This window comes from Mustela lutreola, chromosome 2 (genome assembly GCF_030435805.1).
Source record: "Mustela lutreola isolate mMusLut2 chromosome 2, mMusLut2.pri, whole genome shotgun sequence".
In the NCBI taxonomy this organism is placed as follows: domain Eukaryota; kingdom Metazoa; phylum Chordata; class Mammalia; order Carnivora; family Mustelidae; genus Mustela; species Mustela lutreola.
In genome coordinates, this window is record NC_081291.1 from 40,555,886 (window position 1) to 40,700,064 (window position 144,179).

The window sequence follows — 144,179 nt, forward strand, 5'->3', positions numbered from 1 at the left end:
AGTAAATTGCTCAACATCACACAGCTAGCAAATACCAAAGACTCAAAACTAGGGCCTGCAGTCCCGGGCCGCGACCAATCCGCCTGGAGTACAGCGCAGGCAAGCCGGGGTCCACCACCCGGGGGAAGGCGGGGCGGCGGGCCCTTGCCGGGTCTCCGGCGCTGCCCAGGGGGCACGCCTCCGCCGCGCACGCGCGCTCGGGCTCCGAGTCGGGGCGCGCGGCGGGCGCGAGGACGGCGGCAGGGAGCGTGCGCGCGGTGACGTGCCGGGCGCCATGTTGGAGGGCTGGTGGTAGCGGCTCGGGGAGGTGCTCGCTCTCTCGGTCTCGCTCTCTCGCTCGCTTCCCCCGGCTCCCTTCGGTGCCCCCCCCGGTCGCCTGCGTGCCGGAGTGTGTACGAGGGAGGGGGAGGGCGTCGGGGGGGTGGGGGGAGGCGTTCCGGTCCCCGGGAGACCCGCGGAGGGAGGCGAGGCAGCGAGGGACTCCGGGAAGCCATGGACGTCGAGAGGCTGCAGGAGGCGCTGAAAGGTGGGGGTAGCTGCCCCCCTCTCCCTTCCTCCTCACCCTCCGCGGCCCCCTCTCCTTTCTCTGGGCAGGGGGCTCTGAGGAGCCGGGCCAGGCTGGAGCGGGGGGGGTGCTTCCCCGGCTCCCATCCCCCTCCCACCTCCCCAGGGGCGGGGAGCCCTGTGGGCAGCTCCCTCCCGCCCGGCTCTGGGCTTTGTGTCGGCCGCCGACGTCTGGGCTGGGGGAGGGGAGCCGGGGAAGCTTTGGTAGGGGCCCCAGCCTCTCGCCCACCCCTCCGGGTTGAGGTCGTGGGCCCGCAGCCCCCCTACGGGTAGGCTCCGTTTTCCGTCGGGCCCCCGCACGCCAGGCGTCTGGGTGAGAGAAAAAGTAGAAGGTTTGGGGTGGTGGTGGTGGGGGGAAGAGGGCGGCAGAACAACTTTCAAGTGTCTCAGGAAGTCTTTTACAGAGCTGCTGAAGTCATTCCTTCACGCGCCCTAATTCTGAGGTGGTCGCCTTCCACGCAACAGGCTTGAGAACGGGTGGTTCTCAAACTTAGAATAGCGTGTGATTTCAGCGTTTTCACAATTATGCGTTGACATCGAAAATCATGTGGAAACGGCACCGTGAGGTAGCTGCGGTTTCTTAAGACGCAGATCTATGAACTTTATCTAGATAAACAATTTATGGGGGTTGGGGCCTGGGATTCGTATTTTAATTGGTGTCTCAGATAAATCTGGTGTTGGTGTTCCCCCGGACTACACTTTGAGAAACACTGGATTAAGGATGATTTGTGGAGAAGTTGAGTGCCCCCTTTAGGAGGGTTCTTGTTACAACGTGAAGAGACCGATGTTAGAAGTAGAACTTGTGAGAGTCGGGGGTGAATGAATATGTGGCTGAGCACCTGATAATATATTTTTTTAAAGTGCTTTTTATATTTGAGAAAGAACTGGGAGAAAAGTTTGTTTTTATAGTGCACTCTAAGTGGTTGATGGACTTTGAAAATACTGATAATTTTTCTTTCTTCTCTTATTTAGATTTTGAGAAGAGGGGAAAAAAAGAAGTTTGTCCTGTCCTGGATCAGTTTCTTTGTCATGTAGCCAAGACTGGAGAGACAATGTGAGTTGAAAACATGTATTTGTTGTTCCGGTCGTAGGTATCATTCAGAATTGTTTAGAAGGGGGCGGGGAGTGTATTTCAGAAGAACTGAATCATCTTTTTACAGCTGTACAAGCTCCACTTACTTAAAGTATTTCCTAAGTGCATATGCTTTATTTCCCTTGTGCATACTCTGTGATGAGTTTTAAAAATTTGTTAAAATTTCCTTCGTATCTATGCTTTTGTAGATTTAGAATTTACTAGTCGGCAGTGCTAGTAATGCCTATCCTGTTATGACCCTTTTTGGCCCTAACAAACAGGCTTATTTCTGGAATTTTGTGGCTTTGATTCTGTCTCAAATTTTTTTTGTTGGTGGTATTTTCTCATATTGTCCTTTGTCCAACCTTTTGTTGTCATATTTATATATATGAGTGTTTGAAGTGTCACTTCTATTTATTCTCCTGAGGACTTAGGGTGATTATCTGACAAATTCCAGATGCTACAGTTTTGATTGTCCTGTAAACTTTCTAGGATAGCTAACTTGTTACATATGCTCAGCATTTTATTAGGCTTGTTTCCAAATGTTGTGAATCTGAAACTTATACTATGAAGTTAGGGCTGTTTTCTTAAGTACCATTCCAGTTCATTGTGTGTGTAGTTTGTGTTGCAGGAGTTGTTTTTGCCATCACTGAGTTAATTTGTAGAAAGGAGTGTAGATTTGGTCACTTGCTTGTACTCTTTTTGTAGGGGGTGGGAAGTAGGAAGGAGATAGATTTCTTTGGGTGCAGTGTTATTAAATGAGCTTTCTTTTGGCTCCCCTATGCCTTATCTATTTTTAAAATTCTTTTTGAGGCCTACTGTGAGTGTAAGCTTCAGCAAGTGATGTATACTTTCTTGGGCTTTATTAGCAGATATTCATTTCTCACAAGATGCACTTGTGGTTGAAATATGTGTAGCCTTCTAATAACGAGCCTAAATTTAGAAAGGTAAAAATACCCTCTTATTTAGTAGATAAGCTGAGTCTCCATAGTGCTTTGTTAAAAATTAACAGGACTGTATCTGTGATGTTTTGAATCTTACATTTTTCTTTATTCAACTTAAAAAGTGAAACTCTTTAGGAGAAAAAACAATTACATTTTTCTCTGAATTATAGTCTCTTAGAACATCTTGATTTTAAAAATTGATGCAGCATAACTGATATTTATGTAGATAAGCTTAAAAATGACTAGTTGCTATCTTTCAAAAATAAATTAATCCCTAAATCATAAATTCTTAAATTGTAAATTCTTAGATTTCCTCTATTTCTTTCAAATTGTCAGTTGGTTCAAACTTATCCCTCTACAATATCAAGAGGGGAAGCTTTTACTTTCAGAGTTTTGATAAACAAGATTATGTCAAACTATTTGGAGGTAAATACTTAAAACCTCTTCTTATCAGGTCTGTACAAACTGGCTTCTCTTTTGATAAACTACATTGGCTGTAAATAGTTGAAAACTTCTGAAAGAAAACTTCTTAATATCCTGTCAGACTGGATCACCATGTGGCTAGGGAAATTTAACCTGATTTTTGTGGACAATTATTTTGTTTGTATAGAAGACTTACACAATTCTGCTATCCACTTACTCCCACCCCACATTTATTTGCATTCACTAGTATTATTTTGTATTAAAATGGTGATGTTAGATTCTTTATAGAATTTGGTAAGTATTTTTAAATTTATCATTAAAGCAGCTGGTGTTTACACGTTTAGCTTTAATCTTTTTGTTTTTAATCGATAAGTGCATGCCTTTTGATTCTGAAATTTGCACTTTCTGTCATCCACTTTATGGTTAAACTAAGCTTTGTCTAACTTACAAGATTTTAACAAGAAAATGTAAAGAACAGGAGATCAGATCTCTTCAGGGTTTTAGGATGGATGGGTGACTTGAGATAAGAATTCCATAGTTTTTATTTTCATTGATATCTTATAGCAAGAAATCATTAACAGAAGAGATATGTGGATTTTGTTTATGGACGAACATCAGTGACAGCCTAGGCTATTTATTTTCCATTAAAAAAGCCCAATTTGACACTAGGTATTTTTAGCTTTAGAGAGATTTAAAAATTATAGCATACGTTTTTACTGAGTAGGAAGTTGTAGGAAAATCTAAAAAATACTGGAGCAATTTTCCTTTAGGTTTAGGGTCTTTTAAAAATTACCTGTAAACATCTAACGTAGGAAGTTGGGAAAGATGCCAAGTCATGGCTTACTAAACTGTAATGAAGACTGATTATTTATCTAAAATAATCTCCAAATTTTGCTGGGTTTGGCTACTTCAAGAAACTATTTGTTTATTTTTTTAAAAGATTTTATTTATTTATTTGACAGAGACACAGTGAGAGAGGGAACACAAGCAGGGGGAGTGGGAGAGGGAGAATCAGGCTTCCTGTTGAGCAGGGAGCCTGATCGGGGCTCAGTCCCAGGATCCTGGGATCATGACCTGAGCAGAAGGCAGATGCTTAATGTCTGAGCCATCCAGGCGCCCCTGAAAAAATTATTTTTAATGTTGAAAAGCTTACTTTGTCCTAAAGTGGGACATTTCCTTAAAGGACATTTTACCAAAGGTAACAGTTTATAGCTTAGTGCCAAGTATATAGTATGTGCTGAATAAACAGAAACATATGTGGTAGGTTTCAATAATGAATTTGAATATTTGATGGGTTTCAATTGTGGATTTAAACATTTGATAAGTTTTAATTGCAGTTACTCTTTTTGATGGTCATATTGTGCCCTCTTTGGCCTGTGGGAGCCTCTTTCATTTGATCCCAGAGTCCTTTTGACTTGGCTCTTAGTGGTCTTTGAGTGTTCATAGTCTTTGGTATTAGAATATGGTCGGGGTTTTTTTGTTTTTGTTTTGTTTTTTGTTTTTTGACACAGAAAGAGAGATCACAAGCAGGCCGGGAAGCAGGCTTCCTGCCAAGTGGAGAGCCTGATGTGGGTCTCAGTCTCAGGACCCTGAGACCATGAGCTGAGCCGAAGGCAGAGGCTTCACCCAGTGAGCCACCCACGCGCCCCTAGCATATGGTCTAAGCTCATTCCTACCCAGACCTGAAATCAGACATTTCTCAAGAAGCCGTGTCTTTTAGTGGGAAGTAGTGTTTAAAGACTACAACCTGGAGACTGGAGATGCTTATTATTACTGAGTTGGTCATTGTTTCTAGCCTCTTCAGTGTACAGAACTAATAAAGTACTACATGATTCATTCTGATGCTTCCCGTTCAAAATCAGGACTACAGAGTTTTACTTCTTCCACTCTAACAATTCTGGTTCTCAAGGACACAGGAAAAGTCTAATAATAATACCAACTTCATTGGTGTAGTTAGTAAGAACATCAAAATTGTTCATATACTCTCCCAATTTGTAGCCCCAATTTAAGAAAAGTAGTTGTATCTATATTCTCTGGACATACAGCTATTACATAAGTTTCTCCTAATCATCATTTATTCTTATTTTTTTAGTAGCTCTGTATCAAGTGCTCACCACCAGTCCTTAGGTCTGTATCTCTAGTTAGTTTGGTTGTCTGAAGTTCATTTTCTCCTAGAGTCTTTTGGCAGAGTTCATGGGACATTTCCCGAGTTTTTATATATTGTTAACAGTTAGTGTCCTTTATTCTTGTGGGTCAGTTTGGAAATAAAATTTTTTGGTTCTCATTTTCTGTCCTTGAATAGCTTAAATATGTTAATTCCATTGTTTCCCCAACTCAGAGTACCTGTCAAAAAAATAATCTGATGGGGGCGCCTGGGTGGCTCAGTGGGTTAAAGCCTCTGCCTTCAGCTCAGGTCATGATCCCAGGATCCCAGGGTCCTGGGATCGAGCCCCGCATGGGGCTCTCTGCTCTGCAGGGAGCCTGCTTCCTCCCCTCTCTCTCTGCCTGCCTCTCTGCCTACTTGTGATCTCTGTCTGTCAAATAAATAAATAAAACCTTTAAAAAAAAAATCAGATGATAATTCAATTTTCTTTACCTCGTTAAAAGCCATATACTCCTTTTGCCTAGACTCCCAAGGAATTTTTTTCTGTTAAGCGCAGTAATTTTTTGAGACTTTGTTTTAGTGTTGGGCATTTTGGGTCAGTATACTCAGGTATGTGGTATGCTCTTTCAGTATGCATTTTCAAATTTTTCATATCTTTATTTTTAATTTCAGGAAATAAAAATTATTTTCTTTGATTTTCCTTTTCAGGGACTCCTTGTATTCTTATGTCAGTCATCTTTGCGTGTCTTCAGTATTCTTTATTTTGTCCTGAATTCCTTTCCTTATTTCTGTTTTTTGTTTTTTTTTTTTAAAAAAAAAAAGGACAAAAATCAAGCTTTGGTGAGGTAAGCTTCGTTTATTGAGAATACATAGTTTGCTAAATTTTGACATCTGTCCTCAAAGTTGGACCACACTGAAGATTCTGAACATACCCATTCATTATTCCCAGAAGTTTCTTCTTGCCCTTTTGTAGTCTTCCTTCCCTGGGTGTGCTCCTCTTAGGCAACTAAAGATCCACTTTTCGTCACTTTAGTTTACTTGTTCTAGAATTTTATATAAATTGAATCATACAGTTTGTAGTCTTTGGCTTCTTTTACTCAGCATAATCGAGGTCCATATTTGGTTTTCAGCAGTTCATTCCTTTTTGATTCTGAGTGGTATTCATTATATGGATATCTTACGGGTTTTTTATACATTCACTAGTTGATGGACATACGAATTATTTTCAGTTTTTTTATTATCAGAAAAGCTGTTACAAATATTTGTGTACAGATCTTTGTAGGGATATAGGCATTTTTTTTTTCTTGGATAAAAAAACCTAGGAGTTAATTGGCTGAGTCATACGGTAGGTGAATGTTTAACTTCTTGAGAAACTGCCAGACTGTTTTCTAGAGTGACTGCACCAGTTTGCTTTCCCACCAGTATTAGTGGGAGTTGAGTTAAGGTTTTCCACGTCCTTTTCAACATTTATATGGCCCTTCTTTTTTTTTTTTTTTTTTGTAGTCATTTTGTTAAGGTACATATTGCAGAGTGGTTTTAATTTGTATTTCCCTAATGACTAATCATATTCAGTATCTTTTCATGTGTTTATTTGCTATTCTTGTATCTTCTTGGTAAACTGGTTCTTCAGGTCTTTGCCCATTTAAAAATTGAGTTGTTTTCTTACTGGTTTTTGAGAGTTCTGTATATGTTACAGATAGAAGACCTTTATCTGACATAAGATTCATAAGTACTGGTACAACTTTTGTGGCTTTTCTTTTCATTCTCTTGATAAGTGTCTTTAAGGTGAAATTTTAAATTCTGTTTTGGTTTTTAAAAAAATTTTTTCCTTTAAAGAACTCTTACTGTGATATCTGTTATATTCTTTCATTCTCATGTACTAGCTTAAACGTCTGTTTCCTTAAGTAATTTAAAAAATGTCTAATCATTTGCTGAAAGCTATTATAAAACTCATTTTCTGAGTTTCTCTAATTCTGACTTGTATCATTTTTCTCTGTGTCTTTAGCTTATTTTGAAATTGTATCATACAGTTTTGATCTGTTTTTGGACAAATCTTTCTAGGTTCCTTTCATTTTCTGTAGGGATGTTTGTTCTCCTTACTCTTTTTTTCTTACAATTACTTTGTACTGGGTTTGGGCTTGATACTTTTCTGTTGTACATTTTTACATGAAATTAGTTTTCCTGACCTTTGAGGAGGAAATTTGGTTCAGAATAGCTTTCCTGACTTCACAGAGTTTTCTTATTGCTTTTATAAGTATTTAAGAACATGGAGTTTGCTCTCTGAAATTTCCAGGTTCTGTTTTCCGCTCCTACTCTTATTTGGACCCTGTGTTTCCTTCATCTTTATTGTCCTCTTCTCCACATCTTGGTGTCATCTCTGGTAGGTCACTTTCAGGATCACATTGGAGCAAGACTGCTGTTCCTTCACTGTGGGTCCCTTTTGTTTATCACTAGTGGAGTGGGCATAGCCCATTCAGTTCCAGCTGCCATGCTCAAATTGCCCGATCATGATTTCTAGTGATTGCTTGTTGACAGTTTTGTGGTTCTCCTTTTCCTAGGCCTTTCAGGTGCACCATGACCTCTCTCTACTTTCTTTTGTTCAGAACCTGATAAGGTACGGGTCACGTAACTGTCACTTTTTCTTAACCCTTTATTCTTTGGGGTTTGTGAGGTTCACTACGTTCTTAGCTAGTTTTGTGTTGTGTTGTTTTTTTTCAGGTAGTTTAATTGTAAATGTTATTGTTTGTTGGTTTTTGGCTTTGCTGTCTAGTTATGTCTGATATATGGGGTTTTGGAGGGATAGAAAACTAAAGTACCATTGTCACCCTCTCGTTATTATACTTCTTATGAAAACTTGTTACTTTCCTCATCTATGAAGTAGAAATAATAGTATTTCATAGTGTAAGTACTTAATACATGGAAAACTTAATCATGTCACTTAGTGAAACAGTAAATGCTCAATAAATAGTAGTTACTGTGTTGACAGTGCTTATATTGAGTCTGGATTGTCCCCACCCCCCTACCTCGCCCCCTGCAATTGGAAATTCTTTGTGTTGAGCAATTTTGACATAATAGTAAGAAAATAAAAGGTTATCTAAAAGTAGTTAACAACAGCTGAGACCTCCTTATTATAAGTAAATAAAAATCTCCTTAAGTGATGAGGCTGTTAGATCTTTCTTCTCTGGATTTCTTTAGGGAATTTTGTTTGTCAGCTTAGTATTTACTGAACAGTAGTATATACTGAACATTGTTTCTAAAATGTCAGTCTCCCGGGGCACCTGGGTGGCCCACTGGCACTCATTTGAGCAGTGGATTCTTGATTTCTGCTCAGGGCATGATCTGAGTTAGGGCTGTGCTTGGGATTCTCTCCCTCTCTTCCCCTCCTGCTCATGTGTGCTCACTCTTTCTCTAAATCCCCCCAAAATATTTTTTTAAAAAGTCAGCCTCCTATACTGCCTCCATTATATTTGCCACATCCTTGTAACATCTATGTAAATATTTAATACTATTTTCTAGTTTGGCTTACTTTTTTCCAGATTTTTTCAAAATAGAAAAATATTGTAGAAGTTAAGCCTTCATTTTATCCCTCCACAGAAATGTAGTCACTATGTTAATTTTTTTCCCATTGTGAGAAAGATCTGAAACCACTGGTTTGTTGCATTGGTTACATCTTTCTAAGTCAGTACTTATACTCTAAATCTATAAATACTAAAATAATGTACTTACTATGAATTTTCCTTGTGTCCCCTGTCATGTACCACCATCACAGTGGTACACAGACAAAGCACAGATTTTCATTAAATATTAGTTAAGTGGGTGCGCCAAATTTTGTTTCATGTGTTCCAGTAACTGCAGTGATTAAGGTATAAACATGAAAATTTTAATCATTTGTTTCATCATATCGTGCTATAAACCTGATGTGTCATGCATACTGCAGAAAATCTGTTGATGCTTTGGAACCTTGTTTTCTGTGTAGAGTTAACTTAAAATTTTCAGTCTCTTTGGTGTGCAGGTGAGCTCATATTTTCCATGTTCAGTCCCTGTTTTACTAGTAGTTGGTTAGTCTCATAATTTCATGAGAGTTAGCATGTGGTAATATTCTTGGAAGGAGCATGGCTTGAATTCTGAAATTAGGTTGGCAACTTCTCTCCGTGAATTTGGGCACGTTACTTGTGAGCCTGTTCGCTCACTTGAAAAATGGGGTTTTTACCATATAGTTGCCTCAGCTCTTGTGAGGACTTAAATAAATAGAAGGATGTACCTATAAATACTAAAATTTGGAGTAAAAATTAGAATTGTCTATATGTTGGGCATAAACAGTGAGTTTGGTTTAAGAGACAAGCCTGAGATAATACTGTATCTTAGGGAAAGAGCTCTGGTTTGAGTCAACACAAGACCTGGGTTTGAATTCCTACCTCTACTACTTACTCTGTGATCAAGGCTGAATTCTCTGTGCTTTAATTTTCTCATTGTACATCTGAAGTGCTTAATACAGTGACTGGCACAAATTGACAACCCACTCTCATTCCCACCCCTAAGTGGAAGCTGCTATAACTAACTATTTTATTTCCCATTATTTAAATCACTTAAATTACTGTGGGCCACAGTTGGCTAAGATACTAAATGAAGGGGTTGTAATCGATGATCTCCAAGTTTCCTCCCAGCTTGAAAACCATATAGGAGTCTGTGTTGTGGCAGTTACTTTGGGGGTGGTATTGGCAGCAATAGTGATTAAGAGTGAAGCATGGGGCTTAGTGATTGTGGTTGATGTTAAAAATGTCTGCTGATGGTGAAAGATGTTCACTGTTGGGAGTATATTGCAGGGGTGAATGGTTTGGAGACCAAAAAAGATTTAAAAAAAAAAAGGAGAATCAGTTGTGTATACCTGGATGAGAAAGACCAGTCATGGTTAACCACTTTAATTCATCAGAGCCACAAAGAGGTTCACAGAATGCCATTCTTAGTGTCACCTGTATACACACCTGTGTATATCTAAATCCAGAGGTCCTCTTTGTGCCTGCCAGTTGATGAATGCATCAGTTCATATTACTGGAAGTCTGTCAGAAACTCCATGGTGCTTCAAAACATCTTACTAGTAAGAAGTTAAGGATTTTATGATCCACAATTTACTGTGCTTTCCCTCTGTTTTGTGGACTGTAAGGTCTTTTACTTTAATGATACCGGAGTTTGTGAGTGAAAAGTGTGTGTGTCTGCCTGCATCCTTCTGCCTGTATCTTTCTGTACCAAAGTCAAGTTTCAGTATCAATAGCAAACAAAACAAAACACAAAACCCTTAAATGTATTCAGTGACTAAAGCAGTAGAGACAGTTGAAGAGGAGAATGTTGGCTGTTACTTCATTTAATACATATGTTTGTGAAAACATTTTACTTTAAAAATACCCAGTGAATCTGAGAAATATATTTTAGATCTTCATATCTGCTAGGCTTTTAGATGTGTTTAGTTGCTTTTCTTTGCTTTCTCTGGTTTCACCCACAGCAGTCCTGTTTATATTATCAGGCTGCCTGGGTTTGGCACTGCTTGTGTGGAATCTACCTTGTGTAATAGGTACTTCTGTAACCCAAGCTCAAAGTCCATTCCTACCAGATACACTGAGTATTATTGAGAGATTACACCACTGACTATACAGTGAAAAATAGTTACGTGTCAAATTAGTAATGATGTAAAATTATGGCAATTACTGCCCCCAGTTCTTTTTCAAAATGTGCCATAGATGTGACAGTGTAGTAGGGCTTTTTTGTTACCACTTACCAGTGTGTCTTTGGGGAGGGGGGCGAAGAAAAGCTTTATTGACAGGCTCTGTGGTACAGTGAAGCTGCTCTTGGAGGTGAATTTGTCAGGGTATCTCTCTTGACTCTGTGCTTATAATCTGCTTGACCCTAGCTTAGAAAACAATCTTGGTGAAAATTTTAGTTTCCTTATAATCTATGTGAATGACCATGATGGAATAGGTTAGTTACCTAAGCTGCCTTTTCTTCAGGTCTGCGCTGGAAATGTGAAAACACTTAACTTCACGGATTTTTTTGAAATAGCAGGTATTCAGTAAAATCTTAGATTCCTTATTTTGTTTTTAGATTGATATGAAAATAAAAATTAGCAGTACTAAAAATAAATTTAATACCAATTTTGATACTTAAAAGGTTTGCAGCTTACTGAAATGAAGTCCTAAGAACAAAAACATTGACCAGTTACAGTGATCTCTGTTCAGGCCCAAGACTTCCCTAAATCTCATCAAACTTTTTTATACTTGAGACTGAGCTAGTTACTCATTTTGCTTTCTAAAACTTTGCTTTAGCTATTATATTTTCCTTCTTTGCTATAACTAGATCTGACTTAGACTTCTTCAGACATACAGTACATGGTACTTTCTTTTCCTGTCTCCCTGTGATTTGTCTAGGCTCCTTGCAGTTTCTGGGTATCTTGAGTATTTTTGACCCTTTTAAAATTTTATTCTCCAAATGTTACTTCTTTTTGTGTGTGGTGCTTCTCAATAAACTCCTTTGTGGAGTCTTAGATTGATTTTAAGCTTGTGAACCTGAAATGGAGATTTATCTTTAAGGGACTAGAGTTTTCACATAGGACTTGTGTTTTAGGTTAAAGTGGTTTTTCTTCCTAAAAGGCAAACTTTTAGTAAACATTTTGTGCCAGACACAGACGTTTCATATGTGTATCTTGATTTGATCTTTACAACTGCTTTCTGAAGTAGGTACCTTTGCTTTTTAAAAACACATACTGAGACTTACATATCTTTTTTTAAATTTTTTTTCTTTTTTTAAAGATTTTATTTATTTATTTGACAGACAGAGATTACAGGTAGGCAGAGAGGCAGGCAGAGAGAGAGGGCGAAGCAGGCTCCCTGCTGAGCAGAGAGCCCGATTCGGGGCTCGATCCCAGAACCCTGAGATCATGACCTGAGCTGAAGGCAGAGGCTTTAACCCACTGAGCCACCCAGGTGCCCCGAGACTTACATATCTTAAAAAGTTTTAAGGTAGTGCATCTGGTGAGTGCAAGAATTGGAATTTAAACTCAGGCATTCTGCCTTTAGGTCCTCTCGTAGCCTGTACTTTTATACTCCTTGTCCCATGTTGTCTTCTCAAATCTTTCTTTTTTTTTTTTTTAAATATTTTATTTATTTATTCGTGAGAAACAGAGAAGCAGAGGGAGAAGCAGGCTCCTTGCTGAGCAGGGAGCCCAGTGCAGGACTCCAACCAGGACCCTGGGATCATGACCTGAGCCTAAGGCAGACGCTTAACCATCTGAGCCGCCCAGGCACCCTACATATTTCCTCTCTACTGAAGCACTCTGAGAATTCTTTTAAAACCTTGAGAATTTGAAATTATGCTTTTAACAGGAATCTGTTAATAGTTATTTCTGTGATGTTCTTGCTTCTTATCTAATCCTGACTGATGTACCTGTCCAGCTTTTCTTTCCTTGTGGCATACCATGATAGGACCTTCTAAGCACTGACATGTCTTAGTTTCCTGGGGATTGTGGCAAATATAGGGAGGTTGGGTGTGGTAATTTGTGATTTAAGAAAAAAATGTGTCAGAAGATACTTTACTGGAAGAGTCAGTAAGGTAAGTTACTTGCTATACTTTTAACATTTGTGATTTAGACTATTTTCCAGTAACCTCAAAGGCTGAAAATTTTAATAATTGTAATTTTTCGGACATGTAAAAATAAAGTGTATAGGTGATAAGACTGATGTATATTTTAATTGGAAATACGAGTCTAACTTTCTTTTAAATATATGTATTTTGGATTTGTTACTCTTAATCAACCAAAAATCTTAACCTCTCAATATTGGGAGGTAGGTGGTAAGATTTCTATTTCCAGGTAATGAAACTAGAGAAAAATATGCTATAGAAGAATTTGGTATTTGAGAGGTATAAGCTATTGTGAGTACATTTGTAATTTTTGCATTATTGTATATCTGAGAGGGAGGGTGAGATAGCTTGTTGTTGACTGATGAAATATTTCTGTTCAGAATTGTTTGTACTAAAGTGAATTTGACATTTTTCAAGATTGTTTTATTCTGGTCTTATTTTAGGAATATTGTCCGTGGTGACTGCAGGGTGGTTTTTGAGATTATGGCTATTTTGTCTCAAGGTAGTTATTTATCTGGAGACAGGTCCACCTTTTTTAGGGACTTTGCACAGCAGAGTATTTCTGCAACAAGTAATCTTGAATGTGGGTAGAATGTGGCCTAGTTTTCTTTTTTCCTCAGGAAGTGCTGTTAGTGAATTCAGGGTTTTCCTATTCAGGAGCTATTATTGTAAGGGAAGTAGTCTTTGTCTTCCTCCTCTGTAGATATTGATAGCTCTCTAGGCTTGCCTGTTTATTTTAGAAGGTTCATAGGGATACTTGTCACTTTAGCCAGTTTTCTTGTAAATATTATCTGTGATATTTGATTTTGCTATCTTAGTTGCTGTAGGATATGACCGAAATCAATGCACAGTTAGGATGTGGTCTTTTAATTTAAAAAAAAAAAAAAAAAAAAGATTTTATTTATTTATTTATTTGACAGAGATCACAGGTAGGCAGAGAGGCAGGCAGAGAGAGAGGGAGAAAGGGAGAAAGGAAAGCAGGCTCCCTTCTGAGCAGAGAGCCTGATGCTGGGCTCGATCTCAGGACTCTGAGATCATGACCTGAGCTGAAGGCAGAGGTTTAACCCACTGAACCACCCAGGCGCCGATGTGGTCACTTTAAAAATTATTTTTTGACAAAATTTTAGGTGCGTGGACAGGTGGCAAATTTTAATATTTGTCTTAAAACTTTCAGTCTTAAATATTTTAAGAATCTCGAATATGGAGACTACAGTACATACATTTTCTGTTTACATTGCCATTTTGGTTAAGGAGAAATATGGTGAGTTTAATGGATCACATGGATTAAGTAATTCTTGTGCCCAAACTGTGAAAAAACTCATGTACAAAGATTATGGGAATCAGTACTGCTTAGATAAGCTTGTCTCATTAAAGTTTTTTTTATTATATTAGTACTAACAACAAAAAATCAAACTATACGTTTAATCTTTTTCTTACATAGTAACAAAATCTTTCTGTGTATGTGTAAATGTGTATATGTTAATTCTTTCTAAAAAACACTTAATATCAAACTTGGGCAGTTTCCCTTTTGCTACCTCCTATATTTGGATATCTTACCGAAACAGAAGTTTGCCTCATTGTTTTTATGGGTTGCATAGTATTCCATATTTTGGGACATACTGTAAGTTATTTAACCTGTCCTCCTTTGATGGTTCTTTAGATTGTTTACAGTTATAAAACAATTCAGAAAGTGCCTAAGTGAGCATATTTACATTGACACAGATGCAAGAATGGAATCTATAGGTTGATGTTTATGGGCATTATTATTTTGTCAGGTATTGCCAGCTGGCCTTCCAAAAAGTTTTTCAGTGTACGCTTATACAAGCACTGTAGGGAAGTTATTTTTCTACCACTGTTAGCGCCGAGCATTATTAGGCTTTTTTTTTTTTTTTTTAGATTTTATTTATTTATTTGACAGAGAGAGATCACAAGTAGGCAGAGAGGCAGGCAGAGAGAGAGAGAGAGGAGGAAGCAGGCTCCCTGCTGAGCAGAGAGCACGATGCGGGACTTGATCCCAGGACCCTGAGATCATGACCTGAGCCCAAGGCAGCGGCTTAACCCACTGAGCCACCCAGGTGCCCCTTTTATTAGGCTTTTAAATCTGAAAATCTGATAGATGAAAAATGGTATCTCGTTTTAATTTGCTTTCTTTTATTTTGTGCCTACATCTTTCCATTTGTTTATTTCCAATTATAGTTTCTGTCTTCCTCATTTATGAAGTTATGATTTGTTTTTCAGGGCTTCTGCTAAATTTTTTTTGATAAAAGTAACAAATGAGCCCGATGAAGTTACTTCTGAATAATTACACTTCTTTGTGTTAGGAATAATGGAATAATTTGTGTTTAAGACAGTCTCAAACAGCAAGTTGTTTAAAAAAGATGGTCATGACTATATAGCAAGAATAGTTTTTGTAATGATTGGATTGGATTGTTATTTCTGGCATGTATCTGTCTTTTTAGTCACAATCCATAGATAAGTAGTCATATTTATCAGTAAAAGAGACCCCAGGTAACAAAGTATGAGCTGTGTCTTTAATTTTTATGACGTATTTGAAATTTTGTTCTTGTAAATTTTTTCTTCGCAATCTAGCTCTGGCATTTCTTTGTAAATAGGCCAAAACAAACCAGTTATTTTCAGGGAAAAAACTACATTTTGTTCTTCGGTAGACTGAATACTGAGAGCACTCTGAGGTTGCAGAAATGTCCTAGAGTTCTGATACTCAAGCAGGAAGAATAAAAATACCACCTACAAAAATGGACTTACCTTCAGATTGTTCTTTTTAAAATTAGTTTTGAAAAGAATTAGTTTTGAATCTATATAGTCTTGTATTTAAATGTAAGTAAAATATTTAATCTTACCTATGGTATTTATGTAAACTCGCAGGACTTTGCAGTAATTAACAGTAAAACTAATTGAAGGTTTTTGAGATGTGGGCTTTTTCTGCAAGTTTTCATTTAATTCTGTAATACTTGTCTTCACTTTCCTTTTCGAAAATTTACGGCAGTGGTTCTCAGTCAGGGATAAAAATGACAGACCGTTGCAGTTGGTACTAGTGGGGGGTGCTACTGAAAATGGGTAGTGTCCAGGGATGCTGTGCATTGCACAGGATAGCTCCCACCCACAGAGTATTACCAGACCCAAAATGTCAGTGGTGCCAAGATTGAAAGATTCTACTTAATAGGAAAAAGCATACATCAAGCTTTAAAATGTGTCTCATAGTTTGTTCTTTCACCTGTGAAATAAAAACCGATGGGTATGATCAAAATCTTTAACCATGTCTCTGGTTTTACCTTTTGGAATTCTATTTGAGAAACTTAGTAAAGTTTAATTTTGAGAAATAAATATTACTTGTCAAAGATTCATAGTCTTAATTATAAGTGTTATTTTTGATTTTCAGTGAAGGTGAAAGTCGCAGATGTTTGCCTCTTACCTAGTCAAATATGTCTGGAAAATTCTATCTCTCCTTTACTCTTACTCTCAGAGCACTTCTGACACTACATGTGTGGGCTTTTAGGAAATTCTGTGACACCAGCTGGATGTCCTCCAGTTCAGTTCACTTCTGACACTATCTACCTGGGGTTAATGTCAGATCTCATAAATTAAGGGCTTAATCTTAAAAGACTGTCTCTCTTCTACCCTAATGCTAGTCACACATCTGGGTTGTTAACCTGTGGTTTGGATCAGCAGGCTGAAAAATCAGAGGTTTCCATGACTTTGTCCTTGGGTTCCATTAATTTGCTAGAGTGGCTCCCAGCACTCAAGGAAACTGTTTACTTAACTAGATTACTGGTTTATTACACTGGATATTGAAGGATACAAATGAAGAGCCAGATGAAGAGATAACATAGGATGAAGCCTGGCAGGATCCTGAGCATAGAAGCTTTCGTCCATGTGAAGTTTGGGGTGCACCACCCTCCCAGCATGTGAATGCGTTCTTGTTCTTGATTCTGGAAGCTCTCTGAATCTAGTTTATAGATTTCTGTGGAGGCTTCATCATGTAGGCATGATTAATTATTCGCTCCAATTCTAGCCCCTCTCCTCTCTGGAGAAGAGGGAAGGCAGTGCTGAAAGTTCCAAACTACTAATCCTCACTTGGTCTTTGTGATACTAGCCCCCATGCAGGAGTCCATCAATCGCCTCATTAGAGTTGCTTCATTAGAACAGAAGCTGTTTCTATCACTCAGGAAATTCCAAAGATTTTAAGAGTGCTCTGTCAGGAACTGGGGCCCCAGACTCTATAATAGAGCAGAAGTTTGTCCTAGCACCCCTGTTTTACAAGGCTTTTAAGAGCTCTGTGTTAGGAATAATGATAAAATTATTATTCACAAATGTATTCATTAGCTAGCTTCATGGGATGAGTCTTAATATACATTGGGAAGAGAGAAGCTTTAATTCTTCATTTTAGTGAAAAAGTACTAGCTTTGTGTGTTAATATTAGCTACTTTGCATGTACCTAACTTATAATTTCCCTTACTTCTGCTCATTGATAGCTTGGCAGCTCTGTTTTCAGGGACAAAATCATAGGCCCTAATTTGGCTGATACATTAGTGGGACATTAGTGGTAGAAATGTTGACCACTTCTTCCACATCCAAAGATGCTAATTGCCCTAACCTCTGGAGAAGTCCCCTGCATATTAACCCTTGAAAGGGAAGGATTAGATACAGTAAGTCTGGAAAGGGTGAAAGAAAGATAAATTAGTTATTCCTGTCATCTTTCAGATTTAACTCTACATTAAAGTGAGGACTCTCTTCATTATCCATGCATTTCATAAACAAGCTGACAGGATCATGGCAGAAGTTGGAAGTACAAAGTGGAGAGGCCTACCAAACCTGCATATTTTACTGCAATTACTAGTAACACTTCATTAAATACGGTACAAGTGGTAAACTGGGTGGAACACCAGGTGAACAGATGTAGACCAGGACTGTTCTAACTAGGATGTATGGTCACTCTGCTTTGTTCCCTTTAAAGTCTCCCTTGTTAACATTATTAGTTAATATCATTCCTTCTTATACTACTTTTCTTCCAGTGAGGCAAATATTGTCTTACTCATTAAAGTTCTTTCTTGATTTGGGCTCTTCTTAACTTTCCAATCTTTTGCCACCATTTGTAACTTGACCAAATTATTTGCATTTCACTGAATGTGCAGTGCTGTATTCTGCTAGTATTAAATTCTAATAGCATCTTCCTGTTGATTGCCTCTGTTCTTCTTCTTCATGGCATAACCTTCACTTGTCTTTTAAGATTGTTCAGATAGCTCTATTCAAATACATAGTAATCTGCTGAAAACTTTCTCAGATCCCCCTTTCTTAATAGAAACCACCATATTTCTGATATGCACTGATCACGTTTTTTTTATTGCAGCTGTTTGCTTACTAATCTGTTTCTATTTGTGGTTTCCCAAGTGTTGAGGGGGCTGAAATTGCCTTGCTGAGACTGTGACAAAGTAGGAGCTGGATTAAATATGTAAGTGGAAGAAAAAGCAAAATCACACCTGTCTTCATCTGTTAAAGAAGTATTCTTTCTAACTTTAGAAAATAATAGAAACTACTGTAGCCAAATTCAGAGACTGTGTATGTGAGAGAGAGAGGGAAGGATGGTTTCCATATGTCTAGAATCTATTTAGACAAAGGTAACTGCCTTCCCAGATTTTCAAACAATATAGTAACTTTGCCTTCATAAATTTTCCATTTATTGTTTTCTGCTCTATGTTATGGGTGTTTATTACAACCATTATTTCTCTACTAAACTAGGCTCCTTAGGAGTCATAATTTGGTTTTTGATCTTTATATCCTTTTGTAGTGTATGTCACTGTTTCTTCAATAGTTAACTTGCTGTCTTAGCTTAGGTTGCAGTAACAAAATACCAGAGATTGGATGGCTTCAGCAACAAATGATTTTCTCACAGTTACGGAGGCTGGATGTCTGAAATCAGGGTGCCAGCATATTTGGGCTTTGGTGAGGACTCCTTCCTCCTTTGCAGAAGGCCACCTTCTTGATCTATCCTCACATGACAAGAGGAAAGGGGGCTAGGGGTATGGGAGAGACGAAATAGAGAAAGAGCAAGCAACCTCTGTCTCTGGTGTCTCCTAGTAAGGACATTAATTCCATCATAAGGGCCTTACCCCATGGGCTCATCTATACCTAATTGCCTCCCAAAGATATCATCTCCAAATACCATAAGAATTTTGGGAGGGCACATTTGGTCCATCACATTTGCAACTGATTTGTGCAATTAGTACATCTTTATATCTACTTATTAGATTCAGGTATGGATTCAGGTATGCAGATATATTCTTGAAATTTTTAAATTTCGTTGAGTTTTGTTAATTAAATATTTTAGGTGTACCTGGTTAAAGGAAAATGGGAAAGAAAAAGGCTGGGATGTATTGAGCATACTACATGATAATTCATATGATAATTCTGTATAAGATACGCTGGTGTGAAATTTCCTGAACGTTCAAGTTCCTTTTGTTTTCTTCTCACCACTTAGTTTTTGTGTAATTTTTGATAATGCTATGTTTGTTTATGTTCCTTCATTCCTTCCCATTTCCTGAGATGTTAACTTAAATCAGCAGACATTATTGAGCATATATGCTGTGCCACATACTGTCCTAATTGCTGGGAATGTACTGGCGAGCAAACAAACCATAGTTGCTTATCGTATTTATTATTTTAGCTTTATAGTATTATATTTCATATGATATTTTGCTTACTGCTTTTATCAACATTCATCTGTATCAAATATATTATCTTCATTTTTAAAATTAGGGTGGAGGGAAACTTTTTAAGTTTAGTTCCTTTAGAGAGTAATTTTTTTCAGTTCACCCTTAAATTAGCATATGCTGTGAGCCTAAGACTAGTCAGCTATAGAAGGGGTAAACCAATAATAAGAATTTTTGTCATAGATTTCTGATTTTATATTTTGAGTAGGGAGAGGAGAGCTTTAGTTTCAAGAGATAATAGCCTTTATAATGTATGAAGTGCTATAGAACTTGGTTAGATTATATGAGAATAGAATTGAAGTTGCTTTAAATTTCTCCTTTTATGATTTTTTTCTGCTTTGTGTGTGTGTATATATAAATTCCAAATACTCAAAATTTTGACATAATCACAAATTTCATTAAAATTAAAGTTTGGGGTGCCTGGATGTTCATTTGGTTGCATGTCATCTCAGGTCATGATCTCAGGGGTCCTGAGGTGGAGCCCTGCATCAGGAGCTGTGCTTCCAGTTCAGTAATCAGCACAGAGTCTATTTAGGATTCTCCTCTTCTCAAGTTTTAAGAACTATAACTATATTGCTTTTATATTTAGTTGGTAGTCTTTAAAAGTTCATATCGTTATAAGGATTTATGGATAAAATCATATTGTTTTTAGTGATTCTTAGAGGTTTTACTTTTTAAAAATTTATAGTTGAACGGTACAAAACTTTTAAGTTATAGAATCATGTTAATGGGATGTTTTCTAAATGTGCTAATTTTAAAAATTACTGAATTTCTTATGTTAAGAAATGTAGCTGGGTATTTAAAATGTATTTTTTTTTTTTTTAAGATTTTATTTATTTACCAGAGAGAGAGAGGGAGAGCGAGCAAGCACAGGCAGAGAAAATGGCAGGCAGGGAGAAGCAGGCTCCCTGCCAAGCAAGGAGCTCGATGTGGAACTTGATCCCAGGACACTGGCATCATGATCTGAGCCGAAGGCAGCCGCTTAACCAAGTGAGCCACCCAGGCATCCCTAAAATGTATTTTTTATTATAAAAGTAGGATATCTATGTAAAACAATTCAAACAATGCAGCCTTTTTTTTTTTTAAGATTTTATTTATTTATTTGACAGACAGAAATCACAAGTAGGCAGAGAGGCAGGCAGAGAGAGAGGGGGAAGCAGGCTCCCCGCTGAGCAGAGAGCCTGATGCGGGGCTCTATCCCAGGAGCCTGGGATCATGACCTGAGCCGAAGGCAGCGGCTTAACCCACTGAGCCACACCCATGCGCCCCTTAGTTTATAATTTCTCTGCCTTAATTTTAAGCAATTACCTTTTATAATACTATTTTTTTAAATATTTTATTTATTTATTTGACAGACAGAGATTACACGTAGGCAAAGAAGCAGGCAGAGAGAGAGGAGGAAGCAGGCTCCCTGCTGAGCAGAGCCCGAAGTGGGACTCGATCCCAGGACCCTGAGATCATGATCTGAGCCGAAGGCAGCGGCTTAACCCAATGAGCCACCCAGGCGCCCCCAATACTATTTTTAATACTCCCATTAAAAATAAGAACATCATAGATATGATTGGCTGAAATGTACATCCTTCTTCAGACACTAAATTCATAACTATATACATTTTTAAGTTTAGTTCTAATTTCTGATCCAGGAAAATCAAGGTTTTTGAACACATTGGATATTTATATTCACACTATAATCAAGGGATAAGGTGCTAATAAGGAAGAAAGCAGTAATAAAGTTACTTAATAGTAATGATCATCATAAAGACAGTCAATGTATATAACAACATATAGGGTCTTTGACATTCTGAATTACATGTAGAGAACAAAACTAAAACCCAGAATCTCTAAATACTGTGGGTAGTCTGCTAGACTGAATGTTCAGATGGTTCATTTGGCAGTGTCCGCTTAGACTTGAATTAATTTGTGTTACAGCATTTTAAAAATTAAAATATTTAGGAGTGAATATAGAAAATAGAAGTGAACTTTTACACTGTTATTTGAAAATCCAGAAGAGGCTTTTTTTCTCAGCTCAGGTTTTTGCTTAAAGATCAAGCATTAAATATTTAATCCTCAAATAATATATGGTTTTTTGAAAGCATCATATTAATGTAAAGCTTTTTGCTTATAAGCAAAACAAACTGATTTTGGTCCTCTAAGCCCAAAAGAAATGAGAGAAGAGACAGATTTTTTGGAAGTATTCTGAGATAGAACTTAGAATCAGAGGTTGGGTTAAACTGCCAAGCCAAGGATATGAGAATGGGGTACATCAGGCTGGACTGGAAGTTGCTGGATGTTTCTTTGAGTTCCTGCTATAGAAATGATTTAGTTCAGTAACTTCCAGTCTGTTTTCTCTCCCTATTTCACATTCTGGGGTGAAACGTCCAATTGGCTGACCCCAGTTTTTGCAGGGGAGAGGTTAAGAAATACGGACAGGGAAAGAGTTGATTCCTGGAGCATTCATTTTTGTGTATTATATCCCTTTCTAAGAAATTGGGAGCCATGAGCTGGGGATCCAGCCTCATTGGTATAAGCTGTAGCAAGCATATGTGCATGCATGTATAGTATTCTCAGTTCATACAGGTAGAGTATTAAAGTTGTTACCTTAAAACTGTTAATGAGATTATAACTATGACTTGCGAGAAAGAATCCTTCTTTATTGTGAGAAGTTCATTAATCTTAACATCTCTTGAGTTGTGGATTTGAAGCGTAGTTTTTGCTTACATTCCTGTCAAAGTGTTTCTAACAAAAGAGTTCCCACCCGAAAGAAAAAATTCTGTTGCATGATGTTTAGCTTCATGGAACCTCACAAGAGGGAAAAAAATCTAGAACCTAGTGATTATGGTCTGGGCAGAATATAATAGTTGCTTTAAGGGAGTAAGAAAGTGCTTCCGGAGTAAGAAGTTGATTTCTGAGGATTAAGGATAGCTTCCTGAGACAGGAGGCAGTTTAGTTCAATCCAACTGGAGGAGACAATGAGCAAAGCCAAGAGAAAACCTGTGGTTATGAAGGTGTATATGGGATAAATCAGAGTGTCTTGCTAATACATAGAATTATGCATTTACAAAGACCTTACAAGTTATTGGAGGATTTTTGTTTTTAGTAGAGAGATAAAGCAGAACTTTGTCTAGGTTAAACTGGTGTCTAATTTAGGTGAGGTAGGGAAATCAGGAGGCTATTGTGGGAGTTTAGGATAGAGGAAATGAGAACTTGAAATAGGGCAATGTTAGTGGAAATGGACATGAAGATTCTCAAACAGTGGGTTTACCGTTCTGTGGACATTAGCAATCATTTTCATCTTGCCCAGGTTTCTTTGTAGGCTTTTCTAAATTGTTCCCTAAACTGCAGTTTACTTTTTCTGTTTAGTCTCTGATCTGTGCTGTTAGCAGTGGTCCTGCTACAATGTAAATATCATGTTATTCCCATGGTTAAAATTTTTATGCACCCTCCTCCTACCTAAGTTAAAATTTAAAATCTTTATCATGATGTTCTAAGGTGTGTATTATTGTGTTTCTGCTTAATTTGCTATTCCCCAGTTTCTTCCTTTTGTTTTTTCTGCTTTCCTAAACTACTCAAAGTTCTGTGGTGGATCATCCTCTCAGTGATCATCCTCTCTGTTGCCCTCTCCCTGGAACAGGGACCTCTCCTTTGTGCTCATCTTTTTAAGATACATAGAAAAGTCTACATGTAGGCAAGTCTTAGCCCAGTAAGTAGAATACTTTATGTTTGCTTCCATTGTTGTATGTATAGATTTTGTTAATGCTGTCTTTTTTGTTTAGATTGTGAATTCCCTGAAGGCAGGTTGACTCTTAACATCTTTTCCTATTACAGAGTAGCTTAGAGATGCATATTTGCCCACCTTTCCTTCCTCCCTCCCTGTCACTAGATGTCATGATTTTCTGACAGTATGGATTCTGAAGCCAAAATGCTTAGGTTGAAAATCCTGGCTCTGCCACTTACTAGTTGTGCAATCATGGGCAGGTTATTTAACCTCTTTGTTTCTTTGTTGCATACTGATGATAAGACCAGTGAAATAATGCTGCCTAACTCATAGGGTGGTTGTGAGGATTGAATTAATATGTCCAAAGTGCTAAGGCCATTGTCTGACATAAGTGATTATGTGTTTGCTCCTTTTTCTGTTATGCATTGTAGTTTAAATACAAATTTGTACTCCTATGGCAAAAACAGTTGCACATACAGTACCTCCTAAATCTGTTTGTAATGTGGTATGTTCCTGATTTTTTTTTTCTACTGTAGGTGGGTTGTTAGTATTATTTCCACCAAAGCAGGCTTCAGAATATTCGCCAAAAAATTATTGAGTACTTCCTGTCTGTCAGACATATTCTTGGTAGCTGTGATATAGTTCTATATATATAGGTGAACAAATCTGTGGGCAGGTAGTAAATAATAAATTATGTATTATGTTACTTCATTGAAAGGGCAATGGAAAAATATGAAGGGTAGGGGAAGTGAGTGTTAAGATTGGAAAAGAACTTGTAATTTTAAATAGGGTGGTTAAACTAAGCTTTATATAGTAGGAGAGCATTCCAGCCAGAGGAATCCTTCCACACAAAAGTACTTAAGTAAGAGTGTGTCCTACTTTTTCACAGACTAACCAGGAGGTCACTATGGCTGGTGTAGACTGACCAGTGAGAAGAGGTCAGAGAGGTAAAGGGGTTTGGAGTTAGCTTTTGTAATACATTGTGGACCATTTTAAGGACATTGAGTTTTACTCTTACTCTGAAGTTGGGAGCCATTGTGGAGTTCTGAGTAGAGAAGTGACATTATCAGACTTAAGTGTTAAGAGGATTGTTTTACGAATGGTGTTGTTGAAGATGAAGGTAATGATATTATTGAAGAATGATAGTGGTTCAGGTATCTGGAGGTGGTGAAGATTAGTCATAATCTTTATATATTTTGAAGGTACAGCTGACAGGATTTCCTGTAGATAGGCTGTGGTGTATGAGAGAAAAGTAGTCAAGAATGACTCAAGGGTTTTGCCTAAGCAGCTAGAAGATAGAATTTCATTACGCATGCTGTGGGAAAGGCTGTGGTAGGGGCAGTTTATGGGAAAGATCAGGAGTTCAGTTTTGGACACACTGAATTTTATATTGATGAATGGGGAGAACAGGAGATATAATGGGCATATAGATGATACTTAAAATTTCCAGACTGGATAAGATCCCCAAGCGTGGGCAAAGAAGAGTTATTCCAAGTTTGGGTTACTCTAGAGTTAGAACTTTGGGAAACCTGTAAGGGAAAATGAGCAACAAAGTCCAGTAACTTAAATGAATATAATTAAGGAAGAATGATATCTGTGTGAAGTACTCTTTATAGGCTAATTAAGGATGAAGTGTGAGAATTGACCTTTGGATTTAGCAGTATGGAGGTCATTGATGACTTTGTTAAGAGCGGATTAAGTTTTAGTGGTGGGGCTGAACCCTTCTTTGGAGTGGGTTTGAGAGATAACGGGAGGGAGACAACCCTTTTAAGGAATTTTTTTGCCAAGGACAGCAAATAAATAATGCAGAGGATAGGAGGCTAAGTGGAAATTTTTGAGATAGAAATATTGACATATTTGCATAATGGAAATGGAAATGATCTGTTAGAGATTACAAAGTAGATATAGATGTAGTTGACAGGAGAAAGGGAGAATTACCCAAGTGATACTCCTGAGTAGGTGCACAAAAGGAGAGAATCTGATATGTTAATAGATGAGAGAATGAATAGTACATTTGTGATTACAATTGGGAATTCAGTGTGTATGTACGCGATCCTGCTAGTAGGTGGATAAATGTGGTGGAACTCTGGACATTGTTCACTGCTTTAGTTTTAGAAGTGAAGCAGAAAGCAAAGTCATTGAGTGTGATGTTGAGGAAGAACTCATTGGGGGTTTGAGGAGAGGATGATATAAAATAGTTATCTACAAGAGCCTGAGAGTGAATAAACTGGGGGAAAATTTATTACCTGTCAGCATTAATAGTATACTTGAGTCCACCTAGCATGGTGGTGCAGTTTTCTGTAACTTTCGTGTTCCTTCTGGAATTAAGATTTGGGTACAGATTTGGTGGGGATAACATTTCACTGGTGTAGTTGATTTTGTGAGCACAGTGAAGGCAAAGAGGTTTAGAGAGTCAACTGTATGCACAGTTTAATTTAAACGGGATAATGAAGAGAGTGGGTGTCAGAGGGGTTGAGGGATAGTTAAAAGGTAGAAGGATCAATGCATTGGAGATCCTGGTCGAGTCAGTTTTTGGAGAAAGTGCAATAGTAGATTTTCTAGTTCATCAGGAACTGCAAAACATATAAATAAGGTTTGACAAAGCGAGGTGATACACAGGCGTTTTTTGCTATTCTCTCTTATCTTTTAGCTGCAATACTTCATTTATTTATTTAGTTAGTTAGTTATGAAGGAAAGAGTTTTGTTAAATGGTGGAGAGAGGAATATTGGATAAGAGATTTTCTCCTCTAATGAAGGGAATAGTTAAAGAGTATTCTTAGGCCAGAGAGATTGCCTGAAATCTTTAGTGTGTTGTGTAGCAGTACATAAGATAAGACCAACCATTTTATTGTGGTCTAACAGAGGTCTTGCTTACTGTTTTAATTCTTTTCTTGGTAATGCCACCTTGAAAGCTGTCTGCATAGTTCTGTAATATTCTCAGGTGTTCTCCCTGTCCTCAGTTTCTTGAGGAAAAACAACCATTGAGTGCTTACTAAGTGTGAGTTACTTTGCTGACATGCAGTCTCCTTACACTAATGTTAATCCTCACAGTTTTGTGATAGGTACAATTATTTCCATTTTATAGATGAGGAAACAAAGGAATTATTTTAGATAACTGTCAAATGAAAAATGAAAAAGTGGCTAAGCTGAAATTGGAGCTTGGCCAAGCTTCCGGTTTATTTTCTTGGCTTCATCACATATAGATGGACATTCTGAGGAAGGATTATCCATTTCATTGTTCATGTGTTTGTTTTCCACGTATTTAGACAGATCTTGGGCCAGAGTATAAATTGTCCTTGTAGTATATGTTGTGCTTTTAATGATATGTTTTTCTTCCTTTTGAGAGTAAAGATGCAGAAAAATACTTCCTAAGTAATTATGTCTTTAATTAGTAATTTTAGAGTAGCACATAACTCCGGGGCATACTTCAAAACATGAACAGAAATAATCTGTATATGACATAGCAGAAAATAGACACATACCAGTCTACTGAAAGCCATTATTACAAATACTGTTAGACTCTTCAAGCCTTGTCTTCAAACTCAAGATTCTCCAGGATGAACCCTGTGTACTAAAGTATACAGTAATCTCCCACCATCCTTGAATGTGTAAACTCATTTTTTTTTAAACTTTTTAAAAAAATTTTTATTTATTTGATAGAGAGATCACAAGTAGGCAGAGAGGCAAGCAGAGAGAGAGAGGGGAGGAAGCAGGGCTCCCTGCGGAGCAGAGAGCCCCATGTGGGGCTCGATCCCGGGACCTTGGGATCATGATCTGAGCTGAAGGCAGAGACTTTAAGCCACTGAGCCACCCAGGCGCCCCTAAACTCATTTTTATATTTCAGTAACAGAAACTGTTACTTCATCATTTACATACATTTCAGTCTTTTTAAAAAGAAAACCCGGGCTGCCTGGGTACCTCAGTCGATTAAATACCAGACTCTTCATCTCAGCTCAGGTCTAGATTTCAGGGTCCTAAGTTCAAGTGTCATGTTGGACTCCCAAAAGCTGGGGCATGGAGCCAATGTAAAAAAGAAAAGAAGAACAATTAACTGATTGCTTTGCTTTGCACCACATGAGTTTGTGGGTCAGTGTGGAAAGATTTTTGTTGTTGTTTTTTACCTCTTCCTTTCTCAGTACACAAGATGACACCTGAGGGGGAAAAAATGTAAGGTCACATCTCCACAGCACATTTTCCTGCACAGTTGAAAATGATTTTGTGAGACAGGCTTTAATGTTAGTGAGTGTTTTATTTATTTTTTAAACAAATCACCTACATTTTAGAATTTCTTTCTGCCATTAAAAATATACATGCATATTACTTTATCCTTCAAATTTTGTGAGACTTTGATCTGGCAGTTCTCATTTTCCCGATCTTACTGATTTTCAGGAACCGACGTAATCCTCAACAAGAGGAATTGTGTATTGCAGTGGTACTTGATGTGTGTGTGGGACAGTGCCCCCCCCCCCCCGGGTTCATTTGGCATTTTCTGGAGATATTTTTGGTTGCCAACATTCTCGGTGGGAGTGCTGCTGGCATCTAGTTGTAGAGGCCAGGGACTATACTAAACACCCTGCAGTGTACGGGACATTCCACCATAACAGAACTGTGTAGCCAAAAATGTCAGTAATGGTTGGGAAATTGTCTCTTTTAAGCTCCTACTTTTAGGTCCTGTACTTTTCCACTTTATTTTTCTGCATTCTGCTCATCCTTCTACAAGTCCAACTTACAATCCTCCTTTGCCCTGATGCCTTTCCTAGATAGCTCTAAGCCTACATTTCATATTTCCTGTCTCTAGGTTCCGTTTACCATCACTAAATCTCTACAACTAATAGTTTATGATGTTTTATTTGTTTATTGTCTTTGTATCATGTTTTCTAACCTAATTTTACTAGTGGAGGATCAGTGATGTATATCTTCTGAGTTTTCTAACTGCTGATGTGTTTGCCCCTGATGTGTTGTGTGAGTTGGTAGAATGCAAAAAGGGCCCAGGGCCTACCTAGGCTCTGACAAACTTTACAGTGAAGGAATGGACCATTGCCTGTTGATGGAAATTTGGAATTGGTATCCTATGGATTGTGGGGGAAAGTAATAGCAGTAGTGGTGAAAGCAGTAAGAAGAGCTGCTCCTGCTCCCTTCCAGTAGGGGACAGAATAGATCCACCTCAGCCATTAAGCTGGTGCTATAAAAAAAACTCTGGTATCCTCCGAGTTTTGAATTGGTTGTCTCTCTTAAACCTGAGCCTTGCTGTTAGAGATTTATCTTTGGGTCACCTGTTCATGGGGGACAGACGGGTTCATGTTGGTAATATTAATAAATTTTAGAAAGATTTTCAATAAGGGGCCAAAGGATAGCTAAATTAGGCTAACCAGACACACTGTTTCTTCAACTTTCTGCTTTAATTGGTAGGGAGAGATGGGTCAGTAGAGAAAAGTAACTTGACTCTTTAAAACATGTTAGAACCCTTATCATGAATATATAAGTTGCCAAAGAAGAAACCCAGGTTCATGCTGAGTATTATCTGAACATTTGTGTTACCTCTTGAAGCTTTTCTTTTCCATTGAATTGGATCTTTGATGGGTACAACTGTCAGATATTTTAGTACTCTTAATTTGAAAATTCATTTTCAGTATTTAATTAGAGCTTCATTGCTTTGAAGCAGGTAAATACCATGCCATCTTCAGATAGGACTTTCTGAGCAAGAAAATGTGTTAATATTTCAAGGGTAATTTCAAAATTGGAACAAATAGACAAAAATTTTAGTGTCACTTCAACATTTATGTTAAAAACAGTTGCTCTTTTTTAAGCAATCAGTACAAAATGGCAATTCAAAAGTTATGTTCATACTTGTATTGCCTAGTAGTTTACTTTTTCTTTTAAGGAGTGTGGGGATGGGGCAGTGCTGCTTAATTGGGGACAATTTTTGTCTTCTATGTAACATTTGGCATTGTTTGTAGATGTTTATGGTTGTCACAACTTTTGAGAGGGTGGAGATTGGGTGCTTCTGACTTAAAGCAGGTGGAGAGAGGCCAGGGATGCTGCTCAGCATCTTACACTACACAGGACCTTCCCCTATGACAAAGAACTGCCATGCTCACATGTCAGTGGTGCCAAAGTTGAGGAACCCCAGGATGAGAGGATTGGAAAGGACCTATTCCAGACACAAAAGAAATGTCTTGTGACCAGTGAACATAGGTTAAAATACTCGATTTTACTAGCAGTAAATGAAATGCAAATAAAGTGATTTTCTGCTGTTAAATTGTGCAGGAGTTTTGAAAGAATTTAATACTTGAATGAAAGAGTTTTTTTTTTTTGTAATAGGTGTTTCTATCCTGATGACGCTTAAAAGTGGTACAACATTTCTGAGAGGCTGTTGAAAGTACATTTATCAGAAGTTGATACTTGTATTTTAGACTCAGTAATTCCACTTAAGGAATCTATACTAAAGTAATAAACAGATGCCTTCAAAGTTTATTATTAGGATATTAACCACAATTACTTTTAATTGTAATCAGCTGGAAGAAAACCTCTTTTTAAAATTGTGTTTATTCTTAATCTCAGAAAACTGAGGGTTGCTGGAGGGAGAGGGGGTGGCAGAGGGTGGTTGGGTTATGGACATTGGGGAAGGTATGTGCTATGGTGAGTGCTGTGAAGTGTAAACCTGGCGACTCACAGACCTGTACCCCTGGGGCTAATAATACATTATATGTTAATTTAAAAATTAAAAAATTAAAAAAAAAAGATTTTGCAGAAAAGTATGTATAAAGTTATCCCTACTGCACCTTAATTTTTATTAAATCAATTTTATTAAAAATGGTTATTAAATAATAGTGCAGCTGTATGTGATACAAATTAAAAATCCTACCAGAGACTACAGATCGTGGGACAATATCCATAGTAAATAGGGGGGAAAAAGGGTTATCAAAATAGAATGCCATATTTTAATAAGAATAGAATAGTGAAAAATACACTAAAATATATTTTAATGATAATTACTGGACAGTTCATGGGCAGTGTTCATTTTGTTTCTATTTTCTAGTTTTTTATGACTGTGCTATTAAAATATAGTTGGAAAAAATACTTTTTACACTTTGGTAAAATTTTGTAGTAGTCCTACCATTTCTTAGGGTATTTCCTGAGTAATCGGTCCTTTCCCATATACCATGTTTCCTTGTGTTGGGTTTATTTCTGGGCTCTCTGTTCTCTGATATATTTTATTTACTCATTTAAATGATAAAATATGGTATGGTGTAATCATGATGAAAAAGGAATATTCCCTTGATTGGGGCCCTACTTACAGAAATTTTCTGAGCTAGTAATTGGTATTTTAAAGTTTTTAAAAATGCTGTCATGATGTTGTGTAAGCAATTCACAATATGTTATTTTTGCCACATGTTTTTGCTCATGTAATTCAATATTCAAATTAAATTTACTTGGTTTTGCTCTTTCCTGTCATGTAAAAATTCTGACTTTTTGTTTTAAGATTTTATTTGAAAGAGATCACAAGTAGGGGAAGGGGCAGAGGGAGAAGCAAATTCCCTGCTAAGCAGGGGTACTGATGAGGACTTCATCCCAGGACCCTGGGATCATGACATGAGTTGGAGGCAGACATCAACTGGCTGAACCACCCAGGCCCCCCAAATTCTGACACTTAAAATCTCCTGATTTGAATAGCTACCTTTTGAAGATGTTATGAACTTGTCACCCAGCCCTCTTAAATTTGTTTTTTTTTTTCATTCATTCTTCATGTATTCCCCTTTGATATTTGCATATGGTGTAGTATTTGCTATTCCTGGAGGTAGTAGGGCTCTCCTGTGTTCTCTTGTGTTAGCTTCCCACACAGATTTTGTGTAGAAACCATTGAGGCTGAGTAGAAGTAATCTTAATAGAATTTGGAACTGTAAGAGGCAGGAGGTTAAGATGGTGGTTACTGGCCCCTGAAGTGTTCTAGAACCCGCTGAGAAAATAGGAGATTTTCTGCCCTTGAGCGGGTATAGACTTGTGAATTCCTGTGGGGATGATATTTCATAGGGTATCTTTATTAGTGCTGTGTCTCTCTAAAGGAGAAGTTGCATGAAAGTAAAGATGGAAAGAAGAAAGTGGAGGGAGGTGAGGTTACTTTAAAAAAAATTAATGAGTGGGGTGCCTGGGAGGCTCAGTCATTAAGCGTCTGCCTTTGGCTCAGGTTCTGGGGTCTGGGGTCCTGGGATCCAGCCCCACATTGAGCTTCCTGCTCAGTGGGAAGCCTGTTCTTCTCTTATACTGTCCCTGCTTGTGTTCCCTTTTTCACTATCTCTCTCTGTCAAATAAATAAATAAAATCTTTAAAAAATTAAGGAGTAATTTCAGTAAATTCTTGAGTTAATTTTAGCAAAGCATATTAAATTAATGTGGAGGAATTGATTTGATTTTAAAGTTGAAAATGTATGTCTTTTTGTTTTTTTAAAGATTTTATTTATTTGACAGACAGAGATCACAAGTAGGCAGAGAGGCAGGCAGAGAGAGAGAAGGAAGCAGGTTCCCTGCCTAGCAGAGAGCCCGATGCCGGGCTCGATCCTAGGACCCTGGTATCATGACCTGAGCTGAAGGCAGAGGCTTTAACCCATTGAGCCACCCAGGCGCCCCGAAAATGTGTGTTTTTTGAACATCTTCTTAGAATAATTTTATTTTCATTTGAAAAATAAGGTTTTTTTTGTTTCTAGTTTCTGCTCAACCAATGAGTACATTCCTAAGAAAATACTTTTTCTTTGCAAGATCCTTAGTTTATTTGCTCATGGCCTATTGTTGTGTTCAAATTCTATAATATTCATGAAAACATTTTCTGTTTTTGTTTTTGTCACAGTTGTAGTGTAACAAAAAGCTACGTTTTTGACATTTTTGTAGAAGTGGTTTTTCATCTCTATATGGTATAGTGACTTCTGAATTGGATCTCTTGGATCTAATTCAGAATAACTGCTTTTGATACCTTTGAAACTTAAAATACAATATGTATAAAATTCATTTAGTTTGTGGGACTTAATTCCTGTCTGACAAGTTAATATCATAGTCTTTGAAGCTCCCATAGTTTGCTTACCCTGGGCTCTATCTTTCCTTATCTCAAAACCTTATCTCAAAACCTTTTCTTATCTCAAAACCTTCCCAGAATAGAGCAGGGAATGGAAGAAGATGTGATCATGGAAATAGCATGATCCTCTCCAAAATTTTTTAATATTAATAAAATTTGTATACCATATAAGTTAATCATTTAATAGAATGGAATTCTCAAGTTGCATGTTAACTCTGTGTTTAACTGAGATACTGCCAGACTATTTTCCCACAGTGGCTATACCATTTTGCACTCCCACCGACAGTGTATAAGATTTCCAATTTCATCCTGCATCCTCCCCAATACTTGTTATTGTCCCAACTTTTTTATTATAGCTACCTTTAGTAGATGTGAAATGGTATCTTATAAAATGTGCTTTGATTTGTGTTTCCCTAGTGGATAATAATGTTAGTCATCTTTTAATGTACTCATTGGCCATTTATTTTCTTTGGAGAAATGCCTATTTGAATCTTTTGTCCAATTTTCAACACTTTTCTTTTGGGGTAAAATGTACATAACAAATCTTGGCATTTTAAGTGTATAACTTGGGGACATTAAATACTTTTCTATAGTCTTGTGCCACAGTCATCACTATCCATATCCAGGCCTTTTTTTAATCTTCCCATACTGAAACTCTGTACTCATTAAACAGTAATGTAATACCTTACCTTTTCCCCAGCCCCTGGGCTAATGCCTTTCTACTCCTTGCCTCTGATTCTATTTTAGATACCTCATGTAAGTGAAATCATAAAATTTGTTCTTTTGTGTCTGGCTTATTTCACTTAGCATATTGTGTTCAAGATTTTTCAAAGTTGTAGCATGTGCCAGAATTTCCATTTTAAGCCCTAATAATATTCCACTGCATGTATTTACACCACATTATTTATTCATTCGTGTGTTGATTGATGGTATTTTGCACCTTTTGGCTACTGCTTTGTGAATTGGTGTACACGTTCTGATTGAGTCCTTGCTTTCACATGTTTTGGGTATTTACTTGGAAAGGGAATGGCTGGATCACCTGGTAATTCTTTGTTTTTGTTTTTGTTTTGTTTTTATTTTTGAGAAACCACCACACTTCTCTACAGTTGCTGCATCATTTTGTATGCCCTCCAGCTAGTATGAGGTTCCAATTTCTTTACAGCTTTGGCGGCCAATACTTGCTGTTTCCTGTGTTTTTGTTTTTGTTGTTGTTGCTGTTTGCATAGCAGGTGACCTAATGGATGTGAAGTTCTGTCACGTTTTGGTTTTGATGTACATTATCCCAGTGATTAGTGAGGTTGGGCATCTTTCCATGTTATTGGTCTTTTGTATATCTTTGGAGAAATGTCTGTCCAACTACTTTGCCTATTTTTTCACTGGGTTGTGTTCTATGCCCTCCTGCCCTCCCCCACTTGCTTATTTGTAGGAGTTCTTTTTATATCCTGGTTATTAACACCTTATCAGATAGATGATTTGCAAGTATTTCTTCTGTTCTGTGGGTTTGCCTTTTCACTTGTTAATAGTGACCTTTGAGACAGAAAATATTTTGATTTTGAACATAGTTCAAGCTTTTTGTTGTTGTTGTCACATAGTACTGTTTAAGTCGACAGTGACTGATTCCAAAATGTCTTGGGAATGTATCAGGAGCCTTCTAGGCTTCTACTGAAAAACATTTTCTAGTTTCACTTTCTGTTTTGAAGTCAAATTTTTCGTTGGCCACAAGTATTTTAGTTACTGGTTATATCTCTTGAAGTCCTTCATTTCTTAAAAAATATCTACCAAATTTTCTTGTTCTAAAAAAGCCTTGTTTGACAGTCCTTTCAAGTAAAAACTGCCTTCTAAGATAGCAGCTAGTTCAGCTCGCAACAATATTCAACTATTTTTCCTTGAAATGTATATAATATTTTGATACATTTTTCATGTATTATTTGTCCCATTTTGTTACAGAGAATATTAAGAAAATGCATATTCAGAGGTTGAGTATTAATAAAATTAGTATTTATTGTTTTATTAAACTTTAAATGAAATGTATTTTTGTTTTACTGTGAATTTTTGGTGGGTGAAGAAGGTGATGACTGACTAGTAGATAGGAGTTTGGAACTGTTGCTTGATTTCTGCTAAGTGTCTTCATTTTCCCTGTTGCTGTTCTTGCACCATCAAGACAAATATTAACATAGTAAAAATATCAACTCTTATTCTTATGAGAAATGGCTTTGGCCTCTTACAATACATTTTTGAGAACTGCTGCCCTAGTTTGTAGTATTATGGATGGAGGAAGAGAGTACAGATTAACACTTCCCTTATTTTGCTTAAGTAGTCACCTGTTTAAGATGTATCTGCTGCCATTAATGGTTTGTACTTTCAACTTTGGGAAATGGTTGACATTCTTGACTCTTGGATCTCCTGGAATGTAGAGTATTCAGGCAGGTATCATCACAAAATGTTTTTATATTAGTGGTAAAATTTAAAAGGACAGGGAGAAAAGGTGTTCTTATTAACCTAGTAAGTGAATAGATATTAAAAGCACATAAATTATATATTTTTACTTTGCAGATACATGTTACATAGAACCTATGATATGTACCCTTTAAGAGATAGAAGATTCTGAAAATACTAGCTAAAAGAAAAGAGTAATTTGAAGTTCATTTTGCTGTTTAACATAGATATAAGACAAGAAACCTTTATTTGTCTATGTAAGCATTATAGCTTGAATACTAAGAGCTTCGGGTCTGGAGTCATTCTGACTTGCCTATTTAAAATGTGAATTTGAGCCAATTTCTAATAACCTATTTACGATGGTCTGGTAACACCTCTCTGGCTGACTTGTTAGGAGCAGTAGAGTCAAAATAATGTTTTAAAGTTGCTAATAATGAGACGTAGTACATAATGGGCTTTTAGCTGGAGGTTGTTCATTTTAAAGATTTTTAACAGAGTTTGGGGTTTCATTTGGATCAGGGGTGGGGAGAATTGGTGTAACTAGTTTGGAGTTTGTGAGTCAGATTCATAGGCCTGGTACTTGCCACTTAACAAAGATATTCTCACTGCCCCTTACTCAGATCTTAATGTTATTAGCATCAGTGTTATCCTATATTCTGTTTTGTGCTTTGTGTTGAAGAATTGTAAAGCTACATGTTACTGTGTTTTGTTTGATTTTTTGCTTATAGGATTCAGTGGTCCCAATTTAAAGGCTATTTTATTTTCAAACTGGAGAAAGTGATGGATGATTTCAGAACTTCAGCTCCTGAACCAAGAGGTCCTCCCAACCCAAATGTCGAATATATTCCCTTTGATGAAATGAAGGAAAGAATACTGAAAATTGTCACTGGATTTAATGGGTATGCACTTAATATTATTTTAAAGGTTTAGTTTTTAGCAGAACATTATGGATTTTTATTTGTTTTGATCATTGATTATCCATTAAGTAAGTTCTGTGTCTCAGGTGACATTTAGTAGTTAGTGATTTTTAGCTTACAAGTATTAAATAATGAGTGTATCTATTTATTTATTTAACTTGAACCATGTTTATGGGTGTATAAGTGGCATTTGGACTTTAAAATGGGTTTGACAGTGGAGGCATTCAGGAAATGTTAGTTTTTTCTTTTCATTTTATACGTGATATAAATCTTTATACTTTACCTAGAACCTGCATATCATTGAGATGAGTATTATTTTTCTAAATGAAAAATGACAATTTATGAACATATAAATTACTTAGGACTTTCTATTTAAAATTTTTTTGGAGTTCCTCTTTTACTCCCAAGTAAACAAGTAATCATTTTTAGCCCTTTGTAAACATTGCATTAAAAGATACAGTGTATTAAAATAAATGGCTATTTTAAAAAATGTTGCTGTGTGTCATATTCTTTGTCATTTTAAGTATTTTCTTGGTATTTGTAGAGTTTTCTTTATTGAAGGGAAGAAGTATTTTTGATGTTGAATTGTTCAGTATTTAGATTGATATTAGCGATTTGGATACCAAATTTAATGAATTGTGGATATGTTAACCATGAATTCATATTTGAGATAGGTTTTATTTGAAGAGGTTTCATTTGTAACTATTAGATAGCATAAACAGTCTCATTCTTTTCAGATATTTAAACACATAGGATTTGCAACAAGGTAGTGTAATTCGGTTAATCCTTTGTTATATATCATGTATCCATGCTTTTAAGTTTTGAGTTTTGCTTAAAATAACACATTCTTAGACTTTGGCTTTAGGTATGTTGCAAAAGTGCTTTGTTGGGGTAGAATATATGGCTTTATCTTTGAGCTGCCTTTAGGGGTTTGGGATGGGAGGGGTGCTTATTTTGACTTTGTACCCTGTTGTACTTCTGTACACTCTATCGAAAATTATTTATCTGTATGCACATACTGCTTTTGTCAATAATAATATTTTTTAAAAGCACATACCCAGACAAAGCCACATGCTTTATGTTAGAAATATGTTGCATAAGATTTAGTCTTGAACTAAATTATTCAATATAAGAATACTTCTTTGGGATATTTATAAATAGTACACAGATAGTACTTAGACGTTATAACTCATCTTTTCAGTAAGTTATGGCTACCATTTAAAAATTAAGAGTCATGGTAAAAGAGGTCATAATATGCTACTGCTTTGTGAATGGTAAACTAATATAGTTGTGATTCTGAATTAGTAATACTATTTTCAGTTCTTTCAAAATTAAGATTGACTAGACAGATATGTAGACTAAATAAATCTAAATATAATTAGTTTGTAAAGCAGGTAATTAACATACTTCTGAAAATGATTTAAATGGTCATTAAATGCATACCTAAGACACAGTTGCTTTAAAAAATATTTTTCATCTTTGAACCATTAGTATTTTGAACTTACATTGTTTTTAATTTGATTTTTCAAAATAGTTTATGAATCCTTTTTCCTAGTTAGGCAGGATTGAGGTCTTAATCAGTGATAAGTATTTTTCAGTTTTTAATTAACCTTGTTTGTCTTTGTTATATTGATATTTTGAAACATGTTCATTTTTTTAAATTTTATTTTTATGTATGAATATATTCATTAATTGGTGTGTTAAAAATGTGTTAAGAGTAGTGGCTCCAAGTAGCATTTTGGTCTTTTTCAGCCAGATTGAGGATTTGTCCTTCTTAGTATACCTTTACCACTCTTTATAATAGGTCACGTTTTAAGTTATAAAAATATTTGTTAAAATTTTAAAAAAGATCCTTAGATGTCACAGGAGTAGTACATAAAGAAAAGAAAGTGGGATCATATCATATGCTAGTTGTATTTTCCTTTTTGAAGAGCTTTGACATCTATCAGTGCATTTATAGTGGTATCTTCTGTTCATCTGTATATTTGAAATGACTGCATTATTTTTTATTATACGAACAAGTTTGTTTTATTTCTGTTGGTGGGTGTTTATTTTTTGATTATTTTAAGTAGTGCTTGTAGTGAGCATCCTTGTACGTACTTCTTGTGTTGATGAATGTCACACATTGAATGTATGTGTAGGTTGTTGCTTTTAATTTGTAGAAATGGAATTGTTAATGTCACAGTGTACACATACTTAAAATTTCTATTGAACTGTCAAGTTGACCTTGCAAAATGTGTATTATTTCATGTGTGTGTAAATGCGGATACTGTAATTCCTTAATGTCATGTGTGTGCAGCGCATGCATGTGCACACAGATTTATGTGTCTTTGAGTGCAGGTGAAATTGAACATCTTAACAGGTTCTTATATTAGCTCTTACAAATTGTGGTTTCATACCCTTTTTTTTTATTTTGCAGTGATTTTCTTATTGGTAAGTTTATTGTTTTTGCTTTTAATTAGTAAAAGCTCGGTTTTTAAATGCTTCATAGTATTTAGTCCTGAAAAAGATTATTCATTTTCTAAAATTATTTTAGTATATTGTCAACATTTAAATTTTCCCTCTTTGAAGTGGAAATTGTCCATTCAGTTGTTGGCTTGATTTCTTGAACTGTAAGATTCTGAAAGACAGGGTTAACCATCTTTTCCAAACAAGGCCTACAACAGTGAATGCCTGAACAGCAGGTTTTCAAACAGTACTGAATAAATCAGTGAAAGGAATAAAAACGTGTTTCTATATTTGTATTTTATTTGTAGTAGTTCATTCCTGCTGTACACAAAGAGGCACTTCAAGGGGTAGAAAGAAATGTAATTTACATTTTTAGTAGTTTTTTAAAAGATACTTATGTGTCGACTCTAAATTACTGACAGTTTAAGAATAATGAATATAAATTAACTCTCCTTTGTCAGTGTTGTTAGATCTTTCTAAATAAGCAGTAAGTTTAAGGTACTGATTGGTTGACTAAAGTAGTGTGGTTTACATGTTTATGAGCAGGTCTAGAAAAAGTACATAAGCATTTGATACCTAAAGATCTTTATTGTCACATCATCTTTCTAAGGCAGGTACAGTTGGTTACAACTGAAGAGCGCTTTTCATCTTTTGGCATGATAGTCTTTCTGAATGTTGAATTTTTTCTCTAAAGTTACTTTAAATGTACATGATTGACCAGATTTTTCTTAGTCATAAAAGCTTTCACATTATTGTTTTTTTTTTAATTTTTAATTTTTTATTAACAAATAATGTATTATACATTATTGTTTTATATGTGTGTTGCTTACACACAGCGCTTGAAAATTTCTGCACCTGAGAGTGTGCCTCTTCATACTTTTTTAAAAGGTCATGTATGAGATTTTTGCATTCTTAAATCTGGATCATAGATTTAAAGCATAATCCTATTTTGATTTTGTATTGTTTGCTTTACAGTTAGTTTGAGATTATTCAGAGATGAGAGAATAGGTTCTAGCTATTTGTTACTTTTTTCTCTTACTTCCTTTGACCTGTTTATTGCTGCTTCCAGAATTCTCTTCTGGAGAATTTTTATTTAGGAGAAGTAGAGTTTTTGTGTCAGTATTTGTTGAACATATTAAATCTTTTAGCTATATGTGTTTATTTCCATTTTCTTCACTGTCTTTCACTTAGCATAACTAGTAGAGAATTGGAATTATTTAGTAGCCTTACCTCCTCCTACCTCACCTTGCCTTGTCCTTTGATCATATGGTTTGATTTGATGTTCTAATAAAATGTTTTAAGTTGAAAGCAAAAGTCCTGATTTTTATTCTTGACATTTTTGATTTGATGCCAGAACAAGGACAGTTCAGACTACTGTAGGCATTATAAAAGATTATTAACTTGAATGAAAGTGTTGACAGTTGCTACATACTTATTTTGGGATAGGGAGTGGCACAGATACTAGTTTATAATTACTTAGCATTATTTAAAGAGGCTAATTCTTCATTTTATTGTTTGTACTTGTCATTTTACATTGATGTTTTCAGTAATCTCAATTTCTGACATTGATTGCAGGTAGAAAATATATACATAACAATATTTAAGTATGTGCATATTTGTACAAATCTAAAGCCTGAGTACTGATAGAGATATTGTGTAGATACTAAGATAAAGATAATATCAGTGATATTTCCAGTGATAATTCTGACTTTTGTAGGACTTAAGAGTAAACAAAACTGAACCTGTTTGTTCAGCCTTAGATAACTGAGATAGATATATATAGATTTTTTATTTTATTTTATTTTCTTAGTGATAACTGAGATAAATTTAAGCTAGTTTTTACCTGAATAGTTCAGGTCAGATTTAAGTGATTTTGTTAACTAAGGCATAGTATAAATGTAACCATTCATAGAAAATAAGGACATAGTAAAAATGACATCTTTATGTGTAAAACTGAAGTTGAGCTGGCTGTTTTAACATTTTTCGTAACAGGATGTCTGATTTTATGGTTATCTCTTAGTTTTTGTACTCAAACGGCCTCTGTGTTATATTTTATATTCACCTCTTTTTCATGAGGAAAGTTGCTTGCATTGGAAAGGAATAAGGTAATCAGTTATCTGATTTTATCTTAAATTCTGAATTAAGTGCACATTTTTCTTCTCTGAATGTCTTCTTTCCAGTTGAATACCTGTATATATTCAGAATATTTGTACATCTTAATGATGAAACATTAAATAGACTAAGATAAATTTTAGTCAGACTGTAATCTCAGCTTAAAATAGAAGATAGGAAATTCTTCCTTCAGGTGTTGGCCTTATTGTCTAAAATTTCTTTCTATTAAAAGTAGCATTGGATTGCTAATTCATGGTTTGATGTCTTTCCCTCATATTCAGCCCCTTTCATGATACTGAATTCTCATTAAGACTTACGCATATTAAAGGTTTGGGCATACAGAGGGAGAGAGAATCTCAAACAGGCTCCACACCCGGTTCAGAGCTCCATCCCAGGCTCTATCTCATGTCCCTGAAGTCTTGACCTGAGCTGAAATCAAGAGTTGCTGCTTAACTCACTGAGCCACCCGGGAGCCCTGATACTTTTTTTTAATTCAGTGAATGGGGACAATTGCAGTCAAATTCAGATACTGTAACTAATGTAAAACGTGTTAGTTTCTCTCCTTGGAATTTAAAGGAGTATTTTAAAAGATAAGAGATAAACTTTTGGTTTTGTTCCTCTATAGTTGGTCTTTGGGGTGTTTGTGCTTTCTGCAGCCTTCATTAATTAGTGGGTTTTAAGATCAGGATGATGATAGGAACTAAGATTTAATGAATACCTTATAAAATATTTCAGGCACTGTTAAATGGTTTATATACATTATATTTTATTTAGTCTTCATGATAATCAGTAGTGAGAATTATATGTTCAGAATCCCTGTTTCCTAGATATGGACATGAAACTTTAACAAGAGAGATAAATTCAACTTGGACACAGTCTTTCAGTGGGCTAATGAGTATGCCTTTTTATCCACACTACCTTATAATTTGTACATCAAAAGTAGATCGGACATCAGTGTTCTGTAGTGTTTCTGGGTAATACCATTTGAAAGGACTTGTTACTTTTGGATCCTTTACTTGATGTGGGTTTTTTTCCCTCCCAAGTTTTAGTGGATTTCGTGGACACACCTTTTTTTTTTTTTTTTTTTAGGTTGAGAAGTTGAAAATGCTAGCTAGTCCTGTTCCATGTTTCCCCCCACCCAGTTCTTTATGTAATTTTAGTTTTTATCTTAGGATGGCAGAGAAATAAGTAATATATTGCAGAGTAAACAATCTATTCTATTTGAAATAACCCCAAATGTTTTTCTATTAAATTATTTTATAGTATATTGTTCCAATGAACATCCTTACCCATTTCCCCAAATTTAGGGATTCTGGTTCAAATTTTTCATTGTGTGGTTTTTGCTTTTTTCTTCTTGGCACATAGGGTCTTAATTTAGTGATTTTTTATTGGAAAAAGTTTTAATATTTTCAGGAGTTAGAATAAACTGTTTTGTATGCTCTATCTAAGGAGTAATAGCAAACCTGGCACAAATTTTTTTGTACCAACCATTCATTTTGGATTTGGTTATCTGGTTTATTCTTATACCTCCTTTAAAAGATCTAACATAGATTAAGTGTTCCCAGGTTCAGACTTACCTCCTTGGCATAAAATTTATTGTTTTGAGAACACTGTACAAAATTTTATTGACATTTATTGTAGTTATTTACATGCTCTGATTTTAGCTTGTGGTAGGATTTCATATTACCTAAAAGGTTAAAAAAGTACAACTGTGTAAAGAGACCGTCAGTGCATTTGGCAAGATTATATTAATGTTTCCAAAGGATACTTTTATTTACAAGTAATACTTGTATTTTAGCCTGCTTATGCAAGGGGGTGGGTATTATATGACATTTTAGTGCCATCTATTGGACACTTCGTAAAATACCTTCAAAAACTCTTGTAAGTGTCTAAGGAGTAAACACGTTTTATCATAGGCTTTTATTGCTGACAGTGCTGTGCAAACATAATACCTTTTTCTCCCTAAAAGCAGTATTATTGATCAGTACATGTATTGTTAATAATAGGCTATACTTTTACTTGCCTTCCTGAAGAAAATTAGCCAAAACATGTAAACATTGTTAAACAGATAATTTAAAGATACTTATGTTTTAAAGCAATTTTTAAATTAAGAGAAAATACTGGTTTTTGGTATTTGAAAGAAATTTAGTTGGAGAAAAAGACATAGATAATATCTGTTGAAATATTTGTTGCTTAAGTATCGTTTGAATATTCTTAACAGTGGGTGCCATTTTGTTTATTTTTTAATAATGTAGACACTTCTGATTGTATCACAGTGAGTTAATTAATGAGGGGATGAGCATAGATAGGTGGAGTTTGTGTGTTTAAGGTTTGGAAAGTAATGAACTTGAAGAAGGGGCTGAGGTGCTGGTATACCATTAATACTCAGAAATCCGTGGTGGTACTGCATTTCAGATACGTATATGTACAAATAACTCATATAATGACACTAATATAGAGGAGGAGATCCTGCCCTTGAGCTTTCAGGAAAGACATTTTGTAAACTCATGTTGTTTATTATGTATGTAGCTTGGGAAAATGTTTCCCTGAATTTTTTAATGCAGTTAACAGTTTCATGTATTAGCTATAGGTTTTCACTTATGCGGTGTCTTTATAGGAATGAATAAAACAGACCAGTAAACTGTTTCATTATTAGTAACATTGTTGGCGTGCTTTGTTTCCTTTTTCCATTTCAAAGATTCTGCGTTTTGACTGTGTGTACTGCAGTCTGACCATATTTTCAAAAGCAAGAAACCGTATTCTTTCTCAGAAACCCAAAGGAATTTTCTTCAGCAGTCATGGTGAACGTCAAGAGTTCTGTAATTTCTAGTTGCTTCTGAGAATTTGTGGTGTCAGACATACATTTAGTTAGCTCTCAGTCTCTTGTTGACAGAATGATAGTTTCTGATTTTTAGGTTTTGATGCTACTTGAGACAAGATAGATTCTTGGGCTCTCCTAAGTAAAATGTTTGTTTTCATATGAATAACATATACTTTATGCCTTTACAAAATTTGTTATAAACCTTATACTGGTTTTTTATAAGAACATAAGAATAATGTTGATGCTGAGGATATGAGGACTAAATATGGTCTGTCCCATTAAAAAATAAATAAGATTTTAAGTATGTTTGGAATAATGGAGGGGAGGATAAGGAATTTGAAGTTAGAGACACTGGGTTTGAGTCTTGGCAGTATTATGTACTAGCTGCTTGCCTTTGTGGGAGAGGGTTATATCAAAATACCTGTACATAGTAAAGAACTTTGTGAATATTAAACTCTTAATTTGAGGTTTTGTAATTCTCTTTATAAGGAAAGTAAATAGATCTGAATGGCATATAATGAAGTCTGAAGTTTATGTCTGTACTTTTTAGCTTGTCCTATCTAATGCTTTTAGGTTGGCTGTACAGACTGTAATTCTGAGGAATGCTGAAGTGTGAGATAAATTTTTAAATATTTATAAAAGATTTTAGTTCCGACTTACATCAGTTTTGTATTTGATATGATCAAGTGAAAATTTAATTATGGTAAGGCACTTACCAAAATATTGATTGTATTTGTGTGTATTTTACATCTTATGAATCATAGATTGTGTGTAAAACTAGCTGTGGAGCAGAACTCTATCATACATCTTCATTGGAATCATTTGCCTTGTTCTGTCTGATACTACATTTGTAGTTTTATTTGGAGACACTGTAAAGAAACCTTTATGTGCAAAGGAATGCTTGAGGGAAAATTCCTGTACTTAATAAACTGTAACTTGATTATTATTCGTGTTGCCTCTCATATTCAGAATGTCAATAATATGTTTCTCCATTAATTTTGAAACTTCTAAATTTTGTGTGTTCTTTTTTTAATTGCGTTTTAAGGCTAGGGATTTTCTTGTTAAAGAGATAGGTGGTGTGCTTATTATTTTGAGTATTTTTTAAGTCACTCATCTTTTCATCTCCTTATTGTAGCAGTTTCTTTTATCGCTTAATACATGGGTAACTAGATAAATCTTTAAATAGTAAGAGTAATAATGTTTCTGATTCTCTTAATAATTAATGACCTCAGACTATAAAATTATATTCTTTTGCAGTATCCCTTTTACTATTCAGCGACTATGTGAATTGCTAACAGATCCAAGGAGAAACTATACAGGAACAGACAAATTTCTCAGAGGAGTAGAGAAGGTATTTATCTTAATCATTGGGATTATATTAAACTTTATTTCAGAAGAGAGCACTGAGTAAGTTCTGTTTCAGGCACCTTTTCTTCAGATAGATTTCCTGAAACATACCTGAAGTTTTTTTCCCAAATTATTTTCCTAATTTGGGAAAAACTAAGTTTTGGAGCAAGATTTAATAGAAGGGACACAGAGGGAGGACTTGTTGAACAGCAAAGTTTGGGGAATGCAGCTTACTGTCTTTTCAAAATTCCTAGCACACATTAGCATCAAAGGCTCTCCAAAGTTCTGGAATTGATATTTTAACTTTAGCTGTGTTTTGCACACTTATTACCCATGGAATTCATTTCTTCATTTCTGGACTTCAGAGGTGCACAACTTTGGAAAATCTGATGAAAAATTTAACTTAGATATTGAGAAAGATGTAGATCAGACTTAAGAATGAAGAAGTGTTGTGTTTTGTCGGTAAGGGATGTTGTAAGAGAAGGGCATATTGGATCTAGGAAACAGTGTGATGAACAAAGACATCCAGGTGTTTGAGGGAATAGTAAGTAGGAAATGGACTTGTTTGAAGTGAAGAACCAATGAGAGAGTCCTGTGAGAACCAAGATTGGACCAGTAGGTTGCTAATTCCCTCTGATTGATCCTAAAACATTGTCCAGTGTTCATTTTATGGTTATAATTCAGATTCAGTTTATTCTACCCTTGGAGCAGGAATCCAAAACCGTTACTTAATGTTTACAACCGATCTTAGGGCCTTACTGGATTAATTTGTTTTGTTGTGTTTCCATGCCCTTGATTTAATGAGATTTCAGAAGGGCAGGAAAGTGAAGTGATTCATCAGTACTTGGTTTGAGTTCATTGGACTTTTAATAATTAGATTTTGGCAATCTTTGAATGAAGAGGCAATCAAAGTAGTCATACCAGGAGTGTTCCTGTCACCAAATCAGGGCTGCAGTGTTTTGTATTTGGGTGACCATGGACCAGTTATATAACCTAAGTCTCAGTTTCTGATCTGTGAAATCTGGATAATACGACTGCAAAAGTGCTGCTGAAAAGCACTTCCTGTGGGTCATACTACACTTTTAATGAATATTGTCTATAGGAAAGTCAGTATTTCTGGGAAGATTGTATTATTAAAAAGTCTGAAGCTCTTTTTTTGAATGTATGATACTACTACACAAACTTTTGATTGTGTACTGCTTTTTAAGGAAATTCATTATACACGGCCTGAATACTTCAGTCTCTAAGTATCTTGGCATGATTTCTATCTAAAATAAGACTGCAGTTCCACTGTATTAAATTTGATACATATCAGGGTCCCAAAGTAGCTCCAGTAGAAGTAAAATAATACTGGCAGAAGGAGCACATGGTTTAGTAGGTTATTAGATTCAGTGTGTTAATTGTTTTAATTTCTCTTGTTGGATTAAAAATTTTTACTTTTAACCATTTATTTTCTTGTATTAGTAAAATTGGATAGATGGGGTGCCAGGGTGATTCTGAGAGCTTAAAAACAGATGGTTAACCTTTATGTCGTAGTGCTTTTCTGTATATTAAAGCATCAATTTTTGTTGTTGCAGAATGTGATGGTTGTTAGCTGTGTTTATCCTTCTTCAGAGTAAGTAAAGAAATTTTTAAAAATTTCTGTATATGCTGATTATGTAATTTCTGATATTTTCTAATATATAAGTATTTAAATTAGGTCACATTTATTTTATATGGAAATGATGCAGGAAAATATTTATAAATACTTATGAACCTACCACCCAGTCCTCAAGTAGAGTATTACCAATGATACCATCTGTATGTTTTTCTAGTAAAGAGGTTTGGATTAAAGTGATTGGTGATTTACTGTAATCTTAAGATTGTGGATTTATCGGGACACCTGGGTGGCTCAGTTGGTTGAGCGGCTGCCTTCGGCTCAGGTCATGATCCCAGCATCCTGGGATCGAGTCCCACATCAGGCTCCTTGCTCGGCAGGGAGCCTGCTTCTCTCTCTGCCTCTGCCTGCCATTCTGTCTGCCTGTGCTCGCTTGCTCTGCTCTCTCTCTCTGATAAATAAATAAAGTCTTAAAAAAAAAAAAAAGATTAAAAAAAAAAAAAAAAGATTGTGGATTTATGTACTGTCATGGTACTCAGGGCCCTGAGATCCCATCCTAGATACCTTGCCATGGCATGTCTGGGGGATAACTTCTAGGTTTGGAATAGTTCCTTGATAACTTTCCTCCTCATGATGGAAAAGTATTTCCAGTTGTCAAGATTTATATAGCAAATTAATGTGTTGGTTTAAGACACAATCCTTGGCACTATTAATGTTTTGTTACGATTGTTTGTCCTGGGAATTCAAGTGGGGTTAGCACTGTCCTACACTTCTACCTACTGGATGCTAATAATGCCCCCTTTTCCCTGAAAAATGTCTTCAGACATTGCCAAAAGTCCACTGGGACTGTGGGGTCCATGAAGGGGAATTGAGAGGAGAATGATGTCTTCTGTTAAGAAACACTGGATTTAGGGTACCTGGGTGGCCCAGTTGGTTGAGTGACTGCGTTAGGCTCAGGTCATGATCCAGGAGTTGTGGGATCAAGTCCCGCATCAGGCTCCCAGCTCCATGGGGACTCTGCTTCTCCCTCTGACCCTCTCGCATCTCATCTGCACGTGCTTTCTTTCTCTCTTTCAAATAAATAAAGAAAAATCTTTAAAAAGAAAAAAAGGCACTGGATTTATAAAATATCTGTGATTTTATAGATGATAACGTTGTTTGTTTTTAGAACTCTAGCAAGAATATACTTTAAATGAGATATTAAGGTAATCCCATAGTTAATGCTATTTCTTAAAGAACTCTGTTTAAGTTCTGTGACTGTGAGATTGTACAAAAGATCCTTTAGGCCTGTGGCTCTTATCAAAATTAAAGAATTAAAGTGTCTATAATAATGTTTTTTCCTTTTCTCATAGGAAAAATAATTCTAATAGTTTAAATCGAATGAATGGTGTTATGTTTCCTGGAAATTCACCAAGTTATACTGAACGGTGAGATTATTGATTTTAATATCCAGAGAGATTGTATATTCCTAATTTTGAGAAGCAGGTTCAATATATTTTCTTAAATAAAATTGGGCATTTTATGGAAGCCATAGAATATACTGAACAATTAATTTGGTAACCCTGAAATCTTGAAAGTCAAAGAGTAAATACTTCTGTGATGTGTTCACATAAGCAAACCTTGGGAGGGTGGCTTCTTACCAAAATGAGAAAATGATGTTCTTTATCTTATCCTAGGTCTAATATAAATGGGCCTGGAACACCCAGGCCACTTAATCGACCAAAGGTTTCTTTGTCAGTCCCCATGACAACAAATGGCTTGCCTGAGAGCGCAGACAGCAAAGAGTCAAACTTACAGCAAAATGAGGACAAAAATCACAGGTTTGTATGCTATTTATATTTAAAAACAGAATGTTTTCAAAATAGGTTGGCATTTATCCTTTCAGCACTCATTATCTACTGTATGCTGTTGTTTTGAGAGACACAGCAAGGTTTTAGTGTGGTCTATGGCTTCTGGACTTTTTCAGCAATAGCACATGATGAAGATAGTCCTAGAGAAGCTTAAAACTGCTAATTTATAATAGCATCTTAAGAAAGTAAAGTGATTATAATGCTTTCTATTTCTTGTTTTTGAAAGTAACCTGAAAAGAGAAAAGGTTTATCAGAGCTGAAAATTTTTAGTTATTTCTCATTGTAGATCATTAAAGGAAAGCTTTTATTTATATCCCAAAGCAGACTAAACAGGTGAGAGGTCTTAATGAGTATGTCCATCTGGAAGACTTGTAGTTCTCTTATGGAAAGGCATATAAGTTACTGGGAAATTGAACAGAAATGTCATATAACTTGTTGACTAGTTCTAGTGGGAAATATTTGTGACACAGTTGAGGTTCCCTTGAAATTATTCTCGTGTTTCTTTTTGTTCAGATGTTATAATTTAACTTTGACGCTGAAATGCAGTTTTAAAAATTATTAGACCTTAAAAATGAGAATGTGGAAGATGAAGAAAACAGTCTTATTAATGACATTTTAAAAAAACATTTACAGTGACTCTGAATCAGAAGGTTCCTCAGTGAGCCCTATAAAAAATAAACATCCTGATGAAGATGGTGTGGAGGCCGAGGGGCATGAGGTAAAAAGACTCAGGTTTGACAAAGAAAGCGAAGTCAGAGAGACAGCCAGTCAAACATCTTCCAGTGAAATTGCTTCGGTTATGGTAGAAGAAACAGAAGCATCGTCATCATCTCAGGATAAAGACAAGGAAAGTAGTTGTACCAGGCAGCACTGTACAGAAGAGGATGAAGAAGAGGATGAAGAGGAAGAAGGTATTTAGAGACCATCTGTAAAAGGGTGGAGTAAGGAGATCCTCAAATTCTTGTACTTCATTTTGCCTGAAAGAATTTAACATAATGGAACTCCTTATAATGCCGATGTTGGGCTTTTCTCCCACCTGTATGTATTTGCTGCTGAGTTTCAGGGGCTATGATTTGAACTGTAGAATATCAGAATTCATGAAACTTAACTGTGGAGGTATTTTGAAAATAAAATTTAACTACAACAACATTTGCTTATTTTTAGAGTCTTTTATGACATCAAGAGAAATGATCCCAGAAAGAAAAAATCAAGAAAAAGAATCTGATGATGCCTTAACTGTGAATGAAGAGACTTCTGAGGAAAATAATCAAATGGAGGAATCTGATCTAACTCGAGCTGAGAAAGATTTACATTCTGAAGGTAGTGCAAATACAGGCCCTGTAAGTAGTGGTTCTGATTGCCATGAGACAGAAGAATTAGTAGGATCCAACTCCAGTAAAACTGGAGAGATTCTCTCAGAGTCATCCATGGAAAATGAGGACGAAACCACAGAAGTCACAGATGAACCAATGGAACAAGACTAACTATTGAGAAACATGTAGATGCAGTATTTTACATACAGTTCTGGTTTTACACTGTATAAAACTTTTATGTAATAAAGTGGACCTTTAGTTTTACAAGAGAAGCAGGTTGTAAAATAAAGTACTTTATGGGATAAATCCTGAAAGAGTTGTACATGTAAGAACTGTGAATATCAGCTCCTCTGGGTCCTGCGTACCGCTGACTTTTTTCTTTTTTTTTTTCCTTCTCCTGGTCTTGTCAAATCAGTGGTTTGTGTATAGATTTTTTTTTTTTTTAAAGAATTGAAGTTTTTAAACTGGAAGGTAATAATTATAATTTTGAAAACCTTTTGGAGATTATCACACTTAGTTTATACATATGCAAGAAATCTTTCTGTCTTGTCTCTTTCTGACAACTCGAGCAGTTTTCATATTTTGTCATAGTTTCAACATTTTAACATGTGAATTATAGGGTTTCATGCTGGCTTCCAGATTTTATTGTTTGACTATGTACAATGGAACTTTAAGTCATATATACATATATATATATTATTCTAAGGGGGAAATGTTCTATTTTTCTGTTTCTATAAGAGATGAATACAGTGAATACTTTTTCTATTGGTAATGATTGAGTTCACCTCTTTCAGAAGACAGTTTCAGTTTCTCTTCTGAGTAATTAAAATAAAATCTGGCCCTTGTGAAACCCTGGAAATAAGTCTGTTGAAATACCAGGTTAAACACATTCCAAGAGATCTGTTCTAACTAAAATTCTTTTGTATACTTCTGAGGTGCCTGAGAAAAAGACTTCATTATTTATGAGAAAATACGCTTTATCTTGGAAACTGTGTTCAAACATTAGCTTACTATTTTGTAGAATGAATGCTGACATGAGACCATCTCAGAAGAACCCGGCAGGTTCCTTGACCTTTTGCTTGCTTTTCTGAACATTGTGAATATTACACATTTCTTTCTAAATTATTCTAGAGTATGCAAATGTCAATGGTATGAAACCCCACTGTACTGGAAGAATTAATATATTACTATAGTAATGTACTGGAGCTAAATGACTGAAGCTTTAGGGGTGCATAGAGACCACCATAATTTGTATGACATTTTGAAGTGAATTAAATATTTTTGAACATGCTTCTTCGACAGCCAGTGTTATATTTTTCAGATTAACACAAAGCACAATGATTACTCTAAACTCAATATTTTCAAATTCACATATTTAAAAGTCATGCAAGCTGCAACTTCCCTGTCAAAATTACTGGCTGCCAAATTTATACCTGTTTCTTCAGCTGTACCTTTTGATATTTAGAATTTTTAAATTTCTGTAAAGTAGATTTTGTAGAATGTAATGTGTTCACTGCCTTTGTGAAGCGGTATATAATTGTATAATTTCTGTGTGTAAACTGAATGCTTGGGCTTTCAATACAGTATTCATATAAAGCAATAAATATTAATGTTATAAAATATTCGAGTACATTTTTATCAAAATACAAAAGAATCCCTTTTTTAGTTTCAGATACCTGAAGTACACAGATGAACTTATAAAACTGATGCAAACAATTTCTGACACTGTATCATAATCTTTGGGGTGATGTGGGTGGCGACCACAACTTTTGCATTTTGACTACTTAAATTGCAATGACTAAAATTACCAAATGATTTGGCTCCGTTTGTGTTTATAGGGTAAATATACTACTGACTGACTTGACTGTCAGGTTCACAGCAGCTTGATGATATATTTAAGAATATGTCTAGTAGTTAAAATAAAAATTGAATATTGATTTACTGTACCCAGGAGGGGAGAAAAATCACACATTGTAAATTTTTAAAAATTTTTTTGCAAAAATGTTGAAGCCAATTTTAAATGTGACATTCATTTGTAGTGACCTATTGACCTATTATTTTGTTGAGGGATATTTTGCCAATGAGAACAGATTTTAAACATTTTAATTTTAGAAATTTTGAAATTTTCTTTAGGATATTTATGAAATTATTGTCAATAAACATATTCTTTAAGATCCTGTGACCTTTTGATATTTTTTGTTTTAATTGTGCCATGGACCATTTGTAAACAAATCAATTTACTTTTGTTGGTCATAAGTTGAAGATTTAGCGTCATGACTTTGAGGTCTGTGGTTTTATTTGTAAACTTGCAATTGCTATTTTTGCAAGGGCAAATGTATTTCTTTATTAAATAAAGTACAATAATGGTGAATGTACCAAAATGCCATCACTTAACTCTATGAGAGATCTGCATTTTAATCTATAGTTTAATAGTTTTAATATTTATTAGATATTCATATGTTGATCATAGATCAAACTTGTTGCTGTTCATACAGATAATTGTAGAATGCTCACGGAATATCTCCTTTAGGATAGGTGGAATACTTCTGTAGTTAAACTGGGAAACCTTGTTCAGCTGGTTTAAGATACTGATGCCCATTTGGAAGTAGATTTCCGCAAGTATGCATAGGTGCACTTACACAGACTTTGCTTAAATGAAAATGTCAGTTGTAATAGTAACTGATTCGGATGTGAATTTTTTAAAGGCTGATTTTAGGCACATTTTCTTACATCAGCAAAGTCATATTAAAGATCTAAGTGGAGAAGCAAGACCTCAGTGATTAAAAATGTTATTTTTCCTTTTTTTGGCCTTGAGCAGATTGTTTACCTATTAGAATCTAGACTCTGAACCCAACATGTAAAAAAAGAACTTGAAATGCTGATGAGGATAGAGAATAATATGTAATATGTTTTACCTTTTAAAAAAGTAAAAATATCCTAATACATTTTAAAAATTACATCTTTCAGTTCTGAAAATGTAGCAGAACAGAAATAAGTGGTGGAAAATGTCATATTTTAAATGTTGATTATTAAATAAATTTAATCCAGTTAGGGATTATTGTAACTACACCTTTCATCAATGTGGACAGAGCAGTGGAATTCCCCGTCAGAGAGCTAAACCCTTTGGCTTGGAAAGGCGTTCCAGAAATCCTGTGCCAGAAGGTGTAGCCTGTTAAAGCATGGAGGTTCAGAGTACTTTGTTTTGCTGGTGTAGATAGGCATGTATTTATGCATTTTTGCATTTGTAAAATCAGTAATTTTTCAAATAATGTAAATGTAATATACTAGTTTACTTATAAAGGTACTGGGCAGAATCTATAGCTGCTACAATGTTTATGAGAAATGTAACGTGATAAGGATGAAAATGCAACTTGTAGAACCAAAGGAAATAAAAATTTTGGATAGTGTTTCAAGTTGTCTTCTGAACAGGAGTTTCTTAATTACATTGGTTTTGATCAAATGAAGCTCAGTTCTCTTGAGATTTGTGCTGATCATAAAATGGATAAATGCAAAAACACCTTGTAATTTTATGTGGAATTATTATAATTAGGTTTATTGGATTATTGGCCTAATAAGAATGCTAGTATGTATTGGTTAGGATACATCTAATATTTCACATTTAAAAAATAATCAGTACACTTCAGAATTTTCTTTTATTTCAATTTGGAGCCTAGATTACTTTGCCAAATGTATTATTTTCATAATGCAATAAAATATAAATTAGAAGAATATATGTGTGGAATTACTTTATTTTCTCTGTCCCAACTCCTCCTCCTCAGTCACTTTAGATGGTTTAGGATCCGTAAGCATTACCTGGTCTGTAAGGGAAAAAGCTTAATGCAGGAATTTATTGTACCTCTGTTTCTTAAGTCTTAAGGATTTCCGCGTGGAGGGTGCAGCTGACATGAATGGACAACTCAAACCTGGTATCTGACACAAGTCCTGATTCACCTTACAAAAAAGTTCTCTTTTGGCATAATTTGGCACTAATTTGCATGCATGGATACACAATATCTGTACTGGAATCATTTTAGAAAGGTTTCTTTCAGACAGTTACATGATTAGAAGTGTAGAATTGCCCTAAATGGAGAGAATGGATTCCGTTTTCTAAAAATCCTGGGTTCTTGTTTCTTTTATGTATTGCATAGTAGATGATAGTAAATAGTAACACCTGGGGCTTTGGATTCAGAAGCTAGTACCAATTAGCATGTGCCTGAATTTAAATATTTTTGAATTTCAGCTTCATATTTGATCTCTAACTTACCCATAGACAACTTTAGTAAACAGACTTGGTGGTACAGAGTTTTGGGGTAACTTGATAGACTGATTGTTGCACTAAACAGGATGACAATGGACCATCTCTGGCTACTTGACATTCTAGAATACTATTTCCTGTTGTATTCTAATGGTTGACTTTTTTTTTTTTTCCCCTCCAAAATTCAGCAGTAGAGTTTGTGGCTTAGGTTTATACTAACAGGCTTTTTTTCTTTCCCCCCAAAGGCAATGGGTTTTTAAACTCAAAATAATGATAAGTATCAACAACTCCATTTCCCAGTCTGCACGTTCCACTGTTTCACTAATTTTTATACTGGCACAAGCTAACCTGTGCTTGGCAAATGGTTAACAGCTGAAATCAGATGAGCTTTGTGGATACTCTTAGCACAATCCATTTTGGGATTCCTAAATTCACTAATCCTACAGTTACTTTCTACCCAATTGAAGGGTTCTGAGTTATCTGAAGCATTTCTTTGCTGCTGGGTTTATGGAGTTGAGAGCATTACACACAGTTGGATGTTTTTGACACTGTCCCAGTTAACAGAAGAGGTAGGGTCAATAAAACCAGCGTCCCCAGGCCTATAGAAAGGCACGGCACATTGTCACTTGATGGTGGACAGGTGTTTCTCCCAAGTTGGACGTACAGGCAAACCAGTCAAGTCGTCTTTAATGTGTTACGGTGGGACTTGATACTTGGTTACAGTTGAGTAGGTTTGCTAGTGTTAATGCATATATTTCCTGAAAATTTGAGGGTTAAGTATGTGGTAGGTATTGGACTATCTTCATTTTGGATATATATTTTTTAAAGATTTTATTTATTTATTTGACAGAGATCACAAGTAGGCAGAGAGGCAGGCTGAGAGAGAGAGAGGAGGAAGCAGGCTCCCCGCTGAGCAGAGAGCCCGATGTGGGGCTTGATCCCAGGACCCTGGGATCATGACCTGAGCGAAGGCAGAGGCTTTAATCCACTGAGCCACCCAGCACCCCCTGGATATTTTTCTTTACATTTTTTGTAATTTAGCATGGAAAGGTAAGCTTAGTTGATGATGACTAGCAATTGCCATGTGCATTTAGGAATGCACAGTCTTCCACTTTTCAACTTGGATGGGTTCCTAAAATTAAATTGGGCAACTTGTATGAGTTGTGTATTTGGGGGCTAAAAGAATAAACATCCATTTCCTACGTTTGAGAGATTTAGTCACCTTAGGAGGACAATAAGCAGTCCACAAGGTTTGAACTAAGGGTGGTTGGTCTGCGACTTGAGATGGCACTGGTGAGACAGGTTAGTGCCATTGTGGCTGTCTGGGAAGGTGTCTCAGATTTGGGCTTGAGAATTAGCAGGGAGGTAGTAGGGTGAAATGGGCAGAATAGAAGGGCATAGGAGTTGCAGTGATAGGGGTTAAGTCTGGTTTGCCTTCCTCAACTTGGGCACCTTGGGCAAGCAAGATGCTGTATTTCTTTGAGCTTTATTATTCTCATTTTTGAAGTGGGGAAATAATAGTATCTATCTGGCAGGACTCTGGGCATTCAGTGTAATTATGGGAATAAAGCTAGATCTAGTTTAGCGTCTGACTTTTTTTTTCCCCCCAATGTTGCATTTGAGAGAGAGCGTGAGTTGGGGAAGGGGCAGAGAGGAGAGAGAATTCTCAAGCAGACTCCCTACTGAGTGCAGAGCCTGATGCGGGTCTCAATCCCAGAACCCTGAGGTCATGACCTGAGCCAAAATCGAGACTCAGATTTTAACCAACTGACCCACCCAGTCATCCCTAGGATCGGACATTTCTTTTAAGGAGAAACATGGAGAAGAAAATATGTATTTTTCCTGGGGAAGCCTTTTTATCAGAATCGAAGTTGAGGTTTCAATCCTGGCTAATAACAGGATAATAATAGCAAGCACTAATTGAGCACACACTTTATGCCCTTCCTTGTCCTTAGCACATGCCCCCTCTTTTAACCTTCCCATCAACCCTATGAGATGTGTAATATCCCTGTTTTACAGACATTTGTGGTAAAGGAAGGCAAAGGGACCCTTTGAAAGGGGAGGGTCAGAATGAGAATCGGGCTCTTGACTCCCAAACCTGACGTTTTCTTACCCTCCTTATGCTCAGATCCTGTCTAGTCTTGGAAGATCTGTCAAATTAGAGTAAGACCAGCAGAGAGGAAACCATTCTAGGTATTGCCCCAAAAATTAAATATTCTGAAAAGATTATTAAAAGGTTCTTGGAGCCACTTGGGACTGCAAGTTCAGGTACCTCAAAGGGCTTGAGCAGTCACAAACCCAAGCATTTGTTTTCACAACACATTTACTTCACTGTCCAGCTTCATCTTATTTTTTCTATTATCCATGGTTTTCCAAAAAGTCATTCCCAGTACACGATCGATTTTTAAAATTTATCTTAAAAATTAGTAGTACACACCTGGCAAAATTTCAATAATAGTATACATTGGGTTGTTTATATCCTACTACTCTTATTTCTGTATCTTCCCCCTCAACCCTGAGAGAAATGCTCTCAGTAGCAGAGAGCTTGAGAGCAAAGATCCTGGAGCCAGACTGCCTGGATTTGAATCCCAGCTCTACCGTTGGTAGGCTGTGTGATCTCCAGCATATCTCTAAAATGAGAATGATGTCCCAACCTTCAGACTTGACCACTGGAAGAGAGCCTGACTTGCTAGTGGTCCCCCCGACTTCCTTTCCAGAGCGAATGTGTACATTACAGTGAGAGACATCTTACCTTTCCTGCCCTATTTATTTTTGTAATATGTCTGCATCAGTACCTACAATCACCCCAGTTGTTTTAACAGCAGCATTGTATTTCAGTGTACAGATGAACCATACTTGATTTACCCAGCTTCCCTTTGAGAGACCACACAAAGTTTTGATTTGTGGCCACTGTTCACTCAGTTCGAGCTGTTTGACATGGGAACATATAAAACCAGCCTCTCTTCCCTTCCCTCTACCGTGGGAAGAAACAACAAACAAACAATTGAACTTTATTCCTTAAAAGATTAGTAATGTGGGAAACAGATGCTCTTGCCTCTGGGATGTGGTGGTGGAGAGGCTGGGGTACTTTCTCTTAGGCAAATGGCATACAGTATTTGCAGTCCTCTAAAGTAGTAAGAGACACTGTTACTTTATGGGAGGTAGGAAAATAAGCCGCCCGTTGAAATCGGACACACGCTTAGTGATATTCCTGCACTGCGCACGGGGCAGTCACAACAGTCTCTCCTGGCTTGCCATTTTCATCTTTTCTGATGTGTCTTGTAATGTCTCGATCATTTGCACTGCTTGGCTTCTGCTGGGTAGCTTGCAATAAAGCAAAACAGCTTGACCTCTTTGTGGATGTTTTCATTTCCTAGGCTTTTAGTTGTTGCTTGGCAAGAAAGTATGGAATTTGTCATTCCCACAATGACAAGTACGTGCTTTACGAATTGTTCTAATTTACTAATTACTTGCTGTCTTATTGTTGTGACTTTCCTGACATAACTTTTTTTTGTTTGTTTTTAAACGGACATGGTAACTTTTTGTCTCAATGCAGAATCATAGTATAAAGTCTTGTAAAGACATTTCTGGTGACAATTAATTTCAACCCATACTGTTGTACAGCAATGCACATAGCTCGATTGGAGTGACAACTCCAGGAACAGCGATGGCCACTTTGCATATGCTTTCTCAATGGCCACTGCCACAACTGCCACTGGCCCACGGCTCTTGAGTTCCAAGTAGACAAGAGCTTGCTGGAAACAGCCATCTCAGAAACAGCCATCAGTCAACCCGACAGTGATCTGCTCCTTGGTTCATCCATTCGTGTTTATTAAGGGACTGCTTATGAGCCTGGGTCTGGGGGCACAGCAATTAAGATGGAGAAACAAGGTAAGTAGAAATATGTGCCAGACCAATACTATTAGCCATATCAAATGAACTTTACCCTGTGTGATTCCAGAAAAATGATCTGTTGGTACTTTAATGTGATCATAATACATTTTAAAATTAACTGGAATGATGGGCATCTTTATGATGTTGGATCTTTCTAATTAAGAACATAGTGTAAGGGTACCCGTGGGTGGCTCACATGGTTAGGTGTCTGCCTTCAGCTCAGGTCATAAATTCCCAGGGTCCTGGAATTGAGGTCTGCATCGGGCTCCTTGCTTAGTGGAGAGCCTGCTCTCCCTCTGCCACTCTCCCTGCTTGTGCTTGTGCTTGTGCTTGTGCTCTCTCTCTCTCTTTGACAAATAAATAAAATCTTACAAAAAAAAGAACATGGTGTAGGAGTGCCTGGGTGACTCAGTCTATTAAGCATCTGCCTTTGGCTAGAGTCATGATCCCAGGGTCCTGGGATGGAGCCCACAGTAGGCTCGCTGCTTAGCAGGGGACCTGCTCCTCCCTCTTCCTCTGCTTGTGTTCTCTTACACTCTCTCTCTCTCTGTCAAATAAATAATTGAAATCTTAAAAAAAAAAAAGAACATGGTATAGAGCTGGTAAATGAATTCAGTAAAGTCACAGGATACAAAATCAGTGTACAGAATCCTATACACTAATTGTGTTGCAATCCTATACACTAATAAACAATAAAAAATGAAATTAAGAAAATAATCCCATTACAATTGCCCTACAGACAATGAAATAGCTAGGAATAAACTTAATCAATGAGGTGAAAGAACTGTATTCTGAAAACTATAAAACATTGATGAGAGAAATTCAAGCTGGTGCAAAGAAATGGAAATACATTCCATGTTCATGTTTTGGAAGAATAAATATTGTTAAAATGTCTGTACTACCCAAAGCAATCTACACACTTAATGCAATCCCTATTAAAATAGCAACAGCATTTTTCACAGAACTAGAACAGACAATTCTAAAATTTGTAGGGAACTGCAAAAGACCCTGAATAGCCAAAGCAACCCTGAAAAACAAAAAGCTGGAGGCATCACAATCTCAGATTTCAAGTTATATTACAAAGAGGTAGTAATTAAAACAGCATGGTCCTGGCATAAAAACAGGTAGATCAATGGGCTAGAACAGAAAACCCAGAAATAAACCCAAGTTACATGGTCAAAAATCTTCAACAAAGGAGAATGAATCTCCAGTGGGAAAAAGACAGTCTCTTCAACAAATCATATTGGGAAAACTAGACAGCCCTATGCGAAAGAAGGAAACTGAACCACCTTCTTTTACCGTATACAAAAATAAACTCAAAATGTATTAAAGACCTAAATGTATGGCCTGAATTCATAAAAACCCTTGAAAAGAACACAGTCAATAATTTCTCTGATATGAGCCATAGCCTTTTTTTTTCCCTAGATATTTTTCTAGATATGCCTCCAGAAGCAAGAAAAACAAAAGCAAAAATAAACTATTGGGACTCCATCAAAACAAAAAGCTTCTGCACAGAGAAGGAAATAATAAAACTAAAAGACGACCTACAGAATGGGAGAAGATATTTGCAAATAACATCCAATAAAGGGTTAATAGTCAAAATATATAATGAACTGATAACTCAATATATCAAAACCAAATTAAAATGGGCAGAAGATACGAATGGACACTTATCCAAAGGAGACATCCAGATGGCCAACAGACACATGAAAAGATGCTCAACATCATTATCAGGGAGATGTAAATCAAAACTACAGCAAGAGATCACCTCACACCTGTCAGAATGGCTAAAATCAACAACACAAGAAACAAATGTTGGAAAGGATGTGGAGAAAAATGAGCCCTCTTCGTTGTTGGTAGGAATGCACATTGGTGCAGCCAAGGTGAAACAGTATGGAGGTTCCTCAAAAAATTAAAAGTAGATTTGCCCTATGAACCAGATAGTAGACTACTGTAAATTTACTCCCAAAAGACAAAAACAGTGGCCCAGAGGGATATATTTCCCCCTATGTTTCTGATGGCACTGTAATAGCCAAACTATGGGACAGCCCAAATGTCCATCAATAGACGTATAGATAAGAAGATGTGGTTTATAGATATCTACAATGGAATATTACTCAGCCATAAAAAAAGAATGGAATCTTGCCAATTGCAAGGACTTGGATGGAGCTAGACGTATGATACTAAGCAAAATAAGTCAGTCAGAGAAATACAGATACCATATGATTTAAACATATGTAGCATTTAAGAAACAAATGAGCAAAAAAAAAAAAAAAAAAAAAGAGAAACAAACAAGAAACAGACTCTTAACTATAGATAACAAACTGATGGTTACCAGAGGGAAAGTGGTGGTGGGGGGGATGGGAGAAATAGGTGGTGAGGATAAAGGAGTACACTTATCATGATGAAAAAGAAAATAAAATGACAGAAAAAAAAAGAACATGGTATATCTTTTGGTATAAGTTTGCTCTTACAACTTGGAAAAATTTTTAATTCCTTCATGTAGGTTTGTGTGTTTTTCTTGTTAAGTTTGCTCCTGAGAGCATTATCTATTTATTCTAACTCAAGTTTGGGCCAGCCACAGGCCCACTGTCTGTTTTTGTGTGGCCTATGAGGTAAAAATAGTTTTTACATTTTTCATGGTTGAAAAAATTTTAAAAAATGTAATATTTTGTAAAACATGAAAAATTATTTGAAATGCAGGTTTTAGTGTCTGTAATAAGGTTTCACTGGAATGTAGCAGCATCCATTCATTTTATGTATTGTCTACAGCTCCTTTCTCACCGTGAAGGCAGAGGGGGGTGGTTGCGACCAAGACCATTTGGCCCACAAAGCCTGGAGTATTTATGATTTGGCCCACTGCAGAAAGTCTGCCCCCTTCTGTCTTAAGGGTCATTGTTTTATTTATTTATTTATTTATTTATTATTAAATTTCTATTCATTTATTTGACAGAGAGAGAGAGATTGAGAGAGAGCCATCACAAGTAGGCAGAGAAGCAGGCAGAGAGAGAGAGGGAAGCAGGCTCCCTGCTTAGCAGAGAGCCCAATGTGGGGCTCGATCCCAGGACACTGAGATCATGACCTGAGCCGAAGGCAGAGGCTTTAACCCACGAGCCACCCAGGCTCCCCAATTGTTTTATTTATTTATTTATTTAAAAGATTTATTTATTTTAGAGAAAGTGAGTAAGGGTGGGAGAGGGCAGTGGGAGAGAGAGAGAGAGAGAGTCCCAAGCAGACCCTGCACTGAGCTGAGCCAGACTTGGGGCTTGACCTCATGACCCCAAGATCATGACCTGAGTCAAAATCAAGAGTCCGATGCTTAACCACTGGGCGCCCCCTAGTGGTCATTGTCTTAATGCATACTTCCATCCTCTGAGCCTATTCCCCTCACTAGCCTGGTCCTACATTTAAGCCAATTCACAACTTCACTGAGGTTGAGGGAAAATTAGCAGGAAGACTGCCCTTAAGGGCTTCTACCAATAACTGGAACAGCTAGAATTGATCCAGTGGAGAAATAACCTATAATACCACTGACAAAAGATTTAAAATCTGTTTCCACTTCCAGAAGATGTGTGCTTTTTTCCATTAAATAGGATTATTTCTTTTGAAAGGCAGCGAATCTTCTTTGGGGAAAGACCAGAAAGGGACTATCCAGCCAGGTGACCTCCTTTTCAGAAGAGAGATGACCACCATCCCCTTGGAGCCACCAATCCGCCATGTTTTTCGTTGTCAGCTGTGGCCCTTGGAGGTAGAGTCAGCAGCCAGACGTTTCACCTCAGGGGTGCCCTAGCAGTGAGGACCGGCTGTTAACATCTTTTATGAAATGCTGGTGGAGGTGAGAGCTCATGGTGTGTTTGTGTCTATCTGGAAATACACTGAAAACTCTTGGTTGGGCCCCTGGGCAGAAGATCGATCAATATCCCAAAGCTGTGATTGTTTACTTCTCTCTTCCATGCCTGCACCATAAAGCCTGGAACGGTGACTACTGGCCCACAGCCACCCAGGAGCAGCTGTATCGCACAGCTCAGGGCAGTAAGATACAGGCAGAAGTCCACAGGTAGTATTAACCTTACTAGGAGAAAGTGCTTCGTTCTTCACCTCTGTACCCTTTATCCTTTTCCTTTTTCCCCCTTCTCTTCCTTCCCTGACCTCCTGTTCTCTAGTAACTGAGACCCAAGTCTTGAAGCCACCTTCTTCCTAGGAGGAGACTAGCATGAGAGTGAAAACCAACACGGGAGGCTTGGCAGAGCAGAAATCAGAAAGGTGCTAATTAATGAAATCCGCAAGTTAGGACACCACACCTTGGCATGTCAGTGACGGAAACTGACTTGGAGTGTCTATAAACCTCGGTCACAAAATCTCATGGTCGCTAGAAATGTGAAATGAAAGTTCTCTGATGGGATCTTTCAGTGAATTTTTGAGTAACTGTTGTTGAAAAATCCCGTCTTCTTTAGAGAGAGAGAGAGAGAGAGATTCCTTCAGGGCAGGGGGTGGCTTTTTGCAAACTCTTCTTCACCTTCCACCCCTCCACAACATCTAAAAGTAGATCCTTAAATACATCTTGGCCCACTGTGGCAGAAATGTCTGCAGCGAATGCCAGTTATCAAGGGGTTATCATTTTTACGAATTTATTTGAAATCTTTCTTGTCATTTCCTGGCCCTTGAGGAATTTCAGAAGGGACCCAATAATTAATAGCAACGTAGAGACATTTCTTTTTAAACTGACACTCAGAAGTGTCATTGCTCAAGTCATGCCACCTGTCCAGCCCGGGCACATGAAACAAATGGTCATTAGTGTCGCAATCTTGGCGTCTTGGCATCTGGTATGCATCAAGCGATTTAGATGTACTTTTCCTGATCCTCACAACCTGGATGTAGGTTATTCTCGCTCTTAAAGAGATTTAAAAAAGAGAGTTTCTCAGGTAAATTAATATCTCTAATGACACACAGTGCATTAAGTTTTGAAAAGGGTTCCTGGTGTCAGAGCCTTAGTTTCCCCCTGTCTCCACACTAGGTAAAGGCAACTCTTAACATTACCTGCATGCTTAAAACCTTTTCCTATTCCTCCCTGCCCACTCCCACCTCTTCCAAACCTCTCAATCATCCCATTCACAGGATTACCCAAAGTCAAAAGTTTCCTCTGGGGTTGCCACTCTCTAAGACAGTGATGGAGTCTGAATGACCCCCTTTATGGTGTGAATTCTTAAGTGTTCTTCTTTGTTTTCAGCCACTCTGTCTATTCTGGAGATTCTGTTACAGAGGAAGTCGGTGAAGTTTCTGTTTATCCTTATAGTTGTTGATCTCTATAGTCCCAACACTGGTGAGAAGAACTTCGAAGCATATGTGAGTAAATACGATATTTTCTATTAACTAGAAGTTCTGCAGCTTGTTATTGTTACTTGTTATTGTTACTGTTACCAACCAGTATTGTACCAGTATTTGGTTTTCCGAGCCTGCTCCTGAAGGGCAACAGGCAGCGGGTGTGTTACCAGTGGGGGATGAAGATCTTGAGGAAAAAGATTGAGTCTATTCAAGCGTTTTCCACCTCTTCCCTCCTTAGGGTCTGCATTCTTGCCGCCTTGCTCCATGGAGCAGAAGTGCGGCCTCATGGTGCCCTCTTGTGGTCATGTGTTTAGTTGCAAGATGGTGGGGGAGTTCTTTGCAACTATGAATAAAGAAAAAGAGAAGGAAAAGAGGTCCTGCATATGTTTTTAGTCAGCAACAAGTTTTGAGATGTGACAGTCCTGTCAAAACAAAACAATTCAACAAACTTCAAAGGAAGCACAACAGAAGATATGTAGACACATTTTGGAGCCTCGTGACACAGCCCCGCTGGAAAATGTGCCAAAACCATTTGAAGGACAAACAAGAAGATCCGAAAGGGAAGTAGGGTCCCTCACACTCAGGTGTGTGGTAGTTCGGACAGAGACCTGGGAGCCAACCAGCTGAGATGCGGAGGGAGAGCAGTAATGCCAAGGCCAAACAGACCTTCACTTTTCCTGTTTTCTTCTGTAGGAAGATGAATTTACTGCCCATTTTTAAAGAAAGTGTGAAGATCTTTTTCTGTATATGAAAGGCAGTTCCCAAATAAAAATTATGCTCTTTAAAAAAAAAAAAAAAAAAGAATGTAGGAAGTTCTGTACCCAGCGCAGGAGTCTGCTTGTCCCTTTCCCTCTACCCTCCCCCACTCTTTTTTTTTTTTTTAAAGATTTTTTAAAAATTTATTTATTTGACAGACAGAGATCACAAGTAGGCAGAGAGACAGGCAGAGAGAGAGGAGGGGAAGCAGGCTCCCTGCTGAGCAGAGAGTCCGATGTGGGGCTCGATCCCAGGACCCTGGGATCATGACTTGAGCTGAAGGCAGAGGCTTTAACCCACGGAGCCACCCAGGTGCCCCTTCCCCCATTCTCTCTTAAACAAACAAACAAACAAATAAATAAAATCTTAAGAATGCCAGAAGTTCTGCAGTTCCTTCACATACTGTCCATCCAGGCATGAACAAGACAGTGTCCCTGACTCCACAGAGCTGACATTTTAGTGGGAGGCGAAGGAAGACATAAACAAACAAGGAAACAAGAAAACTTTAAGAAGTGAGTGTCCCCCGGAGAAAAGAAAAACAGGAGGATGAGATGGAGACAGACATGGAGGAGAAATGGGAAGAGGGAGAGGGAGAGAGCCCTGGAGGTAAGAAGTGGTTACATTCTGGATACATCGTGGAGGTGAACCTGATCTGTTGACAGATCGGGTGTGGGCCGTAATGGAGAAAGGAGCCAGGGTGACGTCAAGGGTCTGGAGATGGGGAACCTGCCGAGGGGGCCACCTTCTGGTGGTCAGGTCTTGCAGACGATGAGCTGGCAGCGCCCCCCACCCTGATACCCGATCAGTGGGCGCCTAGATGTGGGCTACCCAGGGCTGACGGGGGAGGGGGAGCTTCCCGCTCACTTGATGGACCTGCTGACTTGCCACACGTGTGCACTGGGCGGGTGTGCTCTGGGCGGGAGGAGCCAAGGGGGCAGCGTCCCAGAGGAGACGGAAACTCCCAGGGGCCACTGGGCTCTGAAGGCAGCCCAGTCAAGAGGGAGGAGGGGGCCTGCCACCCAGCTTGGATGGGGGGGCCTTGAACCTGGGCACCTCTTGGTCAGGGGGCCAGGGAAACCCTGGAAACGACTGGGTTTTAAACCCAAGGAGAGGTAGAAAGCCCTAGGAATCCTGGAGAAGATCTGCCTGTGATGAGGTTAAGCTGTTTTCTCCTAAGCGCGAAGGAGTCATAGGAATCTGGTTATGATTTCCATTCAGAAAGTTAAAAAAGAAAAAGAATTGACACACGGGGTCACAAACCTGTGCCATTCTTAAGCTTTCCGACTCTGTCGAGCTCTGAGAGAGGAGTCCCCCTCCTGCTTCACCAGAGTCCTGGCCCTGCTGGGAGTCCTGGGGGACAGCACATATGGCAGTTAGCCCCCCCAAGGGGCATGTGTTCATCCACCGACAGCCGACAGCCATGCAGAGCTGCTCCCAGGGGCCTCTGGCCCGCCTGTGTGTGTGGCCGAGCACTCAGGGGGATGCAGGAGCTGGCGGAGGAGGCTGGGGGTGCCCTGAAGTGGTGGGACTGGTGGGGGTGGGGAGGCACGGTGACATCTCCCACAGCTGTGCTTCCCAGCTGCTGCTCCAGCGCAACCTTGTCCCCGGGAGCTCCCTCGGGTGCTGGCGACTATAGTCAATGTCCTTTCGGGGTGCAACCTCACATCTTCCTTCCTGGAGCTCGTCACTGTCCCTCTGAGCCCAGGACCTCCCTCCTACAGCTCAGCTCATGTTTGATGGTGGCATTCCCTCCCCACTGCACCCCAGTCTTCTTTTCTGGGGATCAGTAGCCGCAGTTTCTTAAATGCTCCTCACATTCTGCCCAAAGGCAGGAGAGCTCTTAGCATTTCTTTGCTTTTTGGTTTTGCTAGTACAGAGAGACCTTCGATGAATAATCATGCATATGTTCCATTTCACAAGTGGGCAACTATATTTGTTAGATAAAATCCTAGAGGTAGGAATCCTAGAGGTAGGAATCTGGCTCCAAATGTATGTGCTGTTTGCTTCTGAAATAATCTAAACTATTTCCTTTTCTTCCTCCAACCCTCCCTCTCCCCCCACCTTTGTCTCCCTCTCTCTCCCTCTCTCTCTTGCCTCTCCCCTTTCCTCTCTTTTCCTCCCGTCCTCCTTCCTGGAAGTGGGAGCTGGGATCTTGTGCTGGAACGTTTGGGGAAGGTGCGTAAGGAGTATGGGGAATATTTAAGGTTTGGGTTCTTTGTCAAATCGGGATCGAAACTGGCCGATTTCTGTCCGCTCTTGGAGAAGACAAGGTGAGGATCCCGAATTCTAACTTGAAGATCCTGTAGGATCCTGAAATCTTTTTTTCCAAGTTTCTACCAGGAAACATCATTCGCCCATGTTCTTTCTCCTGATGGCCAAACACGCATTCACACCACCCGGCGTGGGCTCTCCGTCTCTGAGTGACACATCCTAGGATATCATCATAAAACAAAAATAGCATATCTACATCCTCAGAGAAATAAAAAATAGAACTACCACATGACCCAGCAATTCCACCCCTGGGTACTGATCCAAAGGGAAGGAAAAGAAGAACTCGTGTTGGATTTCCCTGCCTGGCAAAAAAAAAAAAAAGACACCTTCACAGAAGCAAAGCCTTGCTCTGGAATGTGAGACTCTGCTGTGACAGAAAACAAAAGCTCAGTGGAAAGCACCCCATGGGTTGAGAACAAGTCCCTTCGGGGCACCGAGCTTTGAGTCTGAAGAAAACCTAGACAGAAGCCAGCTTCCTGCCCCAGCTTGGCAGGAGGGATCCTTGGAAGCTCCCTGGCTCGCTGGCTCTGGGGAGGGAGCAGGTAGCGTGGGAGGCGGGACCCTGCGGGGAAGCAAGTCTCCACTTCCGCCTGTTTCAAACTGGCAGTGCCTGCTCTCTGCTCTGCTCTCCTCAAAGGGCCTGCGGGGGTGGTTTGCCGTGTAGCTAACGAAGGCGCCTCTGTGCAGACCCTCTCAAAGAACACACCGGAGGCAGGAGCATTTCCTCTTGGAAGCCACCATCACGTCACCGTCACCGCTCACTGGCTACCTCCTGGTTCCCCCTGGGTGCCCCCCCTCCCCAGGGGAGCCAGCAGCCAAATCAGCTGTCCTCTCCAAGTCTCTTTTCCCCAGTCTGCAAATGGGCACAATGGTAATTTTGCTTTTTGTCCTCATTGGAAAGATGAAATGTGTGTTATTGGGACAGTTTAGCCTGCCCTAAGATCCGGTGGCCTTTGGGATTCCAACCTGGCAGTTTGTTGTTGCTGTTCATTTATTTCGACAGCTCAGCCTGATAAATGGGCTGTGTCAGAGGACAAGCAGACAAAACACACTTTTAGAGAATCCTAGGGAGGCTGTTGGGTGCGTGTCCCTGAGACTCAGCTCCAACCCTGTTACTAACCTGTTTGGTCACTGAGTGCAGGTCCCAACTCCCCCTGGGTCTCGGTTTCCCAGCTGTATGCTGTGGGGTTCGATAGAGCAGAGGTGTTTTTTGTTTGTTTGTTTTTTAAATCTATTTATTTATTTGACAGAGAGATCACAAGTAGGCAGAGAGGCAGATGGAGAGAGAGGAGGAAGCAGGCTCCCTGCTGAGCAGAGAGCCCGATGCAGGGCTTGATCCCAGGACCCTGAGACCATGACCTGAGCCGAAGGCAGAGGCTTTAACCCACTGAGCCACCCAGGTGACCCTAGAGCAGAGGTTTTTACCGAGGCTTGTGTGAGACCCAATTAGAGAGATTTGAATATATGTGCCCAGTCCCTAGCTCGGGGTTCAGAGGCTCTGGTCAGGGAGTCTGGAGTCTGAGTTATAAATGAGGGGTCCCAGGCATTCTGATGGACCAAATAGCCAGAGTAGACCAGGTGTCTCTGGGGTGCCGCTGCCTTTCCTATACAGCAGTTGAGGGAACTCTTAGAAATGAACCATGCTCAGGCTCTGGAAGCTTGAGCTTGGTGATGTGACCACCTCCCTGTGCTTGGGGTGCCCACCACATGGGGATGGGGAAGGGTTGTTATTTCTGTTTCCCAGGTTGGGGGAGGGAAGAGAAGAGGAAAGGTAGGCACACCTGGCCTGTCTGGGATCTGAGTCCTTGACCTCTAGGGAGTTACCAGACCCAAAATCTGGGTGGGAGGGGCGGCCTGCAGTTTCCCCGTGCCTCTATCTGGCCTGAGCAGGCAGCAGAAGGGAAAGCTTCCGTCCCCCCACCCCCCACCCCATGACAGTCCCTAAAGAGGGGAGGAACCAAAGAGACCCTGGAAAGTTGATTGAATCTTTAGTAGTTCATTTCTTTCTAATGACTTCATTAAACAAGCAAAAAACCCCCGGCTTCTTCCATGGGAAATGAAACTGAAGAGTATCCTTCTTAATATGGAAATCGTTTCCTGAATATGCAACATGATTTTGCATTTATCTACCTTAAAAGTTTGTTTGTTTGTTTAGTTCAGTTGGGGGAGGGGCAGAGGCAGAGGGAGACACCCTGAAGCAGACAGACTCCCCACCGAGCTGAGTCCGACCCCCCCCCCCCCACCTGAGCCGAAACCAAGAGCCGGATGCTTCATTGAGCCATTCAGGTGCCCCTGTATTTATCTGCCCCAAAATTATTTTTAAAAATCTCTAAACATCTATCTCCCTTTCCTGTGCCTTAGAGTCATACAGACCTAGACTAGGTCCTCCGGTTGCCATTAACTAGCCGACTGACCCTGGACAGATTATTTTTACCTCTCTGTGTCTTAGTTCTCATTTTAAAATTAAGAAAAATAAAACCTACCTCTGAGGGCTGCTGCAGCAGATTGTGATTTCCAAAGATCGTGGCAGTGTGACCCCCACCCCCTAACACACACACTCTTCATCTCATGTGAGCTCCACAGTCCTTCCAGCAAGAGGTGGGGCCCACAACAGGTCTCCTTGAATCCGGCCAGGGCTGCGGTATGGCAGGAGGGGGTCCTCTGGCACTTCTGAAACGAGATATAAAAACACCTCCTTCTTTTGGAATGGAGCCACCATGTTGTGAGGAAGCCCAACCCAGCATAAGCAAAGGGCCAGATGAGGTGTCACATGTAGGTCATCTCAGTGATATCCCCATGTCCACGGGCAGCTTCATCCACCAGACCTGTGAATACAGGTGCCTCCAGGTGGTCCCCGTGCCCAGCCCTCCATCACTCCAAGCATCGGCTCTGCACACCAGAATAGAAACCCTGCCCGACATGAATGACTGACTCACAGAACATATGAACCTAACAACACGGTTGGTTTTCTTTTGCCATTCATTTCGGGTGGCGATGTCCTCCATAGCCGTAATAGCAGGAATGGTTGCTGTAAGACTTAAATAAGATATGGTATGTAATGTGCTTAATTGTTCCATCACCATCGTAGGGAGAAATTCTGACATAGACGAGCACGTAAAGGTGTAATTGGTATGTAAGGGGAGTTTGTAAAATCCTGCTCTCCATTAGAGAAGATACCTCCTTACCAATACTCAGGAAATAGTTATAAAAATAGTTATAAAAAATGTCATCAAATAAGTCTCAGCACATCTAAAATTACTGCTATCATAGCTCACCTGCCATTCAACACATACTGAGAGCTGTTGTGGCCCAGGGACCAAGACACAGCAGTGAACCAAGGGGAGCAGAGTCTTGCCATCTTTCTTCCAGAGGGAGAGATGGACAATAAGCACCAACTGTGGCAAATACCTACTATGTCATGTGGTGATAACTTTTTTATGGAGGCAAAAACAGAGCAGGACAGAGCAGACAGGAAGTGCTGGGGGAGGCTGTCCATTATATATGGGGTGATCTGGACAGGCCTCTCAGAGGGAACTTTGGAGAAGATGTAGGTAGGAAGTGAAGGAGCATGTCGTGCAGATGTCTGTGGGAAAAGTAACCTGGGAGGAGGGCGGCACAGCCAGTGCAAAGGCCCTGAGGTAGGAGTGGCTGGATGTGGGAGAGCGAGGAGGCCAGTGTGGTGGGAGTGGAGGCAGAGAGTACGCTCTCCACCAGGCAGTTACATTGGCAATTAATAATGTCAAACCATGGAAATGCCCTCAGGTGTTTAGAAATGTCAAACTATTTCTCGAGTAACTTAAGGGTCAACAAATAATTCATAATGGAAGTTTAAGGTGCTTAGTGTAATATGTGGCTTGATCCATAGCAAAACAGCACAGACACTGAGGGCCGAGTGGATGGCTGAGGGTGGAGGCTAAAAGACCCCCCAGGAGCCATGTAAGAGACCAGCTCCAGGCCCCTGAGGCCAGAGGAGGCCCCCCAAACCCAGGACGCCCAGTTCAATTTGAATTCCAGATACACAGTAAGTGACTTTTTAGTTTTACTTATTTATTTAAAAAAGATTTCATTTACCCATTTGTGAGACAGCACAAGCAGGGAGCGCAGACTCCCCTCTGAGCAGGGAGCCCGAGCAGGATTCCATCCCAGGACCCTGAAATCACAGCCTGAGCCAAAGGCACATGCGCAACCCACTGAGCCACCCAGGCATCCCAGTAAGGAACTTTTTAGAATATGTATGTCCCATGAACTCTTAGAGGCCAAAGGTAGGCCGCCCCCAAATGTGCGGCTTTGGCAGGCTGAGGATGAAGCTGGCGTCCTTCCTGTCAGCATGAACAGCACAGGTCACCTCAACCGTGGGCACGGCTGACCAGCCCAGCAGCACGTAGGCGCAGGCTCCAGGGAGAGGGACGCTCTCTTATCTTTCAAAGGGACCTGCGGGACACGTGGTTAACCAGCACCGCCCTGGAGACAGAATCACCAGGTGTACCTAATGAAGAAAGGCAGGTTTTCAGAATCCAAGTCTCTGGGGCAGAGAAGAGCATGAAGGGGGTGGGGGAGGGGTGGGTGTGCAGAGGAGCCCCCGCATCCAAACCTACCCATCCACAGCCTCCGCCTCCTCAGGAGACCCTGCCCCAAATTTAACCCTTCAAAATCCTCACTGGCAAGTCATGGGGGGGGGGGTGTTGGGGCCTTTTTGAGCATCAGGTCCCCATTGTCCTGGGTGACACTACACCAATAAGAAGGCTATATCTCCTTATGGCAAAAGCTCGGGGTTCGTTTTTACTGACCTGGTGGGGGACAAACTCTTCTTTGTTTTGTTTCCAATTATTTCACACAGAAGTTTCTTCGGAGACAACTTGGGCAAGGAGGACACTCTGCCCCTCCTCGGCCCCCTGAAAGCAGGAAATACATCGCCCACGTGAGGTACCCTCCCTGCCTCAGGTGGTGAAGAGACTTCCCATCAACAGAGATGGGAGATTTGGAGCCCCGAAGGCTATAGAAACAACTCCCGTTTCTTTCTATTACAACCCCAGCCTAAGTTCTGTTTAGAATTCCTTATGAACGGAAGCTCCCAAAGTTAAGCTTTCCCTGTTGTATCCATTCCTCACAGATGTATTGTCTTTTTGTCTGAAATGTATAAAGACGGCCTGCCTTGGTCATTTCTTTGGCTCTCAATCTCATTTTCAGGCTTTCAGGCATAGGGGCTGAAACGGTGTTTTTTTTCCCCCTCCTGTTAATCTGATTCATGTCAATTTAATTCGTAGCCCAGTTGGAAGACCTTGACGGGTAGAGGAAGAATTTCTCCCTCTCTATGCAATATTTGTGATTATACTTATGCTAAAAAAAAATCGTTTTGTATGTGAAATTCAAATTGAGCCCCCGTGTGTGTGTGTGTGTGTGTGTGTGTGTGTGTGTGTGTGTGTGATTTCAATCTGGTCATCCTAGCAGGACACTGCAGGGGTGGTGTGAGGGAAGGTAGAGCAGAGTCACATCGGTCTCCAGCCAGCCTGTAAGGTCTGAGGAGAGTGGGATGTTTTCTGGGCCTTCCCTCTGCTTCCCCGCAGCCCTGCCCCGTTTCATAGCTCTCAAGGAGGTGTACCTGGGCAGCAGAGGGCACTCACCTTCCCAGCAGTCTGAGGGGCTGGCTTTGCCAACATGCTCCACGCCAGGACTGCAAACCACCGTCCACCCAGCCAGCCTGGGTCAGCTTGTAGCTGCTCCCACCGGGAGCACCTAGAGCCCAGGCTGTGGGGATGGAAGGCTCAGGATGTCGTCCCTGGGGTGTGGTGGAGTGCGGAGGACCCTGGATCTGGAACTAGCTGCAGCCGGGGCTGAAATCCCACCTTGCGTTTTGGAAAACAAGCGAAAGACCACACAGCCTGGAATCTTTGAGTGGAAAAACCAAGTGCACCTAGCCTGACGTCAGATAAAGCACATAGTTTCCGACTATGGTTTTGTCTGTGCAGTGGGGAAAACTGTACCCATCTCATGGATTCATCCTGAGAAGAAAGTGAAAAGCTGTGTGTGGGAAGTGAGAATATGCTTGGGGACCAATACATGGCATCTTTTTGGGGTCCATGGGGCTCTCTGGGTGGGGGGTGGTGTCTGGAAGCTGCGTTACACTTCACATAGGCTAGAAGATGTCATTCTTAAAGAGTGGGAGTGGGGTGAGTTGCTCATGAGGATTTCGGGAGCCCCCAACTTTGTTTCTGGCACCCTTGTTAGTACTGAAAACCTTTCTGAGTCTCTGTTTTCTCATGTGAAGTAAAAAAATACTTCCTCACAAGAGCCAGATAAGAATGAACCTGAGGCTTGCGTTTGGTACATCCTCACTCAGAGCGGGTACCCAGAGGCTGTTAGGGTCAGCATCATGTGTCTCTGTGTCTCCGGTGCCCTGGGGAGTCCTTCGAACTTCAGAAGTGCAGAGACATAGCCCATGGAAGCAAGCACGGGAAGGGCCTTTTTCCTCTAGAACCTTCTTTGGGGCAAGAAGTCCACAGGAGGGAGCTCGGGGAACTCTGATCAGGGAAACCAGCTGCAGAGTGTTCTAGAGAGTTCCAGAGGGAACTGGTGGGTAATTGCTGTTGTGACTACCAGTTGTCTTCTCAAGTCTTTTCCAATTTAACTACCGGGGATTCAAAATTTTTCTTAGACACTTGAACAAGCCTTTAGCCTTTCCCCACTTTTCCTGCAAACGCCTTCCCCTTGCTTTTCCCCCCTTTCTATGCTGGTGTTGATTCTACCAGGTTCTAAATCATGAATAAGTAAACCCAGGAGTTCCCCAAACTGTCTGGGGCTCAGATTCACCTGGAAGGATGTGTCTCAAAAAATGCCGACTGTTGGGCCATCTGAAGGTGAAGGGAGTGTGTCGTTCATCAAGCAGAAGAGGATGGGGCATAATTCTGATGGGAAACCAAGTCTGTGAACCACTGGTCCAGTTCTACTTGGCTGTTTATAATTTCTTCCTTTGCTTAAAATAGAATAATTCACCGTTAAGATCACAGACCATCTGTTTCCAATGTGAGGCTCTGTGGTCTTAGGACCATCAGCTTCACCTGGTACCTTGTTGGAAATGCCAACACTCAGGTCCCACTGCCGACCTACTGATTCCCAACTCTGTGGCTGGCATCCCACGCTGGTGTCCTAACAAAACCTTCAGATGATTCTGATGCTCCCTGAAGTCTGAGAACCGCTGCGACCACCTGAATATTTGGTTCTTTAAATTGAGGTTTTAATTCACCTGGGGTTGGATTTGTGGTGTGGTTCGAAACCGTACACTTCCCCGCAGTCGTTAGGAATCAATCTCCTGTCATTAAATGTTTCTTCTGTTTGTGAACACCCATTATAGCTGATGCTCCCTCCTGGTCGCGGAAATGTTCAAAATCTAGGGGGCAGGGCGCCTGGGTGGCTCAGTGGGTTAAGCCTCTGCCTTCCGCTCAGGTCATGATCTCAGGGTCCTGGGATCAAGCCCCACATTGGGCTCTCTGCTCAGCGGGGAGCCTGCTTCCCCCTACTTGTGATCTCTGTCAAAAAAAAAATAAATAAAATAAAAAATCTAGGGGGCATATAAGACCTTTATGCCAAAATACACACCCTGAGCGCCAACGGAAACCAGCAAAATATGGGGGGATAAAGATGGGAGGGATGGTGCCTAAAGTAGAAAGAAATTGCATCTCCTCCCCTGCCATCTTCCCATCATCAAAGAGCTCATGTCAACTATCTGGAGTGTCTCCTCTTGTTTATACAGATAGGTTAAAAGCACCACACACTGGGCCCGGCACAGAACTCTACCGTTGTTCTCAGCAGTATACACACCATGCCTCCAGGCCAGCGGACCTGGATTATCCTTGTTCTAATAGTGTACGGTATCCCCTCATGCTGAACCCATCGTTTGATCACCTCTTGTGTGTCGGTTTAGGGCCACTTGTGATGATCGAGAGGTGGTTTGGACAGGTTGGGACGATGGGGAGGGGGAAGGGGGATGAGCTGTGCAGAGCAGGGTAAGACATTTCGGGATTTTTCCACTTCAGCAGGGGAGAACACTTGTATCAAGAAAGTGGGGAGATGCTGGTTTTTCTTTGGGAAATGCCTACAGATTTAAAACAGCGTTGTTCAGAGAATGAACTTGATGGGTTTCTCCAGTGGTAGGATTTCCAGCAGTGCTGGTGCCCCTCCCCCCTGCACCCTGATACCCACATGGTCTGGGCGCCCAGGCAAACATCCTACAGCTGCCTTAGGCTTGGCAGGTCCCACCCCCAAGTTCTGCCCCAAACCTTACTTTCTCTTCCTCCTCCTCCCCACCTAGTCTTGGGTGGATTTCCTGGGAAATCACCTCCCCATATTTCCATACATTTGCACCAGAGTCATCAAAGGGAATTGCATAAGAAATGTTGGCAGCCCACTGGGGCTTTGAGTGCTTTAGATCCGGTCTTCTTGGCAACCGAGAGGCCCTTTCTTGCTCAGCATAAACAAACCCCAGCACTCCCCCCACATCCCCTTCCCCTCAAGGTTCAAGTTTGCTTTGAAATCCGTAGCAAAGGATTCGAGGTGTGGCCTCATCTTGGCAAAAGCCTTAATTCCCATTATCTTAAGAGACTGTACCTATTACCCTCTCCCTCCCACATGTAATTTAATAAAAGTCATGTGTGAGAGGGGATTATCCTTCATTCATCTGGAGTAAAAGGTCATCTCGAAGTCCCAAAGGCCACTTCCCGGTGTGCCTGGGGAGCAGGCCCTGGGGAAGGGGGTGGCATGAATGCTGGTATTGCAGTTTGAATAATGACCACCAGAGGGCGCACTAATACTTGGGAACTGCTTGGTTCTACCTCCATTCTAGAAAAAGGCCTGTTAGTAATAGAGAACCAACCTTGTGTGATGTAGGAGTTCTCATCTCCTCTCCATACGTGGAATGGCTAATGAGATAAAGTGAGAGGCTTCTTGCTGGGAATTGGAGAATTCAAGGAGAAGCGTGTCCAGTAATGCAAATATTAAATTCTGCCAGTAATTAATACCATTGTTATCCCACGAGTGTAGACCAGCTTGGCTGGAATCATTGGCATTTACAGCTCCGAGTGGACACTGCATACAAATGTATTTCCCGCCTTAATGAGGAAGTCAGAACCTGCCTCGGAGGCGCTGTTCATGGTGAAAAACTGATCTTTGAGCAAGGTGGTAAACGAGAGACATTCATGTTTGGGCCCCTGGAACCTGTGTGAAAATTAGTTTCAGCGGTCTGCTACAGCCATCGAGAGACCCGTGCCGTACCTGGTCCAGGGACCATTACAGGTTTAAAAGCCCAGGAAACAGCAGAAGGTGGCAGAAACATTGCCTGACGGAGCTGGATTTCCTCTAGAAAGACTCTTGTCCACCTGCCCTATCCTGGATGCTTGCTGTGGTATGGACGCTGGGCTTCATAATACCTTCATGGGTATCATCTCGCTCACCTTCATGATAGTTTGGGGAGGTGGGAGCCTTTACCTCACCCACTGAAAAAATAAGGAACTTGCTCAGCATAGTTCAGTGTTTACCCCAGTTCCGACAGGGACGGAGGTGGGATCTGAACCCACGTTGGTATAACATTCATTCCATACATTTGTTCATCAGACATAGATTTGGGGCCCTTTGTTCAAGGCGGTGTGCTAGGTGATTGGGATACAGCAAGGAAGAAGGAAGAGGAGATCCCTGCCCTGACAGAACTTGTGCTCTAGTAAGGGGTGGCTGACTCTAAATGAACCAATAAAAACCAAGATACTTTTGAGGGATACTGGTCAGAAAATAAACGGAGATTTTACGGTGATGGAAGTACCGGACAGACAGAGTGCCTGGGGAAGGCTTCCTGGATAAGGAGCCCAGGAGTGAGTGAGGAGACATCTCCATCCGTGGCAAAATCTGGGGAGGAACATTCTGGAAAGAGGGCTCAGCCAACGCAGCAGCTTTGACAGAGGACAGGGTAAGAGGAGGCCCGCGAGGCTGGAGCTCAGGGAGAGAGGATGAGAGACACAAGGGACAGGGGAGGTGATGGGGCTGGGCCTGTGTGTCCTACGCCCCTCACCGTCACACCACAGCTCCCCTCAGCCGTCTCCACACGAGAGTCCAGCTCCCAGACATAAGTGTCGCTGTCAGAGGCAAGATGAGCCTGTGGCTGGATTCCAGCTCATTTCACCTTTTTTTTTTTAAACACTTAATTCATCCTTACTGGTCTCCCTGATTCCCAAAGGAAGACCCAGCTGCCAATTCCCTCTTTATTTTAATATCTCTCCGGGTCCCTCCATCTGCTTTGGATCAGGGTAGAAACTGTCATCGTCACGCCTGCCAAATGAAGCCCTACATCTCTGTTAACCTAACTGGCAGCCAGACACCAAGCCTTCTGATCAAGGGCAAGCCTGGCCTTTGGGACGACCAGAGGGTGCAGGAAAAGCCATCCCAGCTGAGTTTTAAGGAAAGCTCTAGGGCGATGCTTATGTCAGGATGGTCCCTGGGGTTCGTCCCCCAGTGTAGGAAAATGAAAACAAGTTAGCTGTCCATCCCCAGAAGCTGGTTAACTAAAATTTGATCTCTTCATATCATGGAGTATCAGGCAGCCATTAGAATAAGGACCTGGAGCCATGGTCATGACCTCACATGAGGGAGGTTGGAGGTGGACCACTGTGGATGAAGAGGAAAAAGCAGACTGGGAAACAGACCGTGGTCTGGCTGTGCATCGGAAGAGGTTATACAGAGCTCCATGCTTGTGACGGTGAGTGCCAGGAGCAAGTTTTGGAGAGTTCACAGCAAAATATTAACTGTTGTCTGGATGGTGGGATTTGGGTGATTGTCTATTTTCACTCTCTAGCTTAAACCCCTGCAGGGGTGCCCATTGTCCTAAGGATGAAGTTTCCACACTTCTCACAGGACACGCTCACTCAGGAGGCCAAGTGCTGTCTGACTTGTCCCCACCTCGGCAACCCGATCTACTAGCTCTTTCTTTTTTCTTTTTTTTAAAAGATTTTATTTATTTATTTGAGAGAGAGACAGTGAGAGAGAGCATGAGCGAGGAGAAGGTCAGAGGGAGAAGCAGACTCCCCATGCAGCTGGGAGCCCGATGCGGGACTCGATCCTGGGACTCCGGGATCATGACCTGAGCCGAAGGCAGTCGTCCAACCAACTGAGCCACCCAGGCGTCCACTACTAGCTCTTTCTTAGAGCCCGTGGGCTGTCTCTCCTTTTCTCCAACAATTCTTGTCCCTTCTCTTGAGGCCTTGGCTCAGGCTTTTCCCTTGTCGGGACTCTTCTTTCCCGACGACATGCCCCAGCCACTTTGCCATTGCTGCCTCTCCTTCCTGTGTGGGTTCAGTCTTCACTTTCTTGGGGAACCCTCCCTCCTGTTGACTCCAGGGGGCTGCCAGGCTGCCCTGCCTCTGAACAGCTAACATGGGGCCCTCCCCTACCTGTACTCCACCTGAGAGAAGTGCCCAGCCATTCCCTTGCCAGAGTATGGATTCCAAGATGGTGGCTGTGGCACCTGCCTCATTCCCGGGCCGGAGGGTCGCACGCATGCCACAGCTGCTCACAGCTCTGTTGAGTGAATGACACAAATGCCTTCCTGTACCGACTGCCTTTTTCTAACTAATGTTTAACTTTCCTTTGAGAAAAAAAATACTAAATAAAAATATTCTTTTTTTTTTTTTTAAAGGTTTTATTTATTTATTTGACAGAGAGAGATCACAAGTAGGCAGAGAGGCAGGCAGAGAGAGAGAGGAGGAAGCAGGCTCCCTGCTGAGCAGAGAGCCCGATGCGGGGCTCAATTCCAGGACCCCAAGATCATGACCTGAGCCGAAGGCAGCAGCTTAACCACTGAGCTACCCAGGCGCCCCAAAATAAAAATATTCTTCCTGACGATACACGATCATGGCAAGAATGTAAAATAGTTCTGCGAATGTTAAATTACCTCTGTGACATCATTTTTGGGATCAGAACACTAGAGCTATTCTCATGGGAGAAAAGGGACCAAAACAAAAATAAGACTTTTTCAGATCTCTTCCTTCCCTGAAGGCTGTGGGTAGGGTCGAGTGTGGGCTTTCGAGTCGGGCTGCCTAAAATCTACCTCTGCCTGGCACCAGTCTTGACCAGCTGTGTGACCTTGGGCACTTGCCTATACTTCTCTGATTCTCCAATCACTTTTTTTTTTTTTTTTAAAGATTTATTTATTTATTTACTTGTCAGAGAGAGAGAGAGAGAGAGAGAGAGAGAACAAGCTGGCAGAGCGTCAGGCAGAGGGAGAAGCAGGCTCCCTGCTGAACAAGGAGCCTGATCCCAGGATGGTGGGATCATGACCTGAGCCAAAGGCAGAGCCCCCCAGGTGCCCCTTCAAGTCACATTTCTTACACGGACAAAATAATAACTCCTGCATGTAGTGAGGGCTGAATAAGATAACACGTGTAAAGTGCTCAGCACAGGGTCACCAGTGCATTGTCTACCGTGGGTTTCCTTCCCCGCGGTCTCCGAATCCCGGCTCAGGGCTTCCCTTGGAGCAGGGGTTCAGTCCCTGGAGTAAATTTGTGGAAGTTCTTGTGATGTCAGCGTTACTCATTTTCTCCCAGGCTACCCAGCTCCGGGAAATCCCTCTGGGGTCTCCTCTCAGCTTGTTTTGGAAGCAGCAATCCTGAGGCCAAAACCTGTGCTGGGTGGAAGGCATACTTGCACCTTCGGGGTTGGGGAGCTGTAGCCCGCGGTGGTGAGACTAGAAGGGCCCTGAGTGGGTGGGCTGAAGTGATGTGGTTCTGTCTGGTCCCTTGAGATGGAGCATCGTTTGATGGGAGCTTGTCGTCTTTGCCTCTTCTCTTGCTCACGGGCCGCACTGGCCACTCTCTCATGGCCAGATTCTGGGAGTTCATTTGCCCCCATTGGCTGGGGACAAAAGTCAAAGCGGCTCCTTGTCTCATTCTCTTTGGTTTAATGAATTAAATTCAAAATCTTTATTGAAAGGCTTTGCGTTCAATTTCTCATCTTTGGCCTCAGTTTATGCATTGGGGAGACCATTCCAAAGAGATCAGTGAGGAGCTTCAACCAGAATGGAACTGAAATCGTAAACCTAGTTTAAAAATGAAAGAATTTTGGTTTTATACCTAAGGGCTTTTTGTCAGTAAATTCACGAAGTCTGTTTTTCTGGTCCTGAGTCAAAAAACAGAATTTGGGAACTCCTCGGAGCCCGGGGATATTTATGAGAATTAGTTCTGGCATGTCCCAAGAATGTCCTCTGTTTTATCTTGGAGAAATGTTTGGTCTCAGCTGGTCTGGGGAGCCCACGCCCCAGCCCGCCCTGGGCCTCCAGGAAGACAGATGGACATGGATGTGCCAGGGCAGCTGAGGCCAACCCCGGCCCCTCCTGGGCAGCCCTGCCCCACTCTGGTTTGTTTGGGGAGCATCCACATACCTTGAAGGAGAGTACACTTTGACCCCGACCAGGCGGGGAAACACTGAACATACATGATGACTTCATACACATAAACTCGCTTTTGCAAGCCTTTGGATTTCAGTGCATTTCAGTGCATTCGGTGAATTTCAGTGCATCCGGCAAATACTTCATTTTCCCGTAAAGTGTTTGGATTGAGCTCAATTCAGTGTTGCTAAGGATAAGGCTTGTTTTAAATTCTGGGCATAGGCTGCTGGTCCTTGAACGGCACCACCTCAAAACTCAGATGGCTGGGTCCGCTCCCAGAACTGCTGCTTCAGGGGTGCCGGGGTGGGGCCTGGGAATGTGCATCTCTCGCGAGTGTCCAGGTGCTGCCGCCACCAGTGGTCTGTGGACCACATTTTGAGAGTCAGTGATGGAAGAGCTTCTCGGTCTGCGTCCCCTGGTTCAAACTCCCAGCTGTGCCACTAAAAAACAAATATTCATGGGAAACACGCATAGTAGAAATGAAGCATTTGAAAGTGAATAATTCAGTGGCATTTAGTTTATTCCCAGTGGTGTGCAAACAATGTCTCTAACAAGTTTCAGATCATTTCCATCATTTTGAAGAAAAAACCTCACACCCATAAGAAGTTTCACTCCATTTCCTCCCTTCTCTCCTATTGGAGTTTCTGTCTCGGGTTTATCTGTTCTGGGTATATCATATAAATGGAATCATAATACACATGACTTCTCATTTATTTATTTTTTTCTCCATTTACCATGCTGTTTTTGAGGTTGACCCATTTTGTCAAATGGTTCACTACTCCTTTTTATGGCTGAATATTCCATTGTATGTGGATATGTACAATCTGTTTATTCATTCATCCATTGAGGTCTGCCCCTTTTTGCTGTGTGTTGTTGCTCAACTTACTTAGCCTCTCTGAGCCCCTGCTTTTTATCAGACCATTATCACAGTCATTTCTTTTTTGTGGAATTGTTGTGAAAATGAGTTAGAACCCATGTGTAATAAGCTTCCTGGTACAATTCTAGGCACATATTTAATGTCTCAGAAGGGGAAGCTGTTATAAATACTCTTCAGTTTGACTTAGTATTTCTCAGAAGTAGATCCTGTGATAAGGATTTGAGCCCCCAGTAGCTTATTTGGGAGGTAATCCTGAGAATCATCTTGAGGGGAGTTAAGAAGGACACAGGGCATGGAAAGAGCCAGAGTGGATTGTGTTATCAAGCCAGCTATCATAGCCTGCACCTAGAGTGGAGTCTTTCTATTTTTTTTATTTTTTAAAAATCTCTTTCCCCCATTCCCCATCCCCCCACCCCCCAAGTGGTTCATGCAGCTAAATCTTGCTGGAAACTCTGGGAAACGGTGTAGAGCACATTCCCTAGAGTTGTCCTGCTAGGAGGTGGGGGTGTGTGTGTCGGGGGGTCTGGGAGGTTTATATCCCTGCTCCTGCCTGCCACCCAGGGAAGATTCATCCGGGTATGAATTCTGCAGCCCTCGGGGCTAGAGAGAGAAGTGTGGTAGAGAAAGCCCCGGGCAAGGAGAGGCAGGTGCTGGCTGTCGGCAGTCCCACTGTGTGCCGTGATGTGGCAGGCCGAGAGGAGGTGGGCTGGCACGGCAGCATCCGCTGTGTCCTTCCCGGCCAGTTCTGTCTTTGTGCCAGCGCTTAGCATGTCTATGCTCCATCTTTGCCATGAGATGAATGGGCTTGAATGATAGCTAGTTGGCTGTTTGGAGCCTCTAAATTCTGATCTGAATTCCTCCCTGGAGCCTAGCCTGGTGCTAGTTCTGTAGAACTTCTCACCGTTGCCCCTTGGGCAGCTGATGACGGTATCCTCAGTGGAACCCTCTCCGCGAGGCTGTTGGCTTGCCTCACCGGCTCTGCGGCCCCAGATACTTCTCTGCTGCCAACTGAACTGATGGCACACCCCCCGTCCCTCCAACGACTGAGTTAGCCCCCAGACCTGTTCATGTTAGTTGTGTGGTAATTTAGAATAAATTCAATTTAATGGATTAAATAATAAATAAATTGAATATCGTGTGATCCAATTAGATATAAGTGCAACATTTAACATTTCTCTGAAAACTACAATGAATGCTTTGGGAAGCTAATTTGCTGAACAAAATTGCTGTTGAATTCGGGGCAAGAAATAGTGAAAAATGGTTGTTAAAATTTGGAAGAATCCTTCATTCATAGGGCTTTGGAATGGGTCTAGATTCTCTCTGCTTTTGAGACACTGTTGACTGGGTAACTCAGTGCCTGATTCATTCCCCTTTCTTCCCAGTCTGCCTCTGTTACAGAGGCTATAGGCCAAATTCCCTGAATTTCCAGCTTTCTTGGGATCCTGGTGTGTTAGTGACCTAGTTCTTACTAATGAATACATGAAAGTGTGCTGAGGGAGGACGTGGTTATGAGAAATCAGGAACAGGTATATGTTAAGCCCTATGCTTTCCTCTTGTTTCTGCATTAAATGTAGGTAGAGTACCTGGAGCTGTAGCAACCGTTTTGTGATCATGAGGCTCTAACCCCAAACCAAAAGTCAGTAGAGTGGAAAGTCTTCTATGACACTCTAGAGCCACAGCACCAATGCAGGAATGTTTATCTTCAGACTTTGACATATTAGATAATTGAATGTTTGTATTACTTAGTTCATTGTTAGTTGTAGCCCAAAGCATTCCTAATTGATACAGCTTCTTCAAAGAACTTGAACCCAAAATTCATGGATGTGCATTCGGGGTATGGTTTATGCCAGAAAGGTGGCATGCAATCTTGGGTGACCCATCCACACGAGGATTGGTCATTCATCCTGCTGTTGGCTAATGGTGGTGTACCCATATGTTTTAGTTAAAATGTTACATAGGTAACTGGAATCTAGTCTTGAGAAGAACAGCAGTCTGACTCCCCACAGCAGACATTCTAGAGGACATTCACCAGTTGTCCTCAAGACTGTCATGATCATGAAACTAGACGGAGAAACTATCACCACCCAAAGGAGCCTGGGGAGACATGTCCCTAAATGCAACATGGGGGCCTGCCCTGGATCCTGGAACAGTAAGAGGACGTTAGTGGAGAAACTGGTGAAACCAAATGAGTCTGAAGTCTCATTAATAGTAACATGCCAAAGCGAGTTTAGTTTTGACAAACGTGTCCTGCTAATAAAGGCTGTTAATAATGGGAGAAACTAAGTGATGGGAACTCTGGGTCCTGTTGGTGAAAACTTTCACTGCAAATCTAAAGTCATTCCAAAATAAAAAGTTTACTGGGGTACGTAGGGTGGCTCAGTGGGTTAAAGCCTCTGCCTTCAGCTCAGGTCATCTCAGATCATCTCAGGGTCCTGGGATGGAGCCCCACAATGGGCTCTATGCTCGGTGGGGAGCCTGCTTCCAGCCACCTCTCTGCCTACTGTGATCTTTCTCTCTTTGTCAAATAAAATCTTAAAAAAAAAAAAAAAGTTTACTAAAGGGGTGCCTAAGTGGTTTAGTCAGTTATGTTTCTGACTCTGATTTCCGCTCAGGTTATAATCTCAGTGTTATGAGATTGAGCCCTGCATCAGGCCCCATCCTGGTGGGGAACCTGCTTAAGATTCCCCCTCTCCCTCCCTATGGCCTCATTCTAAAATAATAATAATAATAATAATAATAATAATGAAATAGGAAAAAACCCCATTCATTCCTTTAGAAAAAGTTTATTAAAAATGCTCTGTAGGCATTATCAATCGCTTCTCTTGTGGTATCCTCACTTGGACAGACACTTGATGGACTCACCAACTACCAGCCTTCTAAGACATGGGCGTTTCTAGTGCACTTGGGGTGCTCACTTACGCTGCTTGCCTTGGTGATACAGAAAAAGAAATAGTTTACAAACAACGTTCTCTCCCTTTTTAGTCTACATCTCATAGCTACCTTATCATAGAGCTGCTTGGGGCTTTAAAATTTCAGTTTTAATATATTTATCTAAGGGCACCTAGGCAGCCCTGTCGGTTAAGCCTCTGCCTTCGGCTCAGGTCCTGATCCCGGGGTCCTGAGATTGAGCCCCGGGTCAGGCTCCCTGCTCAGTAGGGAGTCTGCATCTCCCTCTACCTCTGCCCTCCTGCCTCTGTCTCAAATCTTTAAAAAATACTTATTAAAATTTAAATTTGTATTTACTTTTGAATTTAATCCATTTTCACCATTTTACTTGCAATTAATTATTTCTACTAATCTGATTTAATTTTATCTTCAATTTGATTTTTATATTTTATTATTATATCATGCTGGGCAAGTAGATAAACCAATATGGTGGTGAGAGGTGGTTTACGGATGGGCACGGGTCTCAGGACTTTGCTGGAGTGTTCCCAGGAATGACGCCCTCTCCTTTGGCTGGGGATGCTAGCTGATGGATGTTTGCCTGGTGACATCTGTGCCATCACCAACCCAGAAGCCTGCTTGACAGTGACCCTGGAGGCAAACAGAACCCACACTTAGTGACCAGCTTTCTTAACATTGTTTGAGCTCCTGGGATCTAGCCGTGTTCCTATCCCCGGACTTTTCCATTTAAGAGCCAGTAAATGTCCTTGTTCTCTTTTTAAAGTCACATGGAGTTGGATTTCTTTCTCTGTCACTTAGAACCGTAGGATTTTTGTTGGAACAGTAGACTTCTCGCTCTTGCGATTTTCAGTTGAGTCCTTTCCCTCTGCCTCCCGTGGTCCTTAGCACGAAGCTATACACACCGCCTACTCTTGCGGCGAGTCCTGTGGCACTGGGTTGACTTCCTCGCTCTGCCCGCTCTTACCTGTGCAAGTTCTAACCAGGGCGAATTCCCTGACTTCTTAAGAGCCTCAATTTCCTTGTTTGTAAAGTGGGAATGAAAGCCCTGCCTGTGGGTCTTATTTAGATAATGAAATGAGGACATGCCTGTGCAGCACGAACTGAGTTTCATTTTAAATAATGAAATGTCAGTGATTTGGTCTCCTTTTATAAGTGGCCAGGTTGTCACGGACAGCAGCCCTATCTTACTTATCTTCGTATCTTCCACAATGCCCGGAGTCCAGCAGGAGGTTGAAAAATTTTAAAAAGGGTTAAGGATCTCTGTGCTGGTTTCTCAGAATAGAAAGCTGAGTAAGACACAGTGTGTCCCCTCAGGTCCTTCAAGCCTCGTGAGAGCCATCGCCAGGTTGAAGGCCAGTCAAGAACAAAAAGAGAACGTACCTGAAATAACAACAGACGGGTTCATAGACGCAGCCAGATTTTCTGAGCACCTACTTCATGGCAGACCCCGTGTTGGGGGAGGGGCTGTGAATAAAGTCAGGTGTAAGCTCTTCTCATTAGTGGGTAATGAGATGGGTAAGCAACTTGTGCATACGATTTTAGGAATGGGGAAGAGGTATTATACAAATGGACTCATCCCCGTGCTTGAAGGTCGTTTCTCCAGCAGGGATCTACGTTTTGCAGATACTGGACGGATGGCACACTGAGAAATGTTTCCCCAAGATCCGGCGGGACCATGGCCTCCGGCAGGCGGGCGGCTACTACTTTTAAATTAAAGAGAAAAAGACTTGGAATTAAAAAGACTTGATAAAAAAAAGTAGCAAGACTAAAAAAGAGAAAGAAAAGAGAACAACATGAGCACTGAATGTATTAGCACTAAAATAAATGTGTGGTACCGAACACCCTTACCCACACACAAACTGGACTTGAAATAGTTATTATTTTAAAATATTTATTTTCGGGGCACCTGGGTGGCTCAGTGGGTTAAGCCTCTGCCTTCGGCTCAGGTCATGATCTCAGAGTCCTGGGATCGAGCCCCGCATCAGCCTCTCTGCTCAGTAGGGAGCCTGCTTCCTCCTCTCTCTCTGCCTGCCTCTCTGCCTGCTTGTGATCTCTCTCTGTCAAATAAATAAATAAAATATTAAAAAAAAATTTATTTTCAGGGGCACCTGGGTGGCTCAGTCGGTTAAGCGGCTGCCTTCGGCTCAGGTCATGATCCCAGGGTCCTGGGTTGGAGCCCCGAGTTGGGTGCCCTGTTCAGTGGGGAGTCTGCTTCTCCCTCTGCCTGCTGCTCCTCCTCCTTGTGCCCTCTCTCTCTGGCTCTCTCGCTGTCAAATAAAATCTTTAAAAAGATAATTATTTTCATAGTATATGGTTTTGTAAAAACAAAACAAAATAAAACCACCAAGATATGTCTCTCTTGTTCTTAGTTGTCGAACTTGCCTTAAAAATAATGTAGATTTCCTCTTATTTCTATTTTTTATAAAACAAAATTAAGCCAAATGTAAGGCATTTCAGAATTGCAGACATGCAGAATCTTTACGAGGACCATTTGACCTGATTTGTTTCACTAATTAACAAAGCACCCTCCCCTGAATGGCATGTCTCACCCTACAGCACATTTTTAATCAAGGCATAAATTGTAGCAAAACCAAGGTTTTCTTAGCAAACCAGGAAGCACTACCTCGATGGAAAGAATGCATTTGTGTCGCAGCAATAACACAGCGGGAACCTGGATGAAGGGAGTGGGGAGTTAATTGCAGGGGGAATGAAGGGTCCCGAGGAATGACAACTTCCTGCCCCACGACAAGTGGCCACGAGCAGATGGCCGGGGGGTGTCTCCCGTGGCAGCTCACGGGAAGGTCCAGGTGCTGTCACAGGGCTGATGGCATCCAGTGACCTAAAGAGCAATTAAAGGAGAAATCATTTGGAGGAAAAAATGTCAAGAAGGACATGTCCCGGGGCGCCTGGGTGGCTCAGTGGGTTAAAGCCTCTGCCTTCGGCTCAGGTCATGATCTCAGGGTCCTGAGATTGAGCCCCACATCAGGCTCTCTGCTCAGCAGGGAGCCCGCTTCCCCCCTCCTCTCTCTCTGCTTGCCTCTCTGCCTACTTGTGATCTCTGTCAAATAAATAAATAAATAAATCTAAAAAATAAAAAGGACATGTCCCTGTGAACAACAATGTCTGCGCCAGGTAGCCTGCCTGACTCATTCTAGCTTGAGCAGTAAGAGGGGTCAGAGACAGAGGGCTCCCTGTGGTCCTGGTCCCCAGGGAGCTGGAGGGCTCAGATCTGAGCTCTGAGGGGCCTGCCCTGGGGGCCATGCCCACAGGCCTCAGTGATGGAGAAGTGAAAGTCTCCTGCTGGGATACAGTCCCCCCAGTGTTTAGGGAGACAGGTGCTACCTCCAGCTTTAGGGCTGTTTATATTTGGGGGCATTGCTATGTTTCATTTCCAACTTTAAAAAGTTAGCCTTTGCTAGCCCCAATGTAGGCAGGTAGTTGAGACTATTCTCTTAGGGCTCAAAGTGCTTAGGATTCTGCATTTCAAGAGAGCTTTGTTTTTGTCTCAATCTCTGCTCCCTCTTTCTGCCTCTGAGAGGGGTTCTCTGTGGAATTCACAATTCTAAATGACAGCTAAAATTTTTTGAAGTAGATTAAAGAACCTTAATACATCTGGTTCATAAAAATTCAGTCGTGCAACAATCTAACCTCTAGAACCAAGTCTTTCATGGTCCCATTTCCCAAGGACGATGCCTTTGCATGGCTGGGTGTATGTTCATCCAAACAGATTTTTAAAATTTTAATTTTAAATTAAAAAATTGTTTTCAGAAAGGGGGGTGGGAAAGGAGTAGAGAAAGAGAAAGAACCTTCAGTAGGCTCCATGCCCTGCATGGAACCTGACACGGGGCTCGATCCCACAACCCTGAGATCATGACCTAAGACGAAATCAAGAGTCAGGTGCTTCACCGGTGGACTGAGCCATCCCGACGCCCTCTTCCAAATTTATTTTTAACGTACAAATGAATATATTATCGTTTTAACAGAAATGGAGCTGTTCATACATCTTGACTTGGCTCCCTATTGATGGATATTTGTTTTTGTGGCTGCCTAGTATCTGTGGACACACCCTGCTCATCTTGTGACAGTTTTCTGGGTAGCTCTGCTTTGTTTGCTTAATGATCCGTCATGGAGATTTTTCCGTATTGAGACTTAGAGACCCACTGCTTCCCTGCTTCCTTTGTTTAAGGACTATGGCTATGTGGTATTCCATTATATGGATATATCACCATTTTTTTTCCATCTATTTCTCACCGATGGACTGGAGCAGAACATACATTTGGAAACTCTATTTCTCTCTCCATGCATACACACACACACACACACACACACACACACACACATTTATGGCACTTAGAGAAGTACCGTAGGGTTAAGAAGAGAAAACTTAGGGTTAAGAAGAGAAAATAAGGAAGAGAAAAGTGCATACACACACACACACACACATGCAAGATCTTTACAGCTGTGCATGTGTTCAGTGCTAGTGGAAATGGTTTTGTATGAATTACTTGGATATGGTGATCTATATTGCATAGGTTATGAAGCAGCTATGCTGGTGAGGATGGGACAGACCTATTCTTTCTAGAAAGCCTTGATAAATAAGAAAGAGACTGTAGACTACAGTCACACTTCGAGCTTTGCAGGTGTAGACGTGCGAAGAATAATGTAGCACCCCTGCTTGGATAAGAGAAACAGTAGCCACGAGATCCTGACACTAAAGTCCAGCGTATAGTGAGGAGGGATGTTACTATAGGATGTTTGAGCCAAGACCGTGTCCCAGGAACTTGTGGTGGTAGGAAGAAGGATGCTAGGAAAGGATATTTAAAGGGGAGTTAGGGAGAGATAGAAAGTACAAAATAGGCTGGAAGTTAAGAGTATCAGGGTTGGGGCACCTGGCTGGCTTAGAGGAACATGTGACTCTTGATCTTGGAGGCATGGGTTCTAGCCCTGTGTTGGGTGTAGAGATTACTTAATAAAACTTTAAAAAGTGCAGCAAAGTTGCAGTCTTGCCTAGGATTTTGGGGTCAAATTTACCAAGCATGTAGACTCTTAGGATAAATTTCCTGTCCTTTGCCCATGGTGGAGGTTGCAAACCCATACGGCATCATTTTCCCTTTGAACCTGAGGTAGCTTCTCGAATCTTCTCTCACTATTGTTCTCAGCCAGTCCGAATAAAGTCAGGCCTGACAGGAGGGATGAATTCTGTTTGCAATCCCAGGTCTATAGGGGCCTGTTCTATAGGGGATGGGTTTCGGGGTGGTGGAGCTTAGAATTGTCCTTGATGGATTCCCCTGTACTTTCCAAACCTTTGGCATGCCAGAATAAAAAACAAACATACCCCCAAATAAAAAAAAAAAAAACAAAAAAACAAAAAAACAAAACCCAAACCAAAAATACCCAGTATGGAATGGTAGGACAAGCAAGGACTTTTGAGTTAGCCAGAGTGGAAGTAAAGCCACTGGCTCGTCTGGGAACCTTGGATAGGTTAACTAATTTGCTTGGACTTCGTTTCCTCATTTGTAAATCGAGGAAAGGAATACGGCACATGAGAGCGCAGGAGGTATTGGAAAGTGAAGGGCATGCTATTGGAAATAATGCAAGTGCTCGATAAGCATTATTTCTGCATTTCTTTTTCATCTTCTTGCTTCCCTGTCTCGTTACGGGTCTCAGGGGAGGCTGACTGGCAGGACCTGGTTTATACGCGCACCCCGAGCTGCAAGGCAGTCTGGAAAGTGTGGTACCTCTAAGAGGAAGTGACCCAGTAAGTGGGCAGAGCGGGTGTCAAGCAGCACAGTTCTAATATTCCCATTGGAGCAGCTCGCTTTGCTCACTCAGCTTCTCCTTTATGATCTAACCTTGTAAATGACCTTGGCATGTCATTGCTTCACGCACAGGCTTCACAGCTCACTGCTGTAGTCTCCCTGTGTTTCCCAAACCAAACGGGCATACATGAGAGCCTGGCTTGTTCTGCTCACTTTCAGGTGCCAGGCCATGACTCTGGTCACTGGACAACTCTTGGGCTGATTGGCTGTCCTTGTGTCCAGCTGCGCTTCTCCATCTAGTCTGCTTGGTCCAAGAAAGATGGGGTTGAGGGGCCAGGTTCCTGGTGACACAGGGTGGCTGACTGCCTGGGCTCCAGTGGCTGGGGTGGGGGATTATGCAGGAAGGTGGGAATGTGATAGACAGTCATGGATGATTCTAGCATATTTCACATCCATGATTCAGCCCAAACCTAGCTTCTGTGACATCACCCAGAACCCTGCCGCTAATGTGGGTGGTTTCTTTCGCTGACTCCTGAGTGTCACATGGCAGGTTGCACAGCCCTGGGTTTATCCTTCTCCTAGGGCCTTAAGCACTTACGTTCTGTGTCCCAGAACTACTGTGTGGGCCAACTACAAGACAAGCGTGCCTCAGACTACTGGTCTCTTGGGCTGGAGGTGACCTTGGACGGAAGCAAGCAGGCAGCCCAGGATTTGTGAGGAGCCCAGAAACCTCCTCTTTTCCCCCTGTCTTCTCTTCCCTGTGGCTTTTCTACTTGAAAGGAATCACCAACCAAAAGCACACGTAGCCAAAGAAAAATGGAATAAATCAAACATCATGATATCTAAAAAGTTGCTGGGTCAAAGGACACCAGCAAGAAAGTGAAAAGGTCATTCACAGAATGGGAAGGAATATTTGCAAATCATATATCTGCTCTAGGAGTAGTATCCAGAATGCCTTTAAAAACTTCCATAATTCAACAATAAAAAGACAATGTAATTAATAAATGAGCAAGAGATTTGATTAGGCATTTCTCCAAAAGACAGATATATGGCCAAAAGGCACACGAAAGATGCTTAACAAATCCAAACCACAGCCAGTTCTCACTTTACACCTGTAGGATGGCCACAATAAAGACAATAATGAGTGTTGGTGAGAATGTAGAGAAATTTGAGCTCTTAACCCACTGCTGGTGGGGATATAAGATGGTGTAGACACGTTGGCAAATAGCCTATTGGTGCTTCAGAAAGTTAGAGTTATCTTGTGACCCAGATTTCTCCTAGGTGAATACCAAGAGAACTGAAAACCTACATGCACACAAAGCTTGTGCATGAGTTTTTATAGCGGTGTGATTCAGAGTAACCAAAAACACAGAAACAAGTCCCGTGTCCCTCACTGGATGAACAGGTGAACAGAATGTGCTCTATCTGTCCGATGGAGTGGTATTCCGCCATAAGAAAGGATAAATCACTGATACATGGTGCAACATGATGCATCTTAAAAGCCTGATGCCGGGTGAAAGAAGCCAGACATGGAGGCCACATAGTGAACAATCCCATTTATGGGAAATGTCCAGAACCCCCAAGCCCCTGCAGACAGGATGTAGGTGGGTGGTTGCCAGGGGCTGCGGGTGGAGGGCATGGGGACTGACGGTGTTGTCTCACCCGGTGAAGAGCTTAAACAAAAGGAAACTGTATATTTTATTATTATTATTATTATTTTATTTTGTGTTTTGGAAGGAAGCCATTTCTAACGAGGCTGACGGTGTCAACTGCAGCCCCCAAATTCCATCGATCCTTCGCTATGGTGACTCTACTTTCTTTTGATTAATGGCCTTTAAGAAGAATTTTATTCCTGCGGGATGTTGACAAATTGTGGGATGGACAGAAACCACAAAACGTGTTATCTCCTGGGGCTTCCATGAGGTTAGAACCCAGGTCTCTAGAGATGAAAAATTACTTCTTTGACCCACTACATGAGGAGACATCCCTTAATCCAATTCCAGGGTGGCCTAACCCAAGCTAATCATATAGCCTCTGCAGCACTGAAGATTAATCACCGTGCCCGCAGATGTGGGGCCGTGGCTCTGAAGACTCAGTTGGCCCAGCTGTGGTGTGTCAATAAGCCATGTGATCAATGAAGGAATGGCCATAAAACACCCTTTTGAAGGCTTGAAAGGACGGGGACAGTGACAATAGTGGAGAGGGATGTTGGGTATCAAAGGATCGGTCACTGCTGCCGTTCAAATAAAGGGTTAGGGATTTATGGCAGCTCTTGGCCTGTTTTCCCCAATTGTTAAGGGATGGTATTGGCCATATGGCCTTTCCTGTTGTGAAAACTCCCAGGTCAAATGTTATAAATTCTGTCTTTGACCGGGAGAAAGGATGAAAGCAAGGGACTTCCTTGTTTGAGCAAGGAATTAATAATAGAATGTATGGAGAAGTTAGGTTTTAAATCAACACTTATTTAGAATAGGCACTATTCGAAATGCTTGACTGATAAATTCATTAAGTCTGCACAACAGCCCTATTAGATGGGTGTGATTATTATCCCCATTTTACAGATGAGGGCACTGAGCCACAGAGAGGTTAAGTGACCTACCCAAGGTCACATAGACAATGAGTAGTACAGCCAGGATAAAAACCGAGCCTGCACTTTAATTTTGCTGTTCTGACTCTCAGTGACCTGTTGGGTTCATCCCACTTCAACAGCTTTCCAGACATCAGGGCTTCCAGAACTTTTAATATGGTAATCAGTATTATAAATCTTTAATATCTAGATAGAGGATATGATATTTTCCATATTAATTGCTCTCACTCAGGACATCTGTAATTTTGCAGAAGAGCTGAATTCAGATCCACACAAATCTGGTTCCAGGATCCAAATATTAACCATTCTGTCACACTACCTCTCAATGTGGCCCACTCTCCCAAAGATATTTTTCCCCTCAGACGATCAGAATGGCAGTTGTGGATTTTAAGTCTATGTTAAAAGCTGATCAGAACCGCGATGTTAGTAATACAACCTGTTTGTCTCGGCGCAGGACGTCTGTCACTTTCCCCAGGCTGGCAGAGTGTCTATTCTCCCTTCTTTTTATTGCATTCCAGTTTTCCTTGGCGGGGAGGGGAGTCCCACACTCTCTCATCGCATGCAGTCAAGGCGTCCAATAGAAGTCAAGCAGATACTTTCCTGGGAATTTGAATCTTTCGTATTTGAGCTAAAAAAAATCCAGCACAAAACATGGTGGGAGCTGCTGAATTTTTCCAGGAGAACCTTGAGGCCGTTATGCTGCCTCCAGTTCCTTTGGTTCTAGCTTTTCTGACCCTTGGCTGTTGCATCAGTTACCAACGGCTATGGTAATGCTGTGTGACAAATGGCCACAAAACTTTCAGTGACATTAAAAAATAAGCTTTGGTCACATGTGTGGGATCAGCTGGCATTTGGTTCTTCCGCCTTGCTGGGTTGCCCACAGGATTGGGGAATGGATGGCAATCGGCGCATTCTGGGACAGAATCAGCTGGGGCAGCCTCCTCTGCTCCACGGGTCTCTTACCTTCCAGCGGGTGAATTGTGGCATGTTTTCACAGCTGCAGCAGAGGCACGAGAAAGTGCAAATACACAAGCCCATTAAAAAAGGAAAATTCCAACTTTAAAGAATTTTAAAAACCTATCTTGACACAATTATAGAGTCACATGAAGTTTTAAGAAAGACAGCAAGATCCTGTGAACCTTTTTGTGATTTCTTAACACTGAGATGTTGCAAAGCTGTATAGTGCAGTAGCACACCAAGGATTCTGATGCTGATACAACCCATTGATCTTGTTCAGATTTTCTCAGTTGACTTGTACTCACTTGGGTGCAGGTCTGTATTTGGTTCTTCCCAGTTTTATTGCAAGGGAGAATTGTGTATCCGTTACAGTTAAGATATGGTGCTGTTCCAACACGACAGAAATAACTTTGCATGGCCATGCCCACCTTTCTCTCATCCCCTGCCCCTTTCCCTTAGAAATCACTAATCTTTTCTCTGTTTTCTTTTGTTTGTTTAGATTTGTTTATTTGCTAGAGAGTAATGGTGTATAAATCTTCTTGTTTTACATTGTTAAAAGTCTGTTGGTAATATTTTGTTAAGGAATTTTATATCCATGAGAGACACTAGTCTACAGTTTTTTCTCTTTTTTTCTTTTTTAGTATAGTCTTCTGTTTTTAGTATCAGGGTAACACTGACCTCATAAAATGAATTGACAAGCATTGCCTTCTCCTCTGTTTTCTGGAAGAAGAGATTTTATGAAGCTGGTGTTAATTATTCTTTAAATTTTGGTTAAATTCTCTAGTGAAATCATCTAGTCTGGAGAATTTCTTTTGTAGGTATCATTTAAATATTCAGTTTCTTTGCTGACTATCATATTCACATTATCCATTCTATCTTAGTTTTGATGGTTGGGGTCCATAAGAATTTGTCTGTTTTCTCTAAGTTGCTGGATATATTAGTCTACAGTTGTTTTTAGTACATATTCCCTTACTATCCTCCTTTTTATGGATTCAGGATCTGTAGTAATCTCTTGTTCTCTTCCTGACAATGGTGATTTGTGTCTTTTTACTTTTATCAGTCGTAGAGGTTTATTAATTTTATTGGTCTCCCAACCCCCCAAACAGTTTTGGTTTTATTGATTTTCTCCATTTTCAATTTCATTGATTTCCATGCTTATTATAATTACTATTATTGCTGTTATTATTTCCTTTTCTCTGCTTTGTATTTTTATTTTCTTTTTGTAGGTTTTTTTTTTTTTTGATTTAGAAACTTAGGTTATTGATTTGAGATCTTTTCTCTCTCTCTCCTTTTTAAAGGTTTATTTATTTGAAAGAGCCGGGGTGGGGGGTGGAGAGCACGTGTGGGGGGACGGGTGAAGGGAGAGGGACCAGCAGAATCTGTTGAGCAGGGAGCCTGACTTAGGGCTCAGTCCCAGGACCCTGAGATCATGGCTTGAGCTTAACTGACTGAGCCACTTAGGTGCCCCAAATCTCTTCTCTTTTCTACTGTAAGCAGTTAGTGTTATAGATTTCAGTCTCAGAATTGCTGAGCCACATATTTTTATTTTATGTATGTATTATCTTGTAAAGACGTTTCCTTGCCTTTTTTAATTTTTTAAAGATTTATTTATTTATTTATTTATTATTTGAGAGAGAGAGATCACAAGCAGGAGGGGCAGAGGGAAAGGGAGAGAATCTCAAACAGATTCTTTGCTGAGCGTGGATATGCTGGGCTCCATCCCTGGACCCCGAGATCTTGACCTCAGCAGAAATCAACAAACTGAGTCACCCAGGCACCCCCGTGTCACATGTTTTTAAACACCGTATTTTCATTTTCATACTTTAAAAATTTCTTCTGAGGCTTACCCTTTGACCCATGAATGATTTAAAAGTGTATCATTTAATTTCCAAGTGTTTGAAGATTGTTCCTTTGTCTTTCTGTTACTGATTTCTTGTTTGATTCCTTTTGGGTCAGAAAACAAATTCCGAAGCTTTAATTTTTCAAAAAAATTTGGGGAGTTTGTTTTAAGATCCTGGATATGGTTTATTTTGGTGAAAGTTCTATGGACACTTGAACACAATGTGTATTCTGCTGTTGTTTCATGTTTCGTAAACGTTGTTTGTCTCTATTGATTGCCAGGTTTGTTCAACTATTGTAGAATTCGGCCCGTTTTCTTTCTAGTAGACCTGTCTCTTGCCAAGTGTCTCCAGGGATGACTGCAAAAATGTCCATTTCTCCTTTCAGCTCTATTAGTTTCTGTTTCACGTATCTTGAAGCTCTGTGGTTTGATACACACACAGGCAGACTGCTGTAACTTCTTGGTAATTGTTTTATGGTTACGCAATGTACTTTTTATGTCTTTTGTAATTCTCATTGTTCTGAAGTCTACTTTATTTGAATATAGCCATTCATGCTTCTAAAAATTATTAATCTTAGCATGATCTGTCCTTTCCTTTTGCTTTCCAATGTTGTCATTGTGCTTGAGGTGAGTTTCTTATGGACAGTGTATGATTGTGTCATGTATCTGTCCTTCTGTCCTTCAGTTGGTGTATTTAGACCACTTACATTTACAGGGACTACTGACAGGTTAGGGCTTAGGTCTACCATTTTATTATTTATTTTCTGTTTGTTTCCCCTGTTTCTCATTTCTCTGTTCCTCCTTTCTTGCTTTCCTATGGTTTTCTGAATATTTGTAAGGGATTCATTTTTTGTTTGTACTATGTTTAGTGTATCTTTGTATTATTTCTTGAATTGTATTTATATAGTTTTTTCTTTTAGCGATAGCCCTAGGTTTTATAATACATGCACATAATTTATCACAGCCTTCTTGTATTGATGCTTTAGTACATTTGATGGAATATTAAAATCTTCTATTTAGTTTCCTTTTCCTCTCTACTGTTGAAATGTGATTGTCTCAAGTGGTTCCCCATTATGCACTGAGTACCACAACATAGGATGTTTTCATTTTTGCTGCAACCATAAAACATGATTTAAATGACTCAGGATGATAAAGACAGTCTATTTCTTAAATTCTGTCATTACCTATCTCACTTGTTTTTCTTCCCATTGTGAAGTTCTACTACTTCTGCTCCCATTCTTCTGTTTGTCTGAGAGCTTCCCTCAGCCATTCTTTATAAGGGTAGGTCTCTTGGCAACAAATTATCTTAGTTTTTGTTCATCTGGAAATGTCTTTATTTCTCCTTCATTCTTGAACAGTCATTTCATCAGATCCAGAACTCATGTTTGACAGTTTTTTTTTTTTTTTTCATCACTTGAAAAAACATTGTGTCTCTTTCTTCTGGCTTCTATGGTTTCTGACAAGAAAGAACTCATCTGAGTTGGTGATCCCTGTTAAGTACTAGTAAGTAACCAGTTTCTCTCTGGTTGCTTCTGAGATTTTTCTTGGTCTTTAGTTTTCTGGAGTTTAGTTATGATGCGCCTTTGCATTGATCACTTAGGTTTATCTTACTGAGGGTTTGCACAGCTTCTTGGATCTGTAGGTTTATGGGGTTTTTTTTGGTCAAATTTAGATTTTCAGCCATGATTTCTTTGAATATTTTTCCAGCTGTCTCTTTTCTTCAGAGACTCCAAAAATACGAATGTGTAATTGGCGCATAGGTCCCTGAGTGGCAATTCATTTTTTTTAGTTTGTTTTTCTCTTTTGTTTAGATTAAGTAAATTCTACTCGTCTGTCCCCTTCTGTCATTTCCACTCTACCCTTGAGCTTATCCACTGAATTTTTTTTAGTTACTCTACTTTTGGTTCTATAATTTCCAGTTTTTAGTATGTGTTATTTATTTGTTAAAGTTTTGTCTTTTCATTTGCCCAAGAGAATTAATAATTACTTTTTGAAACAATTTGATGACAACTGCTTTAAAATTTTTGTGAGAAAGCTCAACATCTGATTTATTTCGGCATTGGTATCAGTTGATTGTCTTTTCTTGTTCAGGTTGAGATTTTCCTAAATCTTGATCCTATTTAATCTTTTTAATTTTAGCAGGAAGTCACTCTGTTTGGTTTAGTGTATAGGTTCTGGTCCATCTTTGAGGACTGTAATTCCAATGGCAATTGAGTATTTTGAGCTCTTGCAATGTTATTCTGCTCTTTGTTCTTCTGGCTCCTTGGAGCCCTTGCCAGATCCCTCCTGGTACTGCCCAGTGTTTGGGGGAATAGGTTCTGGTGGTTCTCTGCCACTGGGTGGGGGAATCAGAAGACCCTGGGCCTTATTTATCTCCTATGGCTGGGTAGGGAGTTAGGGATGCCAGACCTTGGCTGCCTTTTGGGTGGAGTGTCCGGAGATGCAGGTTCTGCTGGTGCAACCAGGTGTGGAATGTGGGATGATTCCCCCTGCTCAGGTAGTCTTTGTTGATGCTGTGGGAAGATTCGAGTGGGTTGTTCCCTAGAGCTCTGGTGCCAGTGCTGTAAGTAGATCGGGCTATTACTGATACTAGTTTTGGGTCTCCCTGCTATGTCCCTGATGGGGACTTTGGCCAGAGCTGGACTTTTTTTTTTTTTTTTCTTTTTAATAACTCTTGGTGAATCTGGGTTGAAGGCTCTCTGATAACCAGTCTGGAATACATGTGAACTAAAGAGAAAACCCAGGGAACTTACCATGGTTTCTTTCTGTAAGTCCTGAGGTCCCTAGCCAGTCCACTTTCCTCTCTCCACCTTTTATGGTTGTTGGATTCTTTCCAGGGTATTTCGTTGTACTCAGAGGGCAGATATAGAGGGAAATTCATCTGTGCCCCCTTGGTACCCCCAAGTCCAATTGTAGCCTCTGCTAATGTTGCCCTGCTAGCATTCCATTGGCTAAAGCAAAGCACAGAGTTGAGCCTAGTGTCAAAGGGAGGAGTGAGTCGGTCCAGCCAGGCTGGGGGGCACTGCCTGCTTACGTGCCAAGGACATGGAGATCTGGAGGGGTGAGAAATTAGGGTGGTACTTGCAAATAACCACAGTTGTCCTTCTAATTACATCCTCTTTTCCCTTAGCTGGAGTTGGTTTCTCTTGCTTGGAAGCAGAGAAGCTAGATGATAAACCATGCTCAAGTAACAGCTTGATCTGTCTGTAAGTTCTGAGTCTCGTGGGGGTTGGGACTGTGTGTCCCCAGTTAGCTGCTATGTCCTCAGTGCCCGGGAAAGACAATTTGGCAAAAAGTGCTGACTTGAACACCGGCATGGGGCATCTACCATCTCTTTTAGGACGCATAGTCACCGTGATGTACATTTGGTCTTCTTCACTGTAGCTTTCTCGTTGGGAGTCTCCAAGCCCTAGCTTGGAGCCAGATATCCCATGCAGACATATTTCCGTGACCATGAAGTAACTATGATCCAGATTCATGTTGTTATACTACATAGTATGGTGGGGTGAGTTGCAAGCAGCCTTTGACCTTTCTATTAAGATGGCTACCACAGACCCCAAACCTCAGTGCTGAGAAATCTGGTCAGTCTGGGAAGCTGGACTGGTACACATGGAGCTCTCCATTTCTCTGAAGTCATTTGGATCCAGACTGAAGAAAGCTATGAGACTTGACTCTGTGTGACCTCCCTAGTACCTCAGAGTTGGATTTTACAGCTCGCTCTCAGCAGAGCATAGAAGGAAGAGGACTGTGACATAGTCTCCCAACACACAGTGACCGTCCTAAAGTGGGCTGTGCCTGTGCAGACAGATGAACAAGGAGGACATTATGCCATGTATTTGGGCCAGGCACGTAGAAACACAGCCTTACTAGTGTCTTTTATTGTTCCCTGCACGTTCAATTTTCCTAGTAATGAAGATAATATTGATATGAGTAATACTAATGTCAACTTATATTTACTTACGCATTCATGCCACAAATATTTATATAACCTTATAACATCCAAATAACCGCTCTAAGAAGGGGCACTGTGACTATTCCCAGCTGACTGGAGGCCCAGAGAATTTAAGTAACTTGGAGTACTATCTCTTCGCTAGTGAGGAGTGAGTCCGAAAATGCCCTCCTGGTTCCCTGCCGCCCTGAGGAACCAGGGTTTTGGGAAAGGAGATTATAACAGGCATTGGAATTCTCTGACCGGCACTGGGGACTCAGGCAGACCCTATGCTCAGCGTTTTGTCTTCTCTAGTGGTTCTTCAGTACCAGAGCATGGCTTCTGATTTCTCTGATAGATCTAAATGCCAATTTAGAGCTGCATATTAATTTCCTCGCATTTTTTTGCTTTTCTCACATATTCTGAGAGCACAGGCTGTCCCCTATAAGTCACTGTCAGCCACCTGTCCCTTCAATCAGTCCTGCACTCAGTCCTAATAGGACGACAGAAAGAGCCACAGAGCAGCTGCCCCGCCACCATCGGGAATGCCGAGGAAATTAATTGAGAATCAAATATTTGCCTACTCCAGAGTGATTTATCACAATTAAAAGGAATAATTATGGGCCCTTCGGGTCGTGTCAGAGATTTCGAGGGGTTGACTGCTGCAACATGTCCATAAATCAAGCCAGAGAAGAGTCTCCTTGGGTTTCAGTTTGGTCTAGCACAGTTTTTCAGTTGGGAAGCCAGGAGGTGTTCGGCGGAGTGGATTCTTACACCGAGGCAGCTTGTAAAGGCAATGCTTCAGGAGCATGTCGAGGGCAGCCAAATATTCCTTGAGAATCTGGTGGAGAGGCCCCTTTCTGGAAACTAAGAGCCCATCTGTCAGTAAGTCCACCATAGACAACTCACCCCCACCCCTGCTCACGGTGGAATTCTTCATGGTTTCTTAGTTGAGCACCAGATGTGGTTCAGAGCAAGTTCAGGCTGAGAGTGACCTCGGGGACAGCTGAGTCATATTTCGGATCTCCGTTCTCTGTAGGACATGTGCTCAGCAAGTGTGTGGAAGGCAGAGTCATTTGCACTATTTCAATTATTTCCCTTCCCCCCACCACCCCGGTTCCTTCCCCACACTCTCTGGCCAGTACATGTGATTGAATTTGCAAAAATCAAACCTACCATTATGCAGCCCTACTCCAGGGAGATGCCGAAAAGCCGTGACTTTTCAAAGTTAGAAAGCGCTTGGATGGCAGTTCTGGAAAATTCTCTCCTATAAACCATGATGACAGCTGGGATTGATTACCTTTCACTAATGATTCCAGCCCATGTGATCAAAGCAGATGGAGGAGTTAAATCTGAACAGTGTATTGGTTGTATAAACCTTTATTTGTCTTTTGTAAGGCTCTCAAGGTCAACTTTTAGGGACGTTACCTTTCAGAAATATCACACAGGTGTTGAAGTTTTCCATTGACAAGGAGGTTTTCCTTACGCTCACACTATCAGATGTAAAAAAGGTGCCCATGAGAAACTGTTCAGAGGGGAGGGCTTGCTGCTCCAGGACATCATAGGCTTTTGCAGAGTGGAGACAGTTTTTGTGATTAAAAGAAAGTGCGTGGGGTCCGCGGCAGTCTGCTTATCTGAGGCGTGCAGGCTTGCCGGAGCGACAGCCTAGTCTCCTAATTAACTCGACACAAACAACCCACACCTCCCTTCAGGCACTCAAGGTCTTTGCCATTCCAGTCACCTGAAACTCTGCCACTTCTTCTCCCCAGGGACAAACGGCTAGCCACGTGGCATTCACGCAGAAGAAAGGGACTTGCCCTGGGATGCCCTAACCTACTCGGGGTCACCGTACTGTCATTTTCCTCTGTATTCGCTCCATTTTTTCTGCTTTAAGGACCAAGTCTACCTTTTGGCTCCCTGTTTCCCAGGACGGCCTGTAATTCAGACTCCAATAGTAAAATATACATAACCGGCCATTTTACCGAGTCATCATTTATGAATACAGCTCGATTAATTTGTTTAGTCAGATGTAGAGGGGCAATAAAAAGTGATTGACGAAAAACAATTAAAACAGTAAAAGTAAATTGTTTGTGTCCATTAAAACCTGCTGAGGCCGTCAGTTGAAAATTGTAGGGCCTCAATGTGAAAATTAAAACTATTGATTTCCCCCTTACGTATGTGAATATCAGAGTTCTAATTTGTTTTGTTTTTACTGGCTGAAAGCCCCTGAGGTCGAAAAGAAGGTGCGCCTTCAATAAGCTCTTTTGGTGGAGTTAATAAAGATTTGGGAAGACAAATACGGGTGAGAAACAGAGGAGATGTTTTAGGAAAGAATTATGCGTCTGATGAGCACCCAAGGTGCCCTGCTGCGCTAATACTTGGTAATTTATTGCATTTTGGGGGCGAAAGTGGAAAATCAGCGGCAGCATATATGATATTCATAGGTTGAGTTTTTAGGGCTTTGTGTTAATTTATGTGACTAAGTGAGATATTTTTTTATTATTGTCATTTTATTTTTTTATGCGCTGCACTAAATCTTGTATTCCACGAACTATTATTTTTTAGTGTTCAATTAAAATACCGACATAAAAGGAATTACACATGGATAGATCTTGACTCCTAAGACGAGAACTTGGGGGAAAAACCCTGTGGATCAGATGGGGAGGTTTTCAATCAAGAGATATGATGGCGTTAAACCTTAGAATTCTGTAAACACAGACTAGCGTGTTTGGAATTCCAAGTATTAGGCTATCTGTCACTGTATCAGGTTGGGCATGAGTTGATATCAGGCTTACAGACTTAATAAATCACACATTGAGAATGCAAAGTGTTATATTTGGTGATTAAGTGAATTATCAAATAAACAAGTCAGACTTTCTCTTCATCTCTAAGGCATGGTTTTCGAAGAAGTTTTAATACAGCTAGAAAGTCAGCCCTTTGCATACAGCGTTGAAAAGGCTGTTACATGTGTGGTGTTACCCGAGTTTGACTCTCACACACTGATTTTTCAGGAAATAAAAGAGTCAAACAAATAGCTAATTTTTCCTTCTTGGGGAGTTGTTTCATTCACTCCCACCCAATGCTACAGAGTTCTCTAGAGAGGATATAAATTCTTTATCTGCAGGAAATGCTGTGGCTTTTTTCCCCTTCAATTTTATTTTTTTAATAGCGTTATGGAGGTGTACTTGAGAAGTAGAATTCGTATATATTTAAGGTATGCAGTGTGATGGTTTGATAGCCATATGCATTGTGCAATGATTACCACAATCAAGCTGACTAACCCAACTTTCCCTTACCTAGTTACTGTTTTCATGTGTGTGGTGGTAACTGTTAAGATTTACTCTTTTAGGGGTGCCTGGGTGGCTCAGTGGGTTAAGCCTCTGCCTTCAGCTGGGGTCATGGTCTCAGGGTCCTGGGATCGAGCCCCACATCAGGCTCTCTGCTCAGTAGGGGAGCCTGCTTCCTCCTTTCTCTCTTTCTCTGCCTGCCTCTCTGCCTGCTTGTGATCTCTGTCTGTCGAATAAATAAAAATAAAATCTTAAAAAAAAAAAAAAAGATTTACTCTCTTAGCCAGTTTCAAGTGTGGAATGCAGTATTTAGTGACTGTGCTATACATTGGATTTCTGGAACCTAATCATCCCGAAAAACCAAACCTTTGTGCACTTTGATCCTCATTTGTCTGTCCACCCCCCGCCACGCTGCCTCCCGCCCACCCAGGTCTTGGTCCCCGGCAGGCACTGTTCTACAGTCTGCTTCTATGAGTCGGACTTTTCTCCTAGTCCACATATAAACAAGTTCATACCATATTTATCTTTCTGTGTCTGGCTTCTTTCCCTTAGCATCATGTCCTCAAGCTTCATCCTTGCCGTAAGTGGTCAAAACTCCTTTTTTTTTTTTTTTTTTTTTTCTAAAATCAAATACTATTCCATTGTATGTATATATCCCATTTTCTTTATCTCTTCAGCTGGAGACAAACGCTCAAGGCTGTTTTCCTCCCTCGTTCATTGCAGGTTATTCACAATAGCCAAGATAAGCACTTGAATATTTCTTGAATCATTGACTTTCAAACATGAGCGAGCTGGAGACACGCTGTTCTGTTCGAGCGGTGTATTCCCAGGCACCACCTGCAGATCCTCTGATGTGAGAGGGTGGCAGACTTTGGAAGTACGCATTTTAATTAATTAATTTGGAAATAGGCATTTTTAAAAAGTGTTCCTGGTGGGAGGCCTTAGGACTGCCCATTGAAATATAGACTGCAGAACAGTGATGCTTAAATTTTGGGCGGGGGGTCAGAAATGTCCTTTAGAATCTTCTCAGAACAACCACCATATATGTATATGTGTGTGTATATATATATATATGTATTTGGCTGAAGGTGTCTGGATTTTATGGTCTGATATTAAGAACTTCCACTACTATATATATATATATGTATATATATATAGTGTGTGTGTGTGTGTGTGTGTGTTTGTGTGGTGGTGGGTAAGCATTTTCACCCAGAAGAAGAATTAAGCAGGGAAATGCCTAAGTATCATGTGGTTTCTGTGCAAGACCTTTTTTTTTTTTTAAGATTTTATTTATTTATTTGACACAGAGAGAGAAAGAGAGAGGGACAGTGGGAGAGGGAGAAGCAGACGCCCTTCTGAACAAGGAGCTGGGTGTGGGACTTGATCCCAGGACCCTGAGATCATGACTTGAGCTGAAGGCAGACGCTTAACTGACTGAGCCACCCAGGCGATCCTGTGCAAGACTTTTTATGGTCCTCCAGGGTTCATGCAGCTTCTGAGCTGAGGGTTTTGTGATTATTTGGTGGCTTTGGCTGTTTTCTGGTTGTGAGAGATACCGGGTGAGTAGGACCAGATGTGCAGACTGTGGTGTTCTGATGAGCCCTTTTCCTTACTGCGCAGGTGTTTTTATATGGCTATAGTTCTGAAGGTATTTTATATGGCTATAGTGAGCGGTGAGTAGGGGCTGGCACATGCTTGGGATGAAGGGATTTCCGCCATGCCCAGTGGGGAGACTGGGTCACACGACCTGCCCCACCTCACTGGGGGACCCACAGGAGGGTTGCGCTGACCTTGCAGAGTCACAGGGTCCTGCTGGACTGAGACCAACTTTTGCTGCAGACTGCAGACTTCGCGACACTTCATGTAATCTTTTCTTAAAAACAAAACTAAAAGTGAATTGGGTATTTTAGGTGGGCAATATCATTGCAAGGCTTACAACAGGAAAAGCATAAGACTCCAGGAAAAGCCCTCTCCCATCAGGCCTCTAGTTACTTGACTAACTTGGGAGAAATTTTACATAAAGGAAAGCAGATACATTTGTACATGTCATTATCCTTTTAATTTTAACACAGTTGGTGGTGTATGAAACACATTGTTTTTTGTAAGTTTTAACATTTACATTTGTATTCTTCTCTGGAGAAGAATTTAGAAAGGGAATGTGATACCGTGTGTGTAAATTTTATCGCTCTTTCTCTTATACTGAACAATGTGTGTAATCCTAAACAGATGTTGTCAGGGGTGCCTGGGTGGCTCAGTCATTAAGCGTCTGCCTTTGGCTCAGGTCACGATCCCAGGATCCTGGGATCGAGTCCCATGTCTGGTTCCCTGCTCAGCGGGAAGCCTGCTTCTCCCTCTCCCACTCCCCCGCTTGTGTTCCCTTTCTGGCTGCCTCTCTCTCTGTCCAATAAATAAGTAAAATCTTAAAAAAAAGTCCTAAATGGATGTCGAATGGGTACAAACATTAGCGCATTTCCCGAGGGTTGAGTCTTAAGATTTGGAGCCAGGCTCTGGGGTGAGGCCAGAGGCATTGGTCGGCTAGCATAGGCACACCTCAGAGATGCTGTGGGTTCCGTTCCAGACCACCATAATGAAGTGAATATTGCCCTAAAGTGAGTCAAATGAATTTTTTGGTTTCCCAGTGCACATAAAAGCTAAATTTACACTAGAGATTAGTCTTATTAAATGTGCAATAGTATTATGTCCAAAAGGACAATGTACGTACCTTGATTAAAAAATACCTTATCACTAAAAAACGCGAACCATCTTCTGAGCTTTCAGGGAGTCCTAATTTTTTGCAGCTGGAGGGTCTTGCCTTGGTGGTGGTGGCCCTGAATGATCAGAGTGTTAAGGCAGGAAGTTAGGGCGGCTGTGGCAATTTCAAAAAATGGGACAACAATGAAGTTTGCCTTATTGATTGACTCTGCTTTTCACTTGAACACTTAGAGGGCATTGTAGGGTTAGTAACTGGCCTAATTCCAATTCTGTTGCATCTCGGGGAGTAGGGAGGCCTGAGGAGGAGGAGACAGAGATAGGAAAGCCTGACTGGTCGAGCAGTCAGAACACATGCTCACACTCAGCTTTTATTGATTAAATCACTGTCTTATAAGGGCATGGTTCTAAGTGCTGCAAACAATTATAATAGTAACATCAAAGATCACAGATCACCATCACAAATGTAATAATAACAAAAAAAGTTTAACATGAGGTGATAATGACCAAAATGTGACATAGAGACACCGTGTAGGCAAATGCTGTTGGGAAAATGGCTTCATGAAGTGTTGCTGCAAACCTCCAGTTGGTCAAAATGTAATATCTGTGAAGCTGCATTTTAAGTATCTAGAAACTCAGTGGGAAGTTTTGTTTTTTATTTTTTTTAAAGATTTTATTTATTTGACAGAAATCACAAATAGGCAGAGAGGCAGGCAGTGAGAGAGAGGGGAAGAGCAGGCTCCCCACCGAGCAGAGAGCTTGATGCGGGGCTCCATCCCAGGACCCTGGGATCATGACCTGAGCTGAACGCAGAGACCTAACCCACTGAGCCACCCAGGGGCCCCTCAGTAGGAAGTTTTAAAGAATAAAACAAAGGAGTGGGCTTTGATACATAATAGGCGCAAAGTCCCCTCAAGCTGGTGCTTCTGCTTTCCTGGTTCTCAGTAAGGTCCCGGGGCAAAGGGGCTTTCCTGGGTGGTTAGTGTACCTGCCAGTTGAGCTCTCGTCTGGGGATCCAGGCTGGGGACTGTGGGCATGCCACTTTTTCTCATCTAGAAGATGAAACTTTGTGGTTCTCAAGCCCGATGATCACCAGAACTACATGAGGCTTCTAGAGAAACATGCTTTCCAGTAATCCTGCTGTGGGGGGTGACTAGGAAAGGGAACGCTTAACAAGCCCTCAGGTGAGTCTGATGCTGGCAGTCCGTGCGTGGACCAGAGGCTTTCTAAAGTCTTGCCAACTGGAAATTGAAATTGTTTCATCAATGTCTCTAAGAGCTATCCTACGTTGACCACGAAGAGTTAACATAGATTAGACTACCCACCCTCAGGCTGAATCTACCACAGAGAAAATGTCATCTTAGACTACACAGAACTCCCTAAACCATAGACTACAGAGCCCTGAGCTTTCCCACAAATTAAATACACCAGCTGTGATTCAGACACCCTTCCTGTTCTCAGCACCTTATTAACCCCCTCCCCGACCTGGGAATCCCACATTGCTTGCAGCTTGCTGCATGACTTAACACATACCTGTGTGTGTGTGTGTGTGTGTGTGTGTGTGTGTGTGATATAAGTATAAGAAGCAGACAAGGTTTACTTCTTGTCCACTTTCATCTTGATAGTACCAACATTCCTTCTTCCAGCTGATATGGATAAGCATTTCTTTTTTTTTTTTTTTTAAGGATTTATTGATTTATTTGAGATAGAGATTGTGTGAGCAGGGGGAGGAGGAGAGAGAGGGAGGGGGAAAGAACCTCGAACAGGCTCTGCGTAGAGCCCGATACAAGGCAGTCTCATGATGCCGAGATCGAGACCTGAGCCGAAACCAAGAGCTGGTCGTCTAACTGACTGAGCCACCCACGCATCCTGGGACCAGAATTTCTAATGTCAGTATCATTTCCTTGATTTCACAGCATGATGGCCAAACCGTGCAGTGTGTATTACTATGTATTTTGGGACCAACCATCTGCGTCAGAAAGACCTGGTGAGCTTGTTAAAACATGCGGGTTTTCCAGGGTCTGGTCACAAGGCCGTGGAATCAGACTTGTAACACATTCCCCAAGGTGATAATCAGAATGCCAACACCACCATCGCATCGATGACTTACACACATTTGATCCTCTTTAACTGTGCTAAGCCAGTGAATGGTGGCAATTTCCTATTTTAATCAAGGGCTTCTTCCAAACCAGATCAATAGTCATTTCTAACTATGGAGCTTGTTGCTGCTGAAACTTTTTTTGTTTTGTTTGTTTGTTTTCATTTTTAATTAAACTCAGTTAAGTAACATACAATGTATTACTGGTTTCTGAGTGGTGGTCAGTGATTCATCAGTCTTATTTAATACCCAGTGTTCATTATATCACGTGCCCTCCTTAATGTCCAGTATCCAGGGACCCCATGCCCTGCCCCCCCACCTCCCCTCCAGCAGCCTTCAGTCTGTGAAACTTTCTCTTTGCGGCCCATCTTCTAGCACAATATTCCTCAAACTTCAGTGTGCTTGTGAATCCCTTGGGGATCTTGTTAAAATGCAGATTCTGATTCTATGGGTCTGGGATGGGGCCTGAGACTCTCCCCCTGCTGCCCGCCGAGGCTGAGCCTGCTGGTCCAGGGACCACACTGTGAGGAGCTCTGTTCAGCAGGTTGATCTCTGCTTCTGCATGTCAGTAGAGCTAAGGTCTGTCACATGGATTTGCCCGCCCAAGGCTGACTGTCATAATACCAATTCAGGATTCCTCTGATTTTATTTAATTTTTGTAGGTGAAGGAAGCCTGAGACCCCTGGGAGGGAGGCCCAGCTCCGTAGTGGAGGAAGGCAGCCAATTACATCACTAGCCAGAGGGCCTATCGATCTGGTGCAGCGGGGTTCGTATTGAGTGGGAAACAGCCAACTTCCCACAATTCAGGGGAGCCTCGGGAGAGCGGAGACCACCTCTGCTTTATTTTATAATGAAGGGGAAAAAAGTCCGCCCTAAAATGTTCCTTAAGGGTCTTGCCTTTTACATTTATGTCAATGAGTCGCTTATGAATCAAACCACCCACTTTGAAGATGTCAGTTCAGATATTGGTTTTCCTGCTCAGTGGCTTTATGCAAATGTTCTAGCTTCTCCCAGGATGAAGCTTAATGGGGACTCCAGATCTAGTTGGCCTAAAGTGGGAATGTGCCCCCTTGGCTGTGCACTCATGTCTGATTACCGAACCCTTGCTCCATCATTTCCTTATCCTGGGGGATAGAGTGACATTGGTTTTTTCAGAGACCTTTTGAGGGGAACGGACTTCAGAGTTCTTGGAAGTATGAAGACCATCAGTGGAGGGAGAAATGTTCATACATATGCACTTTGTTGCCCTGGAATCCAGTCTGAGGAGACTTTCCAGATGAATTTGCTTGGTGTTGCTGGACCTAGTGAAGCCTCCTCATTATCCAGAGCTTGACCTGATTCCTCGCCTCGGGGGTAATGGGCCAGTTGTCTCTGCGGTTAGGGCTCCCATGCTTGTCTCTGTTCTTAAGGCCCCCATGCTGACCTCTGTAGCATGTTCAACCGCTGCATCATGTTGATGTGGAAGCTTGGGGAGGGGCAGGCCTGGGTGTCTCGGGGTTCCTAGTAGTGTCCAGTGCCTGGCTTGTGCCTCATACTTTAGGAGCGCTCAAAACATATTCGGACAGATGTGCGTGCTCCTAGCAGACACATGCTTTTTATATAATTTTAATGGGCATTGCTCCAAAGTAAAAGAAGATGAAACTTCAAAAATACTATCCATTGTATTCACAAAGAATTTTCTACTTTTACTAGCAGAGTAAGCTATCAAGACCAAAATGACAATCATGCATATTTGTTTCAATTCAGTTGATACCAAGCTTTGTTAGCCCCGTTGTCCTCACATCCACTGAGTTAATCATATGCCCATGACCAAAAATGCTAGATACTTCTCTGAAGTGTTTCTTCCCTTATCACTTAGCAGTAGAGTCTCCAGTTTTTACATGGACACATGGTGACCTTAAATAAATACATTTCCCAGTTTCCCTTGCACCTAAGCATGGTCATATGATGGCGGCAGATGGAGGCACTTGTGATTTCTAGGAACTATCATATTACTGTCTTCCTGCTGTGGGACTATAGATGTGATGACTGGAGTTCAGCAGCCATCTTAGGCTGTGAAGATGGTACCACAGCAAGAAGAGGGACCCTGAGTACTTTTCTAAAACTGCCTTACCAGCCCTGCACTGCCCGCTTCCAGACTTCATTTATGTGAATTAGCTACTGTTACTTTGGATTTGCTCTCTAAGCTAAATGGAATCCCACCTAATACAAGAACAGAAGAATTACAAGTCTCAGAGAGAACCTTTTAAAGGCCAGTCTTGAAAAACATGCTGCAGGTCAAGTTACTGGTGAGGGTTTGCATGTGACAAGGTTTTGGGTAATGTAGTGTGAGTGTTAAAAGCATGGACTTGGAAGAGTGTTGGATTTGAGTTGCCATGAGTTCTTGGACAGTCTCCTTAAGCTTTTAAACTTTTGTCTCCCTGTCTGTAAACTGGGGATAATAATATAGTGTCTGATTCCCGCTGTTTCTCTTGTTACTTTGAGTTATGGAAACTCCATATAGCTAATTCTCTAAGGGCCAAAGCAATTTCAGTTCAGTAAAATATCTTTCGTACAGTTTTTGTTTTTTTCTTTTCTTTTTAAATCAACAAAATGAAATAACAATAGAAATATAACTAGTTAAAGCACAAAAAATTGTTGGTTCCTTTCTGTGATAGTATGTCAATTGTAGACAGTTTTTACCATCTCAATGGCAGTTCATTTAGGTCTTCTTAATTTGATACTTAACCAAGTACCAGGCATTCTCTTAAGACCTGGGTACAAAAACCAAAATAACAACAACAAATGGTTAAGACATAATTGCACTATTACAGAATGTAAAGCAACAGGATGCATGTCCTTCTCTTTATGAAACAGTTGTAGTATATGCAAATAACGTGGTCTTTGGGGATAGAAATGTGGATGTTCTGACCATGAGTCTTTTGTTTGGTCTCATTGATGCAAGGATAGGTAAACTGATTCCAAGTTAGTGGGGCCATTGTATGTGTGTGATACATTGTATGTGCAATCCAGATGTTGGCTGCATGATCCTTGGCCCTCTGGGTTTGACCTGGACTCTGATTTTCTCAGTCTTCTGAGAGTCCAGAAACAAAGATTCCCTCTTCCCTAGAGTTCTACAACGTCCTGGCTTTTTCACCACTTCCTCTGTCTTGCACTCCTGTTTTCAAAGAGGGCCTCTTTGATTTATATGTGAGTGTATTTCGTCTTTCCACTGATTGTAAGGATTTTGAGATCAAGGACTATGGCTTCTTGTAGGATCTGCACATGGGTCTTCAGCCAGTGTTTTATGTGCATCCCTTCACAGATGGACCAATTCCTGGGGCCAGCTAGCATTCTCAGAGCACACAACGTCCATCCCTCATTATTGAGCGAGAGACCTGGAAATGGGCTGCCCCAAAGACGTTCATCTGCACCAAGGGCCCTGAGTTCTACTTGGAAACCCCAGTGGGGTGGATTTCCTATGGCAGAGAGCTTGCCCCTGTGTTTAAAGGTCAGTACCTTTATTTGCCTCCTCTCCTTTGCCTTCTCCGTTTTATTGTGCCTAATAAAACGCAGTGCTTATTTTATTATTTAATAATTTCTAAGATCAAAGGAAGTGAAGTAGTCATTTCTGCTTTTATTAATTAGTCTTTTCTTTTTCAAATTAGTTTTCCATTGATGTTCTCAACAGATAAATGTAATATCATTTATTCCTCTCCGTGAAGGCCATTGAAAGTCTTAGTGGATTTAGCTTTTTAATTTATTCTTGAATTCTTAAGCAGGGAAAAAAAAATGAGAGTGTAAGTTAGAACGGATATGTTGAACAAGACATATAAGCTGCTTTTTGCCCGTTGGTTCTCATCTCTGTTGCCCATGAGTGCCATACGGGCCCCCAAGAATCCTACAAGACTGTATTTCTATGTACCATCCATAGTAGGGGAATAATTAAATCTAATGATTTTCTAATCTCCATGGCAAATGTTCCAGCGGTGGTTTTATTCTACTAAATAGTACTGTCTCCCAGAATTTTTTTTTTTTTTCACTCTTAAACTTTGGGATTTTAGGTGTTTTCATTATGCCAGGAGGCATTTCCTGATGTTCAAAAAGATCTGTGTAGTTTCATGTAAGTTTCACGTCATGCTTCCAAGTGGAGACGGGGGCATTCCGCAATTCCAGTTCTGGGGGGAATCGCGGCATGGATACCACTCTAGCAAAGAATCTGAATTGTGTTATGTATGAGCACAGTGACCTTCCTAAGTATGTTTACGGGCAATGCCAGAAATGTTATCTCTGGTTTAGGAAAACAATGGCTTGGCTTTGCTTTCCTCTGATCGAGGCTTGTGGGGAAGACTCAGTTCTCAAAGGGAAGGTGATTCACATGGCTTTTTAATCTTACCGGATTGCTTGCTAATTAGAAAGAAGAGACCTGGAACTCCCTTGAAAATGAATAAATAAACTTCTTAGGTCAGGAACTTAGGAAAAGCTGATACTCTGTATGTTACATGAAAGTCGTCTTGGGCTGATCGGAGTTTGATGTTTCTATAGTGAAAACAACCCTTGAAAAAATGGAGAACATTCAGTGATAGCAACATGCAAATATTTGTAGGAAAACAGCAACAGACCATATTTCAAGGACTTGAAAGGATGCTTGGCTGGTGGTGTCTTCCCAGAAGCTAAAGGCGTAGAGCCAGCCGAGGCAGAGGCTCCTAGTTTGAGACAGCAGCTCCTCTTGGAAAATGCTCACAGCAACAAATATATCCAGACCCTTATTTTCCCTTTGATTTTTTTTTTTTAACTGCAGTTTTGATTAATGACAAACATATTGATGTTTGGCTTGTGGGGTGTGGGTGCTTCTCTGCTCTTTCTCAGTAAAGCCTAGACCAGGGTAGCAAACAAAATCTAATTAGTTCTTTTGAAGTAGCCCCCTCACCCCCCACTGCGCTATTTGTTTCCAAGCTCCTCCCTTTGATGGTCTAACATTGTGTGGTCTGTGGACTCTTCTGGCATGTAAAATTTTTAATATATTTGTGTATTTATTTATGTATCCAAAAGCAGTCTACACGCTATGCATATGGAAATACTTAGGGAAGAGTGTATTCGTATCTGCAACTTACTTTGAAATACATAAGATGGGTTGATGGATGGGCAGAACAGTGGTTGGGTATCTGATAAAGCAAGGTAGTACAATAGTAATTGCAGAATCTTCACGGTGGGCATAAAGTTGAAGTAAAATTCAACTTTATGCATGTATGGAAATTTAAAAAAATATTTATTTATTTATTTATTTGACAGAGAGAAAAAGAGAGAGAGAGAGAGCAATCACAAGTAGGCAGAGAGGCAGGCAGAGAGAGAGTGGGAAGCAGGCTCCCCACTGAGCAGAGAGCCTGATGTGGGGCTCGATCCCAGGACCCTGGGATCATATTACCTGAGTTCAAGGCAGAGGCTAGACCTACTGAGCCATCCAGGTGCCCCTGTATGAAAATTTTTATAATAAAATATTATTATATTATAGGAGGGGAAATAAATACACAGGAGGAGCAAAGGAGAGGATACTGTCTGTCATTTAGGATTCTCAGATGAAGCCAAGCTTCTAGGAATAAAATAATTTTTTGCACAAAAGTCTTGATTTACAGGCAAACTCGGGTATTTATTGCCTCGACGTAGTAAAGGTGAAGTGGGGCATCTTTCCATGGTGTTACTTGTGAATCTGCTCCTGTATCTTCTTCAAGGCTGTATAGTACTCCATTGGGTGAATATGCTGTTAAGTTATGAAACCAACTTTTGCTTGGTGTTTTAGCTGGCCAGGCATTACCTGCTGGGGCTGTCACAATAAAATACCATGGATTGGGTAGTTAAACAACAGACATTTATTTTCTCAGAGCTCTGACATCCCAAGATCAAGGGGCCAGCAGATTGAGTTTCTGGTGAGGATTCTCCTCCTGGCTTGTGAACGCAAGGCCTTCTTGGGGTTGTCTCGTGGCCTTCCCGTGGTGCTTCTGTGGAGAGAAAGATCTCTGGTGTCAATCATTGTCTCCCTCTAAGGACCCCCAGTCTATAGGACTGATGTCCTCTGATCACTCTTGTGTATAAATTTTACCCTTTTCTGTATAAATGGGACAATTCCTTGGCCTCCAACTTATCCCTTCCCCTTTGGTTGTATGGTGCTTTCCTTTTTTTTTTTTTTTTTTTTTTAAGAGTTTTATTTATTTGACAGAGAGAGATCACAAGTAGGCAGAGAGAGGGGAAGCAGGCTCCCCGCGGAGCAGAGAGGCCCCACTCGGGACTCTATCCCAGGACCCCGAGACCGTGACTTGAGCCGAAGGCGGAGGCTTTAACCCACTGAGCCAAGCAGGTGCCCGGACGCTTTCCTTTTTAAGAGAACACCTGGAAGCAGTGCCTCCTCAGGGCTGGCTGGGGGCTCGGCTTATCCACCTCTTGGGGTGCCTGTCTTGCCTTCTCTCATGGGCTCCGTGTTTAATGGTGTATATTTGTTTTCCCAGATAGGGGGCACATGCCCCAGCGACATGGTCCTCAACACAGTCCCAACTTCTGGGGCTCCGTGTAAGGAGCTGGGAGGAGGAGGAGGCACAGGAAATGGGAACCTAGCTCAAACAGGGGTTGAGGCTGGCACTGGATGAGGTGCTTCTGGCTGCCCAGCCTTCTGCCACCATTCCGGAGACTGGAGCAGCTGTTCCCATGGCAACACGTCCCCTCCTCCACCCCTCCCTGGGCCCCCTGGTGTGATGTCTATACAAAGGTACTTGTACTTTCCCCTTGTAAACTACATTTGACAGGAACTAAGTCAATATCCACAAATAAACAAAAACAAAAACCCCTGAGAAAGGGGAAGAGAGGCTCGCTCTCTCTCTGAGGGGTTGGCCTCCAGCACTCCAGCATGTTAACTTATGGGGGAAGGACACCATTTAGTCCATAACCATAAATATTTAAGTTGTTTCAAATTTGGCGTGACTATAAGCAATTCTGCAATGAATTTATATGTACACTGGGTGTGGAATTGTTGGCTGATAGATTAAACACATTTAACAATGGGTAATGCTGATTTATCTGTTTGAACCAAGTTGCGTGATCATCTCTGTGTTTTCTGCATGTCGTTCATAATCCCGCCACACAGACCAGTCTTTTTAATACATGTCAGTCTGATGAGTAAAATACTTTGTATGAATTTGTTTATCTTTAATAATCAGTGGTTATGCACTATTCTATTCATCTTTCATATTCTTCTGAATTTGCCTTATGCATATGTTCTAGCATTTTCTTGCAAAGTCATTTGGCCTTTTAATTAGTTTCAAAGGCTCTCACCACATGAAACAGAGCAGACTTTGTTGGTAACAGAGTGCTGCTTTGTGTTGCTTTCCAAGTTCGTTTTTGCCTTTTAATCCTGGTTTTTGTATTGATAGTGTCTTACCATGCTGAGGCTTACTGGTTTTCTACGGGCCACTTTAGTATATTTATCAGAGTACGACTTTTCACTATTTTAAATCTGCACTGTCCATTTGCCTATCTGCCCCTCCCCCTTGTCCTGTTATGGGCTGAATTGTGCGCACCCCCAATTCCTGTGTGGAGGCCCTAACCCCCAGTACCTCAGAATGTGGTTGTATTTGGAGAGAGAGCTTTTGAAGAAACAACTGAAGTAAAATGAGGATCTTCATCCCTAATGAGTGGGACCCTTAAAAGAAGATGAGATTAGATGGCAGCACAGACCCAGCCGTGGGGGTAGGAGGGCCCAGGGAGAAGGTGTCTATCTGGAAGCCAATGAGAGAGGCTTCCAGAGAAATCAATGCAGCTGACACTTTGAGTTTGAATTCCAGCCTTTGGAACTATGGGGGAGATTTTCTGTTGTTTAAGCCTCCCAGTCTGTGGGGTTTATTATGGTGGCCCTGACCGACTTCAGCCCACCCCACCCAGCAAACTGTCTCCTACCCTCGGCCCAGGATTCCTATACTCTCCTTCTCCTCACCACCTGCTGCCTGTTTTCTATTTCTCTCTCATCCAAACTACCTAGAACAAGATTTGACACAAAGTAGACACCCAGATACCTGCTAAATGAATGAAGAGGATCTGAGCGCTTTTATTTTGGTTTTAATTTGAGAAGGTCCGCTGGGCTGCACTTAAGTTACTGCATCAAAGAGGCCCAAACAGGATAAAGTTTGTCTTTCAAGGGGCAGTCTCTGCGTGTCTCAGGGCAAGTAGGGAGGCTCCACCACAGTTAGTATACTCTTCCTTCTTGTTTCAGAATGGCTGCTCTTGCTCCTGCCATCTCATCAGCATTCTAGCCAACGGGAAGAAGGAAATGACTATAACAGCATCATTCATATATTTAAAAAATCTGATTTGCATTGGCATGCATAATTTCCCTACACATTTGACAAGAAGTCACATGAGTACATAAAACTGCAGGAGATGCTGGGAAATAAGTCTTGGGGCAGGTGGCCATATTGTGAGCTAAAACAATTGAAGAAAGGAGGGGAGAATGGATATTGGACAGGTAGCTACTCTGCCACAGGGGACATAGGAAAATAAATTTTGATTGCCTAAGTGCTGCCTTGTAAATATTTTACTTTAAAAATCAAAAGAAAGGATAAGCAAAGTTACTTTCTTATGTGCTTTAAATTGCCGGTGGTGAGAGAACTTTACTCAATATTCAAGAAATCCTATTCTTTAAAAAATTTAAGGCCACCTTCTATTTGAATGTGTGGATTTCTTTTTATGTCTCAAGATGGGAAAAAATGGCTATATAAAAGGAATGAAGAAAAATTAGCAAATTGTGTGGTAGTAATCACTAGAAGAACTAGAAATAAAATGGTTTCAAGTGGTTGCCTTTGGGAGTAAAGGAGATGTGACATAAAAATATTCCTTTTATTAGATGCTCTTCTGTACTATGACTTTTTTTTAAAAATCATGAGCCTGAACTGTTTTAATGCAAATTAGAGTGTTTAAAGAATAGGATTTTATAAAAATAAAGATCGAATGTATAAATTAAAATAAAGCAATGAGAAGAATACTTAAAATCAATGATGGCAAATTCAGAAGGTACATTTTTCACTTTTTTTATCTTTGCCTTGATGATAAGAACCAAGAACATACAGGCAGTTCTCTGATCCAGAGGTTTTTTATAAAAGATGTGCTATAGGGACTAAGAATAAAATGTCAACTGCTTCCTCCCTATGGTGGTTAAGCAAAGATGGACTTGTCCGGGAGCGAGGATCTACTTCTGTTCATACCAGCTTTCAAGATACTTCTGTCCACACCATTCCTCCGTTTTAAGGAAATCATCGTGTGACATTCTCCTTTTGGACAAGGCGGTGAGATTTAAGAGAGGGACTCCAAATGGAAGCACTGGGTCTTGGTCATATGTGAACATTAAGTTACAAGTACTGGAAGTAGGAAGACTAAAGTTTACACAGTTCTTTCATTTCTGAGCTGCTGTCTGGTGCAGAGTGGCAGAGAAGCTGGTGGGAGGCATTCCCATAGACATGTTCCCCTGTAGATGTGTTCCCCCACTGACCCAAGTGAGTTCCTTCCACCTCTAAAGTCATGGCTCTTGGTTAGTAGTGGGCCCTCCCCAAGATGGCTATCAGTGTGCTATTGAGTGTGATGGTGGCAGCCTGGGGTCAGCTAGCTGTCCTCAGAACCACGGGAGGCTTTTTTTTTTTTTTTTTTTTCAGGGCAGTCACACCAGGGGAGAAAACCTGGGTGCTCACCCCATATTTACATTTTCCTTGCTAACCCAGCTGGGGTGACTTGTAACTCCTCTGGGTCTGGGTTTGTACCTGTACTACAAGGACCATCCTAGGGTGGCTGGAGGCCCCGCTGAGAAATTGCCCGGTCTGGCTCGGTGCCTGGCGGGCGGCAGGTGGCCAGTGAGTGGTTGTGTTAAATGCAATGATTTCATCCCAGCTGCCTGTGACCTGGGGATCTTTGAAGAACGCCACCTGCCCAACTTCAGACTCACCAAACAGAAAACTCTGGAGGTAGGGGAAGTTGAGGAACAGCAGCATTAAAAACAAACAAGAAGGAAACATGCATATGCAGCTCTTCCCAGGCGATTCCCAGGAGCTGGGTTGAAGAAATACTGCCATAAAAGATAAAATGTAACTGTGTCTATGGGACCTTGCTGTAAGGTGTGTGTGTGTGGCGGGGGGTGGGGGGGGTGGGGTGGGGTGGGTGGGGTTTTGCAGGAGGGTGTGTGGATCAGGAGACACAAATGAAAACCAGAATTCCAAAGTAGTCAACCATTCACCAGTGCTTCAAACTGAAGGGGTCTCGGCAGGCTTCTGCTCTTTTCACATGATTGACAGTCCGCGACTGAGCTCCACCGAGAAAACCACTCTTAGGTTCTACCTTGTTTCCTGAAGGCCTCAGTAAAAAGATTCCAGGGCCTTCACAGCTGTTGCATGAACGTACCAGTCCTGTTGTTTTCGGGGGTCTCTTAGTTTCTGGGAAGAAAAGCCCAGATTTGTGACCTGACCTAACTCAGCCTGACGATGGCTCTGCTGACAAACATTGGAGGCCCCAGGGATCACAGGTAGATGGGTGTTACCTGTCTCTTCCTGCAAACCTCACCCAAGATGGTATGTTACCGGGAAATCAAACACATGAGCGTAAAAAGCCACCAGAGTGGGGTCCCAAACCCACACCTATACACTGGGTAAAGTGTGTCACCTACACTCAGACACTTTCATGAACCCTCAACTTTACTGCTCACTCTGAGGTCCATGTAGTACAAATCCAAGGGCAAGGCCAGCCACGCTTATAGTTTGGTCAGACAACAGAGCACCCATTAAGCGTGTATGGGGGGAGGCACAGGAAACTGTGGTTTTAGACCTCAAGAGTGACTCCAAGCTGTTAGGCTGCTGTACCTACATTCTTCTCATTCCCATCAAGGTTGAGACCCCATAAAAATATAATCTAGCCAGTCACCGAATTGACCTCTAACTCATTTCTCCATTGGTAAATTAATTCCTATTAGGTCCTATTTTTCATTGGTGAAATGAGTGATGTTTGAGAAATACAGACAGGAATATTATGTAGGCACTCCTGCCTTACATGAGAGGGGTTATCACAGGGGTAGCCACCTTTTCATGCCAAGGGTCAGATGAAAAATGTTTTAGACTTTTAGGGCCCTACAGTTGATATTCCAACTCTTTAGCCAAGCTATGGTGGCGGAAGTCACCACAGGCCACATGGAAATGGCTTTGTTGTAAGAAAATTTTTGTTACATTAGGTGGCCCACCTAGGGTGTATGAGAATCTAGCAAGTTCAGGATCTTGTTTCTTCTGGAACAGTGGAGGCCCCTGATTCGTCTATCCCTGTGCATTGCCTTAAGCAGGGGATTCTGTTCTGTGATCTCAGAGACCTGGAAGGAAAGGGGCTGGAACACGGTTGCATTTTCCTTGAGGGTGACTTCTGTGTGAGGACAGAAAGCTGGGACCTCACTGAGCAAAGAAGAGCTCGTTGTAGGATGGGGGTGGCAGCCGTTGGTCCTTGGAACACACCATGTAACAGCAGGGAAACGGGAAGGACCCCTATAGCCTTCCCCTCTTTTTTTTTTTTTTTTAAGATTTTATTTATTTGACAGAGATCGCAAGTAGGCAGAGAGGCAGGCAGAGAGAGAGGAAGGGAAGCCGGCTCCCTGTTTCACAGAAAGCCCGATGCGGGGCTTGATCCCAAGACCCTGGGATCACGACCTGAGCAGAAAGCAGAGGCCTTAACCCATTGAGCCACCCAGGCGCCCCATCCTTCCCCTCCTTTTAATCGGAGGCTGCCACCATGTGCTGAAAAGAAGGCGGTGATTGTCAGTGACCCAGTGGGCGTAAGTCGGTTTGTAGCTGTCACTGAGATGAACTTTCCAAAGCGAGCTGATCTGGCTTATTACGTGACTTTCAGTCCATCTTGATCCTGGAGGCTGGCCTCTCTGCATTCATCCTACGTGGATTGTAACAATGAAAATTCTTTTTTCTCTCTTGCTATACAAAGTAGATTGTGTGTGTATATGTCCGTAGCATAAAAGTAACCATTTTTAACCAGTTTGTTTTAAATTGTGGTAAAATAGACACAACGCAGAATTTAAGTGTACAATGTGGTTGTTTTAAGGATATTCACGTTGTCAAGCAGTCAGTCTTCAGAACGGTCTTGCAGAACTGAAATTCTATGCCCATGAATATTAACTCCCATCTCTCCCTCACCCCCAAATCCTGGAAGCCACCATTTCACTTATTGCCTCTGTGAATTTTATTATTCTAGCTACCTCATTTAAGTGGAATTATACAGGATTTGTCTTTCTGTTACTGGCTTATTTCACTTGGTGGAATGTCTTTAGATTTATCCATATCATGACCTGTTTCAGTATTTCCTTTTTATGACTGAGTAATATTCCATTGTATGTATAGATTGCATTTTGTTTATGCATTCATGTGTCAGTGGTCATTTCTCTTTTTGTTTCTTAAATTCCACATAAAGTGAAATTGCGTGGTATTTTTCTTTAACTTATTTCACTTAACATTTTACCTTCTAGATCCATCTATGTTATTGGAAATGGCAAGATTTCATTCTTTTAGTGGCTGAGTAATATTCTGCTCTCTATATACACCGTTTCTTCTTTATTCATCTATCTATGGGTGGATACTTGGGTTGCTTCCATAATTTGGCTATTGTAAATAATGCTGTTATAAACATAGGGGTATAGGGTGCCTGGGTGGCTTAGTTGGTTAAAGCCTCTGCCTTCGGTTCAGGTCATGATCCCAGAGTCCTGGGATCGAGCATCGCATTGGGCTCTCTGCTCAGTGAGAAGACTGTTATCTGCCTCTCTCTGCCTGCCTTTCTCCTACTTGTGATCTCTGTCAAATAAATAAATAAAATAATAAATAAACAAAATCTTTAAAAAATATATATTTAAAAAATAAACATAGAACCATATATATATATACATATATATATATATATATATATCCTTCCAAATTAGTGCTTTTGGTTTGTCTGTTTGTTTTTTTGGATAAATACCCAGTAGTAGAATTACTGGATCATATGGTAATTCGTTTTTTTGAATTTTCAATTTTTTATTTCGTGAGGAACATCCATACTCTTTTCCATAGCGCTACACCAGCTTGCACCCCCACCAGCAGTGTGTAAGGGTTCCACATCCCTGGCAATACTTGTTGTTGCTTATGTTTTTGATGTTAGCCATCCTGGCAGGTGTGAGGTGGTATCTCACTGTGGTTTTGATCTGCATTTCCCTGATGGTGAGTGATGTTGAGCATCTTTTCATGTGTCTGTTGGCCATCTGTATTTCTTCTTCGGAAAAATGTCTGTTCATGTCCCCTTCTCATTTTTTAATTGGATTATTTGTTAGTGATGTCTCCTTTAAAAAACAAATGGGAGCAGATTCAAAGTTATCTCTGATCCTTTACTGCATTCTTCTTGAAAGGAGAGAAAACAGTACTTTCCTGAGGGGTGGTTAGAGGAGTATGACAGTAATTCCATGTAATCCACAGTCTAATGTCTCTCTACTGTAGGAGCCAGCTGCTACTGTTGGACAGTTTAAGTTTTGTGGCAATTGCTGTTTATTGCAGTGATTTATTTATTCTTGATTTCTCTTGAATTCTGTCAAAATCTGATTAAACTTTCAGTGTTTTCGAAGAAAAACAGACGATCCGATTTACCAGTGGTTCTCAACAGGGGGCAGTGTTCCTTCCAGCCCCAAGGGCGTTTCGAATGGGAAGGAGAGTTGGGAACATCCTAACTCCTCTGTGTGCTACAGGCCTTGTGTGGTCTGCTGCTCAGCATGCTAACTGCCCTCATGGCAACTAGCCCGACTTACGTTCTCAGTGTGACATCCCCCGCTTCCGCTCCTGTTACCTGCTCCTCTCCAATATGTGATAACTTCTTGTGCAAACAAACCTTCATCTCTTGTTTCCTCCATCTGGAATGCCGTTCTAGCTTTGAGTAGTTAAAATTTTCCTTCGGAGCATTCATTCCTCTGCAGAGCCATCTCCGATCCTTTCTCCTCGGGGGTGTGTTCTGTCCTGTGTCCCACAGCACCCAGCAGAGCTCTGCTAATCACCAGGGATGTTATAAATACACGATTTCTTCTCTGGGAGGATGGTAGGATTCTAGTTCTCTGGCCTTCCTTCCTTAAAGCACAGTCAAATGACTTGCTTTGGCCAAACGATATATGAGCAGAATTGATTTGGGTAACGTCCAGGTGGGAGCTTTAAAGGTAGTCCCGTTCTGCCAATTTCTCTTTCTGCTGTGGCAGCCAGGAGCAAGACGGACAGCAGCTGCTCTGTCCCTAGGTCCTGGAAGAAGGAGGACAAGAAGCAGAGCTCCGTACCAGTCACAGTTGATATGTAACGTGAACAAAACATAAGCTGTGGGGTTCTAAGTGTCTGAAAGGTGTAGGTTGTTGGTTACTACACCATGACCATGAGACTAAGCTCCACCAAGCTTGGTCTCCACCAAGCTCTAAGTCCACCAAGAGACTAAGCTCCATTTCTCAGTTTAGGCTGACTGAGTGACCCCTCAATTCTAACATGTATCCTATGGTATTGTTATTGTTGGTTTTACCCAAATGAATCTCCTCAGTAGGCTGTGGGCTTCTTCCTGGTAGACTGTGTTGTTTTTATTCCTTGTTGCCACAACTTTGCAAAGAAGCAAGTTATAGTACTTACCTATTGCTGCATAACAAACTACCTCAGAAGGTAGTGGCTTAGAACAACAATAAGCAATTTAATCCTCATGGTTCTGCGGATCAAGAGTTTAGGAGCCATCTGGCTGGGGAGTTCTGGCTCAGAGTCATTTATGAGGTCACAGTCAAGAAGTCAGTTGGAGCCCCAGTCATCTGAAGGCTTGCCTGAGCCTGAAGGATCCACATCCAAGGTTGCTTACAGCTGGCAAGTTGGTAGGAGGCCTTTGTGAGAGGCATCAGCTCTTCCCCATGTAGCTTCACAACATGGCAGTGACGCCAGTGATCCAAGAGCGAGTAAGATGAAAGTGACAATGTCTTTCATGACCTAGTCTCAAAAGTCACTTCTGCAGAATTCTTTGTGTTCCAAGTTCCTAACCGAGGTGGTTCACATTCACAAGAATTAGATTTTACCTCCTTTTGAAGAAAGGGGTGTTGTTATGTTTTGAACATTTAGGTAAACCCCAATTCCTATGTTGAAGTCCTAACCCCCAGAGATAATGGTAATAGAAGTTGAAGCCTCTGGGAGGTGCTTAGGTCATGAAGCGGGGGAGCTCTCATGAATGGGGTTAGAGCTGTCCTAGCAGACTTGCCCCTTCCCCCTTCTACCGTGTCTACACAGCGAGAGATACCAGCTATGAACCAGGAAGTGGGCCCTCACCAGAATGTGTGCAACCGTGATGTCACTTTGATCTGGGACTTCCAGTTTTTGGAACTGGGAGACATAAATTTGTAAGGTATGCAGCCTGTGGCATGTTATTACCACAGCTTGAATATGTAAGACAAGTGTCAAGAAAATCTGTGGCCATGCTCTAAAACTACCTCTATGAGGGTCACATAGTGGGCCCTCAGTAAACACACCCTGAAGGAAGGACTCACTGTTTTCATTCAGTCTTTTGGGAAGGTCCTCAGTTGCCTTCCTCATTTACTTCAAACTCAAGTTTTCTCCCCTTCAATTAGCCTTTATTTCAAGAATTCAAGAGACTAAGCTCCATTCCTTAGTTTCTTCGGTTTATTTCTGCTCCAGAGAATGAATTATGTATAACCAGTCCCAGAAAATTTTTTTGAGTGTTCCTGAGGAGCTTAAAATAGCAAGAGAGCTAAGTCTCACCAACCTTGTAAATTAGACGCCTCAAAAACTGTCACAGGAAAGTAATTTGAAATTTTGTCCTTTCCACACGTTGACAAAATCACCTTTATCTTCTTATTAGATTTTTTCCAACTGGTGGTGAGATTTGGGATTCCATCAGCACCCCTCATCACTGTGAAGAGGCTTGTTTTCCTCACCCGTGGGGTTTTTGGACAAAGCCCTTGCTGTCTCCTTAGCCAGGGCAGGCCATCAGTCTCAGGCCCTGGTGAGAATCTGAGTAGCAATTCTGTTAGCTGCGTTGATGGGTTGACCAGAGCCAACGGAATATAACCTTGTATTTCTCATAAGAGCAATGGTTCAGTATTCACTAACTCCGTGTTCTGTTTATAGAACCTAACTACCACAAGTAATCAGAAATGACTCTAACTCCTTCTTGAGGTCCCCTGTTTGATAATATTTTTTTGCAATTATTTAAGAACCTCAGGGCCAGGACTAGCTACACAATTTGTGGGGCTCAGTGCAAAATGAAAATGTGGGACCTCTTGTTCAAAATGTAAGAATTCTGGGACGTCCTGGGTGGCTCCATCGGTTAAGCGTCCGCCTTCGGCTCAGGTCATGATCCCAGGGTCCTGGGATTGAGCTCCATGCTGGTCTCCCTGCTCCATGGGGAGCTGCTTCTCCCTCTCCCTTTGCCTGTGGCTCCCTCTGCTTGTGCTCTTTGTTAAATAAATAAAATCTTAAAAACACAAAAACAAAATTTAAGAATTCAAGATGAGCACATAGGGGGCCTTCTGGAATGGCACACATCACATGCCCAGGTAGCCGGATCTGCTCATGGATGTATTCAAGCTGAAAGGCACCTCTAAACACCAGGCTGGGAGAGGAGAATCTGATGAGCTCACCATAGTCGTTGCCTCAGGGGCCAATGATGTCATAGTTGAAGGTGAGGCTGCATGGTTCAAAGGACACTGCTTGTCCCCTCCTATGTGATGGCCTTGCCAGACGAGTCCGGGCTCAGGCTGCCATGTTCCTATTCCTACAGTTCCTGTTAAGTGATTCATTACCATTCCTAAAGCACAAACACGGTAGCTCTTAGAAGACTGTGGCATGCCAGCCCAGGTTTCTCCTAAGTTTTGAAGCTCCCTTTGAGGACTTAGTTGGCAGAACTCACCTAGCCAGTCCCAGTCCACGCTGATGGGTTTCTACAACTTTTGCTTTGGGGCAGTAGGTGTCCCTAATATTTTTATTCCAGAAGTTCCTAGATCTGGATGCTAATTTGCCTTTTCTTATCCCAGAGGTCCCAGAGGTCCCAGAGGTAAGGGGATAGGACTGCTTTGCTAACCTAAAGGACCAATAAATTCCTGCCTTCAAAGTGTGGAAGCATAATGACGTTGGGTGCCCTTGAAGAGGCTGCATGGATGCTCCTTCACGGAGCAGTGACGGGCTCCATGGGTCTTTCTGGGTCAGCCTTTGCAGTAGCCGTGAAGAATTCTAGCAGAAAGGCCACATATGTTTATGTCTTTATTTGGTTTGGCCTGCAGAGACTATCATTATTATTTTTTAGGTTTCAAACTAGTTGCCAACATTTTTTTTAATATTTTATTTTATTTTATTTATTTGACAGAGAGAGATTACAAGTAGGCAGAGAGGCAGGCAGAGAGAGAGAGGAGGAAGCAGGCTCCCCGCTGAGCAGAGAGCCCGATGCGGGATTCGATCCCAGGACCCTGAGATCATGACCTGAGCCGAAGGCAGCGGCTTAACCCACTGAGCCACCCAGGCGCCCCTGGTTGCCAACATTTAAATCAGGAAATTTCCCAAACAAGTCCAAATTCAGGCTCTCTGGGGGAAAAAAAAACAACCCTATATATATTGGAAGCAATAAGCTTACATTCCCACATCGGCCACCGGCAGAGAGGATGGCAGTTTTCTAGGGCCACTGACACGAAGCACTAGCTTTCGTCTCCCTCTTCCCCTGCGTGCCCACTCCTTCCCTCACCTACCCAGTCAGCGTGGGCAGGACTGGAAGGAACGGCGCAGAACATACCGGTGCCCAGCTGGGACCAGTTGTTAAATATTTCGACTCTCACCCTTGCCTGGAGCCATTTGAGTTGCTAACCCTGCTCGGGAGAGAAGCAGCTGTCAGCTTCTTGCTAAAAAACAAATTTAAATTCTGACTCCGGGGTCATTCTGTTACACTGATTAATCTGTTAGATTGTCAGTATCCTCCACTATTTCATTTACTGGGAGCAGAGCTTCGAGATGAAATCTGAGAGGGATTCAGAACGTCTGGCCATGTCTATCCTGATGGAATGGGGGCCCTGGGAAGCCAATTTGCATGAAGGCTGAGGCCCCTCCTGGAGGACAATTCATCCTGATGAAATGAGAATCCAGGTACTAGACCCTGACCTTGTTAGAGGAACTCACTTGTCAGATAATGGCATGAAGTCTGACATCCTGATTTCTCTCTGCTTCTAGCCTTCACCAGCTCTGTAGCCTTAGAAAGCAGAGCAACAAGTAAAAAAACGCAACAGTGTTTCTCTCCAGACTCTTGGGTATCCCCCTAACAGAGTGGAATAGAAAGGGGACAAAGAGATATTCTTGGATCTCTTCCCCCTGGACGCTTGCTACTCGATTCACACACCTGCAGGGAATTGGCAGTGCCCTGTGGACCCCTTAGTGCTCTGCGGGAGAAGACACGTAGGTCCATCTTGGTGGTTTTGGGTCCTCACTAATCACCCCCACCCTTTCCAAGGTCCTTAAACTGTTGCGGACAGACATAAGGAGCCAAACAGTTTCAAATCTAGAAACTGAGAGCATGGCAGGGTGGTTCTAGTGCCTGTAATGTTCTCCAAATATTTGAGTGTGGATAGTGGTTTCTGTGCATGTGCGTGTTAAGTATAATACATACCCTAGGAGCTGTTGGCCAACATGTCAAGAATGCTTAGTCTGGTTACCTGTTGCTGCATAACTCCCCTCACAGCGTCATGGGTTAGAAGGCAGAACCTTGATTATTGCTTGTTGTTCTGTAGATGGATGGCTCAGTTGGCAGTTCCCGCTTGGACTCTTGGATAGGGTTGCAACCTGCTGGCAGCTGGGACCGCAGGCTTCTGAGGCCTCAGTGGGGGTGAATGTTCCAGGCTGTGTCTTTCCTCACGTGGCTGGCACCTGGGCCAGGATGCCTGTCACGGCTGGGGGGTTCCCTGGGGGTCTCTGACTTAATGTGGTCTCTTCACCCGGCTAGCTGGGGCTTTCTCACAGCATGGAAATCTCAGGGCAGCCAGACTTCCAAGAGAGCGTGGTGAGGCTGCAAGTGTTTTTACCACTTAGCCTGGGAAGCCGCGCTCCATCACTTCTCCTGTCACCAAGGCTGATGGGGATAGTTAATTTTCAGTGTCAATGTGGCTGGGGCTTGGTAACCAGATATTTGCTCAACTGTTATTGTAGATGTTTCTATGAAGGTATTTTTTAGATAATGGTAACACTTAAATCAGTAGACTTCGAGGAAAGCAGAGGGCACTTCCCAATGTGGGTGGGTCTCATGCAATCAGGTGAAGGCTTTACTAGAAAAAGACTGCCCCTGAAGAAGAGGAAATTCTAGCAAATTGTCTTTGGACGCATCCACCATCAACTCTTCCCTGGGTATCCAGCCTGATGGTCTACCTTGCAGATTATGGATTGGCTAGCCATGATAGAAAGGAAAAATGGAAATTGTGAGCCAGTTCCCTGAAATCTCTGTAGCTCTGTTTCCCTTAGTGGCAGGGGGCTTAGAATCACAATGGGAAAGGCATCCAAGAAAACGTTCAGTCATCTTTAATTTGTCACAGTTCTTATCTGAAATTTGCACTCTGTGGTTAGTTAGTTGTATACAATTTCTCAATGGTTGAATGAGTGGTGTTCAAGATATTTGGCTGGCTAGAAACACTCTACAAGCACCATAGTCCTTGAGCCAAGGAGATTTAAAAACCTGACAAGCCTAATATGACAGCACCTGCTCTTGGTCTAGAAAGTTATTTATCCTTGTGTCCCCCACTTATCAGAGCACCTGTTGCTTGATCTAAATAGAGGGATTACAAATGAATGAAATTCTCTGTTAAGCTTCTTGTAAAGCTCAAGGATAGGAAATCAAATGTCCCTGAGCTGACAGGATAGGTTATATATGATTACTTTGAGCCAGTCTGCTTTAAGAAACTGTTATACAAATGGAAAAATTTGGTCCACAGCTTGGTTTTATTATAAAATGCCATGCAGAAGTGAACCTTGGAGGAGCTACATAGCTCCCACATACCTCTAACTGTTGGCTATGACAATACTGGCTCCCCCAAATCTGTCCATATTGAATGGCCAAATGGGCTCAGATCAGTTTGCCCCATGAACATTCTCTCTCCCTCTCTAAACAAGAACCCTGGGATTCATGTGACTTTGGTTTGCCTATTTATTTACAGGCTAAAGAACTAAGAAATTGCAAACTGGCCAGGCTGGCCAGCATCTGACCCTGCTTCATCGCCTTACTAGAAGGAGCCAGGGGCACAAGGAATCATGCCTTCAGTGGGCAGGTGGCTCTCGCTGTCCTTGTTCAGTGCAGTGGTCCTGCCCCAGGCACAGGTGGCCCACTGGGTGTCATGTGGTCTCATCTCACCAATCATATTCATGACTCCTCATTCCAATGCCAGGAGCTATAGAGGGCTACAGAGCTTACTCTATTGCTGTCCCTTTCAGGGAATAAGGGAGAAGTCTTCTTGTGGAAATAAATATGGAGAAAGGGATATCCCAACCCAGATATTAAAGATGACTCCTCCTAATCAGACACCACTACAGAAGGAGGGTGGGGATCCTGCATGAACGGTGTGGCCCTGAGCCACTGACATTGATGTTTTATTGGGACTCTGTCCTCAAGCTGGTTGGTGAGAGCCTTCTTCTATCCATGTGCATTGTTGTATCCGTAAGTAGACATGAGGTCTATGTCACATTTCTTATGAACTGGCCTTTTTTCACCCACTTAACACCAGGATAGTGCTCTGTACTGTATTTGTTGTCAACCGCGGTATTCGGTATTCATTGTTACGGAGTTCAGCAGTAGGAGCCCAGGGGCACTGTGGGTAGGTCTGTCGTGAACATTTAGAAGTTTCCAGTGCATCATTTTCAAACTTCAATAATGTACTGATAGACAAGGTCCTTACATGTTTATTTATCAGATAAAATTAAGTGTATTTAATATATATAACGTGATTTGATGGAGACACACGCATAGTAAAATGATTGCTATAGTCAAGCTAGTTAACATACCTTCTCACATACCTTTTTGTGCATGTTGGGTGCACCTGCCGTCTCTCGTAGCAAATGTCCAGTGTGGAGGAGAGTATTAACTATACTCCTGCTGTCTATGACATCTCTAGACTTATTTCTCCCACGTAACTCCAACTTTGTACCCTTTGACCAACATCTCTCTATTTTCCCCCTGCGCCCCCTGCCCTCAGCCATAGGTCACTGCCATTCGACTCCCTGCTTCCATGGATTTGACTTTTATAGATTCCACCTCTAAGAGATCATACAGGGTTTTTTTCTTCCTGTGTTTGGCTTATTTCACTTAGCATGTCGTCCACATTTCCAGTTTGCGTGCACCAAGGAGAAAGCGGCTTTTAAATCAAAGGCAACTTACGGACTTCTAGAGTTGATTTAACATTTTTATAATGTTTTTAAATTCTTGGCATTACAGCACTCGGTTTGCATACACCGTATTCCTTCTCTCCACTCTGCCTGTGTCCTGCGGGGACGACCTATCTGAGCCACAGCAGCGGTCTCCTTTCCTTAGGGCTTCTGATTGGGGTCAGCCCATGGGGAGCTCTGGCAGGAAAGTCAGGCTCCGTACCTCTGACTGCACCTTGTACCTGCCGTTCTCAACTTCTGACAGGGCACTCTCTCTGCAGACCCCACAGTGTGCTTCTCCCCTGCTTTGCCCCTTTAGGCCTTCAGTAATAGCCTTCCTCTACCCCTCCCCATGCCTTTATGAATGGCTTGCATGTTCAGCTCTCCTGACATTCATTACTCTGTCTCATCTCTTTCCTGTCTGGACGCTGACTCATACATTGGGCCAGTGGTTCTCATCTGGGGACATTTGGGAATGTGTGGAGACCTTTCTGGTTGTCACAAATTGGGCTAGGGGTTGCTTTTGGCATCTGGCAGGGAGAGGCCAGGGGGGCCGCGAAATGGCCTGGAATGGCCAGGACATCCTTGCAACAGACTCAGCAGGTCCCAGATGTCAGCAGCGGTGAGGCTGGGAGACGCGGCTCTCTGGGGGTAACGCTCATGTCTGCTCCACGTCTATAAAGGCAACACAGATTTATAAACCACATATGAAAACTACAGAACCAATGAAATTTTAATTAACGATGTTAATTGAAAGTTAAGGATGCGGTTGTTGAGCTGAAATGAAATATCACGAGGTCCCGACTGCTTAGGTCCCAGTTGGGCATGTGTCTGGGCGCCTAAGCCCATAACTCCCTCCCCTTCGGTATGTCTCTCTGTTCAGGCTACTAGGGGACATTTGCTCTTAGGGCACATGTTGCGGTTTTGTTGGCTTTTATTTGGCATCAATGTAATTTCCATCTGAAGTCTACCATTATCATTTCTCTCCTAAACCTGTGTCAACTGATGCTTTGTTAATTGTTGTCACTATGTTCATAAACATAAAACATAATCACAAAGGAGAACCCTATAGCAATGCTCTACTCAGTCCTTCAGATACACTTTCTTAAAGGTTTATTTATTTATTTGAGAGAAAGGGTGTGAGCTAGCACAGGGGAAGGGGCAGAGGCAGAGGGGGAGAGAGAGTCCCAAGCAGACTCCAAACCAAGCGTGGAGCTGGTCACAGTTGTGGACCTTAACCTCATGACCCAAGGTCGTGACCTGAGACCATGACCTGAGCCGGAACCAAGAATTGGACGTTTAACTGACTGTGCCACTCAGAGGCCCTTGTCATTCCATTATTTTTAAGGATTTCATAGAGATTAAGACAGGAGGGTAAAATAAAATGTTTCACAGAGAACTCATGGGACCCTGACAATCTATCCTTGCGCTCCTATGAGGGGATGCCGTTCTGGTATTGGATGGAAAATGCGAACAGACCTCAATTCCTTCCTTGATGATGGAAATGCAGGAAGCTTCCGCAGTGGGCAGAAGGTTTTGCAAACAGACACACAGCTTTCTCCTTGGCTCTTTCTGTAATGCCTCAAAGATAAAGAAAGGCCTTTCTAATAAAACCTTATCCCCAAGCTGCCCAGTGGGAGGTTCTCACACTTTCCAATCAACATGTTTTGCTTTCTCAGCTCTGGCTTTCTAAATGAAATTCCCCTGTGACATGAGGATGGCAACTTGAGGTTTTTCTCTTCATGAAAGAGATTTGTTGGATTTCCTCCTTTTCTCCCTGGCTGGGGGAAAGTATGTCGGCTTCTGAGGGCTATTGAATTGTGTATGGTACAGACTAGCTTTGCAGAGAGCCTGTATTCTAAATTCCGCCTGGACAATGCAAACCTTATTTCTGTACCTAATAACCTCTCCGGCTGACCATATCTATCACAGAATCTTGTGTTGCTCTTTATTTTACTCACGTGTTAGCACCTTTTGCAAATCTAAAACAATTATGAAACCATTTAAAAACAATAATGCTTAAATGCAAACACTTAAATGTTATTAAACTGTAGCATCTTGCTGAATTATTTCCTTGTGGTTAATTACTTTATTTCTTTATAGCTAGCCATGATGGATTGCTGCCTAGTGTGGTTTCCACTCTGTGAGAAAATATAGTTGTGTGTTCTGAAACTGTTAAGAGTTCCCACCACTACTTTCAAAACTGTTTCAAAGTATTTGTGGGGTGGTGGGGGTGGGGGAGAGGCTGGGGAAACTCTTTATTTTAGTTTAGTTTTTATTTTTAAATAAATATTTAGCTACAGTGATTTTGATGAAAAGCCCTTTACTGGCTTAATGAAGGATTTTTATGGGTCTATATAACATCAGTGTCTTAATTACTACAAATGGATAATAAACCCTTTCTCATATGTGAGAATGGGAAACACACAGAGTGAGCGCCATTAGGAACAATTGGATTTTCACTTGATAATTTGGTAAAAAAAAAAAATGTAAATACTGCAAATAACAGCCCAAGGGGTAGACTCTGCAAGCTCTACCAGAAACCATAGAGCATAACTAATTTTTACAGAGATTTTTCTCTGTTTTTCAGGCTGTGACAAAAGCAAAATATATATTCATGCAGGGAATGAAAACTTTGTTCATTTGGTGAGCACTAATTAATTCCTCTCTGTGTGCTGGGGACATTTAATTCCTCATCATAAAAGGTCCTTGAATTTAGGACATGGCCCAGGGAGGAATGTATGATTCCATCCAAGTGGACAGCAGTGCACCAGGAAGAGTGATCTGGAGGCTCAAAATGTGTGTGTGGTTCCAAAAAACAAATTCACTTGGTTTTAGAAACTAGCTGATTGCTAATACGGTTTGGCCTTTGTCATTTCAGCAAAAGGCCAATCAGGAAACCGTTTCAGAGAGGTAGTGGTTTCAGCTCTTCAAGTCAGAAAATGGAAAGCCGTTGAGTAGATCTTGAAAGAACTATTAAATTATCACACTCATCATTTCCTAATCAGAGGGTTTCAAGCCAGAGTGTGTCGAAGAACCACCTGGAAAACTAGATAAGATGAAGATTTGGGGGCTTTACTTCAAGACTTCAGCAGGCTTGGGTAAAGTCCAGAGACTTTTTTTTTTTTTTAATAGAAAAGGACCACAGGTATGGCCCATGTTTTGAAAACAGTGGTTTCTTTTTGTAGTTTAAACATTTCCCTTGAAATTGTTCTTTTTATTTTTATTTTCTTCCCAGATTACATTTAGAGTATTTAATGTTACTCAGTCCCTAATCAAATGGGCCCAAATTTCAGGTTAAAAATCTTAAAGCCTGCTCATACACAGGAGAGAGATAATCTCTGCTTATATATAGAGATCATTCTTAAAAATGGCCATTGTTTTCAAAAAGTGGCACATGAGTACATAGCTCTCTGTCTACCTTTCTGTATAGCTCTGGTTTGAATAAAGATAGGGCTCTGGAGAATCCAGAGTCTAAATCTGCAGAAAGAGTGTATCTCTAGCTCCAGAAACATATTTTGTAGGCTTCTTATAATGAGATCTTGGTTGGATCTGTCTCTGTAATGATATTTGATTAAAGATTTATCACTCTGACTGAGATATAGCATTTATTTCCATTAGCATAAAGCATTTCCTTTGCCCTGTACTTTGTTCCCCTTTGGAACAATCTTCTCAAGATTCCACAATGTCTAATTTTTAAGTGATCTGGTTATAAAACTGAAACATTTTCTTCTTCTACTTCAATTCAAGGATTTGCAAAACGGCTTCATTTTTCTTATCAAAAGAATGAGTCCACCATATCTAATCCAAGAGGGCCACTGGGGTCCTCTGCAATTATTTCTTTTTCAACTAAAATTACTTAATTTTATGAAAGTATAATTGGCATACAATATCCTATTAGTTTCAAGTATACATCATAGTGATTCAGTATTTTTATGCATTACAAAATGGTCTCCAAGGTAAGTCTAGTTACTATCACCACACAAAGTTATTACCATATTATTGACTATGTTCCCTATGCTGTACATTCCATCCCCATGACTTTTTTTTTTTTTTTTTTTTCCTGATTGAAAGTTTGTACTCCTTACCTGTTCACCTATTTCTCCCATCCCCGGATTCCTTCCCTTCTCTGGTAACTGACTGTTTCCTGTATCTGACTCTGTTTCTGTTTTGTTTTGTTTGTTTCGTTTTTTTTTGGATTCCACATATAAGTGAAATCATACAGTATTTGTCTTTCTCTGACTTGCTTCACTTAGCATAATATCCTCAAATCCCACCCACGTGGTTGCAAGCGGCAGGATAGCATTCTTTCTCATGGCTGAATAATATTCTGTGTGTGTGTGTGTGTGTGTGTCCGTCCGTATTTACCTCTGTTTAATCCATTGAACTGTTGATGGACATTGACATTGCTTCCTTCTCTTGGCTATTACAAACAGTGATGTAATAAATATGGAGGTGCAAACATCTCTTTGAATTGGTGATTTTGTTTTCTTTGGATAAAGACCCAGAAGTGAGATTGCTGGGTCATTTGGAAGTTCTGTTTTTAATTTTGGGGGGCGGGGAGCATCCATACTGTTTTTTATAGTAGCTGCACCAATCTACAGTCCTCCCAATAGTGTAGGAGGGTTCCCTTTTCTCCGTATTCTTGCCAACACTTGTTCCTTTTTTCCTCTTGATAATAGCCGGCTGATAGGTGTGAGGTGGTATCCCATTGTAGTTTTGATGTGTGTGTCCCTGACAATGAGCAGTGCAGAGCTTCTTTTCCTGTGCCTGTTGCTCATCTGTACGTCTTCCTTGGACAAAGTCTTTTCAAGTCTCCTGGCCATTTAAAAAAAAATCACATCTTCTATTTATTTTTCAATATAAAGTTGTTTTAAGTTGTTTATATCTTTGGGATATTAACCCCTTACCAGATGTATGATTTGCAAATATCTTTCCCCATTTAGTAGGTTCTCTTTTCATTTTGTTGATGGTTTCCTTTGCTGTGCAAAAGCTTCTTACTTGGATATGTCCCATTTGTTTATGTTAGCTTTTCTTGCCCTTGTCTGCAGAGCCTGGTCAAAAAAAGTATTCCTAAGATCCCAAGGCTGAGGTCAAAGAGCTCACTACTCATTTTTTCTTCCAGGAGATTTAGCGTTTCAGGTCTTAAATTCACGTCTCTAATTAATTTTGAATTTGTTTTTGTATATGGTATAAGGTAGTGGTCCAGTTTCGTTCTTTTGCATGTAGCTATTCAGTTTTCCTAGCACCATTTATTGAAAAGACTGTCTTTTTCCAATTGTGTCCTCTTGCCTCCTTTGTCATAGGTTCTATGACCATGTATGTGTGGGTTTATTTCTATTCTATTGATTTATATGTCTGTTTTCATGCCAGTACCACACAGTTTTGATCACTTTAGCTCTGTGTTATAGTTTGAAATCACAGAGTGTGATGCCTCCAGCTATGTTCTTCTTTCTCAAGATTGTTTTTGCTATTTGGGATCTTTTTTTAGATTTTATTTATTTATTTGACAGAGAGAAAGATCACAAGTAGGCAGAGAGGCAGGCAGAGAGAGGGGGAAGCAGGCTCCCTGCTGAGCAGAGAGCCTGATGCGGGGCTCGATCCCAGGACCCTGAGATCATGACCTGAGCCGAAGGCAGAGGCTTACCCCACTGAGCCACCCAGGTGCCCCTATTTGGGATCTTTTGTGGTTCCACACAAATTTTAGGATCCTTTGTTCTAGTCCTCTGAAAAATGCCATTGGTTATTTTAATGAGGATTGCACTGAATCTGTAGATAGCTTTGGGTGGTATGGATGTTTTAACAGTATTCTTTTATTCCATGAATACAGAATATCTTTTTATTTGTGTTGTTTTTAATTTATTTCATTATTGTCTTATAATTTGCAGGGTACAGGTTGTTTACATCCTTGGTTAAATTTATTTCTAGGTGGTTTATTCTTTTAAATGCAATTATAAATGGGATGTTTTCTCAATTTCTCTAATAATTTGTTATTTGTTTATAGAAGCATGACCGATTTCTGTATGTTAATTTTGTATCCTGCAACTTCACTGAATTCATTTCTTCTAATAGTGTTTTGGTGGAGTCATTAGGGTTTTTCTATACAGTATCATGTCATCCGCAAATAGTGACAGTTTTACATCTTCCTTTCCAATTAAGATATAATTTACTTCTTCTTTTTTTTTTTTAAACCTGATTGCTAGGGCTAGGATTTCCAATACTCTGTTGGAATAAAAGTGATGAGAGTGGGCATTCTAACCTGTTCCTGATCTTAGAGGAAAAGCTTTTAGCTTTTTCACTATTCACTATGATGTTAGTTGTGGGTTTGTCACAGCCTTTTATTCTGGCCTTTATTTTGCTGAGAGTTTTTAAGCATAAATAGATGTTAAATTTTGTCAGATGCCCATCCATTCAGATGATCATATGATTTTGATACATTGTTTTGTTGATGTGGTGTATCACATTGACTGTTTTGTGGATGTTGAATTGTTCTTGCATCCCCGTAATAAATTCCACTTGATAGTGGTGTCCGATCCTTTTTAATGTATTGTTGAATCCAATTTGATAATATTTTGTTGAGTACGTTTCCATCTATGTTCATCAGGGGTATTGGAGTGTCATTTTTGTTGTTGTTGTTGTGTCTTTGGTTTTGGTATCAGGGTAATGCTGGCCTTATGAAATGAATTTAGAGGCATTCATCCCTCTTTGGTTTTTTGGAACAATCTGAAAAGGATAGGTACTAATTCTTTAAATATTTGGTAGACTATCGACTATGAAGTCATCTGTCCTGATTTTTTTTTTTTTGAGGGTGTTAGTTTTTAAGTTGTTGGTTAAATTTCATAACTTGTAATTGCTCTAGAAAATATTCAGATTTTCTTTTCCTTTGTGATTTAGTCTTAGAAGGTTGTGTGTTTCTAGGAATTTATCCATTTCTTCTAGGTTTCCTGGTCTGGTGACTAACTATTCATAGTAATCTCTTAGGATCCTTTGTCTTTCTGTGGTGTCAGTTGTAACTTCTCTTTCATTTATGATTTTATTTATTTGGACCCTCTCTCTTTTTCTTGATGAGTCTGGCTAGAGGTTTATTGATTTTGTTTATCTTTTCAAAGAACCAGGTTAAGTTTCATTGATTTTTTTCCCTATTGAATTTTTAGTCTCCTTTTCATTTATATTCATTCTGATCTCTATTATTTCCTTCCATGAAATTTGGGTTTTGTTTATTTTCCTTCTTATAGTTCCTTTAGTATAAAGTTAGATTGTTTATTTGAGATTTTTCTTGTTTCTTGAGGTAGACCTGTATTGCTATGAACCTCGCTCTTAAAACCGCTTTTGCTGCATCCTATAGATTTTGGAAAGTTGTGTTTCCATTCTCATTTGCCTTAGGGCACTTTTAAAAATATTCTTTTTTGATTTCTTCTTTAACCCATGGGTTGTTTATTTTCCACATATTTATGTTTTTTCTTGTTTTCTTCTTGTAATTGATTTCTAGTTCCATACAGTTGTAGTTGGAAAGGATGCATGATATGATTTCAGTCTTCTTAATATTATTGAGACCTGTTTTGTGGCATAGCATGTGCCCTATCTCAGAGAATGTTCCAGGTACATTTGAGAAGAATGTGTATTCAGCTGTCTTTGGATGGGAAGTTCTCTATGTGTCTTTTAAGTCCATCTGGTCTAATGCGTTGCTTAAGACCAATGTTTCCTTGATGACTTTCTGACAGTATGATTGATCTATTCATTCATGTCAGGGGGGTGTTAAAGTCACTTGCCATTATTGTGTGGCTGTCAATCTCTTCTTTTATGTCTTTTAATATTTGCCTTATATATTTAGGCGCTTCTGTGTTGGGTCATAAATATTTAATGAATGTTATATCCTCTTCTTGGATTCACCTCTATCATTATATAATGCCCTTCTTTGTCTTCTGTTGCAGTCTTTGTTTCAAAGTGTATTTTGTCTGATAGAGGAGTATTGATATCCAGCTTTCTTTTCAATTTGCATGGATTATCTTTTTCCGTCTTTTCACTTTCAGTCTGCGTGTGGATTCAGGACTGAAGTGAGTCTTTTATAGGCAGCATATAGTTGGGTCTTGTTTTTTCATCCATTCAGCCACCCTCTGTCTTTTGATGGGAGCAAGAATTCATTTACATTTAAAGTACTCATTGATGGGTATGTACTTAGTGCTATTTTATAGTTATCTAGTTGTTTTTACAGTTCGTCCTTTTTCCTTTCTTCTTGGTCTCTTCCCTTGTGGTTTGGTGGTTTTCTTTATCTTTTTAAAAAATATTTTATTTATTTATTTGAGAGAGAGAGAAACAGTGAGCATGACTGGGGGTGGAGGAAGAAGCAAACTCCCTGCTGAGCAGGGAGCCTGACATGGGGCTCAATCCCAGGACCCAGATATCATGACCTGAGTTGAAGGCAGACACTTAACTGACTGAGACACCCAGGCACCATGGTTTTCTTTTCTTTTTAATAATGTTATGTATTTATTAATTTGAGAGAGAGAGAGAATATGAATGAGCAGGGAGAGTGGCAGAGGGAGCGGGAGAAGCAGACTCCCTGCTGATTGGAAAGCCCAATGTGGAGCTCCATCCCAGGACCCCAAGATCATGACCTGAGCTGAATGCAGGTGCTTAACTGATTGAGCCACCCAGGCACCACCCTTGCTTTGATGGGTCTTTTAGTGTTATGTTTGGGCTCCTTTTGTCATTATTTTTGTGTATCTATTATTAGGTTTTTGGTTTGTGATTACCATGAGGTTCATACAATCAACATATATATATATATATATATATATATATATGGCATTCTGTTTTAAGCTGGTAATTGCTTTGGTTTGAATAGATCCTGAATGTACTATGTTTGTACTCCCCCATCCCAAGTTTTATGTTTTTGACGTCATATTGCATCCTTCAGCCCTCGATTGTTCTTTTATTGTACTTTCTGACTTTTTGTTGAAGCTCTCATTGTGTTCCTCCATTCTTCTCCTGAGTTTGGTGAACATCTTTATGATCAATACTTTGGATTCTTTATCACATCTATTACTTACTTACTTTATCACATCAATTACTTACTTCTAACTCATTCGAGTCCCCCCCCCCCCACACACACACCAATCCTGGGGTTTTATCTTGTTCTTTTATGAAACATATTCTTCTGTCTTTTAATTTTGTTTGACTTTCTGTGTCTGTGAGTTCAGCAGAACATCTACCTCTCCCTGAAGGAGTGGCTTTGTGTGGGAGCAGCTGGTGTGGACTGCATACTTCTGACAGATTCTAGCTGGAGCTAGAAGAGCCAGGAGGGTCTCAAGGCCTGTCATGTCAGGGCCACCTTGGCTGGATGCTGGTGTTGCAGTGGGTGTGGACGGAGGGAGAGGTGTCTCAGGGTGTATTTCACCTGGGCCACCTTCATGAGGTTGTGGCTGGCTGGCTGGCTAGAGTGCCTAGATCCTGCTTCATTTGTGCCATCCAAGTGGAAGTGGAACAGGAAAAATGACACCCGCCAGCGCCTCTTACCCCAGAGAGAGTTCCAGAAGTACCCTGCCCATTTGGCAGATGATCTAGGGTTAGTAAAGGGATTTCCTTCACTTAGAGTCTAGTTGCCCTTTAAACTACTATTTATTCACTTTGCCCCAATGCAGGTGAGTCTGCACATGGGTTAGTTACATCTCTCCCTAACACAGATTTTCTTATGAGGGTTGGGATTCTCATATTTTCGTGTCTCCATTTGCCCCACCCTTCTCTATGTGATCTCTGTATCCTTTGTTGTGCAGAAGTGATTTTGTTTTATTTTATTAATATATAATATATTATTTGCTTCAAGGGTACAGGTCTGTGAGTCATCAGTCTTACAATTCATAGCACTCACCATAGCACATACCCTCCCCAATGTCCATCACCCAGCCACCCCATTCCCCCACCTCTTCCCCTCCAGCAACCCTCAGTTTGTTTCCTGAGATGAAGAGTCTCTTATGGTTTGTCTCCCTCCCCAGTCCCATCTTGTTAGCCCTCAGTTCTTCAGGGGAATTGCTTGTATGCAGGTATAGATTTGCTGTGTTTGTGGGAGGAGGTGGTGTCAGGGTCTTCCTATGCTGCCATCTTGAACCACCTTCCCTGTTATCCTACATACTTCTTATAATTTGCTTATCAGTTTAAAAATTGAGGGGTAGGTTTTGATTCAAAAAGTAATACATTTTCAGGGACGCCTGAGTGGCTTAGTCGGTTAAGCGGCTGCCTTCGACTCAGGTCATGATCCCAGCATCCTGGGATCGAGTCCCTGAGCAGGGAGCCTGCTTCTCCCTTTGCTTTTGCCTGCCACTCTGCCTGCCTGTACTCTCTCTGACAAATAAATAAATAAATAAATAAATAAAATCTTTACAAAAAAGGTAATACATTTTCAATTCTTGAAAGATTAAAACAGTACAAGGAGAAAGTGAAAATTGTTCATTTCTGCTACTCTGACATAATTCCATTAATATTTTGGCACAGTTGAATTTAAGCCTTCTAAATCTAGATTGTGCTAAAAAAGTTTAAGTTTTACAGCACTTCCACTTAGGAAGTTATTAAGAACATCTGGTCGATCTGACCACATTTTGTCTTTCTTTGGGACCACCTCCTAAGAGGACAAAGCACTATGTGGTTCATGGGGCCACTCAGAGTCTTTGTAGCCAATTCTGTTCTCACCTCCTTTCCAAACTGGTTACTCTCCTAATAATCACCAATAAATTTTATGAGATTCAATTTGGGGATGGGTGAGAGAAATTTCTTCCTCCTCCTTCCTTCTTATCCTCTGTCTTCCTTCCCATTCTTCCTCCTCCTGCTCCTCTCTGCCCTTTTCATTTCTTTTCTCAGCTGGCCCGTGATGGGTAAAAACACAGACCTTCCCATGGGCATCTTACCAATCAATATCCACACGACACACTAGAGATGTAGATTTTTCTCTGTTGCGACTGCTGTAATTTGATATTTGCCATGCCAATAGCCACCACATGTTTCTTTTAGTTAAATGACATTTATTTGACATCCTTTGTCACATGAGTAATCTTTATTCTATGTAGTCCATTTATCTTCTTTCAGTCTTTCAGCGACAATCTTTGTTCAAATAATAACAGTACCATTTATCCATCAGTTACAGAGCATTACAGCATGCCAGGTGCCTGGTGCTAATGCTTTAAGTATATTTACTCATCTAATCCTTGCACACCTCTTAGAGGTCAATGGTGGCCTCACGATTTGACAGGTGAGGCAGTGAGGCTCAGAGGGTTAAGGAATTTGCCTTAACATGGCAGGGCTGATAAATGGTGGAGCTGGGATTCCAATCCGAGTTTCTTGGATGCTAAAGTCAGTGAATTAATCAAATGTTCCCCCAACAATTGAAGGAACTTTATAGAATGGCATTAAGATGTCTGCCAGATGAGTGACCTCATAGAAGAGAATAGATTTATTTCCCTGGGAAGTTCAGTGAGATGAAAAGAATCCTATGAACCCTCTTGAGGCCCAAGCATCAAGTCTCTCAAGTCAGGGAATTCCAACCTTGATGTTTACTCTTGAGGCTCTGTCTGTATTCGGTGATGCCCAAGGCGCTAGCTTGGCATTTTGAACAAAGGACTCAGACAGTGGTGGACTTTGTGTCACATCCATAGGAAGTCTTAGGAACTGTCATAAAGCAGACAGAACATGGTAGGTTATGAAAATGCTCTGTTTGCTTAGCAGGGGCGGGTCATGGAATGAGCGCTGATGACATGAGATCTGGTCTCTTTCTCACATGGAAACATGGTAAATCTTGAGGTGCAGGAAGGGTGGAGATGTGGTGTGAGTCTGGGAAGTCCGTCCTAGAAGAAATGATGTAGATACCAGTGGCAGGTCAGAATAAGCTCCATCAGGCAATCCTGAAGTGCTGAGAAACCTGAATTTGCTGTTAATCAAATTTAGGAGATAGTTTATTGAGAAAAAGAAATCAAGAATCCAAGCTCTTCACTTTTTCACTTTTTTTCTTTTTGAGACTGATGGAAGAGGACATAAAGTCTTCCTCTTTGATAAAGACTTAGCTATGGTAGCTAAGTCTGTACGCAGACGTCTTTTCTCTATTCAACAAAGTGATTTTCAGTAACAATTATAAAATAAAACAAGTAATAGTAATAGAACAGAGATGCAGACAGTCCAAATGTTCAAATGTTCTTTTTCTTTCTTCTATTTTTATTTTTTTTAAGAGAGAGAGAGAGAGGAGTATGGAGGGGGAGAGGGAGAGAGAGAGAGAATCTTAAGCAGGCTCCATGCCCAGCACAGAACCTGATATGGGGCTCCATATCATGACCTTGAGAGGTTGATCTCAGCTTAAATCAAGAGTCAGACACTTAGCCAACTGAGGCATCAAAAAGGAAAAAAAAAAGGATGAAAACTTTAAATCATATCGTGTTTTTTGACAAAAAAGAATCCTTATATTCGTTTGCAGCAATAAATACAGTTTTTCTTTTCAAGGCTTCTACAAATTTGACAATGACGTCAATCAAGTTGATCTTCATGGCTTTGGGGTCAATAGATGGTAGAGCCCGTTTTGCCAATCTAGCTTTACTCACAGCTGATCAGAGAATGTTTTCTGCTTTAATATGAAAACTTTTCTTTTACACGAAGCAACAGATTCTCAAATAGTTGGGAGAAATCTTAAACATAAGGGTAAATTTCACAGGGAGCCGTACAATTTTTATATCACCACAACTTACCCAGAAAGTCACGACATCATCCATGTCTGTTTTCATTCAGGCTGGATTCTGGTGGCTTTCAATTATCTTGGCTGTTGAAAATTTTAAACACAGACACCCAAGTGGTCATACCGCATGACAGCTGGAGTAACTCAAATTCTATTTCTTCGTCTTTGCATCTGTTACGTTGTCTTTATTTATTTTGAAGCTCCTGTTCAATCACAGGATTGTGTTGCACCACAAGTGCTTGGAAATAGAAACCGTGCACAAAACAAGCTCACTTAGGAACCTGATCTTGAAACCAACACATGCAATCGAGTTCCTGTTTGTTGGGAATGACTGTATAATTAATTATCAGAATTTGCTTTCATATAGAATATGATTATGAAAGTATAAATAGCAGAATCATGCTAATTTGAAGCTTACATACATGTTACTAAAAGTGAACTGAGTAAGTGGTTACTCAGTTTGGTTTAGAAAACGAGTTAGTTTAGCAATTGTTTTGAACTTAGACCAATGAAAGTGTTGTTTTTGTTTCTGTTTTTAAGGGAAGAGTATTTTTTTTCATTATAGTCCTTAGAAGTGCTAGTTTATGGTGATAATAAAATGAAGACTAGACAGTTTTATTTATTTATTTATTTATTTTTTAGGATTGATTTATTTTAGAGAGAGAGCACACATGCGGGGGAGGGGCAAAGGGAGAGGGATACAGAGATGAGCAGGCTTCCTACTGAGCTGTGTGCCAGGCGAGGTCGTGGGGCTCCATCCTAGGACCCTGAGATCATGACCTGAGCTGAAATCAAGAGTCAGATGCTTAACTGACTTGAGACTCTCAGGTGCCCTTTAAAATAATAGTTTTGGAATTCTCTACAGTCAGTGCATTTTCTTATTGCCTGACCTTGGGCAATCCCTTCCCTATCCCTTCCTTTGGGCTTTGGAATATCCCTCCTTAAAGGATTTCTTTGGATTCAGGTGTTTTCAGCTATTTCTGATATATTTCATGATTTTTTCCCCCCATGTCTTTTCTCCTAGAGGGCAGCCTGGGTGAGGGTTGGGATTCTTTGGAAATGTCACCTGTTGAAGGGCACCCCCATTCTGAGCCTATGAGCTCACTGCCCCATTGCCATGAAAATAGGAGCATGGTGTTGCTCACCAGAGGGAGTGAGGTGGCTCGGCTACTGGCAAGCTCACTCCCAGTCCCCAGGGAAATCACTGGCCAGGTGTCTCACTACACTAGGACTGCCTTGTGATCTTGGTAAATGGTCTGAATCAAGATTGGATCTCTTTCTAATTTAAGTTCTTTAGGGGGCCTCCAGTATACCAACCCTCCCTCTTTCTACCAGAGGCAGGAGTAGTGCCAACCTCACTAGGCTACGCTAGGAAGTTGTTCTTACTGTGTTTATTCCCTTCCCCTGGTTGCATTTTTCTTCTAAAGTGCCCGCTTAACAGCGCACTATAATCTTGATCAGCTAATCCCATTAGGAGATGGTGCCTTTGCTGGACAATCTCATCAGAAATTCCCCTGGAGAAAAAAAATTAGTATGAATTTGGCAGAGGGAATCCTAATTCCATACAATACATCCTCTGTAAAACATATCCCTCTCCCAACGAGACCAGAAAGATCTATGCGCTCATTCTTATCTTGCTAGTGCTCACTTCTTAGAGATTTTATTTTTACTATAGAAATGATAAATACAGCACGTGTATTCCATTTAGTTTTCATTGTGAGGTAAAATACTTATTGAAATGAGCAACATCGGGAGCCTCTGAGAATGGTTAAGTCCATAGAACATCTGGAGGGGAGGTAAAGAAAATGTTTTTGCAGGTTTTTTGGAGGGGAACAAATGGGCCTTGGGTTGGTGGAGGTAGGGATCTGAGAGCATTTGGTCTCATATGAAAGATGAAACATGTTTAGGCCAGGAGGCCAAGGAGACATGAATCATGGAAACGAAAGCCTATTAGGCATAACATTATGTGTGGAGGATTGTTTGCCAGTCCTGGGTCTGTCGTCTGGGATCCACCCTGGGGCAGGAGGGGTAGCCCCTACGGTGGGATTTCTCAAGTTTCTGAATCACCTGGATGGATTGGACCAATGGGATTTGTGGATGGGAGGTCAAAGGGCAGGGGGAGGGACAAACTGGGTAATTCTCCCTCCCATCCCTACTTTTCTGCCCTGAATCAAGTCTCCCCCAGTCCTTGTGGTTCCTCTGTGGCCTCAGGCACGCAGCGATTCTAGCTTTGGTGGTGGCCCCAGCCCCTGGCCTGGGGTAAGCCCACTTTATAAACTCTGTTTATTCAGGGTGGTAATAGTTTTCCTGCTGCTACAGCTCTCTGGGACTGCTTCACTGTCCTATATTGGCTTCTCAGCTCTTTCCTCCCTTTGGTAATCAATTGCCTGTTTTAAATTCCCTCTGCTTTCATTACAGGGAAATTTCCTTTTTTTTTTTTTTTTTTTCTGATGGGCTTATAAAGGATACATTCCGAATAGTTCTGTTTTTAGAAGTGGCCCAGTGAAAACCATATATGAGGCAGATGTTTGGTTTATTATTTACTTACTAATGTTCTTGTCCTTCCTGTCTTCCCTCTGGGATTCTGTTAAGGACCAGACCTGAACTGTTCTAGACTGGTATCTCTGCTGACATGAACGTCATTGGAAAAAGAATACTGGTTTCATACATATAAGGTTAATTGATTGATGGATTTGGGGGCTCAGTAAATTCACTGGATGCTGGAGCCTCAGTATTGGGATTAGGTAGGAAGCCAGGCACCTTTATGGTCATAAGAATGTTCTTTTTGCCACCACCATGGCTGACTTCTAACCTGACCTTCCATCCTCATGAGGTCCAAGATTTCAAGTTGGCAGAGAAAATGCCACTGGTGAAGCTTAAGTCATGTGGCTCCCTCTGTCTGTACTAGAGGACATGGGAACAGGGAAGAAGGAGCTCTATACTTCAACTTGCATGATGGATGTGAGTCTAAGAGCTAAGACCCTGCTAAGACCACACACTGGGTAGAAGAGGTGGTTCTCTGGAGGAAATTGGGTCACTGTTGGGAAGGGAATATGGAGGCTGGGCAGCCACAGAAGGACAAATATTCACCACATTCTCAGGGAATGGTAGTTCTTCTTGGTTACCATTCCCAGTCCAGCCTCTCTGGTGAAGGTCTGAGAGTAACTGCTATTTTTTGATGCTCACTTAAGGGTATCTTCTCATTTAAGTCAGTTTACAGATGAGAAAACCATGGCTCAAGATGCTGAAGTGAATGCCAAAGGTCACCTTCCAGGAAATGGAGCACAGCTGGGTTTGAATTCAGGTGTGCCCCCAAGGCCTAGAATGGCAGCCTTGATGTCAGGAAGCCTTTTTCCAGAGGAGCAAATACTTTTGTTCACCAGTCACCCTCCTCAGAGCACCCATTTGATGTCCGGGTTGATTCAGGCACCAAGTTGCTTGCTCAAGAAAACCCATGGTGGGGGCACCTGGGTGGCTCAGTGGGTTAAAGCCTCTGCCTTCGGCTCAGGTCACATTCCCAGGGTCCTGGGATCAAGACCCGCATTGGATTCTCTGCTCAACAGGGAGCCTGCTTCCCTTCCTCTCTCTCTGCCTGCCTCTCTGCCTACTTATGATCTCTGTCTGTCAAATAAATAAATAAAATCTTAAAAAAAAGAAAAATAAAGAATACCCATGGTGGGAAATAGTGTTAGGGGCTGTATTCCAGACTGCGGTTCCAAAGACTTTCCTTTATTTTCTTACTCCTTGAGGTGTTTCCCGGAGAACTCTGGTCTTGTGAAGCAAAAGAGAGACAGACAAAAAAACCTGTGGTTGGACTGGAAAAACTATGTAGGATTATCGCCCTTCAAGACAGTCTACAGTGTTCATGGCGCTGAAAAGTCCTAAAATAATAAGCCCTGTAGAGCTTTCGGCTTCGTTTAACTCAAAATTTATGCACCTATTTTGACCTCGGAATGCGGAGTACTCATTAACATTTGTTTTAGGCAGGATTTTCCAGAAAAACAGACCCAATAGGATCCATATTCTAAGCAGGAGACTCAGGAAAGCCAGTGATGTAATTCTAGTATGAGTCCCAAAGCCTGAGAACCAGGGAGCTGGAGGTGTAAGTCCCCGTCCAGGTGC

The 144,179-nt window shown here is 40.9% G+C and overlaps 1 protein-coding gene and 1 long non-coding RNA gene across 2 annotated transcripts in view; both read left to right on the forward strand.

Moving 5' to 3' along the window:
* The first annotated feature begins 455 nt into the window (after positions 1 to 455).
* PPP4R2 (protein phosphatase 4 regulatory subunit 2) lies at positions 456 to 52,806 on the forward strand. Its single transcript, XM_059161513.1, has 9 exons — positions 456 to 526; positions 1,537 to 1,618; positions 35,401 to 35,571; positions 44,228 to 44,321; positions 45,895 to 45,932; positions 47,267 to 47,341; positions 47,591 to 47,734; positions 48,398 to 48,675; positions 48,929 to 52,806. The coding sequence occupies exons 1-9, from the start codon at positions 493 to 495 to the stop codon at positions 49,246 to 49,248; spliced, it is 1,236 nt and encodes a 411-aa protein (XP_059017496.1). The 5' UTR covers positions 456 to 492; the 3' UTR covers positions 49,249 to 52,806.
* Positions 52,807 to 105,756: 52,950 nt separating this feature from the next.
* Positions 105,757 to 144,179, forward strand: part of LOC131824137 (uncharacterized) — a 67,754-nt gene continuing 29,331 nt past the window's right edge. The window contains exons 1-2 of the long non-coding RNA XR_009350761.1: positions 105,757 to 105,827; positions 109,243 to 109,428. This is a non-coding gene — a long non-coding RNA (uncharacterized LOC131824137). The remainder of the gene's footprint in view (positions 105,828 to 109,242; positions 109,429 to 144,179) is intronic.

What these genes read in the sequence shown, in the direction of transcription:
- PPP4R2 (XM_059161513.1), top strand. Translation starts at nt 493, where the DNA reads ATGGACGTCGAGAGGCTGCAGGAGGCGCTGAAAG. An exon ending in GCCAAGACTGGAGAGACAAT is followed by an intron (nt 1,619 to 35,400) that starts GTGAGTTGAAAA and finishes TTTTGCTTATAG; the next exon opens with GATTCAGTGGTCCCAATTTA. An exon ending in TGTGTTTATCCTTCTTCAGA is followed by an intron (nt 45,933 to 47,266) that starts GTAAGTAAAGAA and finishes CTTTTCTCATAG; the next exon opens with GAAAAATAATTCTAATAGTT.